Source organism: Oncorhynchus tshawytscha, linkage group LG01 (genome assembly GCF_018296145.1).
Source record: "Oncorhynchus tshawytscha isolate Ot180627B linkage group LG01, Otsh_v2.0, whole genome shotgun sequence".
In the NCBI taxonomy this organism is placed as follows: domain Eukaryota; kingdom Metazoa; phylum Chordata; class Actinopteri; order Salmoniformes; family Salmonidae; genus Oncorhynchus; species Oncorhynchus tshawytscha.
In genome coordinates this window covers 37,513,297-37,657,475 of record NC_056429.1, presented here as the reverse complement: position 1 = coordinate 37,657,475, position 144,179 = coordinate 37,513,297, and the positions used below count along the sequence as shown (strand labels likewise).

General features: G+C 42.6%; 2 protein-coding genes across 3 annotated transcripts in view; one reads left to right on the top strand and one right to left on the bottom strand.

Moving 5' to 3' along the window:
• The window catches only part of LOC112250259 (rhophilin-1), a 65,565-nt gene extending 27,571 nt beyond the window's left edge, over positions 1–37,994 (bottom strand). For both annotated transcript variants that reach the window (XR_006083272.1, XM_024420250.2), the window contains exons 1-12: positions 37,775–37,994; positions 37,425–37,518; positions 21,839–21,954; positions 15,854–15,982; positions 10,658–10,733; positions 10,465–10,542; positions 10,043–10,167; positions 7,941–8,107; positions 7,454–7,641; positions 4,602–4,758; positions 4,305–4,430; positions 2,366–2,560 (exon numbers count right to left, since the gene is read on the bottom strand). Coding sequence is in view for 1 of the 2 variants with exons in the window: in XM_024420250.2 (XP_024276018.1) it covers positions 2,366–2,560; positions 4,305–4,430; positions 4,602–4,758; positions 7,454–7,641; positions 7,941–8,107; positions 10,043–10,167; positions 10,465–10,542; positions 10,658–10,733; positions 15,854–15,982; positions 21,839–21,954; positions 37,425–37,518; positions 37,775–37,803 (1,480 nt within the window). In the remaining variant the exon portion in view is untranslated. The remainder of the gene's footprint in view (positions 1–2,365; positions 2,561–4,304; positions 4,431–4,601; positions 4,759–7,453; positions 7,642–7,940; positions 8,108–10,042; positions 10,168–10,464; positions 10,543–10,657; positions 10,734–15,853; positions 15,983–21,838; positions 21,955–37,424; positions 37,519–37,774) is intronic.
• A 36,053-nt stretch (positions 37,995–74,047) lies between these two features.
• On the top strand, positions 74,048–134,668 carry LOC112250253 (tensin-3). The gene is made up of 16 exons (XM_024420236.2): positions 74,048–74,090; positions 86,131–87,198; positions 100,276–100,397; positions 101,281–101,392; positions 101,496–101,567; positions 119,306–119,465; positions 119,864–120,363; positions 126,054–126,140; positions 126,456–126,587; positions 126,983–127,081; positions 127,357–127,434; positions 127,557–127,622; positions 127,834–128,002; positions 131,810–131,878; positions 131,962–131,991; positions 132,333–134,668. The coding sequence occupies exons 2-16, from the start codon at positions 86,211–86,213 to the stop codon at positions 132,472–132,474; spliced, it is 2,826 nt and encodes a 941-aa protein (XP_024276004.2). The 5' UTR covers positions 74,048–74,090; positions 86,131–86,210; the 3' UTR covers positions 132,475–134,668.
• Positions 134,669–144,179: the final 9,511 nt, after the last annotated feature.

The following is a 144,179-nucleotide window of genomic DNA, read 5'->3' as shown; positions in this document are numbered from 1 at the left end:
GTCCTAACAGACTTCCCAAAACTATAGTTTGTTAGCAAAAAATGTGTGGAGTGGCTGAAAAACTAGTTAATGACTCCAACCTAAGTGTATGTAAACTTCCGACTTCAACTGTATATATATAAAAATGAAATATCACATATACTTAACTATTCAGACCCATTAGTCAGTGCTTTGTTGAAGCACCTTTGGCAGTGAATACAGCCTAGAGTATTCTTGGGTATCATGCTTGGCACACCTGTATTTGGGGAGTTTCTTCCATTCTTTTCTGCAGATCCTCTCAAGCTCTGTCAGGTTGGATGGGGAGCGTCACAGCACAGCTATTTTCAGGTCTCTCCAGAGATGTTCGATCGGTTTCAAGTCCGGGCTCTGGCTGGGCCACTCAAGGACATTCAGAGACTTGTCTCGAAGCCACTCCTACGTTGTCTTCGCTGTGTGCTTGGGGTCGTTGTACTGTTGAAAGGTGAACCTAAGCCCCAGCCAGAGGTCCTGAGCACTGTGTAGCAGGTTTTCATCAAGGATCTCTGTACTTTGCTCAGTTCCCCTTTCCCTCAATCCTGACTAGTCTCCCAGACCCTGCCAATGAAAAACATCCCATCAGCATGTTGCCACCACAATGCTTCACCGTCGGGATGTTGCCAGGTTTCCATCAGACGCATTCAGGCCAAAGAGTCAATCTTGGTTTCATCAAATATGAGAATCTTGTTTTTCTTGGTCAGAGTCCTGTGGTGTCTTTGGGCAAATTCCAAGCGGGCTGTCATGTGCCTTTTACTGAGGAGTGTCTTCCGTCTGGCCACTTAACCATAACGGCCTGATTGGTGGACTGCTGCAGAGATGGTTGTCCTTCTGGAAGGTTCTCCCATCTCAAAAGAGGAACTCTGGAGCTCTGTAAGTTTGACCGCTGGGTTCTTGGTCACCTACCTGACCAAGGCCCTTCTACCCAGATTGCTCAGTTTGGCCGGGCGGCCAGCTCTAGGAAGGGGCTTTGGTGGTTCTAAACTTCTTCGATTTAAGAATGATGGTGGCCACTGTGTTCTTTTGGGACCTTCAATGCTGCAGACATTTTTTGGTACCCTTCCTCAGATCTGTGCCTTCGACACAATCCAGTCTCGGAGCAATACGGACAATTCCGTAGACCTCATAGCCTGGTTTAATCTCTGACATGCACTGTCAACTGTGGAACCTTATATAGACAGGCGTGTGCCTTTCCAAATCATTTCCAATCAATTGAATGTACCACAGGTGGACTCTAATCAAGTTGTAGAAACATCAAGGATGATCAATAGAAACAGGATGCACCTGAGCTCAATTTCAAGTCTCATAGCAAAGGGTCTGAATACTTATGTAAATGAGTTTAATTTATACATTTGCAAATATTTCTAAAAACCTGTTTTCACTTGGTCATTATGGGCTATTGTGTGTTGATTAAATAAAAACATTCTCATCAATCACTTTTATAATAAGGCTGTAACGTAACAAAATGTGGGAAAAGTCAAGGGGTCTGAATATTTTCTGAATGCACTATATATAGTGTATCATTATACTCTTGGGTACATTATTTTTAGGGCAATATCAGTAGACATTTTACAAATATGAAGGTTCAGGACCCTCATTGCAAAAGGAAATAGAAAAATGGTATTCTACAGGGAAAGATGGGTTAATCTGTGGAGTGTTGGAGTTAAATTCAGAATTAATAGTGAATTGGCCACTGGATGAAAATCCAGCACTTGAAGAAAGAGGAAGTTAGAAATATATGTATAATTATTTAACTACAGGTACCGTAGATGACAGCGAAATAGCAGTGGAAGTATTGTTGTCCGTTAGTTTACTCCAATTAGGGTAGGGATGGTAGGGGAGGAAAAAGTATAGAAAAAAAACAAAATAAATGAAAACAATTAAATTGATAGAACCTACAATCTAGATGTAATAGTAAAGCTGATCTACCCCCTTCCCACTAAATAATAACCACAATCAAGAACACTAAGAGTTGAATGGTGAACACCGCAATAGAGTTACATTTTGAACACTTCCAAAAGTCTTATTATAACACCAGTTCAGTGGGAAATCAGTCTGAAATTGCACATTTAACACATTCCCAGTTAAATGTACACCATTGATTTTGCTGTGTGATGCATCCCTCCAATAGAGTTCCAGTCACATGTAGAATCTCTGCCAACGCGCACTGAAGCTGTTCTGGCGGCTTGTGGTTACCCAACGCCCTATTAAGACACTTTATGATGGTGTTTCCTTTATTTTTGACAGATATCTGTATCTCTACACATACACATGACTTTACTGAAAAACTCACTCGCACAACTGCACTCACACAGTCTAATTACTGGTGCTCACACTTACAAAACACACTCACAGTGTATCTCGGGAGCCTCTGCTGTCTCGTCGAAGTCGTCCTCTCGGTCCATCTCAGAGTATTTGTCTAAAGAGCGTTTGTGCACGAAGGAGAGCACCTCTTGTAGAATATCCATCTTCCTTAAGATCTTACACAGACCGTGTACTCTCATAGCTTCCTCATGTCTGATCAACGCACGACGCAGGTGGGCCTTACCTAGAGCACTCACGCAAAGACACACAGGAAAAGCTTTAGTAGGATCTCACAAAGGCCATGCTTGCGCATCAAATATAGATACAGTTGAAGTCAGAAGTTCACATAAACTAGTTTTAATGACTCCAAACTAAGGGTTTCAATCACTCGTTTGTCAACCACTCCAAAAATTTCTTGGCAACAAACTATAGTTTTTGCAAGTCGATTAGGACACCTACTTTTGGCATGACTAACCCTAACAGTTATTAAAAGACTATTATTTCACTGTATCACAATTCCAGTGGGTCAGAAGTTTACATACACGAAGTTGACTGTGCCATTAACCAGCTTGGAAAATTCCAGAAAATTATGTCATGGCTTTAGAAGCTTCTGATAGGCTAATTGACATCATTTGGGTCAATTGGAGGTGTCCCTGTGGATGTATTTCAAGGCCTACCTTCAAACCCAGTGCCTCTTTGCTTGACATCATGGGAAAATCAAAAGAAAATCAGCCAAGACGTCAGAAACAAATTTGTAGACCTCTACAAGTGTGGGTCATCATTGGGAGCAATTTCCAAACGCCTGAAGGTACCACGTTGATCTGTACAAACAATAGTACACAAGTATAAACACCATGGGACCACGCAGCCTTCATACCGTTCAGGAAGGAGACACATTGTCTCTTAGAGATTAACGTATTTTGGTGCGAAAAGAGCAAATCAATACCAGAACAGCAGCAAAGGACCTTGTGAAGATGCTGGAGGAAACAGATACAAAAGTATCTATATCCACAGTAAAAACGAGTCCTATATCGACATAACCTGAAAGGCTGCTCAGCAAGGAAGAAGCCACTGCTCCAAAACCGCCATAAAAAAGCCAGACTACGATTTGCAACTGCACATGTGGACAAAGATTGTACTTTTTGGAAAAAAGTATTCTGGTCTGATGAAACGAAAATAGAACGGTTTGGCCATATTGACCATTGTTATGTTTGGAGGAAAAAGGGGAGGCTTGCAAGCCGAAGAACACCATCCCAACCGTGAAGCACGGGAGTGGCAGCATCATGTTGTGGGGGTGCTTTGCTGCAGGAGGGACTGGTTCACTTCACAAAATAGATGGCATCACGAGGCAAGAAAAGTATGTGGATATATTGAAGCAACATCTTAAGACATCAGTCAGGAAGTTAAAGCTTGGTCGCAAATGGGTCTTCCAAATAGACAATGACCAAGCATACTTCCAAAGTTGTGGCAAAATGGCTTAAGGACAACAAAGTCAAGGTATTGGAGTGGCCATCACAAAGCCCTGACATCAATACCATAGAAAATTTGTGGGCAGAACTGAAAAAGCATGTGCGAGCAAGGAGGAATAAAATCCTGACTCAGTTACACCTGCTCTGTCAGGAGGAATGGGTCAAAATTCACCCAACTTATTGTGGGAAGCTTGTGGAAGGCTACCTGAAACGTTTGAACCAAGTTAAACAATTTAAAGGCAATGCTAGAAAATACTAATTGACCGTATGTAAACTTCTGACCCACTGGGAATGTGATGAAAGAAATAAAAGCTGAAATAAATCACTACTATTATTCTGACATTTCACATTCTTAAAATAAAGTGGTGATCCTAATTGACCTAAAACAGGGGATTTTTACTTGGATTAAATGTCAGGAATTGTGAAAAACTGAGTTGAAATGTATTTGGCTAAGGTGTATGTAAACTTTCGACTTCAACTGTATGCGTTTGTGTGTGTGGTGAGTGCGAGCGTTCTCACCCAGTTTGCGTCTCTCCTCGGGGTCTCTGAGCACCTGGCTGAGTGGGGGTCCAGCAGGATTACTGACATGGAGCTGGAGGAGAGCCTTCTCTCCCTCTTCATCACACTCTTCTTCATCAATGGACTCTACGGGACACAACACACACTGGCAGATAGACACACATTTACTGGAATACACACACTCATACTAAAACACACACAAACAGGACAATTTCCGAACCACCACAATCGTCATTCCTGTAATCATCAATATCAGACTCAACATAAACCCACCTCACACCGCACGGTGGAACTTACGTGTGCGGTCACAGAGAGCGACAGCAGCATAGTAGTGTGAGAGAGCTCTGAAGTGTTCTGCTTTCACCTGAACCATGGAGGCCCAGGAGAATGGGACATAGTCCTTCACTAAGGGCTGAGACATGGTCTGGAGCACCAAGCTATACACATCTGATACCTATAGCGAGAGAGAGAGTAAAAGACGGATGAAGAAAGACAGGAGAATGGAACATAGGCTTTCACTAAGGGCTGAGACATGGTCTGGAGCACCAAGTTACAATTAAACACAGTCTCAAATAGCCACCTGTCCCTTTTAATAGCCGGTCAACGGCACACACTTCAGCAAATAAACACTGTTTCAAATAAACTCTAGGTCTAAATTAATCATTTACGAGGTCACCATGAATTGTTTACAAGGTTTAATGTTTGATTTGTTACATTAAATAATTCAGTAATGACTCCAAAAAATAAATGGCGATCATCCGTTTTTAAATTGCCAGTAAGAAACAGCTGAGAACTGCTAGCTGGCAAGCACAAAAACAGTAAACAACTTCAGGGGTACATACCCCTAGAAAATCAGCAGTGTGCCATCTAAAGGCAAAAGTAAGAACTGACAAATGCACAGTTAAAGAGGAGAATAATATTCTGTCAAGGAAAAGAGAGTCATATATATATATATATATATATATATATATATGAGAGAGAGCGAGAGAGAGAAATGTGAGTGTGCAAATGATAACAGTGCAAAAAAGGGAGAAATGTATTAAAATGCTGGAAGTGATGAATGCTGAACAATTAACTATGCAAATCAGCAAAAGCTGTGCATTAAATAGACGCCTAACTCAAATAGAAGCCTGTCTGTAATAAGTGACTGTTGAGTTCAGTGATTTAAGCAAATAAATGCCCGGGCTATTAATTTAAGTTTTACCGTATATAGGTCTTATACCTACAGAGAGCGAAAGACGACACAGGACAGGGTATGTTAACTCTTCTCCCGGGGAAAGGTAGAGAAAGAGCTGGATTTCCTATTACACTGTGAAAAATACTTAGACCTAAGATTATTTTATAGTTTCAAATTCATTGCAATGAATGATAATCTTTTTTCCAAAAACTATTTAAAAAAATATTTATTGGATGAAAAACCAAAATGTGTAGTTTGGGCAGACAAGGACAGTATGTGGCCTCCTGCCACAACCAGAGGGCCAGCCAGTGAAAAGTACAATGCAACAATAGTATTTGCAATTTTGTTTTGTTTTGGCTTTCATACACTATACATACAAAAAAAGCATGTGGACAGCCCTTCAAATCAGTGAATTCTGCTATTTCAGCCACACCCATTGCTGACAGGTGTATAAAAATCGAGCACAGCCATGCAATTGCCATAGACAAACATTGGCAGTCGAATGGCCTTACTCAGTGACTTTCAACGTGACACTGGCATAGGACGTCACCTTTCCAACAAGTCAGTTCGTCAAATTTCTGCCCTGATCGAGCTGCCCAGGTCAACTGTAGGTGCTGTTATTGTGAAATGGAAACATCTAGGAGCAACAACGGCTCAACCGCGATGTGGTAGGCCACACAAGCTCACATAACAGGACCGCAGAGTGCTGAAGAGCATAAAAATAGTCTCATCGGTTGCAACACTCACTACCAAGTTCCAAAATGCCTCTGGAAGCAAAGTCAGCACAAGAACTGTTTGTCGGGAGCTTCGTGAAATTGGTTTCCATGGCCGAGCAGCAGCACACAAGCCTACATCACCATACGCAATGCCAAGAGTCAACTGGAGTTGTGTAAAGCTTGAGTAGGAATTATTGTCTGGGGCTGTTTTTCATGGTTCGGGCTAGGTCCCTTAGATCCAGTGAAGGGAAATCTTAATGCTACAGCATACAATGATATTCTAGATGATTCTGTGCTTCCAAGCTTGTGGCAACAGTTTGGGGAAGGCCCTTTCCTATTTCAGCATGACAAAGCCCCCGTGCACAAAGTGAGGTCCATACAGAAATGGTTTATCAAGATTGGTGTGGAAGAACTTGACTGACCTGCACAGAGCCCTGACCTCAACGCCATCAAACTCTTTGGGATGAATTGGAATGCCGACTGCGAGCCAGGTCTCATCGACCAACATCGGTGCCCGACCTCACTAATACTCGTGGCTGAATGGAAGCAAGTCCCTGCAACAATGTTCCAACATCTAGTGGAAAGCCTTCCCAGAAGAGTGGAAGCTGTAATAGCAGCAAAGGGGGGACCAACTCCATATTAATGCCCATGATTTAGGAATGAGAGAGTCGACAAGTAGGTGTCCACATACTTTCGGTCATGTAGTATACCATGCCATACGGCTTTTCAGTCATGTAAAACTAGCCTACCACAATTACTTTTATTTAATGTTGTTCTCATTACTATTGTTGTAGTTAATATCATTACCACTACTACGAGTACTAGGCCTACTATTACTGTTAGTCTGACCATTGTTGTTATACAGCATGTCCTTTGACAATGTAAGTAATTTAACTTGCCATGTGAATTAAGTCTTGAGAGTGAGTGAGTGAGTGAGTGAGTGAGTGAGTGAGTGAGTGAGTGAGTGAGTGAGTGAGTGAGTGAGTGAGCGAGCGAAACATAGTCCTTAACCAGGGTTTGGGACATGGTCTGGAGCACCAATCTATACACATCTGTTATCTACACACGCGCATGTAGCCACACACAGACAGAGAGAGGGGGACAGAGAAAGAGAGTGAGGTGAACAGAAGAGAAGAGAACTCTTTAACAAGGGCACTGGATCAAGGTCATGAGCACCAGTGAAAAGAACATGTTGGCTATCTACACACACACACACACACACACACACACACACACACACACACAGGTCCCCTCACTCGTGCAGCCTCTTGAGCCACTTGTAGCTGGGAGGTGAAGTGTGTGTCCTGCATGGTGAGTGTGACCCTTTCGAACACACACTCCTGCACTTGGGCGATCATCAGCCGGACCAGCATGCATAGCGACGGGCCGCTCATATCCAGACTCGGAGCGTTGGAAAAGTTCTCCTTCAGGAAGTTAAATGCACCTAGACACACCCAGATTGTTTACAGTTTTATACAAAAAACAACTAGAAACGCAGAAAAAATGATGACAGTTGCATATGAAATGTATGATCTGCAGTTGTGTGAACTCCAACTGTGGTGTGTTAATGTGTAGAATCTCAGGCAATGGTATTTCCTCACCAGGGCCCCTTGTGGTTGTGTTCCTGTAATAGTAGTTTGTATGTGTGTGTGTGTGCGCATGCCTGCCATATGTGTGTGTGCCTGCCGTGTGTGTGTGTGTGTGTGTGTGTGTGTGTGTGTGTGTGCGCGCATTTAGGCCTACCTGCAGCTCTCTGGAAAGCGTCTATAGCCCTGTCTATGCCAGTTGCAGCAGAGCGGTCCTGTCTGGCTCCTATCTGTGTGTAGAGAGCTCCCACATTGAACAGCACACTTCCCTTCTCAAATGCCAATGCACGCTGGCATGACGGCACACCTGTCAGAGAGTCATACCTAGAGACAGTTAGGGGGGCATGAGAGAGAGAGAGAGAGAGAGAGAGAGAGGTGTTTAGAGTAATTCTAAACTTAAAAAACAAGAGTGAAGATTGGTGAGACAGTCATTCCTAACCTCCAAGGTTATTGTGTAAGAAAATAAAAAGGTTGAGTGGGTGTGCCTTCAGAAAGTATTCACAACCCTTGACTTTTTCCACATTTTGTTGTGCTACAGCCTGAATTTAAAATAGATTACATTTAGATTTTGTGTCACTGGCCTTAACACGATACCCGATAATGTCAAAGTAGAATTATGCTTTTAGAATTATTATTTTATTATTTACAAATGAAAGGCTGAAATGTCTTCAGTCAATAAGTATTCAACGCCTTTGTTATGGCAAGCCTAAATAAGTTCAGGAGTAAAAATGTGCTTAACAATAACACAAGTTCTTGTGTCTCGCAAAGAAGGGCACCTATTGGTAGAGAAAAAAGAAGAAAACAAAGCAGAGATTTAATATCCCTTTTAGCATGATGAAGTTATTCATTACAATTTGGATGGTGTATCATTTTGAACTCAGTTGCCCGGAGAGGATTTGTCCTGGGATATAAACATTGAGTAGTTATTTTACCTGAAATGCACAAGCTCCTCTACTCCGCCAATTAATCCACACATAAAACAGCCAACCGAATCGTTTCTAGTCATCTCTCCTCCTTCCATGCTTTTTCATCTTTGAACTTACATGGTGATATGGCATCTAAACTTCCATAGTATTACCACGACTACAGGTAAAACAGTTCGTCTTTCAATCACCCACGTGGGTATAAGCAATGAGGAGATGGCACGTGGGTACCTGTTTCTATAAACCAATGAGGAGATGGGAGAGGCAGGACTTTAAGCACGATTTGCGTCAGAAATAGAAAGGAGTTCTATTTTAGCCCTTGGCATCGCAGATACTTGTTGGCACGCGCAAGCAGTTTTTGTGCAATAATTGAATAACATGGATTTCTATATTTATTTTGCGACGCTCGCGCACGCGACGTGTCCAGTCTGGTCAGCATGTTCGAGTTGAATGACTATGATAAGAGAAAACTGAGGATGGATCAACATTGTAGTTACTCCACAATACTAACCTAAACTACAGAGTGAAAAGAGTACAGAATAAAAATGTGTTTGCAATAAGGTACTAAAGTAAAACAACAAAAAATGTGGCAAAGAAAATAACTATGTCCTGAATAAAAAAGTGTTATGTTTGGGGAAAATCCAACGCAGCATATCACAAAGTACAACTTCATATTTTCAAGCATGGTGGTGGCTGAATCATGTTATGGGTATGATTGTCATTGGCAAGGACTAGGGAGTATTTTAGGATAAAAAGTAAATGGAATAGAGCTAAGCACAGGCATAATTCTAGAGGAAAACCTGGTTCAGTCTGCTTCCCAACAGACACTGGGAGACAAATTCATCTTTCAGCAGGACAATAACCTAAAACACAAGGCCAAAATATACACTGTAGTTGCTTACCAAGACAATATTGAATGTTCCCTAGTGACAGTATTTAATTAAAATTGCCTTGAAAATATATGGCAAGACTTGAAAATGGCTGTCTAGCAATGATCAACAACCAACTTGTACAATCCAGGTGTGCAAAGCTCTTAGAGACACCCAGAAAGATGTGATTGTAACATGTATTGACTCAGGGGTGTGAATACTTCTCTGAAATTAGATATGTCTGTATTTCATTATCAATAAATTAGCAAACTTTACTAAAAACATGTTCTCACGTTGTCATTATGGGGTAGTGTGAGAAAATAATATATTTTATCAATAACATCAAAATGTGGAATAAGTCAAGGGTATGAATAAAGGAGAGGGGGAACCCAAAAAGGTTTCTGTGTGTGTGTGTCCTTTCTGAAGGCACTGTAAGTGAAGAGTTTGTGTGAGACTAAGAGTCTGACCAGTGGAAGTGGACTCCTAGTGTTCTGTGTGGGGGGAAGAACCTCTGGTCCAGATAGTACAGCTGGTTATAATACTCTACCAGGAGCTCCAAACCTGCCTCGTTACGACTGGGGGTACGCATGGCCTGATGATCACAGGGGCATATATTAGCACACACACTCAATTAAACAAATGATGACATGACTGTATAACAATACATTTACAAGCTATGTCAACAACATTAATATGTGAACACATTTACCAACTAAAACAATTGTTTATTCACAAAACAGTGTATAATATCGTTTACACACTCACAGTGTATAAATGATATGATACTCAGAATTATCAAACATTTAGCTGGCCAATTTATATTGTTAGTGATATAGCTAAAGCCACTAGGTGGCAGAGCTTTCCAAGAGCGGTTGACTTCTGTTCTAACCTGTCTGAGCTCCATAAACTCCTTGATTTCTTTCTCAAACAGAGAGCTGTCCTCCCTGTAGTGCTCACAGATATATTCCTGAGAGAGAAGGGCAGAGGACAGTCACTTCAACAGAGAGATCAGTCACTTCAAAACACACACAGAGACCGAGAGTGCGAGCGCGCAAGAGCGAGAGACATATTTTTCTCCTCACCTTGAGAGGAACAGTGAGGTCCACTTCCTTGGTCTCCTTCAGACCCAGTGGGATCATGGGAACATTGATGGCTTCACTGAAGGAGAGAGAAGAGAGATCAATATGTGTGTGAAAAGACACATCACATACCTCCACAGACAAACCCAAATCTGCCTCCCCCCACACCATCCCTATTATGACAGTAACCCCTCCTAACTGTTCCACCTCCCTCCCTGGTAATTCGTCGTTATTATCACTTTGATAATATTTTCACAAGTATGTGGTGAATTTAAAAAAAAACTCATTACAATACTCAGAACTGGTAATACTTGTAACCGGAACGGAGCGGGGGGTGGCTGCTGAAGTCAGGACTCTGTGCTGGCCAATCAAGTTCTTCCACAGATCTCAACAATCCATTTCTGTAAGGACCTGGCTTTGGCCACGGGGGCATTGCTGAATCATGCTGAAACAGGAAAGGGCCTTCTCCAAACTGTTGCCACAAAGTTGGAAGCACAGAATCGTCTAGAGTGTCATTGTATGCTGTAGCAATTAATATTTCCCTTCACTGGAACTAAGGGGCCTATCCCGAACCATGAAAAACAGCCCCAGACTATTACTCCTCCTCCAGCAAACTTTACAGTTGCCACTATGCATTGGGGCAGTTAGCATTCTCCTAGCATCTACAAAACTCAGATTTGTCGGGCGGACTGCCAGATAGTGAAGCGTGATTCATCACTCCAGAGAACGTGTTTCTACTGCTCCAGAGTCCAATGGCGGAGAGCTTTTACACCACCCCAGCAGACGCTTGGCCTTGCACATGCTGATCTTAGGCTCGTCTGTGGCTGCTCGGCCATGGAAACCCATTTCATTAAGCTTCCGACGAACAGTTCTTGTGCTGAGGTTGCTTCCAGAGGCAGTTTGAAACTTGGTAGTGAGTGTTGCAACCGAGGGCCGATGATTGTTACGTGCTTCAGCACACAGCGGCCCCATTATGTGAGCTTGTGTGGCCTACCACTTTACAGCGGAGCCGTTGTTGCTCCTAGACATTTCCACTTCAGAATAACAGCACTTACAGTTGCAGGGCAGACATTTGACAAACTGACTTTTTTGGAAAGGTGGCATCCTATGACGGTCTCACTTTGAAAGTCACTGAGCTCTTCAGTAAGGCCATTCTACAGCTAATGTTTGTCTATGGAGATTGCATGGCTGTGTGCTCAATTTTATAAACTTATCAGCAACAGGTGTGGCTGAAATAGCCGAATCCACAAATTTGAGGGCATGTCCACATACTTTTGTATATATTGTACTTTGAAGAACTAGTCAAAATTATTTTGTCAGACAGCTCTGCAGCATACTTAGGCAGGTTAGCCTAGCTAAAAAGCATGACTAAAGACTGTACAGTATGGTGAGCACAGATAACATTGTCTGGTTGGCTAACAAAATAATAATACTAATAATAAAAGTCAACTATACACAATTGAAATAGTATTTTTTCATAGCAATTTCCCATTTTTCTGTTGAGGTTTACAAAATGTGGACCTGACAGAGACAATGGAATCATTTTCAATGTTTTAGCAATCGAATGTTGGCTTTGGAATTCCTATTAAAAAGCTCTAAAATAATTTTAATGTCAATTTTTCATAATGCATTTCAAATGTTTTTTTACATTTTTTAATTTAAACCGAAATCCATGATTGTTTTTTTTACTAATGGAACCGAACCGGCCTCAAAAAGTACTAGTCGCTCAGCACTACTGTAACGCAGCCACTCATAGCTTTTAATTGTGCATACATTTTGTTTGTAGACATCTTTCATCACAAAACCATTGATCAAAAATATAAGTTTACTGTGAAATATATTGAGTACATTGGTTTAAAATCACCAAAACACAACAAATTACATCTTCTCAATTTAGTTACTCTAAGAACCAGTTAATCCAATAGAAAAACATTTAAGATACATATTTAAAAATTGCACTGTGAATGTATTATGCCACAGTATATTACGCTTTTATCACATTAGGCAATAACAGTGCCGTGTTCGAGACCACCTAAAGTGAGACCAATTCAAGACCAAGAGCATGACGAGAGAGTCCAAGACCAGAAAAATGCAAGTCCAATGATACCATGATTGTAATTTTGTCAATTCGCCACCATAATAAGAGTTCAAAATATCCAGTATTTCCGTGTTCTTATTTCAGAAGATAATATGGATTCTTTAGACATACATGCGGTGGGCAAAATACATGCGGTGGGCAAATAGAGCCACTCTACAAATTATTACCCACCAAAACAGTGGGGAACAATGCGGGCCTTCTATGCCTTCAGAGAAGGGCTAAGGAATTATAAAATCACTATAATAATTCTAAATCTATTCTTACTTTCAATGATAGCAATTAAAAAAATAAAATAAAAATAAATTGCTTCAGTTTTTGTTGGAAAGGAAAGAGTTAACGCTGCAGAGAAAATAAATATCCAATCAGGATTTTTCTTTGGTGGTCTCTGGGGAGATAAATCTAGCTAGCCAAGTCAGCCATTGGCTCGACCATCAGAAGCTAGATGGAAGGCCTCTGCCATTCAACTATATTAGGGCAAAAAAATTGGAGTGACAGTGGAATCAACCAATCACATTTTGACTTGTAATAAGTGGGAAAGTTTTTACAAAAACTTCTGCCTTCTAGAAGGCCAACAGGTCACTGTGCAACAACTTTTGTTTTAGGCTAATTTGCAGCAGTTGTTATCGAAGAGGATGTTGTTGCTAAATTTGTTAGTTCCTCCCTTTTAAATAATAACTTTCAACGAGATGTTTCAAATGATCTGGTGAGTGGAACTGTGTTTGTTATTGCAGCTTGCTTGCTGTTAGATATCTCTTTCAAAATACCTGAAACAGTGTTGTATTTAAACTTTAGATCACCGGTTACTGTGTGTGCTAAATGTGAAATGTTCTATGCAATGGGAAGTAATAAATTGTACATTTCGATTTGGAAATGCTTAGCCTAATGGTTGTGTTTTTGTATTCATATGATTGGGACTTCCTGACTTATGTCCACTAAATTGGATTGCTTATCCTTTAACATCCTGCTGTGTTTGACTGCTGTCTTTCAAATCGGCCCTATGCAGTGGTGTCTGGAGAAGGGAGTATACTCAAATTTTGCCAAGAATTCCCAAATGGCCGCCTGAAGGAAAGGCATTTATGAGTTTTCCTAGAGATTTTCACTTTCAAATTCACTTTTATTTTTTACATTTATTTTTATAAATATATGTTATGTTCTAAACACAAAAATGCTTAAACCACAGATCATTTTAAAGTTTTTGGAAAAATATACATTTTTTGGGGGGTGTTATTGTCCTTTAAAGAGAAGTGTATCTATATTTCCATGTCTAACAATTGTATTTATCATCGACATGTATAATGAGTATTTCTGTAAAATGATGTGGCTCTCTGCAATATCACCGGATGTTTTTGAAACTAGTGAACATTACGCGCCAATGTATACTGAGATTTTATATAAATATGCACTTTATCGAACAACATATGTATTGTGTAACATGAAGTTCTATGACTGTCATCTGATGAAGATCAAAGGTTAGTGATTCATTTGATCTATATTTGCTTTTTGTGACTCTTCTCTTTGGCTGGAAAAATGGCAGATTTTTTCTGTGACTTGGCGGTGACCTAACAATCGTTTGTGGTGCTTTCGCTGTAAAGCCTATTTGAAATTGGACACTTTGGTGGGATTAACAACAAGATTACCTTTTAAAAATGGTATATGATACATGTATGTTTGAGGAATTTTAATTATGAGATTTCTGTTGTTTGAATTTGGTGCTCTGCACTGTCACTGGCTGTTGTCATATCAATCTCGCAGCCCTAAAGTTAATTGTTTATGGTTCATTGAACTAGCATGGGAAACAGTGTTTAAACCCTTTACAATTAAGATCTGAAGTTATTTGGATTTTTACCCATTATCTTTGACAGGGTCCTGAAAAAGGGACGTTTCTTTTTTTGCTGAGTTTAGTACCGGGACAAACCCCTTTGCCTCCAGAACAGCCGGAATTCTTCAGGGCATGTATTCTGAGGTGTGGCATTGAAACTTTCCTCAACTGGTATCAAGGGACCTAACTTGTGCCAGGAAAACATTCAACACCACCACAACCAGCCTGTACCGTTGACACCAGGCATGATGGGGCCATGGACTAATGCTGCTAACGCCAAATCCTGACTCTGGCATCAGCATGATGTAACAGGAACCAGGATTTGTCGGTCCAGGGAATGTTTTTCAACTCAATTGTCCAGTGTTGGTGATCGCGTGCGCCCCGGAGCCGCTTCTTCTTGTTTTTAGATGATACAAGTGGAACCCATTGTAGTCATCTCCTGCAACAGCCCATCCTTGACAAGGACCAACAACTTGTGTGTTCCCGAGATGCCGTTCTGCACACCACTGTTGTACTGTGTCGTTATTTACCTGTTTGGGGTCCGCCTGTTAGCTTGCATGATTCTTGCCATTCTCCTTCGACCCCTCATCAACTAGCTGTTTTTGCCCACAGGACTATCGCTGACGGGATGTTTTTAGTTTGTCGCACCGTTCTCTAGACACTGTCGTGCGTGAAAATCTTAGGGGGCAGGCCGTTTGAGACACTGGAACCGGCGTGCCTAGCACCAACAATCATAAAATATATATATAGTTTAACCTTTATTTAACTAGGCAAGACATACCATGCTCAAAGTCACTTGTTTTTCCCATTCTAACGTTCAATTGAACAGCAATTAATAGCAGTCGGATTAAGAAATAGTAAAATGTCCTAAGAATAGAAAAATATAATGTGAGCATTGTATTGTGAAAGGCAATTACTTTATATGAACATGTATTGCAATGCGAAACATGTATTCCTTGATGAAACACTTACGTTTGGTGAAAAAGTGACTGATTGTGTGTTAGTCAATTGAAAATGTGCTTAGTTTTGAAACGACTACCTTTTTGATGGTCTGTTTTGTACTAAGAGTTGTGAAAATTGCACCAAAGCGACTGAACAAAAACTGTAATGAGTCTAAATCAAAGGATTTGCACCACTTGTGACCCTGAGCTTCAGCTGGGCTGGATTACTAGCGCCTCATTACTAGCATACCAGGCCACTCTCATTAGGCTATAATTAAAGCAAATAGGCCATCGGCGCATTGAGTGTTCACACCCTCCACCTCAGTGTGTGTGTGTGTTACCTCTCTGTCTGGTAGACCTCCATACTGCTGTTGAGCTCCTCCAGTTCTTCCTTCAGTAGCTGCAGGTTGGAGTTGACAAAGCTCAGCTCTAGAGCCACAGTCTCCTTCACTTTGTTGTTAGTGGTGGCTCTGCAACACACAAATACATTCATATGAGACACCCTACCTGAAATAGGATGTACTAACAAGACCACGAGTCGCTCTTCATCGTCACCTTGTGATCTTTATCCAGCTCAATCCAGTTCGACATAGTTCTGAATGGATGTACAGTAGCTCATACATCCTGTATTTACTGAGAAAAGGGCCTACTTCTACTTCACTTTCTGGGGCCCCAAGCAGTTTGGGACATAACACAGCACACTACACTACTATTACCCCCAATACACACAGTCAAGAGGAACCCACTCAACCCAATTCTGTGGTAACTCGGGGAGATAGCTATTTTTTTTCCAAAAGAGTATTAGGAATCAACAAGAGTGAGTTAAACACATCTACTACAGGTGACTTGTCCCCTAATTATAAGGTTATCAATAACATTTAAACAACCCCCGTCCTTACACACACACACACACCTTGAAGCACGCATCTGTGACTCTTTCCCCCTGCCCCCACAGGCTAATCCCACATCAGACCTCCTACCCTCCTCACCCCACCCCAAAAACATGCACGTCTCTCTCTCTCCAGGACAAGCCAGTTTCAATCTGATTATGGTTAGCTTTAAAGGCTTGCCATGTATCCCACTTCTCTCTCTCTCTCTCTCTCTCTCACACACACACACACGATCTACAACAGAGGGAAAAGAAACAACCAAGTATTGCTGCTAAACTGTCTGATACCACCAGTGTATAATATGTGACTCACTCAACAGACACACAACTGTTATTTTACTCTAGGAAAAATATAAGGGCCTGTGTGTGCTCATCACTTCAGTTAAGTCACGGTCACACCACCCCCAGTAAAATCCCCTGTACTGCTCGGACTTCCAGTAACGAACTGAGTGATGTCATCCCCTATAGGATTAGACTAGTTACTGTCGCTCGCAGTCTTCCTCACTAGAATTCCTTTCCCAAAGTAGATAACACACTGGCCTGTTGCACCAGCATGACAGCACATAATATGAAGCTCGAATGAGATTAGAGCTGACCCCAATTATTCGACTTGTCTACAGGCTGTTGGTCGACCAAGATGGTTTTTAATCGAGCAGTAGCAAATAAATAAATAAAATACACCCCCCCCCAATTCGGAAAGTGTTCAGACCCCTTGACTTGTTCCACATTTTGTCACATTACCCTTGTTCTAAAATTGATTCTTACTTTTTTTCCCTCAATCTACACACAATGCCAAAGCAAAAATGGATTTGAAATGTTTGCACATTTATTAAAAATAAAACTGAAATATCAGATTTACATAAGTATTCAGTCCCTTTACTCAGTACATTGTTGAAGCACCTTTGGCAGCAATTACAGCCTCGAGTCTTCTTGGGTATGACTTTACAAGCTTGGCACACCTGTATTTGGGGAGTTCCTCCCATTCTTCTCTGCAGATCCTCTCAAACTCTGTCAGGTTGGATGGGGAGCGTCGCTGCACAGCTATTTTCAAGTCTCTCCAGAGATGTTCGATCGGGTTCAAATCCGGGCACTTTCTGGGCCACACAAGGACATTGACACTTGTCCCGAAGCCACTCCTGTGTTCTCTTGGCTGTGTTGTTAGGGTCGTTGTTGTCCTGTTGGAAGGAGTCCCTGTCGCTGAAAAACATCCCCATAGCATGATGCTGCCACACCATTCTTCACTGTACGGATGGTGCCAGGTTTTGTCCAGACATGACGCTTGCCATTCAGACCAAAAAAGTTGAAATTAAGATTATCAGACCATGGAATCCTGTTTCTCATGGTCTGAGAGTCCTTTAGGTGCCTTTGGCAAACCTCAAGCAGCTGTCATGAGCCTTTTACTGAGGATTGGCTTCCGTCTGGCCACTCCACCATAACAGCCTGATTGATGGAGTGCTCCAGAGATGGTTGTCCTTCTGGAAGGTTCTCCCATCTCCACAGAGGAACTATGGAGTGCTGTCAGAGTGAACATTGGGTTCTCCATCATCCCCCTGACCAAGGCCCTTCTCCCCCGATTGATCAGTTCGGCCGGGTGGCCAGCTCTAGGAAGAGTCTTGGTGGTTCCAAACGTCTTCCATTTAAGAATGATGGAGGTCATTGTTCTTGGGGACATTCAATGCTGCAGAAATGTTTTGGTACCCTCCCCAGATCTGTGCCGACAATCCTGTCTCGGAGCTCTACGGACAATTCCTTCAACCTCATGGCTTGGTTTTTGCTGTCAACTATGGGACCTTACATGGACAGTTGATTTGGAAAGGCACACAAGTCCAATCAATTGAATTTACCACAGAAGATGATCAATGGAAACAGGATGCACCGGAGCTCAATTTAGTCTCATAGCAACGTGTCTGAATACTTATGTAAATGTATTTTTTAAATTTGTAATACATTTGCAAAAATGTCTAAACCTGTTCTTGATTTTTAATTATGGGGTATAGTGTATAGATTGATTCTTTTATTTAATACATTTTAGATTAAGGCTGTAACTTAACAAAATGTGGAAAAAGTCAAGGGGTCTGAACTTTCCAAATGCACTGTTTAAGAGGGGTGTCTCGTGTGCCATAAAGTACCAGTCAAAAGTTGACAGACACACCCAGTCAAGGATTTCTTATTTTCTACATCGTAGAATAATAGTGAAGACATCAAACGCAAACCATATGGGATGACGTATCACTGCAGAATGCTGTGGTAGCCATGCTGGTTAAGTGTGCCTTGAATTCTAAATAAATCACAGAAAGTGTCACCAACAAAGCACCCCCACACCTCGACCATGAAGGCCCGATTCACGCAGTCTCCTCTGAACAGTTGATGTTGAGATGTCTGTTACTTGACCTCTGAAACATTTATCTGGGCTGCAATCTGAGGTGTAGTTAACTCGAATGAACTTATCCTCTGCAGTCTTCCTTTCCTGTGGCGGTCCTCATGAGTCAGTTTCATCATAGCGCTTAATTGTTTTTGACTGCACTTGAAGAAACGTTCAATGTTCTTGACATTTTCCATACTGACTGACCTTCATGTCTCAAAGTAATGGACTGTCGTTTCTCTTTGCTTATTTGAGCTGTTCTTGCCACAATATGGACTTGATCTTCTGTATACCACCCCTACCTTGTCACCACAACTGATTGGCTCAAATGCATTAAGGAAATAAATTCCACAAATTAACTTTTAACAAGGCACATCTGTTAATCGAAATGCATTACAGGTGACTACCTCATGAAGCTGATTGAGAGAATGCCAAGAGTGTGCAAAGCTCATCAAGGCAAAGGGTTGCTACTTTGAAGAATCTCAAATATATTTAGATTTTGTTTAGCACTTTTTGGTTACTACATGATTCCCATGTGTTATTTCATAGTTTTGATGTTGTCGCTAATATTCTAGAATGTAAAAAAAAAAAAGTAAAATAAGAAATGTTTGCAGAGCGCACAACTTATGCTAGACTTGGATTATTTAATTTACGAGTTTTGTTAATTTAGTAGTCTTTTGTTTGGAGCGCTCCTGTCAATGTTGAGTAAGGACACGCACGCATAGAAGTAGGCCTATAAATGCCCATTTGGGGATCTGATAGTATTTCTGATTGACTTAATTAATGCACCACCACTAATGAGCTGTGGAACTTCTCAAAGTAATGTTTTCTTCACCTCAAACAGCAAGCCTGTTTTTAAATCCATTGTGAATGACAATTCCTCAATGCAGTCAAAAAATCTTTCCAGCTCTCTCCCTTGCGATAACCACTCAGCGTGAAAGGGAAAAATGTCATGCTCTGATCCAGTGGAAATGTCATAAAATAGGCCTACTCACTGGCACGGAAACTGGGGCCCAGAATATGTTATACAATTTTGCAAGGAGCTTCAGGTCAGACTGAAGTTAATATTTGATACAATGTTTCAAGTTTGTTGCAGACAAACCATATATAGGATATTTCATTTTTTTCAGGATATGTTCTACCTGCAGGCAGCAATGTTTTTATTTGTTGGTTTTATAGGGTATTTTTACATAGTTGGCAATGGAAATAAAGTTACTTTTCAGGTTTATCATTTAGATTTGGATAGAATTTTGATTAACCACGACAATGATTTTGAGAAGACATTATTATAAATTAAATTAAACGGTTCCATGAAAATGTGCAAATGAAAACCATAACTGGGACGAAGATCAGTAGAAATGGTAAGCTACATTGGCTCCTTGTGTAGCCTATTACCGGCAACTTCAGGAGAGTAATGGCAGTTGGAGCAGGATGAGGATGGTATCTTGATCTCTGGCTCCCTTGAGTCATTTGAGTCTTATTTCATCAAACAGTGAACTTAAAGCATCAGACAAGCTCAATGCATATTTAGATGATTATATATGGAAAAATATGTATATATTTGCATATAGTTGATTATATATGGAAAAATAAATTGGTCGAAAGGACAGATGACTTTAGTTCAACAGTTTTTTTTGTTTATGTCTGGGATATCCCGACACACACGTTTGTCCGACTGGCATTGAAACGTAGTTTCCTGCATGATGCCAAAATATTATGTGTTAACCCACTGAACTAAAGCCTGGTCTTCCAATGACAATCAGCAATGAGATTCCTACAACAGCTGCCCTCCCTGGGAATCCTTCTTTCTGCCTGGGAATGGAAAGGGAAAGATGCAGCAGCGGGACACAAAGCCTGTTGATTGGTGGCTGACTGGGGGTCTATTTGTCTCTGTGACCTAGTCCCAAAAATGGGGGAAGGGCTTGGTGTTGCTGGTGGGTGTTATTACCCCCATCCCCTAGTACTGCCTTTTTAATGGTTCTCTCTCTCAAGCCAAGCTGCATATTCGCAAGTACGACAATGTGATTCATGTCCTAGCCTGAATCAACAATGTTGACCATGACTCGACTATAAAAACACGGGTGAACAGGATACAGGGTGCATGAAATATCTACTAATTCGATGACTAATCTTAATCTTACTTGCCATCTTTCTCAAAACCTAATTACGTCGGGCAAGAAAGAAAAATAGTAAGAGGGAGGGTTGACACACAAACAGGGGAGGAATGGTTCTTTCAACTAGCTTGATGTTGTTCTAGGTGTTTATCTTATTAGATAATGACTCAGCCAAACAGACCACTAAAACAGAAGAATAAAGCACACCGCTATAAGTACGTCCTACTTATCATCATCTCCTCCTCTCAGATTAATATGTATGTTAAAGAGAGACAGTGTCCTATTATACCACTCAGACCAATCCAATACACCATGTCCTTCAGTGGCTCAAACACTACTAATAAGTGTAGGATAAACTTGATGAAATAAGAGTTTGGGGGAGAGAAGAAAAGGCAGAGAGGGAGAGGATCAAAATTATGCTAATGCTCTTGAGATGGTTTGGTTTGATGCACTTTAAAAACCTAGCTCAGCTTTGATGTCCTGCCACCAGCTACTTTTCTGGAAAGAAAAAAACCCAAATTACTTTAAAAGGAGAGAACGATAACAGGCTGTATTATAACTGTTCAAGTTCAGCACAGGTCAAAGTGTGTGTGAGATTTACACTTCTGACAAAATACACTTGAAAAATGAAGGTGGAAAATAACAGGCATCAAACCTGTGGAATGGCAATACACAACCCACACACCATGGGACAAATAGTGATAAAAACAGGATGGTGTGGGTTTTGGAGGTGCTCCCAATATACCCTAAAATAGTTGTGTATTTCCATCTGCTAGTGTTTGTATATGATAGAGCTCAATGTTTCCACAGGTAGTAGGGCTTGGGGTTCCCATTTCCACCACAGGGGAGGGGAGGGAGTGGATGCCCCGCAGAGCTGTGTACACACAGGAGCAGAGACAGTATTCGACCACTTGTACAATGACCTGTCCCTTCCCTCACCCCTGACCCCACCCCAGCTCACCTGAAGAGGTTTTCAGCCCCGGCCCTCATCCTCATCTCCTTGTTTATCTGCTGGTTGATACGAGCTCTACGGTGCTGCAGCTTACTGCGTTGGGTCTGGGAACAGGGATCACAACCCTGGAGAGAAAGAGGGGGATTGTAAGAGAGATTGTGGTTAATGCGTAACATGCTAGAACACAACATATGTCCATCTCCTCTTGCTTGTGTCTAAACCTTGTGTAGTTCACATGCCTTTGAATATTAGTGTATAATAAACAAACTGTACGTAAAGAAGAGTATTCCAAGCTGAACAGGTAGGGGTTGACGGACTATTCAGTACATTACACAAACCTGTCACAGATACACCTGACTGAGGGAGACATACACCTGAGCACCTGGTTAGCTTCCCTCCCTGATTAAGTATGGGTGACTAAGCCCACCTGCCTCCATCACAGTTAGGATCAAATATCCTGTTGTCAATGTAGTTGGCTCTCTGTGGTGATGGTTGCCAGGAGACCAAGCCCCAGCAGATCTTGGTCGGTAGCCTGCTGTGAGATAAGTCCTTAGACGTCATGGTCTACAGAACAGAGGAGACTTGAAGACCTCTTACACCTGACCTTTGCCTACCACACAAGCACCAAAAGTTACCAATGCTCTTTTTAATAGTGTAACTTCGTCACCCCACCATGTCATGTGATCAACTCAAGGTGTGGCTCTGTGCCTCTACAGGTGCCCTACACCTTCACATATGATCTGGAACTGAGGAAAGGAGTAGACCATATGATCCATGATTATGCAGAGCACACTAATGGAAAGGCTCAAATGGGCTCTGAGATCACAGCTTAGAAGCCACATGAAGCTGGGAAGAGTTTTAAAAAATACATTTAAAAAAGTGTGCAATCACTGGTTATGGGGTGCTGCTATGAGATCAAGTTTAGACCTAGATCAGGACTGTATTAGTGACTAGGATTACACATTTTGGGAAATATTCAGGAGGTGGAAACTTTCCGTGGGAATTAACGGGAATAAATGGAAATATGCCTATTACTACCATTTAAATGTGGTTGTTTTTTGCATTGGATATATTTACCATATAATATGGAGACAAACCTTTTACCTTATAAGTAGACATAAATGCAAATGATTAAATCCTTCCAATAGAAAAAAACACTTTAGTTACGAATTTAACTTTAATTAAATGATTTTGACTCTCCACTAAACAAAAGGGAATATTGAATGATCCATCACATCTCCCAAAAACATTAACAAATATCTGTAAAATGATAGTCTAGAAACTAAAGCTTTGGTTGTCTTCCTCTCAGGCGTCCATGTCTTCTCCCTGGACCTCCTAAATGTCCACCTCTTGAACATCATCTTCACTGTCACTTTCCAACTTTGTTGAGGATGGCTTGTTGTCAGGCTCAAAAAGCCTCAAATTTGCCCAGTTGGCCACACATTTTTCAACCTTTCTATTGGTCAGCCTGTTGCGTGCTTTGGTGAGTGCGTTCCCAAACAAAGACCAGTTACGCTCGGAGACGGCTAATGTTGTTGGGATTTGGAAGGTTATGGAGGCAACAGGAGAAAGAGCCTCAGATCTCCAAAGTCCCTTCCACCAGGTGGCTGAGATATGTTGGCACGACTGCCATATTGCATCTCCCTCCCAAAGCCCTTGCTTGGAAGTGTACTTCGCCAGGCTGCCAAGAACTGTGCCCTCATCCAGGCCAAGGTGGCGAGACACGGTGGTGATGACACCATAGGCCTTGTTGATCCCTGCACCAGACAGGATGGTCTTGCCAGCATACTTGTGGTCCAACATGTACGATGCGGCGTGTATGGGCTTCAGAACTGCAGTTTCCTCTGCTTGGAGCAACAGTGAAGTGGGAAGGGCAGTATGGATTTCTTCTTACATCTGCAAGCAGAGTCTGAACATCAGACAGGATGGCATTGTCTCCCTCAATCCTACTGCTATAGGTTTCAGGAGTTTCAGGCTGCTTACCACTCTCTCCCAAAATACATCATCCAGAAGGATCCTCTTGATGGGTGGTCCATATCGTCAGACTGATATGGCCATTTCTTGAAGAGACCCCTTCCCTTCCAGGAGACTGTCAAACATGATGGCAACACCACCTCAACGGGTGTTGCTGGGCTGCTTCAATGTGGTGCTCTTATTCTTCTCACTTGGCTTGGTGAGAGATTACTCCCAGAATCCAACAGCAGCAAACTTTGAACATTGTTATACTCAGAGTATAGGAACATTAGTTACACAAGAGACATGAGGGGTGAGTGCAGGGAAAACAATTGCATGTGACAGTATTGATAAGGGGAGAAACCATTGAAGGCTCATCTCACTTAGTTCCCTGCGTAGCAAGAATGATGCAATGTTTAGAGATAAGGAGGAGACTCCACCAAAAGTGGGGTATGAATACCACCACGGGGGAGCCATGTCTTTGTCTGAATTACAGCTGTAACGACCCTTTGGGAAGAATTAAACTTGGTTAAAAACTTCTTAGGGCTGAGATCCCGCTAACGGGATCGATATGACAACAGCCAGTGAAAGTGCAGGGCGCCAAATTCAAAACAACAGAAATCCCATAATTAAAATTCCTCAAACATAGAAGTATTTCACACCATTTTAAAGATACACTTCTTGTTAATCCTACCACAGTGTCCGATTTCAAATAGGCTTTACGGCAAAAGCACCACAAACGATTATGTTAGGTCAGAGCCAAGTCACAGAAAAACACAGCCATTTTTCCAGCCAAAGAGAGGAGTCACAAAAATCAGAAATAGAGCTCAAATGAATCACTAACCTTTGATGATCTTCATCAGATGACACTTATAGGACTTCATGTTACACAATACATGTATGTTTTGTTTGATAAAGTTCATATTTATATCAAATAATCTCAGTATACATTGGCGCTTTATGTTCAGTAGTTCCAAAAACATCCGGTGATTTTGCAGAGAGCCACATCAATTTACAGAAATACTCATAATACATGTTGATGAAAATACAAGTGTTATGCATTGAACTTTAGATACACTTCTTCTTAATGCAACGGCTGTGTCAGATTTCAAAAAAGCTTTACGGAAAAAGCAAACCATGCAATCTGTGTACGGCGCTCAGTCACCAAACAAGCCAAAAAGATATCCGCCATATTGTGCAGTCAACAGAAGTCAGAAATAACATTATAAATATTCACTTACCTTTGATGATCTTCATCAGAATGCACTCCCAGGAATCCCAGTTCCACAATAAACATTTGTTTTGTTCGATAATGTCCATCATTTATGTCCATAGAGCTACTTTTGTTAGTGCATTTTGTAAACAAATCCAAACTCACGAAGCACGTTCACTAGGAGCAGACGAAATGTCAAAAGTTCCGTTACAGTCCGTAGAAACATGTCAAACAATGTATAGAATCAATCTTTAGGATGTTTTTAACATAAATCTTCAATAATGTTTCAACCGGAGAACTCCTTAGTCTTCAGATATGCAATGGAACTCAAGCTAACTCTCACGTGAACGAGCGTCACGAGCTTGTGGCACTCTGCCAGACCACTGACTCAAAGAGCCCTTATGAGCCCCTCCTTTACAGTAGTAGCATCAAACAAGGTTCTGAAGACTGTGGACATCTAGTGGAAGCCTTAGGAAGTGCAACATGACCAATATCCCACTGTATCTTCAATAGGGAATGAGTTGAAAAATGACCAACCTCAGATTTCCCACTTCCTGGTTGGATTTTTTCTCTCAGATTTTTACCTGCCATATGAGTTATGTTATACTCACAGACATCATTCAAACAGTTTTAGAAACTTCAGAATGTGTTCTATCAAATACTAATAATAGTATGAATATTAGCAACTGGGACTGAGTAGCAGGCAGTTTACTCTGGGCACCTCTGGGCACCTTATTCATCCAAGCTACTCAATACTGCCCCCAGCCATAAGAAGTTAAGCTTGTCTAGTGTCCATGAGTTACTTACTCTGAAAAATAAGAACGTAACACTGCTATAACTTGATGACCCTTCACATTCCTAACCATTTCCTTGGCTCTCTTGTAGAGTGTATCCACTGTTTCTAGTGCAATGTCGTCCTTGAGAAGCAGACTAAATGAATGAGCAGCACAGCCAATGGGTGTGATTGTGAGGATAGGACTCCTCCACTTTAGACCAAGCAGCCTTCATGTTCGCAGCATTGTCTGTCACCAGTGCAAACCAGTGGTCCAAGGTCATTGATAACTGCCTTCAGTTCATCTGCAATGTAGATACCGGTGTGTCTGTTGTCCCTTGTGTCTGTGCTCTTGTAGAATACTGGTTGAGGGGTGGAGATGACGTAGTTTATTATTCCTTGCCCACGAACATTCGACCACCCATTAGAGATGATTGCAATACAGTCTGTGCTCTCTGATTTGCTTGACCTTCACTTGAACTCTGCATTCAGCAAATGAGTAGCCAAAGCATGTCTGGTTAGAGGGGTGTATTCGGGGCGAAGAACATTCAGAAATCTCTTCCAATACACATTGCCTGTGAGGTGATCCAGTTGAATACACAGCTCAAGCAAGACATTCATCAGCATTTCTCTGACTACATTCCTCCATTGAGTCAAAAACAACTTCTGATTCCAGGAGGACCATGAGCTGTTTCTATCGATAAGGTGTCTGATTCATCATTTTCACCTCGAATAGAAGTAGAGGGACTTTTGTCAGAGGTTGCTTGCTGTGAGCGTTGTGGGAACTTTATGCACTTGGCCAGATGATTCTGCATCTTTGTTGCATTCTTTTGATTTGGCACAGTATTTGTAAATGTACACAGCTTTTCCTTCTACATTAGCTGCAGTGAAATGTCTCCACACATCAGATAGTGCCCATGGCATTTTCCTGTAAAGATTAGGAAAGAAATGAGTAAAAAACTCAAACAATTCCCTGTACAGAAATTGTTAAGCAGTTAATTAAAACTCCTCCTTTGTAAGATACACGTTTTAAAATTAAACATGTGTGGAAACCAGTGAATTAACACTCCTCGGTAGGCTCAATCAAGTCAAAACCCACATGGTAGTAAAAACTAACTAGCAGAAACTGTTAACAAGTTAGAAATTATATATATTTTTTAAACACTTTACTGTAGGCTACTATTTACTAGTTAACAAAAATATTGTCATAAAATATATTCACCCCACCCGGTACCAGAAAGCATGTAGTCCTTGGCTCAGACAGTGTAGTAGTGTGGGCTCAATAGCACCTCATTAGATCTTGAGAATCAGCTGTACAAGTGATAGAAGAGTGCACTGCAAATGTGATGGAAGAATGCACTGTGCATGCAGAGGGTTGCAATCCCATTGAATTGGCGATAGTAGAACCAAAATATGCAAGACCTAGAATTGCCATGTGTATTCCACAAAAAAAAAACTCATAAGCTGCCTTTTTTTTAAATGAATTTAAGCAAAATTCCCCAAATTCCAGGGCTTAACTTCCAATGGAACATTTCCGGAAAAACGCAGGAAATTTACCGGAAAGTTTCCAACCCTACTAGTGACCAATGATGCTGCTGACGATTAGGGAATTTCATGTGACTATTAATTAATTGTCGTGCAAATGGTCAGTTGTCATAAATGTGACGATTCGGTTTTTAAAATGATTACCAAAATATGCCCTCATGTAAAAAAGAAACTGCCATTGGGTAAACTACCTACTTTCAACCCAGAGACATTTTCCCAGTAGTGTAATGTCAAATATTAAGAGTGAAGTACAACGTTAACTTTGCTACATTCCTAAAGAAGATTATGTACTTTGCGCTCAATACATTTTCCCTGAAAGTACTCGTTACATTTTGAATGCTTAGCAGGAAAGGAAAATGGTCCAATTCACACACTTATCAAGAGAACATCCCTGGTCATCCATACTGCCTATGATCTGGAAGACTAACTAAACACAAATGTCTGAGTGTAGAGTGTGCCCCTGGCTATCTGTAAAAAATAAAAAATTATATATTTTCTATTTTTTATTTTTTACAGATAGCCAGTGTTACGTTCTTATTTTTCAGAGTAAATAACTCATGGACACTAGAGAAGCTTAACCAAGTTTAATTCTTCCCAAAGGGTCGTTACAGCTGTAATTCAGACAAAGACATGGCTCCCCCGTGGTGGTATTCATACATATATATAAAGTAATAAGTGTGCATCTGGTTTGCTTAATAACCTCTTATGGCTGGGGGCAGTATTGAGTAGCTTGGATGAATAAGGTGCCCAGAGTAAACTGCCTGCTACTCAGTCCCAGAAGCAAAGATATGCATATTATTAGTATATTTTGATAGAAAACACTCTGAAGTTTCTAAAACTGTTTGAATGATGTATGCGAGTATAACAGAACTCATATGGCAGGCAAAAACCTGAGAAAAAAAATCCAACCAGGAAGTGGGAAATCTGAGGTTTGGCATTTTCAACTCATTCCCTATTGAAGATAGCGGGATATTGGTCATGTTGCCCTTCCTAAGGTTTCCACTAGATGTCAACAGTCTTTAGAACCTTGTTTGATGCTTCTACTGTGAAGTGGGGCTCATAAGGGCTGTTTGAGCCAGGTGTCTGGCAGAGTGCCATGAGCTCGTGACGCTCGTTCACATGGGATCGAGCTCTGTTCCATTGCATTTCTACAGACAAAGGAATTCTCCGGTTGGAACATTATTGAAGATTTATGTTAAACATCCTAAAGATTGCTTCTATACTTCGTTTGACATGTTTCTACGGACTGTAACGGAGTGTTTTGACTGTCTGCTCATGCGTCATGAATTTGTATTTGTGAACTGAACGCGCTAACAAAAGGAGGTATTTGGACATAAAGATTAACTTTATCGAACAAATCAAACATTTATTGTGGAACTGGGATTCCTGGGAGTGCATTCTGATAAAGATCAAAGTTAAGTGAATATTTATAATGCTATTTCTGACTTCTGTTGACTCCAACATGGCGGACATCTGTTTGGGTTGTTTTGGTCTCAAAGCGCCGTACTCAGATTATTGCATGGTTTGCTTTTTCCGTAAAGTTTTTTTTTTTTTAATCTGACACAGCGGTTGCATTAACCTCTTGAAGCTAGGGGGCACTATTTTTATGTTTGGAAAAATAACATTCCCAAAGTAAACGGCCTATTTCTCAGGACCAGATGCTAGAATATGCATGTAATTGACCGATTAGGATAGAAAACACTCTAAAGTTTCCAAAACTGTCAAAATTTTGTCTGAGTTAAACAGAACTGATATTGCAGGCTAAAACCTGAGGAAAATCCAATCAGGAAGTGCCCCTGTTTTTGAAACCTCTGTTATGCATCCCTATTGCCCATTTTTAAAGGGATATCAACCAGATTCCATTTTCTATGGCTTCCCTAAGGTGTCAACAGCGTTTAGACATAGTTTCAGGCTTTTATTTTGAAGAATGGGAGTGAACGACCACATTGCGTAAGGGGATAGGTGGGGGCTCTCAGAGTCAGTTGTGCGCAAAAGAGTAAGGCGGCCATTGTTACTCCCGGTCCTAGTGAAAAGTCAACTGTCTCGGTTGATATATTATCGAATAGATATTTGAAAAACACCCTGAGGATTGATTATAAACGTTTGACATTTTTCTGTGGACATTATCGATATAATTTGGAATTTGTCTGCGTTGTCGTGACCTCTCTTTCCGGTGGATTCCTGGGCATAACGCACCAAACTAACGGAGGTATTTGGATATAAAAATATATATTTATGGAACAAAAGGAACATTTGTTGTCTAACTGGGAGTCTCGTGAGTGAAAACATCTGAAGATCAAAGGTAAACGATTCATTTGATTGCTTTTCAGATTTTCGTGACCAAGTTACCTGATGCTAAGTGTACTTATTGTTTTGTCGAGTGATCAATACATTTACAAATGCTTGTATTGCTTTCGCTGTAAAGCATAATTTCTAAATCTGAGACAACAGGTGGATTAACAAAAGGCTAAGCTGTGTTTTGCAATATTGCACTTGTGATTTCATGAATATGAATATTTTCTAGTAATATTATTTGACTGTGGCGCTATGCTATTCAGCGTTGCTGATGACAATTATACCGGATCCGGGATGAGTGGTTCAGAGAGTTAAGGAGAAGTGTATCTAAAGTTCCATGTATAACACTTGTATTTATCAACATTTATGGTGAGTATTTCTGTAAATTGATGTGGCTCTCTGCAAAATCACCGGATGTTTTTGGAACTACTGAACATAAGGCGCCAATGTATACTGAGATTATTTGATATAAATATGAATTTAATCGAACAAAACATACATGTATTGTGTAACATGAAGTCCTATGAGTGTCATCTGATGAAGAGCAAAGGTTAGTGATTAATTCTCTCTCTATTTCTGATTTTTGTGACTCCTCTCTTAGGCTGGAAAAATGGCTGTGTTTTTCTGTGACTTGGCTCTGACCTAACAATCGTTTGTGGCGCTTTCGCTGTAAAGCCTATTTGAAATCGGACACTGTGGTGGGATTAACCAGAAGAGTATCTTTAAAATGGTGTGAAAAACTTGTATGTTTGAGGAATTTTAATGATGAGATTTCTGTTTGAATTTGGCGCCCTGCACTTTCACTGGCTGTTGTCATATGGATCCTGTTAACGGGATCTCAGCCCAAAGAGGATAATATAAGTAATTTAAAGTGATTTATACTTTTACCTTCGATACTTAAGTATATTTTTGCAATTACATTTACTTGTGATACTTAAGTACAGTATATTTAAAACCAAATACTTTTAGACTTTTACTCAAGTACTATTTTACTGGGTGACTTTCACTTGAGTCATTTTCTATTGAGGTATCTTTAATTTCACGCACGTATGACAATTGTGTACATTTTCCACCACTGCATATGCCAATGCTACAGGTACAGTTAGACATTAATTCCACTGTAGTCTGATAACTGAAGTACAAGACTTGCATTCAAAGTATGCAGACCCCTTGACTTTTCCCACATTGTTGCATTACAGCCTTATTCTAAAATGTATTAAATACATATTTTTCCTCAATCTACACACAATAACCCATAATGACAGTTTTTGCAAATGTATTAAAAATAAATAGCTTTTTACATAAGTATTCAGACCCTTTGCTTGTTTCCATTGATCATCCTTGATGAAAACCTGCTCCAGAGTGCTCAGGACCATAGACTGGGGCGAAAGTAGACCTTCCAATAGGACAACGACCCTAAGCACACAGCCATGACAACACAGGAGTGGCTTCAAGACAAGTCTCGGAATGTCGTTGAGTGGCCGAGCCAGAGCCCGGACTTGAACCCGATCGAACATCTCTGGAGAGACCTGAAAATAGCTGTTCAGTGACGCTCCTCATACAACCTGACTGAGCTTGAGAGGATCTGCAGAGAAGAATGGGAGAAACTTCCAAATACAGGTGTGCCAAGCTTGTAAAGTCATACCCAAGAAGACTCGAGGCTGTAATTGCTAACAGAGATGCTTCAACAAAGTTCTGAGTAAAGTTTGAATACTTATGTCAATGTGTTATTTCAGTCTTATTTTTAAGACATTTGCAAAAAATTCCAAAAACCTGTTTTTGCTTTGTCATTATGGTGTACCGACTGTAGATTGATGAGGGGGGAAAACAATGTAATACATTTTACAATAAGGTTATAACTAGTGATGCACCGTCATTACATTTTTGGCCAATACGTTCCTTGCCCCAAAAAAACAATACCGATATTATTTATTTTTGCTGCCATTTAAGCATTCTAGTACAGTTAAATAGTTTACACACCCACACACTGACACAGCTTTCTAATGCACTGCATGAGGCATCATTACAGTCCCTGGTTCGAATCCAGGCTGTATCACCGTGATTGGGAGTCCCATAGGGCGGCGCACAATTAGCCCAGCGTAGTCCGGGTTTGGCCAGGGTAGGCAGTCATTATAAATAACACACACACACCACACTGACCAAAAAGTTATTTTGTTGCCATTTACGCATGTTCCCATTACCAGTAAAACATACATCGAAAACCTATTTCTTTCACTTACTTGCTGTGCCGTTTTAATTGTTCATTTGTTCAGTCGTTAACACCGTTTGAAAGAAAGATGCATGTCAAATAACACTATTTGTGATATTTGATGTGTCAAATAAGCTTGTTGACCAACCAGGACCCGAATATGACTGCACATTAGAGATGAAACGGTATGAAAATGTAATATCACGATCATAGTGACCAAAATTATCACGGTGATCAGTATTATCGCAGTATTGTTAAAATGTGCCCACTGGTACTGAACACTCTCTGATGGCACGCTGGTTGCTGGGATGCACAAAAGCATCCTGGCAAGGTGAGGCAGGTCTGATTCATGGCCCCGACCACCACACCAGTGGATCCTCTTCTGCTGGAATGGGTGGCAGAGACAAGTAGACCTTGTTCTCTTCTTTCACTCGGTCTTCTGGGGTGGTCGGAATCTGACCCTCTTCACCTTTCTGCTGCCTTGAGGTAATCTTTCGCAGCAACCCAGCCAGGCCTTTCCCTTCCGATGCTGCTGTGGGGGTGTTGGTGGTGCTCGTGCTTTATGGTCCTTCCCTGACTTGTGCAGCTGCCAGCTTCAAGGCCTCCTAGACACAGCTGTCAGTGTCAACTTTTGCAGCCTCAGGCTCATCTAAAAAGCTCATTTTGAAGTGTGGGGGGGTCAATGAAACAAGTCATGTGCATGACTCTCTTTGCCTTTTCTGTATCTGTTAAGGTCTTCTCTCATTACCATTTTCGTCTCCTTTGTCAGGGATGGCTCCATATCCTTTTCCACCAGAACATCACGGGTGATGTGGTCCAGGACAGGCTTGATGGCCGACAGTGTCACTCATGTCTCTGAGGCAAGTGCATCTGTAAACTTGCTCAGAGGTTCAAGGAGCTGGCACAGCTGCTCCATGACACTTGTCGGCATCAGATGCCATGTTCCTCTTTCTCCAGCCAGTGTCGCACAGCCTGGCTGATGAAACGCTAAAGCATAGTGTGTAGATCCCCATAGGGTCACCACATCATGGATTACAGCCTTCTGTGGCATGTTGAGGGCAGCTTGCTTCTCTCAGTTCTCCCCTCTTCCAGCTCCGTGAGAAGCCTTGGACCAGATGGCAGGCCTTGACTGCTGTCAACTCTCTGAATTTTCAGAGCCTTTGAGATGGCCAGGTTTAGATTATGGCCCAAGCACCCAAGCCAAAGATCTGGGAACTCGTCAAAAGCCTTGATCATGTGTGTTGCGTTGTCTGGTTATGCAGACCATTCATTTCTTGTTGATCCCCCACATTCTCAAAAAACTCTTGTGAGCCGAGTATTCGTCTGGGAAGAACTGTTTCCAGGCAGTTTCATTCCAGTTGCCAGTCTGGGGTGAGGTAATGGATAGTGAAGCTGATGTAGCTTTAACTTGGTTGTACAGGTTTGGGATTTCATTCATGGAAAAAAAAAATTGTGATGGCACTTTGTTGTGAGGCATGGCAACCTTCATCAGTCTCAAAGCCAGGCCTCTCAACATTTTGAAATGGCATCATGTCCTTTGCAATGTAATATAAAAGGGCTGCAGTGAGGTTTTTGATGTGGGTGCATAAGTAGACTGCCTTTTAAATGATTGCTCGAGTGTCTGTCACAACTGTAGAGTGACCAGTAGCATTACTAGGTTTGCCTGCTGCACGCCCACTCTGTAAACAAGGGAATAGCAAATGTATTATTTACTACTACATCACACACACAATATTCTGTGTTGCGTTTGAGTATATGCAATGACCCCATGCACAATTTATATAAATACAAATGAGTCTTAAGACAGTGATAGTAATTGCAACGAGCCAAATAATTGACATAAATACAGGAGTCTTGTATATGCATATATAGTGTTTCTCCTGTTGGAACACTTTTACAACCAAGTCGACGACTGACGTATTTTAAATAAACAAAATAATGCTGGTTGGGTGACTAAACTGCATAACGTGTTATTGTGTGCAATGGGCGAAGAGTCTGCAAACACACGACGCATACAGCAGCAGAACAACGTGTAGTGTTTTAACAAGAGTATGTAATACAAAGCTTCAGTTTAAATTATTTACAAGCTATTAGCAAGTTAGACAGACAAATCATGAAATTGTCCCCCATTTCGAAGTACCCACATCATGCATTGAGCTAAAAGTTAACTTAGATTGCATTCATTATAAAGTAGTGGGTGGTGGTCATGAAGATGACTCAAGAGATTTAAAGTGTTGCCCCCTTTCGCAGCGATATATATAGATAGATCTATCTATAGATATAGATATATAAGACAGGGTAACCATCTTCGATTAAGTTTCCCTCACCACTCTTGTAAAACCTAAAATACGACCACACTTCAGATTTGGTCCTCTTAGAATTCTGAAAAGAAAATCTCCTGAGCGCTGTCACTGCCTTCTGCCATGTTTTCACACAAAGCAAAACCGCGTTGCATGCTGCGCTTGCGTCAGACTGTTGCTAACTTTGGTTGATGCTGGACAGTATTTACCATGAGTTTTTCATGATAATTCAAATTTGAACCTAATATTAACAGTCGGGAATTTTACCATGGTTTATCATGAAACCGGTAACCGTTTCATCCCTACTGCACGTCACATAATTATTTAACGCATTTATTATATTTTTTACGTAGTTATTACACATTGATTACACTATCATTCGTATTTCATATCACAACGAATCATCGATACGTATGCTATGATGCTGGTAAAGATGTCTCTTGTACCTACAGTGCTGGTCAAAAAAACAAAAAAAAGAGCTAGCTAGCTCAGGGATGCAAACAATGTTCTTCCCAAAAAAACATAGAAAAATGACATTGTTCCAGTAGCTATAGTTAGCTAGCTAACTATATAACTAGGTGTCATCTAAAATAACAGTAATTTATAAGACAGTTCTTATTTGATTAATGGTGGTCGGACACATCTATGTGAAGCTAGCCACAATAAGGATTAGCCACAATAATGGACTTTGAGGTTAGCCTTCAACATAAGTGTCATTGCCTGATGCAAATTAATACAAATAGTAGAATTATGCCGTAATTGAATAGATCATACTAAACGAGGTTGGAATGTTATATAAAATCAACAAAAAGTGTTAATTTGACAAATCTGAAATCACACTGGATGGATTACACTTTATAATTGCATACTTATTTCACTGTACAGCCTTACCTACGGATTGTGGATCAATGACAGGGGGTATCAGTTTACTCAGTGACACCCAGAGAACATTAGCATTGTAGTTCTTATTGCGGGACTCTGAAACAACTGAATTGAGACACATTTACTGTCAACCTGTGTATTGAACACTATTCCCGAGGAAAAACAATACAGAGTGGATGTTTGAGTCTGATAACTCTGAGGAAGACATTGGGATAAAATATCTTGGGTATTGAGTAGACTGATACCCCATTTCATTGATCACCAATCCTTAGGTAAAGCTGTACAGTGCAATATGAATGTCAATACACACAATAGGCACTCTGGGGAGGTGATTTCACATAGTCAGTCCTGCGATAAGAGCTACAATGCTAATATTTGTGTAAACTCTTCACAGTTGCATTCTGTGGGTGTCACCGAGTAGACTGATACCCCATTTCATATTCCAACCTTGTTTAACATTCTCTAGTCTAAATATGGCATGATTCCACCAATTGTAACCTTCTGCATCACTTTCAAATAGGTACTTTTATTTTGAAGCCAAACAGCAAATTCCACTAATGTGCCTAATACTTATTGTGGCTAGCTTCTCACCACAACTCGGTCCGGTTGAGCCTCACTAGCCAGATGAAGCTAGCTGGCCGCTTATAACGTTAGCTTTGGGCAACAGGGTTAAGTAGATGGCTAGCAATTTATTTACATTAACTGAAGTTCAATTTCAGTAGGGGAACAACAAGTGGCTACCTAGCTAGTACTTACACACAAGGATTCCTAAATCATTGCTAAGAATAATGACAATGACTGCAGTTTCTACTGGTCATTGTTTTCAGGCTGGCTGTATTGGTGCTAGCTAGGTACCAAGCTAAAGCTAGCTAGCTACCCCAGAAGTTGCGGTCGAACAAATAATGTTTTATTACCAACGCCAACCAACACATCGTTCGTGGCCGGTGTTTGCAGATTTTTTTTGTACAGCTTTGACAGTGTAACTGATAGTAGTGGTGGCGCTTGGCTTGCATGTGCAAATTCAGATCACACAACATTCTATAATAGAACTGTTATTTGACGTGTGAAATTAAAATATTATTTAACTCGTCAAATAGTGTTCTTGTCAAAATGTTATTTGACGTGTATCTTTTTGACACGCCAAGACCAAAATGGCGTTCCATAGTATGTCGTGAAGCTTATTACTGTTTTGCACATCGGCGTTAAACTAAACATCGGGCCGATACCGATGTTGGTATTTTTAGCTAATATCGGCTGATTCCTATATATTGTGCATCCCTAGTTGTAACATAACAAAATGTGGGAAAAGTCAAGGGGTCTGAACACTTTCCGAATGCACTGTACATGTCGTCAACATGTAGGCCAACAATTGTCAGGAAATTAAAATAAAATTACGGCTGATGTTCTGTGGTCAGAGGCGATAGGACAGCCACACGCTGCTTTTAACTGGTCATCTGCATGGTGTGTTTGTCCTTAAAGCCATCTGACTAGGCTCTTACTCATACAGTACAAAGAAACAAGGAAGAAACAGACCACAACATGGAAGGAAAGGCCATAATAGGGTATGTTAACCCAAAATTAAAAACTCTCCTTATTCCTCCCTTCCTCTCACAGGCAAGCCAACCTTCTCCCTTTTCCCCCTCACCTTATTTCACTCTCCTCTCTACTTCTCTCCCCCCTCCCTTCATCCCTCTCTCTTAGTGAGGTGTTTGTTCTGTGAGTGTGCGCTCAGTAATCCTCAGAGTGCTTGTAGGGATTAAGGTGCTAGCCTAGCCATGCTTCAACCCCCTGCCTCCGGTATCCAGCTCAGCCATAGCCATGCTACAACCCCCTAGCTCCAGCCTTAGCTCAGACCCAGCTCTCCTAGATGCATGATGACTTCAGAGCAGCAATGCGTTTGGTCAATAATCAAATACATCTAGGGTGTGTTGTATGGTTTTCAGATTTTAACACATTAATTGCATGACCTGACACAAAACGTGTTGAAAGAAAATTACACAAATCATGTTGTGCCAACACAGTGATTGTGTTAAAAGTTCACATGTGCCATCTCTAACAAGACACAGGGATGTGCTAAATAACATATTTTATAAGTGTACCCCCAGCCAGGGGACAGCAGGTGGTGGAAAGGAGTAACCTGGCTCTCCCAGCAACATCCCATCAGTACAATATCTCCCCCTGGGCAGCATCCTGCTACAATCTACCCCCAATGACCCAACATCAATTCTAAATAACTGAACGGTGCATTTCATATGGTAATGATAATGTGGAACACCTAAGCTGTATGCATTATGAAACTGACAATTTGGCCAAAATAGTATTGTCCTGTTCATAACAGATACACGTCCCAATGGAACATGTACTTCAATATAAACGTGTGTTGGTACAGTATCGTGTTTTTCTAGCCACAACTGCGTTCCGCTCACCTTTCTGATACTCCCGTCGTGACTCCCCTGCTCCATCATCGGTGCGGGAAGCTCCAGCTCCTCGTCTGAGCCAGCGTCAGACATCTCCGGCTCTCTATAATAGGAATGCCCAAAGGCCGTTCATTTAAACAGAATAAAAAACACCACTTTTCCCGTTCTACCCTAGCCACACCTACTACCAGTTATTGTCACGGTATCTATTTAGCTAGCATACCGTGTTTGAACTACATTGAAACTAGAAACAAGTGAACTGGGACTGAATGGATGAGCTCGTTCTGGTTAGCAGTTTGTTTAGCATTAACTCACCAGACATTGTACCACACAACTAGACATCAAATATGCACACTTGCCTTGTCGCAGGTTCTTCTGCCATCCTCATCAAGCCAGGACGCTAGTAGGCAACTTGTTGGACCAATACTTTTGTAATTATAAATGTCCACGGGCCAAGGTCTCTTGCGGTGGATGGGTAGTGAGAAAAATAACCAGAGCAAAACAACTACTATCTGTTCCGCAAGACTTAATCGTTCACCTCTACCTCACCAAACCCTTGAAGAGAAAAAACTTGCGGCGTGGTCCTATTCCAGGAGGCGGTACATATACATGAAAAATGGCCAATGACAATAGCACTCATGTTGATTGACGTTAATGTCGAGGAATCGGAATATTATATTTCTCTTGATGACAACTAACACTGTCCAATTGTGAATCCCATGGGCGGTGACAACATTTTGGAATTATAGTTGCCCATAACAACGCCGAGCCATAGAGGAAAGGAAAGCCTGGAGTAGTAAGCACCTCTGAAAGAATTCACTGAATGGAATCACGAGGGGCCACGAAAGGATATGGATAGGTTTGGGAAATTTCGTCATTTAGGGACCTAAACCAAAGATTATCTAAATTAAACATAAAAACAGTATAGTCCATCAAATAATATTACTTTAACAATCCAAAAACAAAATAAAATATATTTCACACAAATGACATTGGATAGTTTTTTTCTTATTTTTTACACTTTAGGGATGCCTCCTTGTTTTGGGTAAAGGAGTGTCATAGTTTTTGCAACTAATACAAATCACCATAATTTCAAGCATCCTAGTCTTAACCATGGTCCTAACCAACCAAATCTATCTATCTTGAACTAAACTAAACAATCGACAAGGCTTCGTCCATTCTGCAAACCTTAAACAGGTCTCAAAAGTTAGGGATTGATTTGGTTGGTTAGGACCATGGTTAAGACTAGGATGCTTGAAATGATGAATTACTGTGGTGAGTTGTAATTAGATGTAAAAACTATGACACTTCTTCACCCAAAACAAGGAGCCATTCTTGGAGCCCAGTGGTAGGGGCTTCTATACAAAGCTAGCCAATGTTTTATTTCTTCCTGCATCCGTGCTGGATGTCCAGTATTATTACTCTACTCTAAAATCATGCGTAAGTTTCAATACTCCAAATATAGCAGTTTCAGGTAGCTCCTCATCATTTGTTGTATTTTTTCTTCTTCAAATTCCTTTTTATATCTTCAACCAAACCATCACCAAGGCTTTGTCCATTCTGCAAACCTAAAACAGGTTTCAAAAGTTATAATAAGGCATTTGAAGAAGAAAAAAAATACAGCAGATAATGAGTGCTGATCGCTTTATCTTCTTGAGTTTAAAAATTGAAACTTACACAAGATTCTAAAAGCAGAGAAGACTATTAATACTGGACATTCAGCATAGATGCCGGGAGATATAGAACATTGGCGAGCTTTGCATAGAAGCCCCTACCACTGGGCCCAACCCAGTACACTGGGTCCAACCCAGCACAAACATAGATATTGAAATAAGCAATTGTAAAAATCAACCTGCAATAAAGCATGTTGGTAAATATGATTAATAATGGGTGTGGTTTTGGTTCAAAGTTTTGTGATGAGTTTCAGGCCCCTGTATTAGGGTAAAACTAGGCCCTCAAAATAAGGCCTTGTGAAATATGCATAGTATTGTGTTAAAAATGAATTACAATGACAACATATTCCCTTAGGATCTCACTTGGTGAAGTCCATAGGACCGAAAATGGATGAATGCAACAATCATGTCTCTGTCACTAACAAATACAGTCATAAGTATAGATATAGCCCGTTGTTCACTCCATACCTGACTGTCCTTGACCAGCACAAAAACTTCCTGTGGCTAACGGCATTAGCATTGAATAGCCCCCGCCATATGCAACTTTTCAGGGAAGTTAGGAACCAATATACACAGGCAGTTAGGAAAGCAAAGGCTAGCTTTTTCAAGCAGAAATTTGCATCCTGCAGCACAAACTCCAAAAAGGTCTGGAACACTGTAAAGTCCACAGAGAATAAGAGCACCTCCTCCCAGCTGCCGACTGCACTGAGGCTAGGAAACACTTTCACCAAGAATAAATCCACAATAATTGAGAATTTCAATAAGCATTTTTCTACGGCTGGCCATGCTTTCCACCTGGCCACCCCTACCCTGGTCAACAGCCCTGCACCACCAACAGCAACTTGCCCAAGCCTCCCCATTTCTCCTTCACCCAAAGCCAGATAGCTGATGTTCTGAAAGACCTGCAAAATCTGGACCCCTACAAATCAGCGGGGCTAGACAATCTGGACCCTCTCTTTCTAAAATTATCAGCCCAAAATGTTGCAACACCTATTACTAGCCTGTTCAAACTTGATTTCGTATCGTCTGAGATCCCCAAAGATTGGAAAGCTGCCACGGTCATCCCCCTCTTCAAAAGGGGGAGACACTCTAGACCCAAACTGCTACAGACCTATATCTATCCTACCCTGCCTTTCTAAGGTCTTCAAAAGCCAAGTTAACAAACAGATCACCGACCATTTCGAATCCCACCTTATCTTCTCCGCTATGCAATCTGGTTTCAGAGCTGGTCATGGGTGCATCTCAACCACGCTCAAGGTCCTAAACGATATCATAACCGCCATCGATAAGAGACAATACTGTGCAGCTGTATTCATCGACCTGGCCAAGGCTTTTGACTATGTCAATCACCACATTCTTATCGGCGGACTCAACAGCCTTGGTTTCTCAAATGACTGCCTCGCCTGGTTCACCAACTACTTCTCAGACAGAGTTCAGTGTGTCAAATCGTTGTCCGGACCTCTAGCAGTCTCTATGGGGGTGACACAGGGTTAAATTCTCGGGCCGACTCGATTCTCTGTATACATCAATGATGTCGGTCTTGCTGCTGGTGATTCTCTGACCCACCTCTACGCAGACGACACTATTCTGTATCCTTCTGGCCCTTCTTTGGACACTGTGTTAACTGACCTCCAGACGAGCTTCAATGGCATACAACTCTCCTTCCATGGCCTCCAACTGCTTTTAACTAAAGTATAACTAAATGCATGCTCTTCAACCGATCGCTGCCTGCCTGCCCAGCATCACTAATCTGGACGGTTCTGACTTAGAATATCTGGACACCTACAAATACGTAGGTGTCTGGTTAGACTGAACTCTCCTTCCAGACTCACATTAAGCATCTCCAATCCAAAATTAAATCTAGAATCGGCTTCCTATTTCGCAACAAAGCATCCTTCACTCATGCTGCCAAACATACCCTTGTAAAACTGACAATCCTACCGATCCTTGACTTCGGCGATGTCATTTACAAAATAGCCTCCAACACTCTACTCAGCAAATTGGATCCAGCCTATCACAGTGCCATCTGTTTTGTCACCAAAGCCCCATATACTACCCACCACTGCGACCTGTACGCTCTCGTTGGCTCGCTTTATATTTGTCGCCAAACCCACTGGCTCCAGGTCATCTATACGGCTTTGCTAGGTAAAGCCCCGCCTTATCTCAGCTCACTGGTCACCATAGCAGCACCCACCCGCAGCACGTGCTCCAGCAGGTACATTTCACTGGTCTCCCCCAAAGCCAATTCCTACAAAGGCCGCCTTTCCTTCCAGTTCTGAGCTGCTAATGAATGGAATGAATTGCAAAAATCACTGAAGCTGGAGACCCATATCTCCCTCACTAACCTTAAGCTCCAGCTGTCATAGCAGCCCACAGATCACTCCACATAACCCATCTGTAAATAGCCCATTCAACTACCTCATCCCCATACTGTTATTTTTTTTTGCTCCTTTTCACCCCAGTATATCTACTTGCACATTCATATTCTGCACATCTATCACTCCAGTGTTTAATTGTAATTATTTCTCCACTATGGCCTATTTATTGCCTTTACCTCCCTTATCTTATCTCATTTGCAAACACTGTATGTAGAAGTTTTTCTCTATTGTGTTATTGACTGTATGTTTGTTTATTCCATGTGTAACTCTGTGTTGTTGTTTGTGTCGCACCGCTTTTCTTTATTATAGACAGACTTCTCCCCATCTCAGCTACTACTGCATCAATATGAATGGTCCTGGTGCACCAAAAAAAAGTGTCAAGGGAAGCCAGTTTGGATTTGGCTTCCCTCCAATCACATCGAGACCGATACGTCATGAATTGCTGCACCTCATTGTCCTCTCGTGGCTAGCTAGCTTGTTAATATTGGCCCTTTTGTAAATTAGCCATGGATGGAGATATGGATTTGGACTTTACTTAATTCTCCATACTGGCCAATGATTATAACAGCAATTGTGATCCAACCATAACCACATTCAAACATTGTGCCCCTTGCCTAAGAGGATGGAAGTTCAATATGTAGCTAGATGTAGAAGGCTAATGTTGAAGAAGGTTAGCTAACGTTACTCATGAAAGGAAGTTAGGCTAGAGAGCAAGCATTTTAGCCAGGTAGCCTACGACAACAAAAAATAAGTGTGTACTGTATGACAGAGTCATAGATCGTAACATGAAAGAGAGGAGGGTGGCATTGACGTTTCTCTACAAGTACATTGAGTCAACATGTTTTTTCTACTTGTATGAACACATACAAATGCGCACGCACGCACATACACGTAACAGTATAGCTTCTGTCCCTCTCCTCGCCCCTACCTGGGCTTGAACCAGGGACCCTCTGCACACATCTACAACTTCCTCCCACGAAGCATCGTTACCCATCGGCCCACAAAAACGGAGCAAAAAAAACCAACTACTTCAAGGTCTCAGAGTGAGTGACATCAGCGATTGAAGCGCTATTAGCTATCCATTTCACACCGGTTACACACGCACACACACATAAATCAGAACCATAGACAGCCACATCATATTTGGTAACATTGACTATACCAAATTATTTTTGGTATCTTTTAGTTGTCACTGTATTAGACTAAGCACAGGTTGTTTTTTGGGGAGTGGATCAGATTTAGTATTCTAGCTTCCATTAATGTAATTGTCTGCATCATTTCCAATCCCCCACATATTTTTTTAATCAATATATACAGTACCAGTCAAAAGTTTGGGCACACGTAGTCATTCCAGGGTTTCCTATATACCGTAAATCAAATTATGAATTAACACGTATGGAATCATCTATGAAACAAAAAAGTGTTAAACGAATCAACGTTTTTATTTTTATTTTAGATTCTTAAAAGTAGCCACCCATTGCCTTGATGACAGCTTTGCACACTCTCAACCAGCTTCATGAGGTACTCACCTGGAATGCATTTCAATTAACAGCTGTGCCTTGTTAAAAGTTCATTTGTGGAATTTCTTTCTTTCTTAATACATTTGAGCCAATCAGTTGTGTTGTGACAAGGTAGGGGTGGTTTACAGAAGATATCTATATTCAGTAAAAGTCCATATTATGAACAGCTCGAAATAAGTAAAGAGAAAGTAAAGTCCATTATTTTAAGACCTGAAGGTCAGTCAATCTGGAAAATTTTAATTGAAGTATTCTTCAAGTGTAGTTGCAAAAACCATCAAGCGCTATGATGAAACTGGCTCTTATGAGGACAGCCACAGGAAAGAAAGACTGCAGAGGATAAGGTCATTAGAGTTAACTGCACCTCAGATTGCAGCCCAAATAAATGCTTCACAGAGGTCAAGTAACAGACACATCTCAACATCAACTGTTCAGAGGAGACTGCGTGAATCAGGCCTTCATGGTCGAATTGCTGCAAAGAAACCTCTACTAAAGGACACCAATAAGAATAAGAGACTTGATTGGGCCAAGAAACACAAGCAATGGATATTTGAGATTTTTGATTCAAACCGCTGTGTCTTTGTGAGACACAGAGTACGTGAACGGATGATCTCCGCATGTGTGGATCCCACCATGAAGCATGGAGGTGGAGGTGTGATGGTGTGGGGGTGCTTTGCGGATGACACTGTCCGTGATTTATTTAGAATACAAGGCACACTTAACCAGCATGGCCACAACAGCATTATGCAGCGATACGACATCCCATCTGGTTTGTGCTTAGTGGGACTATCATTTGTTTTTCAACAGGACAATCACCCAACAAACCTTAAGCTGTGTAAGGGCTATTTGAGTGATGGAGTGCTGCATCAGATGACATGGTCTCCACAATCACCCGACCTCAACCCAATTGAGATGGTTTGGGATGAGTTGAACCGCAGCCAACAAGTGCTCACCATATTATGTGTGAACTCCTTCAAAACTGTTGGAAAAGTGTTTGTAGCGCGTTCCGGTGAGTGAGCGTACTTCGTTATTTATCTCCGGTAATGGTCTCCGTTATTCTCCGTCTTAAATTTGATTGTTTATTTACATAATAGGATACCTGAGGATTGATTAGGAACGTTGTTTGACTTGTTTAGAAGAAGTTAATTGGTAACTTACTGGATTCCTTTTATATGCATTTTGAAGGAGGGAAACCGGTGGATTACTGAGTCAAGCGTGCCATTGAAACTTACTTTTGTGGGATATAAAGAAGGACTTTATAGAACAAAATGACCATTTGTTATGTAGCTGGGACCCTTGTGATTGCAACCAGATGAAGATCTTCACAGGTAAGTGATTTATTTTATCGCTATTTCTGACTTTCTGCTTTGTTGGAAAATGTTTGTAATGCTTTTGTGTGCAGGGCACTGTCCTCAGATAATCGCATGGCGGGCTTTCGCCTTAAAGCTATTTGAAACCTGACAACGCAGCTGGATTAACAAGAAGATAAGCTTTTAAATTATGTATGACACTTGTATTTTCATGATTGTTTAATATTACGATTTCTGTAATCTGAATTTGGCGCTCTGCAATTTCACCGGATGTTGTCGAGGTGGGACGCTAGCGTCCCAATGATCTGCTTGGTCGCAAATGGGTCGTCCAAATGGACAATGACCCCAAGCATCCCTCCAAAGTTGTGGTAAAATGGCTTAAGGACAACAAAGTCAAGGTATTGGAGTGGCCATCACAATGCCCTGACCTCAATCCCAAAGAAAATGTGTGGGCAGAACTGAAAAAGCATGTGTGAGCAAGGAGGCCTACAAACCTGACTCATTTACACCTGCTCTGTCAGGAGGAATGGGCCAAACTTCACCCAACATAAGCTTGTGGAAGGCTACCCAAAAAGGTTTGACCCAAGTTTAACAATTTAAAGGCAATGCTACCAAATTCTAATTGAGTGTATGTAGACTTCTGACCCACTGGGAATGTGATGAAAGAAATAAAAGCTGAAATAAGTCATTCTCTCTACTATTATTCTGACATTTCACATTCTTAAAATTAAGTGGTGATTCTAACTGACCCAAGACAGGGAATTTTTACTAGGATAAAACATAAGGAATTGTGAAAAACTGAGTTTAAATGTATTTGACTAAGGTGTATGTAAACTTCCGACTTCAACTGTATATTATGTGATACACACACACAGTGCATTTGGGAATTATCCAGACCCCTTGCCTTTTTCCACATTTTGTTATGTTACAGTCTTATTCTAAAATTGATAATTAAATAGTTTTCCCCCCTCATAGATCTACACAATACCCCATGATGACAAAGCAAAACATATATAGTTTTTGCAAATTAATAAATAATAAATAAATAAAATAAAAATATAAATATCATATTTACATAAGTATTCAAACCCCTTACTTAGTACTTTGTTGAAGCACCTTTGGCAGCGATAACAGCCTCAAGTCTTCTTGGGTATGACGCTACAAGCTTGGCACACCTGTATTTGGGGAGTTACTCCCACTCTTCTCTGTAAATCCTCTCAATCTCTATCATGTTGGAAAGTGAACCTTCACACCAGTCTGATGTCCTGAGCTCTCTGGAGCAAGTTTTCATGAAGGATCTCTCTGTGCTTTGTTCTGTTCATCTTTCCTTCGATCCTGACTAGTCTCCCTGTACCTGCAGCTGAAAAACATCCCATCAGCATGATGCTGCCACCACGTTACTTCACTGTAGGGATGATGCCAGGTTCAATCTTTGTTTGATCAGACCAGAGAATCTTGTTTCTCATGATCTGAGAGTCTTTAGGTGCCTTTTGGCATACTCCAAGCGGGCTGTCATGTGTCTTTTACTGAGGAGAGGCTTCCGTCTGGCCACTCTACCATAAAAGCCTGATTGGTGGAGTGATGCAGAGATAGTTGTCCTTCTGGAAGGTTCTCCCACCTCCACAAAGGAACTTTGGAGATCGTGTGACCATGGGGTTCTTGTTCACCTCCCTGACCAAGGCCCTTCTCCTGCGATTGCTAAGTTTGGTGCTGCGACCAGCTCTAGGAAGAGTCTTGCTGGTTCCAAACTTCTTCCATTTAAGTATGATGTCGGCCATTGTGTTCTTTTGGACCTTCAATGCTTCAGACATTTTTTGTTCCCCTTCCCTAGATCTGTGCCTCGACAAAATCCTGTCTCTGAGCTCTAAGGACAATTCCTTCGTCCTCATGGCTTGTTTTTTTTCTCTAACATGCACTGTCAACTGTGGGGCCTGATATAGACATGTGTGTGCCTTTTCAAATCATGTCCAATCAATTGACTTTACCACATGTGGGCTCCACTCAAGTTGTAGAAACATCTCAAGGATGATCAATGGAAAGAGGATGCACCTGAGCTCAATTTGATTCTCATAGCAAAAAGTCGATAAAGTTATGTAATTAAGGTATTGTTGTTTATTTTTAGTACATTTGCAAAAATGGCTAAAAAACTGTTTTCACTGTGTCATTATGGAGTATTGTGTAGATAAATAAAAAAAAATATTTAATCCATTTTAGAAAAAGGCTGTAACATAAGAACATGTGGAAAAAGTCAAGGGGTCTGAATACTTTCCGAATGCACTGTATACTTATATGTCTCATCTTTCATCTTTGCCTGGTGTGAGTTAGTTACTGGGTAGCTAGGTCTTCAGCCAGAATGGAACAAAGGGAGGGGGAAGGGTCTTTCAAAATTCTGATGCAGTTGTCATGTCAACACATCAATCAGTGCTGCTGTGAACTGCAGCACAAGAGACATGGGAGATGTGTATATATAACATTTTTATATAGAATTGATGCATTTTCAAGTTGCTTTGTGTTTCACCAAATTTGCTTGATGATTTCCCTGCAACATTGTTCACTGCATCCAAGTTGCTTGACACAGGGATTTCAAAGAGCTGTCAGTCAAGGCGAGCTCATAAATATAAACTCCCCGCCCACTTCCCCTGTCTTTTCAAACTTCCTGGTAGTTAGCTATGAGAGAGAAAGTACTTTTCAGGATGACTGTCCAGGACCTTTAACCCCACTCAAATCAACACAGATATAGGACACACTTTTAACCTCCAAAACTGACATTTTTACATTTGCATATTTGCTGTGTGTGTAGCCATAGCAGTCGCCCCAAACAGCAGATCAGAAGTCAGTTTTATCACCGCCTGTGATTAGAAATGCCAGCAAAACTTAACCCCAGATCTGTGGTTAAGGACAGCTTGGTGGGTAGGATCTCTAATGGTGGAAATGTGTAGCAGTTTAAAGAGTTGTCTATTAGTAGTTCCTGTCAGTCATAGATAGACCTTGTTGCTTCCCAAATGGCACCCTATTTCCTATTAAGAGGGCTCCATGTATTTTGAAAGATGAGACCTTGAGGATTATAATAAATACCGCTTTGATGTCACACAATCAAGCAAAAACACCAGTCCAAATGTGCACTTCACAATTCCATTACAGTGTCAAAGTTTAGGATCACCAATGTTTGTTACAAGATGACACGACGTCATACCCTGGGTTGTATTGAACAGAATGAGCCTATGTTTGTCTATTGCGAAGAGAATTTGCTGCGGCACACGCATTGCGTAAACAACAACAGTAATTGCGTTATGGCGGGGATGCAGGGTTGTGTTCCAAACAAAACAGCGTACAATGTGTGCTTTCTGTAGTTACTCAACGACACAGATAGGAGAGCTCAAAAAAGCCCCTTATAGTTGAAGAGTCTTCTTTGAGTCATAAAAGTACATTGCAATTACTTTGGAACTGTGCTCACTTTGGAGATGTGTATTTTTATTTGTGTTTATTAAGGATCCCCGTTAGTCGCTGTCAAGGCAGCAGTTATTCTTCCTGGGGTCCAAACAAATTAAGGCAAAACATTTAATTAAATAAAACGGCACATATAATATGACACCACAACATATCTAAAATACAACATTTGTAATACCATCATACATACGCGTGTAGGATGCATGTGCTGGTGTATGTCAACATATGCATGTCCTGCTATACATGACATGTCCTGTCGCACATACCTACACGTACACTACGGTCACAAGACGCAGGCCTCCTTATTGTCCTTAGAATTTCGAAGTAAACAGCTGGTTTAAGGGCTTTCTCCTATAGAGCTCAATTTTTATGGAATGGTCTGCCTATCCATGTTCGAGAGACAGACTTGGTATCGACCTTTAAGTCATTAGTAGGTCCTTTGAGTGTAGTTTGGCCCAGGGGTGTGAAGGTGAACAGTAAGGCACTGGAGCGACGAACTGCCCTTGCTGTCTCTGCCTGGCCGGTTCCCCTCTCTCTACTGGGATTCTCTGCCTCTGACCCTATTACGGGGGCTGAGTCACTGGCTTAGTGGTGCTCTTCCATGCCGTTCCTAGGAGGGGTGTGTCACTTGAGTGGGTTGAATCACAGATGTAATCTTCCTGTCTGATTTTGCGCTCTCTCAGGCTTGTGAGGTAGAGGAGATTGTTGTGGGCTATACTCAGCCTTGTCTCAGGGTAGTAAGTTGGGGGTCTGTTTATGCCTCTAGTGGTGTAGAGGCTGTGCTTTGGCAATGTGGGTGGGGTTATATCCTGCCTGGTTGGCCCTGTCTGGGGGCATCGTCGGACCGGGCCACACTGTCCCCCGACCCACCCCTGCCTCAGTCTCCCAACTATGCTGTAATAGTCTATGTGCCGGGGGGCTAGGTCCTCAGGACTACCTGGCCTGATTACTCCTGACTGTCCCCAGTCCACCTGATCGTGCTGCTGCTCCAGTTTCAACTGTTCTGCTTGGCTAGGGAACCCTGATCTTTTCACCGGACAGGCTACCTTGTCCTAGACCTGCTGTTTTAGTCACTCACTCACTCATTCAATGCTCGGCTATGAAAAGCCAACTGACATTTACTCTTGAGGTATTGACCTGTTGCCCTCCCTACAACCACTGATTATTAGTTGATTGATGTGTGCCTCATCACAGTTCACATTGTTAAAGTGTAGTTTCATCTGGGTTTAAAAAAAATCAGATTTTACTGCTCGCATGAGTTACTTGATGTGAAATAGAGTTCCATGTAGTGTCTGTGGCTCTGTGTAGTACTGTGCGTTTTCTAAAATCTGTTGTGGACTTGGACTGTTAAGAGACCCCTGGTGGCATGTTTTGAAGGGTACGCATGGGTGTCTGAGTTGTGTACTAGTTGTTTGAACAGACAGCTCGGTGCTTTAAACATGGCAATACCTCTCACAAAGACAAGTAGTGATGCAGTCAATCTCTCCACCACGTTGAGCCAGGGGAGAGTATTTTCAGATTTTGTGATCAACAAATGATGAAAAATTACAATAAATGTGAAATGCAAATACTTATGTAAATAGAAATAGAAAAGCATCCCCAAAGAATGATGTTTCCACCTCCTTGCTTCACGGTTGAGATGGTGTTCTTGGGTACTCATCCTTCTTCTTCCTCTAAAAATGGCGAGTGGAGTTTAGACCATAAAGCTCTATTTTTGTCTCATCAGACCACATGACCTTCTCCCATTCCTCCTCTGGATCATCCAGATGGTCATTGGCAAACTTCAGACGGGCTTGGACATGTGCTGGCTTGAGCAGGGGGACCTTGCATGCGCTGCAGGATTTTAATCCATGACGGCGTAATGTGTTACTAATGGTTTTCTTTGAGACTGTGGTCCAAGTTCTCTTCGGGTCATTGACCAGGTCCTGTAGTTCTGGGCTGATCCCTCACCTTCCTCATGATCATTGATGCCCCACGAGGTGAGATCTTGCATGGAGCCCCAGACCGAGGGTGATTGACCGTCATCTTGAACTTCTTCCATTTTCTAATAATTGCGCCAACAGTTGTTGCCTTCCCACCAAGCTGCTTGCCTATTGTCCTGTATCCCATCCCAGCCTTGTGCAGGTCTACAATTTTATCCCTGATGTCCTTACACAGCTCTCTGGTCTTGGCCATTGTGGAGAGGTTGGAGTCTGTTTGAGTGTGTGGACAGGTGTCTTTTATACAGGTAACGAGTTCAAACAGGTGCAGTTAATACATGTAACGAGTGGAGAACAGGAGGAATTCTTAAAGAAAAACTAACAGGTCTGTGAGAGCCGGAGTTCTTACTGCTTGGTAGGTGATCAAATACTTATGTCATGCAATAAAATGCAAATGAATTACTATGATAAAAATTACAGACCTCTACATGCTTTGTAAGTGGGAAAACCTGCAAAATCGGCAGTGTATAATATACTTGTTCGTCCCACTGTTCAGTACAGATTTCCACTTCAAATTCCCTCTGCACAACATGGCCTGATTGTAGCCTTCACACTGGGCGATTTCACAAGCCGATTTTTTTACTCCCAAGTCGTTTTATTCCTTCTATCTCTTCCTTGTGCATGTACGATAGCTGCAATTACATTGGGAGAAGATGAAGGCCATTCTCCTATCATTGTCGACCCTGTCATACTCAGATATCAAGGGAGCCTTGTCCGCCACATGCGGATGACAAGCAATCTAGAAAACGTATCAGGATGCCGTGGCTCGTGGCGAATTCATGGCTAAAATTACACAAGTGGCATAAAGTATTAGACATTACTAGTGCTTTGTCCTTATTTTTATTTCTTAGATATTACAAGTACAAATTAATTGAATTCATTCACATAGCAGAATACGACTGAACTCTGAATTGCATGATACAAAAAAAACTTTAAAAAATGTAACAACAAAAGGAACATGCATGCAGCATACGTTTAGGGAACTATTGTTGCTGCTGTTATGATGTGTTGCTCAATAACCGAGTCATTTAGGGGATGGATGATCTTTGAGATCGTTCAGTTCTTGTTCTGACAGGTCTGAGTGTGTGTGTGGCGTAGATGGTGACAAGGCCGGGTTTGGGAATGGAACCCACCATGCCTCATGGGCATGTTCTACCAACGAAGACACAGAGAACCACAAAGAGGTTCTGGTTACCATTTTCCACTTGCTGGTCCACCTCATGTCACCCTGTTAACCCATTATTTTAATATCAGATGTTGTTTGCAGGATGTGTCCGTTTAGGTGCATGGGTTATAACGGGGGTGGGTTGTTGGTAAAGCGAACATGCAGGACTTTGCATTTGTTTGGGTTGAACTGCATGGAGTGCTCATCCACCTAGGAGCACATATTTTCTAGACCATGTTGAAGGCTGGAGAGCTGGCCCACCCTAATGCCCTCTGAAATGACCTTGTTGTCATCAATGAATTTCCACCTGTGATTGAACTTCTGAAGTGTGTTGTCGATGAGGGCCAGGAGAACAAGGGTCAGATGTTGCCATGGTGAAAGGGAGCCTTAGTACCTCACCCTCTGCTTCCTTTTGAAGATAAAGGTACAGACCTAGGTGATAAGAGACTCTCTGACTCCTAGCTGAATCAGGCACATGGTTACCACTGTAAGGTCTTTGTGGAAGACTTTGGCTAAATCTGCTGTTATTAAAGTGCAATGGTCTTACTTGCATCAGTGGATTTTACATAATGTCTAGGAGGCTGACCAATACATCTGTAGTCCACTTGCCCATTTTGCATCCAAGCTGTCTTGGGTCAAGCTTGTGGCCGATATCTTCCAGCATCCATTTGGTGGCAAAACTGTCAGCCACCAGAATTGTTCCAGTGTTCTACAGATGGAGTATCTGGAGAACCATTCAGATTGTGGTCATGACGTTTCTTAATTATGTTTCTTAATTATATTGACTTCTGTCTCTAAGAAACCCAATTTCTATTGAAAAAAAAAGAAAATGTCATTATATGACCATTACAATTCCACAGTAGTCTGTCAAGTACAATATTATTTTGTTTTTTTGACAGATATAGTGACAATATAGGTCTGTAAAGAACTATAAATTAAGGCTAACAGATCATTTTACTTTATCTAACTAAGAATATGTTCAAATAGAATAAAGCCTATATTTGTGACATTCTAAGTGTATTTTGATCACATCGATAAAAGGACTGGATATCTTGTGGTTCACTGAGCGGTGTCATGTATTGTATGTTACCTAGATAACTGTACGGTGTAGGGGAAGTGAGGAGAGGTATGGCCATTCACCTCTTGTGAATGTCACTTGGGTTCATTTCACACAGGGATTGAGTCACACATTCATTTTAATAACAATCATTAGATACACATTTCACATGGAAAGTCAAGTCAACATAACATAGTAATATGCTGCCCAAATAGTATACTTTTTAAATAAATAAGTGCTGTAATAAATTAGGTTTTATTTCCTTGTGAAATTACTTCCTTTTGCAGTTGTTCATACTGCAATGTTTTATCTGTTCGTGTTATTTGTTCATCCGGGCATTGTTCATGATAAACAGGGTCTTTAAAGTACATTTTGTAACATTTTTAGTCAGGTAGAATGGAAAAGCATTCACACATTTCTCCAAATTCTCCAAATTAAGGCATGATCATTGTTGGGGTGAGGGTTTAGGGTGTAATAATGTAGAATATACTGCAACATTTGCATTACATTTTGCCTTAATTTTCAGCTACCTCTCTTTGTTGCCCCTAGGCTTGTTGAGTTGCTCTCGTTCCACAACCTTTTCTGCCAAATTTGATGATTTTGCTTTTTACCCCAAACCATATTGCCAGGTGCAGAGTGCCTGCAATCTTTCTGGACTTGCGAGAGGAAGAGCGACCTGAAAAGGGTGTTCCGCAACCAGAAAAGACTGTGCTTATCTGCTATGATTGCCTCATCCAAGATCAACAACCTCTATAAGGTTTATCAACACCCCCCGCACAATTTGTTTTAACCCTACTGGAACTGGAGTATTACCCTTGCAGGTATGCAATGGTTTAAGCATCAAGGAGTAAAACTGTGGGTTAAGGCACTGCATCTCAGTGCAAGAGGCGTCACTACAGTCCCTGGTTCGAAACCAGGCTGAATCACATCCAGCTGTGATTGGGAGTCCCATAGAGCAACGCACAATTGGCCCAGTGTCATCTGGGTTTGGCCGGGGTTGCCGTCATGGTAAATAAGAATTTGTTCTTAACTGACATGCCTAGCTAAATAAAGGTTAAATACAAAAATGTTAATCGGCTCTTAGTAAAAGTGCTTTAGCTTCCTACTGTTCTAAGCTTTCGGTTGAGGAGTTCAATTTCAACTATTGTCACATGAATTGGCTATTGCTTTCCCCCATGAGAAATCAATTCATTTGGTGTAATAGCAAGTGGAATTGAGATGGAATTGATCCAAACCGTGTTTCCAAATTGATAGAGAGAAGAACAGGCTGTGGGACAGTCTCACTACCAACTTGTGCTATCCAGGTAAAGAACATGTAACTAGATGTGGCTTGTTTGGTTTGAGGACTACTCTGTACACTGAGAACACACTGTCAGAGGCGGTGATTCAGTCTGATTTCATCATTACAGGACACGTGATATCATCAGCTCTGTAGGGTCATCAGAACTGTAGGGTACTCAGTTTGTCTGAGGTCCAAGGATAGCCAGCCAGCAAGCCAGCCAGCGACCTAGCCTAGCACAGGCCGCAGCTGGATCTGTTGCTTCTAGAAACATTTTAAAACGACTTTTATTAACCAAATTGAACTGTATAACATACAAGAGAAACACAATTCAACCCGCACATAGAAGAGTAACAAATCAAATAAAATGTTATTTGTCACATGCGCCAAATACAGCAGTGAAATGCTTACTTACAAGGCCTGAACCAACAATGCTGTTTTTAAGAAACAAGTGTTAAGAAAGTATTTGGAAAAATGAACTGAAGTATAAAAAAAGAAAAGAATTTAAAATAAAAAATACAAAATAAATTTAAAAAACAATAAAATAACAGTAGCAAGACTATATACAGGGGGTACTGGTACAGAGTCAATATGCACCGGGGGCACCGGTTAGTCGAGGTAATTACGATAATACGTGTATGTAGGTAGAGGTAAAGTGACAATGCATGGAAGATAAACAAGAGAGTTGCAGCAGTGTAAAAATGGGGGTGGGAGGGACAATGCAAATAGTCTGGATACCCATTTGATTAGCTGTTCAGGAGTCTTATGGCTTGGAGGTAGGAGCTGTAAAAATACTTTTGGACCTAGACTTGGCGCTCCGGTACCACTTGCCGTGCGGTAGCAGAGAGAACAGTCTATGACAAGGGTGGCTGGAGTCTTTGCCAATTTTTGAGCCTTCCACAGACAACGCCTGGTATAGAGATCCTGGAAGGCAGGAAGCTTGGCCAAAGTGATGTACTGGGCCGTAAGTACTAACCTCTGTAGAGCCTTGCGGTCGGAGGCCGAGCAGTTGTCATACGGCGGTGATGCAACAAGTCAGGAAGCTCTTGATGGTGCAGCTGTATAACTTTTTGAGGATCTGAGGACCCATGCCAAATCTTTACAGTCTCCTGAGGGGGAATAGGCTTTGTTGTGCCCTCTTCACAACTGTCTTGGTATGTTTGGACCATGATAGTGTGTTGGTGATGTGGACACGAAGGAACTTGAAGCTCTCAACCTGTTCCACTACAGCCCCGTAAATGTTAATGGGGTCCTGTTCGGCCCGCCTTTTCCTGTAGTCCACGATCAGCTCCTTTGTCTTGCTCACATCGAGGGAGAGGTTGTTGTCCTGGCACCACACTGCCAGTTCTCTGACCTCCCCCTATAGGCTGTCTCATCGTTGTCGGTGATCAGGCCTACCACTGTTGTGCCATCTGCAAACTTAATGATGGTGTTGGAGTCGTGTTTGACCACACAGTCATGGGTGAACAGGGAGTACAGGAGGGGACTAAGTACACACCCCTGTGAGGCCACAGTGTTGAGGACCAGTGTGGCAGATGTGTTGTTACCTACCCTTACCACCTGGGGACGGCCTGTCAGGAAGTCCAGGATCCAGTTGAATAGGGAGGTGTTTAGTCCCAGGGTCCTTAGCTTATTGATGAGCTTTGAGGGCACAACAGTGTTGAATGCTGAACTGTAGTCAATGAATAGCATTCTCACGTAGGTGTTCCTTTTGTCCAGGTGGGAAAGGCCAGTGTGGAATGCAACAGAGATTGCATCATCTGTGGATCTGTTGGGGCGGTATTTAAATTGGAGTGGGTTTATGGTTTCTTGGATAATGGTGTTGATGTGAGCCACGAATCTCCTTTATTGACGCTGTATTGACGCTTTGCCTGTTTCATGGTTCGTTGGAGGGCATAGCGGGATTTCTTATAAGCATCCGGGTTAGAGTCCTGCTCCTTGAAAGCGGCATCCTTAACCTTTAGCTCAGTGCAGATGTTGCCTGTAATCCATTGCTTCTGGTGTGTGCAGTAGAGGTGGTCTAGAGTTTTTTTCCCATCTGGTTGCACATTTAACATGCTTGTAGAAGTTGGATAAAACAGATTTGAGTTTTCCTGCATTAAAGTCCCCGGCCACTAGGAGCGCTGCCTCTGGGTGAGCGTTTCCTGTTAACTTATGGCTGTATACAGCTCATTGAGTGTGTACTTAGTGCCAATATTGGTTTGTCATTGTATTTAGACAGCTACGGGAAAAAATGGTAAATAGTATGGTCTACAGCTTATCATGAGATACTCTACCTTCGTTAGAATTCATTGACTAGCTGTTGTTACAAATATACATCGACCACCACCCCTTGTCTTACCAGAGGCCGCTGTTCTATCCTGCCGAAAAAGCTTAAAACACACCAGCTGAATCTTATCCATGTTGTCATTCAGCCTCGACTCTGTGGCTAACGCTCATCATCACCCTTCCAGACACAGCCTCATCCGCATTTGCCTCAACTGACTGGAGGTGTGTGCGCGTGTGTGTGTGTGTGTGTGTGTGTGTGTGTGTGTGTGTGTGTGTGTGTGGTGTGTGTGTGTGGTGTGTGTGTGTGTGTGTGTGTGTGCTATTGAATTAGTGGAATAAGTAAATGAGAGAGGGAAAGGGTGAGTGAGGGGGTGTCGAGGGTTATAACTAAACTGTTACAGTAACACTAATCTGTTCCTTTTTAAGTCCTCAATTCCACATTCATTGAGCATCACTGTCCTTCAAAGGATTTAGTACTAAAGAATGAGCTAATACGCATGGCTGGATTTGAACTCAAATATCTCTGTGTGAACAAAAAAATCACTTCCCGCAAGCATTGAGTTTCTGTGTGTCAATTAATGTGTCAAGCCTCAAATAATCTGGGTGTATTGAACTTTTGATGTCCTTTCCATTCACCTTCACACTCCTGGACCAGACTATACTCAATCATAAGACCTACTGAAGAGATGAGTCTTCAATAAAGACTTAAAGGTTGAGACCGAGTCTGCGTCTCTCACATGGATAGGCAGACCATTCCATACAAATGGAGCTCGATGGCAGAACACAGGAGTAATATCAGGGCCCTTGACCAGAGAAACCCTGTGGCTGCGCATTTCATGGAGGCTCGTCACAACATTAGCTCTTTGAGACACATTGGCACGGAAAATGTTTAAGACTCATAGGAGGTGTGGAGATACTGATAATCTATTATTGAGAAGAGAATTGGATTGGATTCCCCGTTTGTGTACCATGTCTCCTAGAGGTCAAAATCAAGAGTTTGATATCAGTCCATTTCTTACCTGAATATCTTACTTGACTTTGATTTGTCTTACCTTCCAGGTTACCCACTTGGCCATTTTGTAAATATGCTATGTTTTGGAACCATCAAAGGTAAACGGTTAATTTGATTGCTTTTCTGATTTTCGTGACCAAGCTTCCTGATGCTATGTGTACATAATGCTATGCTAGGCTATCGATACATTTACACAAACGCTTGGATTGCTTTCGCTGCAAAGCATAATTTCAAAATCTGAGACGACAGGTGGATTAACAAAAGGCTAAGCTGTGTTTTGCAATATTTCACTTTTTTATCACTTTGTGATTTTATGAATATGAATATTTTTTTGTAATATTATTTGACTGTGGCGCTATGCTATTCAGTGGTTGCTGACGAAAATGATCCCGCGACAAGGATGGGTAGCGTCAAGAAGTTAAACAAGCACGTGTATCCGAAATGGGTGTTTTTCAACTCTAAAATGCACTTAGCTGTCTAAGACAAAATCCACAAAGAAGAGACAACATGCAAATGCCTAGTGGTCCCACTGTCCAAATAGAGGCGGCAGGGCTAGTTCACAATGCAGTAGGATGGTTCTCCTCATAGGTGATTGAATCAGCTCATGCTTAATGAGTAGAACTTGGTTGATCGCTGGGAGCAGGACACAGGGGAGCTGAAAAGATCATGCAATACAAAGGTGAGAGACAACAATTAATAAAATAAATCACAGGAATGTAGTTTGAGAGCTAGAAAATGAACATCTCAACCGTCTGAGGCAGGATGCTCTGCAATCATCCTACTCCAACTATTGACAGTAATGTTGAGCATCTTCCAAAACACATACCTCCAGCATTTTCTGCCTGTGTGTACAACATTATAATAGCTCCTTCATTGGTCAAGATGGTCAACTGCACCTGTTTTCTTGTTGTGATCCATTACAAGCTCTGGAACAGATATAAGTTCCTACCACTTTTAAAAACAATCCCTAAATGTCACGCCCTGACCCGAGTATTCTTTGTTTTCTTTATATATTTTGGTTAGGTCAGGGTGTGACGAGGGTGGTATGTGTGTGTTTTTGTCTCATCTGGGGTTTTTGACTGTCTAGGGGTTTTGTAGATTTATGGGGTTGTTTACCATCTAGGTGTTTATGTAGGTTTATGGTTGCATAGATTGGTTCTCAATTAGAGGCAGGTGTTTATCGTTGTCTCTGATTGGGAACCATATTTAGGCAGCCATCTTCTTTGGGTATTTTGTGGGTTATTGTCTATGTGATGTTGCATGTTTGCACTCTGTTTATAGCGGTCACGTTTTGTTTTAGTGTACTTCGTGTTATTTTTTGTCTTATATTAAAAGAATGGATTCACATCATGCTGCGCTTTGGTCTCCTCACTACGACGTTCGTGACACTAAACCCCTGTGGTAAACCGTGGGGTGTTGGGTTGAGCGTGCAGAGATTGACACAGAGACAGGGAGGCTTTAGTCTGCAAAAACAACTTTACTAACACAGAAAATAAACATAACAAAGACAATCACAAAGGTTTGGCTCGGTCCTTCTTCTCTTCTATGGCTTGGTGTCGGTCTCTCCCCATTTAATCCCACAGTGTGCCACCGTGCTCCTTTTATTTGGCCTCCACGGCTGGTTGGCACTTTCCTCTAATTACCTCCACTTAGAGCTGTCCGTGTCGGGGTGCCCAGCTCCCGTATTCCCAGCAGAGGGAGCCAACGTCGCCTCACGTACCTCCCCTCTATTACCATCCCCCGGGGTAGACCTCCTGGGATACCACACCCCTGACACTGTCACTTTAGGCCCAGGCAGTGTGGTCGAAAGGTGAATGTTGGGACTTAGAGCAGACACACTCTATGGAAAGGTAGGCTCCACTCCTCTTCCTCCTTGCTCCACATCTCTATCCCTCCAATCATCTCTAACTCCTCTTCCTCCCTGCCTTTTGCTGCTGAGCCCTGACTCTCCACATCACTTCCTTCACTTTCACTGACCTAGAGGAAAAGAGTAGCTTAGGGAGAGGAGCAACAAATAGGATACAATTGTAGTCAGGAACATAATCTCCCTCTCTCCTTCTCACACTGTCTTTCTCTTCCTTCCTTCTGCTCTTTCTTTTTCTAAACCATACACATACTCTCTTCCTAATAAGAGGTTTCCATAATAAATTGTGTGATAGTTGCACAGCTCCCATTCCACACACACACTCTCTCTCTCTCTGTCTCTCTGTCTCTGTCTGTCTGTCTGTCTGTCTCCTGCAATCAATTGTTTTCTTGCCTGACAGACTATCTACAGAGTTTGCCAATGTCAGCTGATTAGTTACGAAGCTGTGACAGTTTCCAAATGAATTGGATCGGTTGAAACAGGACAAAACAAGCAACATGCTAGCTGGCCATGTAAACAACTCTCCAACTCGTCATATGACCTCCACTCCCAGGGCATCTACTAACCTAACAAGACAGCTAAACAGTCAAATAATAGGAAAACGAGGCAATCTGTCGTTCTGCCCCTGAACAAGGCCCACTGTTTCTAGGCCGTCATTGAAAATAAGAATGTGTTCTTAACTCACTTGTCTAGTTAAATAAGGTCAATTTAAAAATAAAAATAAAATATATATATATATATATAATAAAAAAATGTATAGCCTATGAATATCTTCACCTAGCAAACATGACACATCATAACCTAAGCCCAACAAATAAACAAAATGTACTCTAGCCTTCATTTCGGTGACTAGTTAGCTGGTTGTCTGTATGGCTAGCTGGTGAAAGTGATAGATGAGGTTTACGCTTTGTGAGCGCAGCCCAAATTCACAGCTACACACAACCTTTCTTGCCTGACAGACTAACTAGTTAGCAAGCAGCTAACTTTTCCATATGAATTACATCGGTAAAAAACAAGACAAAACAACCAACTAGTTAGCTGACTATATACAAATAAACACTGCAACAATTATCATGGTAAAGGGAGCAATCATTTGAGCTCTACAGCTGATGTGCTCGACTGTACCAACCAAGTCATCATGACATGAAAGAACTTGCTAATCTATAAACTATACCCCAAGTTTCGCAGCATCAAACATTGACAACACTAAACATATATCTTTATTTTATTTTTTATTTAACCTTTATTTAACTAGGCAATTCAGTTAACACATTTTTATTTGCAATGACGGCCTACCGGGGAACAGTGGGTTAACTGCCTTATCTGCTGTTTACGTATTTCACTCACCTCGACATCATCGCTTTTCAAAGTGCAAGGATGTGTGCGGATCCGTATCACCAACTAACATAAAGCCTCTTTCACAGTGAAAAGTTGTGTCTACTTCGGCGCTGTCATTTTGAGTAATGAAGTCAATTTTGGGGGGAAAAGTCAAATGACAACATACCCTGTTTCCGTTTTCTGGTTGATGACAACAGCCATGTGAATACTACAACAGGTTGTTAGCAAGTAAATGTTGCAATATTAACACAGATAATATTGTAGAAAAACAAGGCTGTTCGCGGTCGCTATTGTAATTTAAAGAAAGGCTGTCGATGGCTGCTATGGGTTCTAAAGAGTTAAATTATTACTTAGAATAAACTGATACCTAAAACACTGCTTGTCCCAGAATGACATGTTAGGTCGTGATTAAAGCTATCTGCTCCTGCTAGCTAGCAACAGATCTACTTGTTGTAACTAGCAAGCTAACTAGCAAGCTAGAGAGATAGAGATCTCTCTCGAGCTGTCACCAGCTGTGTTTAGTACCTTAGATCCGGAGAACTTGATTAGCTGATGTGATCATCAGAGATGGTATCGTGATAGTACACAAGTTTTGAATGGTTTACAGTTTAGTACTCAGCGCCGTTTGCCTGTCCAGCGTGAGAATGTAAAAATAAGTATTTGGAAAAAAATTGCTAAAATTAACATTGCCAATAAACGGAAGGTGTGACAGAATCAGGGGTTTAGAGTACAAACCCAAGAAGTTTGAAGGTTGAATTCATGAGAAGACAATAAAACCATTCGCTTTGAGTGTTGTTAAAAGAGAGGCTGGGGTGTGGGCTGGCCTGTGATTTGGGCCATAGCTGTGGTGTTGAAATGTGTGTGTGTCTCTCTGTGAAGGCCTGGGTCTAGACTAAATGTGTGTAGGAATCTGGTTGGTTTACTTCGATCTGCAAAAGTTCATCTGCACAACAGGTCAATATATTTCAAAGGTCAACTCTCAGGTCAACAGTGCGATTGAGATGTTTTCTGGTTGAGGGCTTCCTTGTTCTGAAGTTTTACCTGAGATTACACGGTCAGGGGTCAGACTTGGGAGGTCAATCACTTGACATACTTCTTGTCACACGGAGCGGAACAGGGGAACCCAAAAGAAGACTCAGACTAGGAGAGTGGAATGAGGTAACCAAGGTATTTATTGAAACACGGGGGGGGAAGATTGAGTGCAGGCCAGGGAAAGCTCGGGCGGATTGCCGGGAACCAAAAGCGGAGGCTGAGGCTGGAGCGAGAGGTGTTGGGACAGGGTAAGCAGGTCGGGAGGGGAATCCAAGGGAGCGTAGAGTGGGGAATTCAGGACAGAGTAGCAGGACTGACAAGAAGTCGGACTGGAGACAAGGACCAGAGTCAGAGCGGATAGATCTGTAGCGGAGAGGAAAACAGCGTCAGGCAAGGGAAAACAGGACAACAGGAACAAACGGCTAGAAACATGGACTGACAGAGCCGAGATTATGATCTGGCAGTGTGGAAGTTGCAGGACTATTGAGTAGGAGTATTTGTAGAGGTCTTGAATATGGAACAGATTGCAGCTGGTGGGGGATCTGCTCTGACTCCAGCACACCTGTCTCACACACACACACACACACACAGAGAGGGAGAGAGCACTGGGGGAGTGGCAGGTCAAGGAGACACAGGATGAGCATTAGAGGGCGTGGCAGGAGCAGATGTGACTTTCTTTCTCTTGCTTTCTCTCTCTCTCTCTATCCCCTCTGTCTCAACCCTCTATCTCTCTGTCTCTTTCTCTCTCTCCCTCCCTCTCTTGCTCTCTGTCCCACTCTCTCTTTCTCTCTGTACCCCCTCCCTCTCTATCCTCCCTCTTTCTCTCTCTTTCTCCTCTCCCCCTCTCTCTTCCCACATCTTGTATATGTGGATGTTCAGCAGTCCGCTAAAGGGAGCGATGAAGAGGAATCCCTCTCTTCCTCCTCTGTGTTGTTCTTCAAGGCATGCTCAACATCAAGCCTGAGGGAAGTTAGAAATACTGACAGAAACACCCCACTACACATCTCACATCAAAATGATACACATTGTTCTCAGATATACAATTTATGATGCACTGCTGAATTTGCGCTGCATATTTCATTTTTGTGTTGTGTGCAGGATGTCGTCTGTTCCTGAGAGTGTACCAGAGCCTGCAGGCTGTCTGCACCTCAGCAGTGTAGTGAGATATAATACTTCAGCTATTATACATTTATATTATATACACTGAGTGTACATAGCATTAGGAATAACCTTCCTAATGTTAAGTTGCACCCCCTTTGCCCTAAGAACAGGCTCAATTTGTCGGGACATGGACTCTACAAGGTGTTGAAAGCATTCCATAGAGATGCTGGCCCATGTTGACTCCAATGCTTCCCACAGTTGTGTCAAGTTGGCTGGATGTCTTCTGGGTGGTGGACCATTCACGTAAAACTGTTGAGTGTGAAAAACCCAGCAGCACTGCAGTTCTTGACACACTCAAACCGGTGCCCCTGGCAGCTACTACCATATCCAGTTCAAAGGCACTTCAATATTTAGTTTTGCCCATTCACCCTCTGAATGGCACACAAACGCAATCCATGTCTCAACTGTCTCAAGGCTTAAAAGTCCTTCTTTAAACTGTCTCCTCCCCTTCATCTACACTGATTGAAGTGGATTTAAGAGGTGACATCAATTAGGGATCATCAACTTTCACCTGGATTCACAAGGTCAGTGTATGTCATGGAAAGAGCAAGTGTTCCTAATGTTTTGTACACTAGCATAATGATGGAAAACCAGCAATGGTAATAAAATGATGTGTGTTTACTTTGTCTGTTTGTATCTGTCACAGTCACATGCAACCAGTAAAGACAGACAGGGTTTACTTTGTACTGCAACCAGCTCAACTGCTGAAGGGGGACACAATTGTCAACGGTGGGTGTAGCTGGTGCATAGAAGTCAGGCGCAGGAGAGCAGAGATGAGTGGGCAAAGCATTGTACTGAGGCAATCATTTTAACAGAACGCAATTGCGTCACAAAAACAAATGCCCAAAGAACAAGTGAGGCAGCACAAAGTACCACAAACAAAGTACAAAGTACCGGCTGCCACAAAGCACGGGTATAAAACAGAACCCGGCGCAAACCAGCCGGAAGTTTGCCAACCTGACAATAAACAATTACACACACAGACATGGGGGGAACAGAGGGTTAAATACACGACAAGTAATGAGGGAAATGTAGGGAAATGTAAACCAGGTGTGTGGGAAAACAAGACAAAACAAATGGAAAATGAAAGGTGGATCTGTGATGGCTAGAAGACTGGTGACGTCGACCGCAGAACGCCGCCCGAACAAGGAGAGAAATCGACTTTGGCGGAAGTCGTGACAACAATGGTAAGGTTTGTCCAATCGCATTAATCTCTCTACTCCACCTGTCTGCCTCGCCCTCTCTGTCTTGAGCTTTCACTAGTGAACTTGCAACATTGCATTGACTGTGTCCAGCCCAAGTGGCGGGTGCATAGTGCACTCTTTGGATGAGTGTGCAGGTAGCAGGTAGCCTACTTTTTGAAGTGATTTGTTTGGCATTTAAATGAAAACTTAATGACTGGTTGTGTTCATGACACATTAAAAGGAAATACATTTGTACCATTAAAATACATATTTTACTATTAGGCCCATAAAAATGTTGAAAGAAATGTGCAAATAGGAAGTTCTGTGAAAATAATTAATCCTCCCCAAATGTAACAATACAATTCGCATTCTCCCGAAACTTTTGAACTCTGAAATCCTGAAACCCTGGCATTATCCACAGACAGCCCCTCCTTTTCCACAAGGTAGACATTGACACAGCCAATACAGGTACAGCAGTATGCCTACTGTGAAGCCTAATTAAATGAACTACTCTCCCTCTCTCACACACACCTATCTCTCTCACTTACTTTCTCGCTCGCTCTCTTTCTCTCACACATACACACACTCCCTGCTTTCTCACTCTCTCTCTGTAAATATTGTCATGGGCCAACCTTGGTCCAGTCACCAGGTGATGAGTACATGTGTGAAATACACACGGAAGCAAAGACACACACACACACGCGCACAGATAGAGAGAGATTTTCAACTTCCCTCCTATTTCCAGATCCCAGGTTTCCAGATGATGGGAATGTTGCGTTGATGTTCTCTGAGAGTCCTGAGAAGATGCCGGGTAATTTCCCAGCCATCATCGTATTTAGGCATAATCCTGAACTCTCAAACCCCCTCAAACCACCATGGTCCAACGAACACACACCTAGACCACCACTACAGCTGGTGTGGCTGACTAATAGCCCCTACCAACCCCGCTCACCATGCAGTCACACATCCTGTCAGTCGCCGTCACAGACATTCAACCTGCTTTGTTGTATCTGTCAGGCCAAGCAGAGCAGAGCAGAGGTGACACACATCATGTCACAAATCAAATAATTCCTTCTGGGACCAGTGCATCAGAATTGTTCACCTGTTCAGTCAGAGTCTGAACAGATACACAGGCACGTCTGTTTTCACAATACATGTGTTTGAGCAGTAATTGTGCAAAAAGGTTTGATTTATTCTGGGCCTGCTTGACCAAGGTGACGAGTCCAGCCTACCTGTGCCTCCTTGCTCTAGCCAGAAGGGGACAGTATTCAGCAGAATGCAGAGCCTGAAAGGCTCTGAATGGAATAAAATAAAATAAAATGTTATTGGTCACATACATGTGTTTAGCAGATGTTATTGCGGGTGTAGCGAAATGCTTGTGCTTCTACCTCCGACAGTGCAGTAATATCTAACAAGTAATATCTAACAGTTTCACATATACCCAAAAATACACGTAAATCTAAGTAAGGAATGGATTAAGAATATATATATATATATATACATATATATACATATATGTCAGAGCGGCATAGTATAGAATACAGAATATACATATGAGAAGGGTGATGCAATATTTACACACAATTAAAATGACTAAGATACCGTAGAATAGTATAGAGTACAGTTTATATATATGAGATGAGTAATGAAAGATACGGAGACATGATCAAATTTCCTTAAAGTGGCCAGTGATTCCTAATATATGTCTATAGGCAGCAGCATCTGATGTGCTGGGAGCTTGTATACAGTGCATTTGGAAAGTATTCAGACCCCTTGACTTTGTTACATTACAGCCTTATTCTCCAATTGAATAAAAAATTTTTTGCCATCATCAATCTTACACAATAACCCACAATGACAAAGCAAAAACAGGTTTTAAGAAATGTATAAAATATTTAAAAAACTGAAATATCACATTTACATAAGTATTCAGACCCTTTACTCAGTACTTTGGCAGTAATTACAGCCTCATGTCACGCCCTGACCTTAGCGAGCCTTTTTATGTCTCTATTTGGTTTGGTCAGGGTGTGATTTGGGTGGGCATTCTATGTTCTTTATTTCTAGGTTTTGTGTTTCTGTGTTTTGGCCGGGTATGGTTCTCAATCAGACAGTTGTCTATCGTTGTCTCTGATTGGGAATCATACATAGGCAGCCTGTTTTGCCACCTTAGGTTGTGGGATGTTGTTTTTTGTTAACTCTGCGTAGCCTACATAACATGACATTCGTTGTTCTTTTGTTGCTTTGTTTGGTGTTCGGATTAAATAAAGAATCATGAACACGTACCATGCTGCACCTTGGTCCACTTCTTCCGACGAGCGTTACACTCAAGTCTTCTTGGGTATGACGCTACAAGTTTGGCACACCTGTATTTGGGGAGCTTCTCCCATTTCTCTCTGCATATCAAATCAAATCAAATGTATTTATAAAGCCCTTCTTACATCAGCTGATAAGTGCTGTACAGAAACCCAGTCTACAACAGCAAGCAATGCAGGTGTAGAAGCATGGTGGCTAGGAAAAACTCCCTAGAAGGGCCAGAACCTAGGAAGAAACCTAGAGAGGAACCAGGCTATGAGGGGTGGCCAGTCCTCTTCTGGCTGTGCCGGGTGGAGATTATAACGGAACATGGCCAAGATGTTCAAATGTTCATAGATGACCAGCAGGGTCATTCCTTTATAAATACATTTGATTTGATTTGATTTGATATGCAGAGTGGAATGGGAGAAACTCCCCAAATACAGGTGTGCCAAGTGTCATACCCAAGAAGACTCGAGGCTGTAATTGCTGCCAAAGTGACTTCAACAAAGTACTGAGTACAGGGTCTGAATACTTATGTAAATGTGATATTTCATTTTTTAAATTTTTACTACATTTGCACATTTGTTTTCCTGTTTTTGCTTTGTCATTATGGGCTATTGTGTATAGATTGATGAGGGATTTTTTTTTTTTGCATATTCTCTCAAGCTCTGTCAGGTTGGATGGGGAGCATTGCTGCACAGCTATTTTCAGGTCTCTCCACGGATGTTTGACTGGGTTCAAGTCCAGGCTCTGGCTGTGCCACTCAACGACATTCAGAGACTCGTACATAGTCTTGGCTGTGTGCTGAGGGTCATCGTCTTGTTGGAAGGTGAACCTTCGCCCCAGTCTGAGGTTCTGAGCGCTCTTGAGCAGATTTTATTCAAGAATCTCTCTGTACTTTGCTCTGTTCATCTTTGCCTCGATCCTGACTAGTCTCCCAATCGTTGTCGCAGAAAAACATCCCCACAGCATGAAGCTGCCACCACCATGTTTCACCGTAGGGATGGTGTCAGGTTTTCTCCAAATGTGACGCTAGGCATTCAGGCCAAAGAGTTCAATCTTGGTTTCATCAGACCAGAGAATCTTGTTTATCATGGTCTGAGAGTCATTGGGTGCCTTTTGGCAAACTCCAAGCCGGCTGTCATGTGCCATTCACTGAGGAGTGGCTTCTGTCTGAACACTCTACCATGAAGGCCTGATTGGTGGAGTGCCGTAAAGATGGTTGTCCATCTGAAAGGTTCTCCCAACTCCACAGAGGAACACTAAAGCTCTGTCAATGTGACCATCGGGTTCCTGGTCATCTCTCTGACCAAGGCTCTTCTCCCCCGATTGCTCAGCTTGGCTGGGCGGCCAGCTCTAGGAAGAATCTTGATAGTTCCAAACTTCTTCCATTTAAGAATGATGGAAGCCACTGTGTTATTTGGTACCTTCAATGATCCAGAAATGTTTTGGTACCCTTCCCCAGATTTGTGCCTCGACACAATCCTGTCTCGGAGCTCTACGGACAATTCCTTCGACCTCATGGCTTGGTTTTTGCTCTGACAACCACTGTCAACTGTGGGACCTTTTATATAGACAGGTGTGTGCCTTTCCAAACCATGTCCAATAAATTAAGTTTATCACAACTGGGCTCCAATCAAGTTGCAGAAACATCTCATGTGTGATCAATGAAAACATGATGCACCTGAGATCAATTTTGAGTCTCATAGCAAAGGGTCTTATTACCTTAATAAGGTATTTCTGTTTTTGATTTTAAATACATTTGCAAAAAATTCTAAAACCTGTATTCACTTTGGAAATATATATATATTTTTTGTGTAGATTGCTAAAATAGTTACAATATTTAATCAATTTTAGAATAAGCCTGTAACGCAACAAAATGTGGAAAAGGTCAAGGGGTCTGAATACATACCGAAGACACTATACAAATTGCACTGTAGGTGAAGGCTCTGTAACACACACACAATGTCAAGGGTTGATGTGCAGCAGGTGGGACGGAGTCAGGCGCAGGATGCAGAGGATGAGTAAGAACAGACTTTACCAATTTCACTTCACCAATTTGGACAATTTTGTGTATGTCCATTGTATGAAATCCAAATAAAAATCCATGTAAATTACAGATTGTAATGCACCAAAATAGGAAAAACGCAAAGGTGGATGAATACTTTTTGCAAGGCACTGTATGTGTGTATTCCTTGACAATGCTGGGCTGGTGTGAAACAAACTCATGACCGACACTGCCTCTGTCTTACTTGTCTCTCTTTCTCGTGTGCTCTATATGATTGTTGTCATGTGAAGGCAGCAGCCACTTGCAAAACCAGGCTGGTCTCATAGGCTAGACGTAACACAGTAAATTAAAATCCGGGACACTAAAATTAATATGATATGTTACGTTTGGTATGGTTACATACCAAACGAGTACTTAGCATGTTAGCTAACCTTTTCCCTAACCCTAACCTTAGGTTAAATGGTTAACACGTAACCCTGAACTTAACCCCTAAACCCTATCCTAGCTAACGTTAGCCAACTACTGTGCAGCCGTATTCATCGACCTGGCCAAGGCTTTCGACTCTGTCAATCATAACATTCTTATTGGCAGACTCGACAGCCTTGGTTTCTCAACTGATTGCCTCACGTGGCTTACCAACTACTTCTCTGATAGAGTTCAGTGTGTCAAATCGGAGGGCCTGTTGTCCGGACCTCTGACAGTCTCTATGGGTGTGCCCACAGGGTTCAATTCTTTTCAGGTCGACTCTCTTTTCTGTATACATCAATGATGTTGCTCTTGCTGCTGGTGATTCTCTGATACACCTCTACGCAGACGACATCATTCTGTATACTTCTGGCCCCTCCTTGGACACTGTGTTAACTAACCTCCAGACGAGCTTCAATGCCATACAACTCTCCTTCCGTGGCCTCCAACTGCTCTTAAACGCAAGTAAAACTAAATGCATGCTATTCAAACGATCACTGCCCGCACCTGCCCGCCCGTCCAGCATCACTACTCTGGACGGCTCTGACTCTGAATACGTGGACAACTACAAATACCTGGGTGTCTGGTTAGACTGTAAACTCTCCTTCCAGACTCACATTAAGCATCACCAATCCAAAATTAAATCTAGAATCGGCTTCCTATATCGCAACAAAGCATCCTTCACTCATGCTGCCAAACATACCCTCGTAAAACTGACCATCCTACCGATCCTCGACTTCGGTGATGTCATTTACAAAATAGCCTCCAACACTCTACTCAACAAACTGGATGCAGTCTATCACAGTGCCATCCGTTTCGTCACCAAAGCCCCATACACTACCCATCATTGCGACCTGTACGCTCTCGTTGGTTGGCCCTCGCTTCATACTCGTCGCCAAACCCACTGGCTACAGGTTATCTACAAGTCTCTGCTAGGTAAAGCCCCGCCTTATCTCAGCTCACTGGTCACCATAGCAGCACCCACTCGTAGCACGCGCTCCAGTAGGTCACCCCCAAAGCCAATTCCTCCTTTGGTCGTCTTTCCTTCCAGTTCTCTGCTGCCCATGACTGGAACGAATTGCAAAAATCTCTGAAGCTGGAGACTCACATCTCCCTCACTAGCTTTAAGCACCAGCTGTCAGAGCAGCTTACAGATCACCTCACCTGTACATAGCCCATCTGTAAACAGCCCATCTATCTACCTACCTCATCCCCATACTGGTATTTATTTATTTATTTATTTATTTTGCTCCTTTGCACCCCAGTATCTTTACCCACACATTCATCTTCTGCTGACCTACCATTCCAGTGTTTAATTGTTATTGTAATTACTTCGCCCCCATGGCCTATTTATTTCCTTAACTTACCTCATTTGCACTCACTGTAAATAGACTGTTCTACTGTATTATTGACTGTATGTTTTGTTCATTCCATGTGTAACTCTGTGTTGTTGTATGTGTCGAATTGCTACGCTTTATCTTGGCGAGGTCGCAGTTGCAAATGAAAACTTGTTCTCAACTAGCATACCTGGTTAAATAAAGGTGAAATAAATAAATAAATAAAATATGTCTACCTCTGAGTCCTGGTTGGCAAAATGGACCCTCTGTCATCTGGACAATGATTCATTGGACCCCATAGTTTGACGGGACTCCTATGAGGACATCTCTCCACATAGACTAGGTATTGTAACACGACCCATTCAATTAAGGTCAGACTTACTCAGAGAGAAAGTTAGCATTCGAGGAAGCAGCTCACTGCAAGAGCATGTAGGCTGCTTCTCGCCAGTCATACTAAGGAAATGTAATTGTTTTGGGGTAACTGGCTCCCTCTCTCTTTGTCTCTGTTTGCATAGCACTTAATTATTAGACATGGTGTAAGGTTAGATTTGAAAGGGGGTTCTGGGAGACCCTGGTAATTCTCTGGATCTAACGCTTAACCTTGACCCCAATATCTACCCAATGACCTTCTAATAACCACTTTATGACTACTCTATGACCACTACTGTCTTTGGCTGATCTATGACTGCTTGTTGTTTTGGTTGATACACTTCTTGTTTTCTGACGATACTGAGATGATGATGTATATGAAGAATGGCTGGAGTTCTGTTGTTAAATGAGCATTTTAGTGTTTCCAGGGAATGGATGGGCGTAGTAGAGAGGTCAGACATTCCACAGCAAGGTATTTAAAGCTGCATCTTTTCGAGAGGTTTTTCATTTCGAATGGATCGAAACACAACCACACACACACACACCAGGTCTAAATTGGCACAGTCGGGCAGCCGTGTAAATTAGACAGACCGTGTGTTGGGAAAGCAATGTGGCAAAGCACCATGCAAACAGTTATACAAGTATATTCAAACACACACACACATGCACACGCACACACACACACACCGTACATTAACAGGTAAACACACGCTCACGCAATCAGAATAATGTTTTTTTCAGCCGCAGATGGTTCTGTTTTAAGTCCTCTTCTTTCTCCCTCTTTTTCTTACTCTCTCTCTCTCTCTCTCTCTCTCTACATTTCACCACTCTTCTTCTCTCTACGTATCACCTCTCTTTTTCTCTACCTTTCCCTTCTACCTCTCCTTTCTCTCCCTCTCTCTCCTCTCCCCCCTACCTACTTTGTCAGGTTCAGGTTGCAGGTTTCCATCCGTTGATCTACCCACTGCCCCCCACCCCCTCTCCAACACACACAACCCCCTTGAGACCCCACCCCCATGTTTACATTCCCCTTGCCTTATTTGGGAAGCTCAAGGTTTTATGTGTGTGTGTGCGCATCTTGGTAAGAGGGTGTGTGTGTGTGTGCGCACATGTATGTGTGTGTGTGTGTGTGTGTGTAACGAATACACATCTTAATCTTGTGTGTTTTTATGGATGCTAGCAGTAGAATGATCCCTCCTTCACCCTTTCCCCACAGATACACATGAAGATAAGCAACACTGTTACCTGGGTCTGCAGGTACTGAGAGAGCAGGAGATGGCGGGAGAGAGGTGCGAGGAGAGAGGAGAGAGGAGAACTTTTGGAGCAACAGAGTAGGCGGGGAGTACAGTGCAATAATCAGTAAGAGACTAGGGGGGGTTAAGCTAATTTGGTATAGAGCAGACCAAACCCACTCTATTAAATTGGTCATAACAGGAACATTGTACATCTGGCTAGAAACGATGTAGAAAATTATCTCAACAGGAAGTGAATAATATTAAGAAATGCTGTAGATAGAAGGAAAGCAGTGTGGAAATCTATCAAAAAAACATTATGCAACAACAAATTACAACAAATCCCTTCTAGACAATTTCCTGGACAAAATGTGTCACTGTAATAGCGAAGGTGAAAACTTATCAGTTGAAAACCTACAGTATATTTGACCTCTCAGCTTCCCTATCAAATCTAAACATTTCAAGCAGACAACCTAAGAAAATGAAGAACAATGACAAATGGTTTGATTAAAAATGCAAAAACCGAAGAAAGAACCCATCCAAGCAAAAACATAGAGACCCAGAAAACCTGAGCCTATGGTGAATCACTAAAATAATACAGAAATACACTATGGAAAAAGTAGTAACAGCACGTCAGAAATATGCTCATTGTAATTGAATAATCCACAGAATCGAACCACTTCTGGGAACATTGGAAAACTCTGAACAAACAACAACACGAAGCTATCGATCCAAAATGGAGATGTATGGATAAACCACTTCTCCAATCTTTTTGTCTCTATAAAAAAAGAATAAAGAGTAAAAACATATACATGATCAAATGCAAATCTTAGAATCAACTACTAAAGACAACCATAACCCACTGGATTCTCCAATTACCTTGAATGAGCTACAGGACAAAATACAAACCCTTCAACCCAAAAAGGCCTGTGGGTTGATGGAATCCTAAATTAAATGATAAAATACACAGACCACAAATTCCAACTGGCTATACTTAAACTCTTTAATATCATCCTCAGCTCTGGCATATCCCCCAATATTTAGAACCAAGGACTGATCACCCCAATCCACAAAGGTGGAGAAACCTCAGGGAAATCCTCTGCATTATTATTAACAGCAGACTCCTCAGTGAAAACAATGTACTGAGCAAATGTCAAATTGGCTTTTTACCAAATTACTGTATGACCGACTACGTATTCACTCTGCACCCCCTCATTGACAAACAAACAAAGCAAAACAAAGGCAAAGTCTTCTCATGCTTTGTTGATTTCAAAAAAGCTTTCGACTTAATTTGGCATGAGGGACTGCTATACAAAGTGATGGAAAGTGGCGATGGGGTAAAAACATAGGACATTATAAAATCCATGTACACAAACAACAAGTGTGTGTTTAAAATGGGCTAAAAACACATACATTTCTTTACACAGGGCCGGGGGGTGAGACAGGGATGCAGCTTAAGCCCCACCCTCTTCAACATATATATCATATACAGTGCCTTGCGAAAGTATTCGGCCCCCTTGAACTTTGCGACCTTTTGCCACATTTCAGGCTTCAAACATAAAGATATAAAACTGTATTTTTTTGTGAAGAATCAACAACAAGTGGGACACAATCATGAAGTGGAACGACATTTATTGGATATTTCAAACTTTTTTAACAAATCAAAAACTGAAAAATTGGGCGTGCAAAATTATTCATCCCCCTTAAATGTTAATACTTTGTAGCACGAGATACGTTGTGAAGAAGTTTGCTGCGATTACAGCTGTAAGTCGATAATATTGAAATGGGGGTATGTCTCTATCAGTTTTGCACATCGAGAGACTGAAATTTTTCCCATTCCTCCTTGCAAAACAGCTCGAGCTCAGTGAGGATGGATGGAGAAGCATTTGTGAAACCAAAATTGAAACAGCAGTTTTCAGTTCTTTCCACAGATGGAGTCTGCAAAAGACCTGAGACTGGGACGGAGATTTGTCTTCCAACAAGACAATGATCCAAAACTGTGGAAAGAACTTCTACAATGGAATGGTTCAAAAATAAACATATCCAGGTGTTAGAATGGAAATATCCAAGTCAAAGTCCATGTTTGATTTCAGGTCTGGACTTTGACTTGGCCATTCTAACACCTGGATATGTTTATTTTTGAACCATTCCATTGTAGATTTTGCTTTATGTTTTGGATCATTGTCTTGTTGGAAGACAAATCTCCGTCCCAGTCTCAGGTCTTTTGAAGATTCTATGCCATCAAAAGGAACACAAAATTCGACATACCAATTAGGATCTGGCTAAAAATACTTGAATCCGTTACAGAACCCATTGCCCTTTATGGTTGTGAGGTCTGAGGTCTACTCACCAACCAAGAATTCACAAAATGGGACAAACACCAAATTGAGACTCTGCATGCACAATTCTCCAGAAATATCATCTGTGTACATTGTAAAACACCAAATAATGCATGCAGAGCAGAATTAGGCCGATTGCCCTTAACAGAGAGTATACAGTGGCAGAATACCCGACCACTGTGACTGACCCAAAATCAAGGACATCTTTGACTATGTACAGACTCAGTGAGCATAGCCTTGTTATTGAGAAGGGCTGCCGACGGCAGATCTGTCTCTCAAAAGAAGACAGGCTATGTGCACACTGCCCTAAAAAAAAATTAGCTGCACTTCCTAACCTCCTGCCAAATGTATGGTCATAACAGAGACACATATTTCCCTCAGATTACACAGACCCACAAAGAATTAGAAAACAAATCCAATTTTGATAAACTCCCATAACTATTGGGTGAAATACCAGTTTGCAATCACAGCAACAAGATTTGTGACCTGTTGCCAGAAGAAAATGGCAACCAGTGAAGAACAAACACCATTGTAAATACAACCTATATTTATATTAATTTGTTTTCCCTTTTGTACTTTAACTATTTGAACATCATTACAACACTGTATGTAGAAATGATATGACTTTGAAATGCCTTTATTCTTTTGGAACTTTTGTGAGTGTAATGTTAACTGTTCATTTTTTTATTGTTTATTTCACTTTTCTTTATTATCTACTTATCTATTTCACTTGTTTTGGTAATGTAAACATATGTTTCCCAGGCCAATAAAGCCCTTTAAATTGAAATTGAATTGAGAAGGAGAGTGAGAGAGCAGAGACAGAGAGAGAGGGCGTGGGGGGACCCAGGGGGGCAGTTAGCACCTATAGAGTAAGAGAGAAAGAATGTTACTCTCTGCTAGTCATCCTTTAGCTGCCTGAGAGAAAGAGAGACGACAGGAGAGGAGAGGAGCTCTACGCAAAACCTGGTCTGAACGGTTACCACTCTTTTCCTTCTCTTTCTCCTCTCTTACTCTTCTCTTCTTACCCTCTACTTTTCATTTATTATTTTATTTATCTTTCTTGTTTCACTCATGTGTTTGTCATCTGGGTTCTCTCCGACTTGTGGAATGAGGCGTTGCATGTTGTTTCCAGATGTAGTGATGATGTAAGCTGTGTTACAGTTGCTATAGGGATGACGTTGTTTCTGTATGTTGTTGTAGTACTATTTGTATTAGTGAATGCATGTGGTGTTAGTGATGGTTGTGAGTGTTTTTGGTGGGAGAGGAGTTGGTGTAAGTTACAAGGGTATTGTTTTTGTCTGTGTTGCAGCTTGTTCAATATGTGTGCTACATTGATGAGTGGGAAGGGATGTTTGCGTGCTGGTGTGTGTTTGTGTGTATGCTCTGTGGGAGGGAGTGGAGTAGAGGGGTGTGTGTGTGTGTGTGTGTGTGTGTGTGTGTGTGTGTGTGTGTGACTTGAGGTTGAGAGAGGCTTTACTATGCCAGTCTGGTTTTGAGTTTCATAGTCTCGCTGGACTGAGGAGGCTACACTGGGTATTTACCATTTCGTGTGTATGCGTGCGTGTTTGTGTGCGTGCATGTATGTGTGCGTTTTTGCATTTGTTCGTATTTGTGCGCATTTGTGCGTATGTATGTAGCTTTGTTAGGATGGATTTTTGTCCATCTGGATATCATACTGGGTTCAAAACCACCATTACGGAAAAAACACATGAAGTGTGTGATCTTGCATGATCTCATGTGACCACGTGATTTTATGTGAGGTTCATGTGACAGCATGCGACAACATGTGAGCACATGTGAAAACATGATCTCATGTGAAATAAATGTGACATTGGGATTGGGATTCAAAATGTCAACACGTGATAACATGATCTGCTACACCACCAGAATACATTCCTGCACTTTGCTGAAAGCTGCCGAGATTCAAGTCAATAATGGTCAATTATCACCACTAACGTTACATCAACATAAAACCAGCAGTGCTCAAGGGTACTTGACATAGAGTATACATGACTGCTTCGAGGATTTGAACTTGCAACCTCTTGAGTGCATCGGTGTTTCTGCAGTGCCACCAGGTTCATACTTATTGAGAATGGTGTAAGTGCAGACCACAATTAGAGGTGTTTTCTGTTAGAGGCGTTTCTTGATATGAAGTTACATCCATTGATGCTTGCCATTGGTCCGTGGCAGGTTCATTCGCGTCTGCATTGTAGCTAAGCCTAACCCTAATCCTTTTCCTAAACTTAACCTCAGTCTACTATCCTGCCATGCTAATTCATCAAACCTGCCAAGGCAGCAGCTACTCTTCCTGGGGTCCAGCAAAACTAAGACAGTTATATACAACAGATTTCACAACACATTGTGTGCCCTTCCTTATTTGACCTAGATAGTTTGTGTGTATGCATTGGTATGTAGGCGACGTGTGCCTTTTTAAACATGTATGTAGCTCTGTCCTTGAGCTGTTCTTGTCTAATGATGTTCTGCATTATGTCATTCTGTATTATGTTTCATGTTTTGTGAGGACCCCAGGAAGAGTAGCTGCTGCTTTTGCAACAGCTTATGGGGATCCTAATAAAATCCCAAATCCCAAATACACTCAGGCTACTACTCTACTCCCACACATCTACAACACAACATTCATGTGTATGTGTTTGTATAGTGCATATGTTATCATGTGTGTGTCTTTACTTGTGTGTGTGTGTGTCTCATCACAGTCCCCGCTGTTCCATAAGGTGTATTTTTAATTTCACTGATTTCACTGATTTCACTGATTGCATGATGGTGCAATGTTTCTGCTGGTATGATGGTGCATTGATCAGGCATACAGTTTAGATATATTATTGTTGCCCAAAGTCAACCTTTAATGCACTCCAGACCACAAGGTTGCAAGTTCAAATCCCGAGAGCAATAATGTGTTGTTTTTTTCCGTAAGGGTGATGCCAGCAATCTGAATTTCCTCCTACACCACCAGGTTTGTGTCCATGACAGAGATCGGCTACGGGTTTATTGGCAAGAATACATTTCTGCATTGCTAAACGTTGCCCAGAATCAAGTCAATGACTGTGCAATTACACGAACGAAAAAGCAGCAGTGCTCAGGGACACAAAACTGGGCAACATTTAGCAGTGCAGAAAATTCTTGTGTTGTAGGATGTTTGTAAAAGTTTCTCAAGACATTTGTTTTTACCAATCATCAGGACATCACATGATGGTCCAATATGGTTTTAAACCATCCCAAACCCTTGTAATAAATGACTGTGATGAAATGGTAGTTTTAAAGTCTGGGGTACGCTGTTCAGCCTAAGTATGGGATTTGAACTCATCACTTTTGGGGCGCACAATTTTTTATGCTGTGCCACAAAGCCTGTAGCATTCCCATACACATTCATTTCATTACCTATAATACATCTCTGCACTTAGCAAAAGACTGCCATCTTCATTGCTTTTTGAGTTATCAGTTATTGTGACTATTCTCTCATTATTGATTTCATTGACTTATTTTAGCGATTTGAGGGTTTTCTGTATAGTTCAACGTTACTCCTGAATCACTATGATAAATATAATCGTTTTTCACGAGTTGACTTTTAACAAAGCTGAGATTAACATTGCACTCCAAAGTGTAAGAAAGAGTACAGGTGAAATCAGTTATGAACACAGGCGTGGGGACGTAGAAGAACGATCAGAATGCCATGAACCAAGAGGTTGTGAGTATAAATCCCCAGTGACAACATGTTGAATAATAATTACTGAAAAAAGAAACATACACAATGTAGTCATGTATGTGAAAGTGTGTCAAATATGTAAGTTGAAAACATTGTTTGTTAAAAGCACTGTGTGTATCATAACGACACATTTTTGTTTTCACATGTGCAGTGCTCCAGAACCATGTTTCCACATGTGAAATGTTAAGTGAAGTGTTCCAAACCACATGTTTTCCCATTAATTCACATGTGAAATTTCATGTGAAATCATGTGATTTTCCACATGTGAAATTATGTGGTTTTTCTATAAGGGCACCCACACAATGTTTCAGGTTAGTGTTTCATCCTGGTAACTACATGAATCTAGAATATGTTTATTTTATTGCTCTGTGAGTTCAGCAGTCTGGCTGCTGAGACTGTTTTATGAATGAGACAAGATGTGAATACTAAAGGGCACCATATTCCCAATATAGTACGAAATATAGTGCCCCATATGGCTCTGGTCAAAAGTAAGGCTTTATATACGGAATAGGGTGTCATTTGGGATGCACACACTGTTTCATTTATGAAAAGTCTGGATGGAAGGAGAACCCAGATGTTCTAGATCATTAGCTAAGATATTTTTATGGAACGTCATACCTAATATCAACATCTAGTGCAATTGTGTGGCACAAACCTTATGGTTATGGTAGCTATATACTGTGCATGTTATGCATGCGTTGTTACAGTAAGAGTATGTTATTATTGCTCTTCAAGATGAAAATGTCTGTCTAAACAGCTTCCATCAGATAGAGGAATTTGTGTGTTATCTAGTATCAACATCTGGTGCAATTATTGGACTTTTGTTGAACAGAGTGGATAGTCAGCTGGAACCACTCTCTAGTTCATTCTACAATCCTTTTTGTCTTTCCTGGTTTACTCTGATATTAGAGGTCACTTTGTGTGTGGTGTGCAAGTGTGTGAGGGAGAGAGCTTGCCATCTGTGTCCTGTCACAGCAGGGCCGGCGCCAGAACAAATCAGTTGGAGGGCCCTTTGATTTCCATAGGTGGGCACATTTTTTTCATGGGACCTTCAATTTCTTACCAGGTGTAATAGTAAAAAACGTAGGAAGCTTGTGAGTTTCAAGTTTGGGGAAGCTTATGATTTATCCTCCCATTTATACCAATCTGCGTGCCAGTTATGATTATTTTTACATGCAAATTGTCATGGAACAGTTTCCTTTCAATAATAAATCATTGTCAGATGGTTAATCATAAAAATCTGAAGTAAAATTAGAAAAATCTTAAAGTTAAAATTCAACTATGGCAAGAGGACCAGCCTCTGCCATATGGACACATTGGTAAACTGTATAGAACTCTAAGATAGCCTTTAGGACAATTCAGAAGTAAGCCTATAACTTCCATTGTCAACTAAGTAAAATACATAGGTCTAAAGCCAACAAATATAACAGTAGAAAACATTCCGGTTTTCTCTACTCTGCCTCCCTTTCTATTGGTCTTGACTTGATCTATTGCTAGTGAAGTGCAACATTGTATCACATCATCACTGGGTCCAGCCTGAAGCTGTAGCCCTCAGAGTTTCCTGCTCTAGTGATGTTTCTACTCGATATATGGGATCATCAGATCATGATATTTGGCTCTTCCACACCAAAGCGTTAGTGATTATCGAGGCTGGGAGTGTTGGATAGATTTTTTAAAGTACTGAGGAACTATTATTCGCAACGAATGTTAAAAAACAGACTTTGTTGACTTGTGTGAGGTAAACAAAAAATAACTGAGAAGCTCAGCTTATTTGTTGTGTACATGGTTAAAAAATCAGACAGATGGGCACTTTCATACAGTTGAAGTCAGAAGTTTACATACACCTTAGTCAAATACATTTAAACTCAGTTTTTTCCCAATTCCTGACATTTAATCCTAGTAAAAATGTCCTGTTTTAGGTCAGTTAGGATCACCACTTTATTTTAAGAATGTGAAACGTCAGAATAATAGAAGAGAGAATTATTTATTTCAGCTGTTATTTCTTCAACACATTCCCAGTGGGTCAGAAGTTAACAAACACTCAAATAGGTTTTGGTAGCATTGCCTTAAAAATTTTAACTTGGGTCAAACGTTTTGGGAAGCCATCCACAAGCTTCCCACAATAAGTTGGGTGAATTTTGGCCCATTCCTCCTGACAGAGCTGTTGTAAATGAGTCAGGATTGCAGGCCTCCTTACTCGACACGTTTTTTTCAGTTCTGCCCACAAATTCTGTATAGGATTGAGGTCAGGGCTTTGTGATGGCCACTCCAATACCTTGACTTTGTTGTTGTCTGACGGGACACTGGAGTGGAGCGGGTTCAGTAACCAATGCCCGCTCAATGTCCGTGTCCAGCTCCCAGACGACCGGCGCTACCAAGCAGGAGGCCGGGAGAATGGGAGTCTGATCCATGGGCTGCACCTCTGTATCATACAGTTGGAACAGTGCATCTGCCTTAACATTCTAGGAACCTGGTCTGTAGGACTGGGTAAACACAAAACGGGTAAAGAACATGGCCCACCTTGCCTGACGAGGATTCAGTCTCCTAGCTGCCCGGATGTACTCCAGGTTGAGGTGGTCAGTCCAGATGAGGAAAGGGTGTTTAGCCCCCTCAAGCCAATGTCTCCATGCCTTCAAAGCCTTAACCACAGGCAACAGCTCCCGGTCCCCCACATCATAGTTCCACTCCGCCGGGCTGAGCTTCTTCGAGAAGAAAGCACAGGGGCGGAACTTCGGTGGCGTGCCCGAGCGCTGAGAGAGCACGGATCCAATCCCAGCCTCTGACGTGTCCACCTCCACTATGAATGCCAAAGAGGAATCCGGATGGGCCACCACCGGAGCCGAGGTAAACAGAGCTCTCAGCTGCCCAAAAGCCCTGTCCGCCTCAACCGACCACTGCAGACGTACAGGACCCCCCTTCAGCAGTGAGGTAATGGGAGCAGCCACCTGGCCAAAACGCTGGATAAATCTCCGGTAGTAATTGGCAAACTCTAAAAATCGCTGCACCACCTTTACCGTGGTGGGAGTCGGCCAATTATACACGGCTGAAAAGCGGTCACTCTCCATCTCCACCCCTGATGTGGAAATGTGATACCCTAGGAAGGAGGCGGACTGTTGAAAGAACAGGCATTTCTCAGCCTTGACGTACAGGTCATGCTCCAACAGTCGTCCAAGTGCCTTGTGCACCAAGGACACATGCTCGGGGCGTGTAGTGGAGTATATCAGAATGTCATCGATATACACCACTACACCCTGACCGTGCATGGTCTCTGAAAATCTCGTCTACGAAGGATTGGAAGACTGATGGAGCATTCATCAACAAAAACGGCATGACGAGGTACTCATAATGCCCTGAGGTGGTACTAAATGCCGTCTTCCACTCGTCTCCCTCTCAAATGCGCACCAGATTGTACGCACACCTGAGATCCAGTTTAGTGAAGAAGAGTACCCCGTGCATTGACTCAATTACCGTGGAGATAATTGGTAACGGGGTAACTGCACCTCACCTTACCGCAGACCTCCATCCTTCTTCTTCACAAAAAAAGAAACTAGAGTTAGCATCGAATAGCCCCCGTGATATGCAACTTTTCAGGGAAGTTAGGAACCAATATACACAGGCAGTTAGGAAAGCTAAGGCTAGCTTTTTCAAACAGAAATTTGCATCCTGTAGCACAAACTCAAAAAAGTTCTGGGAAACTGCAAAGTTCATGGAGAATAAGAGCACCTCCTCCCAGCTGCCCACTGCACTGAGGCTAGGAAACACTGTCACCACCGATAAGTCCACTATAATTGAGTATTTCAATAAGCATTTTTCCACAGCTGGCCATGCTTTCCACCTGGCTATCCCTACCCCTGCCCCGGTCAACTGCCCGGCACTCTCCACATCAACTCGCCCAAGCCTCCCCCATTTCTCCTCCACCCAAATCCAGATAGCTGATGTTCTGAAAGAGCTGCAAAATCTGGACCCCTACAAATCAACCGGGCTATCCGATCTGGACCCTCTCTTTCTAAAATTATCTGCCGAAATTGTTGCAACCCCTATTACTAGCCTGTTCAACATCTCTTTCATATCGTCTGAGATTCCCAAAGATTGGAAAGCTGCCATGATCATCCCCTTCTTCAAAGGGGGAGACACTCTAGACTCAAACTGCTACAGACCTATATCTATGCTACCCTGCCTTTCTGAGGTCTTCGATAGCCAAGTTAACAAACAGATTACCGACCATTTCGAATCCCACCGTACCTTCTCCACTATACAATCTGGTTTCAGAGCTGGTCATGCGTGCACCTCAGCCATGCCCAAGGTCCTAAATGATATCATAACCGCCATCGATAAGAGATATTATTGTGCAGTCTTATTCATCAACCTGGCCAAGGCTTTTGACTCTGTCAATCACCACATTCTTATCGGCAGACTAAACAGCCTTGGTTTCTCAAATGACAACTACTGCTCTGATAGAGTTCAGTGTGTCAAATCGGAGGGCCTGTTGTCTGGACCTCTGGCAGTCTCTATGGAGGTGCCACAGGGTTAAATTCCCGGGTCGACTCTCTTCTCTGTATACATCAATGATGTCGCTCTTGCTGCTGGTGATTCTCTGATGCACCTCTAAGCAGATGACACCATTCTGTATACCTCTGGCCCTTCTTTGGAAACTGTGTTAACTAACCTCCAGACGAGCTTCAATGCCATACAACTCTCCTTCCGTGGCCTCCAACTGCTCTTCAATGCAAGTAAAACTAAATGCATGCTCTTCAACCGATTGCTGCCCGCACCTGCCCGCCCACCAAGCATCAACACTCTGGATGGTTCTGACTTATGTGGACAACTACAAATACCTAGGTACCTGGTTAGACTGTAAACTCTCCTTCCAGACTCACATTAAGCATCTCCAATCCAAAATTAAATCTAGAATCGGCCTCCTATTTCACAACAAAGCATCCTTCACTCATGCTGCCAAACATACCCTCGTAAAACTGAGCATCCTACTGATCCTCGATTTTGGCAATGTCATTTACAAAATATCCTGCAACACTCTACTCAGCAAATTGGATGCAGTCTATCACAGTGCCATCCATTTTCTCACCAAAGCCCCATATACTACCCACCATTGCGACCTGTACACTCTCGTTGGCTGGCACTCGCTTCATGCTCATCGCCAAACCCACTGGCTCCAGGTCATCTACAAGTCTCTGCTAGGTAAAGCCCCGCGTTATCTCAGGTCACTGGTCACAATAGCAGCACCCACCCATAGCACGCTCTCCAGCAGGTGTATCTCACTAGTCACCCCCAAAGCCAATTTCTCCTTTGGCCGCCTTTCCTTCCAGTTCTCTGCTGCCAACAACTGGAAGGAACTTCAAAAATCACTGAAGCTGGAGACTTATATCTCCCTCACTAGCTTTAAGCACCAGCTATCAGAGCAGCTCTCAGATCTAATTGGTATATTGTAATTACTTTGCCACCATGCCATATTTATTGCCTTACCTCCCTTATCTTACCTCATTTGCACAAACTGTATATATATTTTCTTTACTGTATAATTGACTGTATGTTTGTGTATTCCATGTGTAACTCTGTGTTGTTGTATGTGTCAAACTGCTTTGCTTTATTCTTGGCCAGGTCACAGTTGTAAATGATAACTTGTTCTCTACTAGCCTACCTGGTTAAATAAAGGTGAAATAAAATGTAAAACATTTTAAAATATATATTGTGTTTTGGAGAAAATGGGGGTCATGTTAGCAGTAACTGCATAACGTTACTGTGAAACCAAGGTAAATAAAAGCTATTTCTCCCAGTTCCACTCTATGAGCAGTTACTACCTTTATGCTTGGTAGGGCAGTATTGCTAGTCACACTACCCAAATTGCAGGCTTCCCAAATAGGTATAGGCCTACACACTTGTGATTAAGTGAATATGCCCGAAAAGTTGGTGTTTGGAGCATATATTGCATAGGTGATGTTAGGGCCGAGACAAAGTTGAGGGCCGGCAAACTGTGCCAATATATCCTCAAAACACTGGCTTTGAAGGAATTATCACTTTTATACAACGGGTTACCAACATATTCAAATAATTATTGACATATTTTAATTAAATACATAATTCATAAAAATAAACTCATACTATTTCATCCTTCCACGAGATATAGTCCTGACACAAATCTAGGGTTGCTACCCAGGCCGGCTGGTCATTTGTCCTATCGGTTTGGTTGCCGGAGTTGTGACCCAGTCGTTAAGTCTTTTTGTTCTAAATCTATGGATATTCAAAAAGAACAGTCGTTCATTCTAAATGTTCCATTACCATGATGGCTGTGAATGTTCTTATCCCTTGCTTGCTTGTCTTAAGGATGGATCGGTGTCCCGCTAACGGGACAACTTCCGGTGAAACTGAAGGGCGCGCATTTCAAATAAATAATCATAAATATTATGGATTTTAAACATTTAGGTACATATGTGTCTTATATTGTCTGAAAGCTTACATTCCTGTTAATATAACTGCACTGCCTGATTTACAGTAGCTATCACAGCGAAAACATGCCATGCAATTGTTTGAGGACGGCGCCCCACATCAAAATATTTTTCCACCGCACAGGTTTCATACATTCACATTTAACGATTAAATATTCACTTACCTTTTGAAAATCTTCCTCTGATTTGTCATCCAAAGAGTCCCAGCTATAACATGTAGTGTAGTTTTGTTAAATACAATCCATCTTTATATCCCAAATGGTCTGTTTAGTTGGCGCCATCGATTTGAGTAATCAATTCGTTCAACTTGCAGAGAAAGGGATCCAAATATCTACCCCTAAACTTTGTTTCAACAAGTCAAAGTACGTTTCTATTTACTCCTCAGATACCCTAAAATGCAATCAAACTATAATATTTATTTCAGAAAGAAGTATGTTCAATAGGAAACCTATTTTAGCAGTAATGTCTTCATGGTGCGAGCAAACACAAATTTCCAAGACTGTGTCCTTCTACTGAAACTGACTTCTTCTTATTTTTTAAGTTAAAAGCCTGAAGCCTTGAACATAGACTGCTGACACCCCGTGGAAGCCATAGGAATTGCATCCAGGGAGCTCATTTTCAATATGACATTTCTCTTGCATTTCTAAGAGGATGGCCTCTCAAATAAAAAAATGTCCGGTTGGTTTTTCTTTCGATTTTCTCCAACCATATCTATTGTGTTATATTCCTACATTATTTTAACATTTCTACAAACTTCAAAGTGTTTTCTTTCAAATGATACCAATTATATGCATATCCTGGCTTCAGGGTCTGAGCTACAAACAGTTTACTTTGGGCACATCATTCAGACAGGAAATGAAGAAAAAAGGGTCCTATTCCTAAGAAGCTCTAGCTTGCCACCTTTGGCTAACACAGTCACTTAAAACTGTGCAGCCAGAATAACAGCAAAGTTGCCGCATTTGCTTTTGTTTAATATGTTTTCTAGTGATTTTTTTGGGCATACATCCATAACAATGAGCTAATGATGTGCGATTTCGCCTGGCATATAACATTTGCTCTCTCGCTAGGTCACTGTTCAGAAGAGATAGCCAACTACACAGCTAACACAGTCACTTCAAACTGAAGCTGATATGACAGCAAACTAGTTGCAATTTCGTGTTTTCTATTGACATTTTTCAGTATATATCCATAAAAATGATACTGATTCATTATTTCGACTGGCTGAGAAAAGCTGCCAGCCTGACTCTCTAATCCCGACTCTCAACACATTTTTTTTTTACCACAGGACAGCTGGAGATCGGATTTCACTACTGAAACAATGTTTCAAATCTCGGAGAGACAGCAAGGTTATTACAAATCTCGCTGTGGAAAACCAAATGCTAGTCTAAAAGAAATGGGAGATAATGTCTAAATGTTTTTTTAGAGTGTAGATCTAGTATATAAATTATACTGAGCTGGCTGAGCTGATGAGACAATGGTGTGAGGAGTCAGATGGAACAGAGCAATTAGGCATTTGAACGTCATAGATTTGGTGATAACTTGTGGAATAGACACCAGCTCAATATATAAAAAAATCGAATGATCCTCTGTGGCTAAGTCATGCTCCCTGGTGAAGTATTTTAAATTATTTTATTTAGACAGGAATAATTATATAATTTTGCTAAAATTTCAATTTACATTAGGGCATCCTAACAGTGCACTGTGCACTTTCCTTTCCTATTTGCAAGAGGCTGAACCCAAAGATCTGATATAATGATGAGATGCTCATGTCTCCGCCCTAACAACGGGAGTCTCTGTCCCAAAGATGGGAAGGCAGGTGACAAGCTTAGGTCTGCATATTATTCCCATAGAAAAACATTGGGCTAATAATTGACAGATTTTGGCAAGTGAACCCTCTTGCTTAGCCTCTTCCTCTCTGCTGGAACTACACTGACTGCACAAAACATTAAGGACACTCTTTCCATGATACAGACTGACTAGGTGAATCCAGGTGAAAGCTATAATCCCTTATTGACGTCACTTGCTAAATCCACTTCAAATCAGTGTAGTTGATGTGGAGGAGACAGGTTAAAGAAGGATTTTTAAGCCTTGAGACAATTGAGACATGGATTGTGTATGAGTGCCATTCAGAGGGTGAAGGGGCAAGACAAATGATGTAAGTGCCTTTCAACGGGGTATGGTAGTAGGTGCCAGGCACACCGATTTGTGTCAAGAACTCCACCACTGCTGGGTTTTTCAAGCTTAACAGTTTCCCATGTGTATCAAGAATGGTCCACCACCCAAAGGACATCAAGCCAACTTGACACAACTGTGGGAAGCATTTGGAGTCAACATGGGCCATCATCACTGTGGAACTTTTTCCACACCTTGTAGGGTCCATGCCCCGATGAATTGAGGCTGTACTGAGGGCAAAGGGGAGGGGAGGTTCAACTGAGATTGAAATGTAATAACAATAACAAGGCTATACACAGGGGGTACAACTACCAAGTCTATAGACAGAGGTTAATTCAGGTAATTCAGGTAACATGTACATGTAGGTAGGGGTAAAGTGGCTATGCCTAGATAATAAACAGCGAGTAAGAGCAGCGTAAAAAAGGTGGGGTCAATGCAAGACCTGGGGGTAGAAGCTGTTAAGAAGCCTTTTGGACCTACACTTGGCACTGTGTGTGTGTGTCCAGTGCACCAGGCCTCTGTGTGTCAAAGGATGATTAAAAGAGGTTGAGGGTTGTAGGTTGTTAAGCGTGTCATACTTCTTGTGTCTGTGTGTCTAAGTACTCTGAGTTACCGCTGCCTGTTTTACACATCTTCTCTGCCTCTTCCTCAGCTCTGCCTCATAGCCCTGGCCCTGCCAATGGCAGCCTCTACGCCAGAGTGAGGAAGAGGAGTAGTGACAAAGGAGGTGATATGTTTCCCCAGGCAACCAGCGGCCCTATCCCCAGTGACCTTGCCCTGTCAGCCAGTAGTGATTCAGGCTTCTCTATTGCCTCCCAGTGGACAGGGGTTATTACTGCAGTGAGTCCCGGGAGAGGGCCCAGTGAGGACGAACGTACCCAGCAAAGGAGGCTTCTATCTGGGGTTGGCCTGGAGAAGGCTCTGGAAAACATGACAAAGCTCCCAGCCTCCAGTAATGGAGAGGGGAAGATGGACGGGGACAAGGAAGGCTTAGGGCAGCCTATCAACGAGGAGGCCTTGCCCAGCGAGAGGGAGACAGACATCCTGGATGATGACGAGTTTATCCCTGAGGCTAGCCCTGCCTTGGACAGGCATAGCTTAGCTAGCATTGGCTCATTGTCCTCTGAGAGCCTGCCTGAAGCCCAGCAATTGGTCCAGAGTGGAAGTGGATACTCCACCCCCTCCACCTACACCACCCAATCATGGGTGCAGCAGCAGCAGGCAGTCGACGCCCCAGAGGGGGAGGAGCAAACAGACCAGGGGTGGGACAGCCCTGTGGATACACCTCCTCTGATTGGTCCAGACACCCTGTCAGTTCCAGACATGCCCAATACGGGGACCAGCAGAAGAGAGGCAGTGCAGAGACGAGTGGAGGGTGGGGTGGGGGTTGAGAGGTCGCCTGTGCAGATGGACAGTGACAAACATTCCACACACACCACATATGCCACACACACCACACATGTCCAACACAGTACACATGCCTCACACACCACACACACACCCTTACCCTCAGGGGAACCCTGTGGGCAGGAGGAGCTTGCCTCGTTAGTAACAGACATGGATGAGTCCATCGAGCAGCTCAACCGGTTGATCCTTGACCTGGACCCCACCTTCATACCTGTCCCCACCCGACATCCCGCCCTCCCCCTATCCCGCTCCGCCTCCCTCCACACCAATGGGATAAGCCAAACGACAACCCGCGCCAATGCCAGCCAATCAGGTGAGACCATGTTAACCAGAGCGGGCTTCCATCGTTCTCATTCAAATAACATCATACTGATTAGCTAGCAATGACTTCAAATTGAACATCTGTTTGTCTAATTTGAGTTACAGTAGAATCACAATAGAATCACAGGGAAAGGCTCTGTCCCTGTTACAGTTATGATAAAAATGCATATTAGAAGGTGATTTTATTCGTTGTTTTCCTAAATTCTTACAGGTAAAACATTCTAAAGAATCAACAATTCAAACAATAACCAAATGGTCATCCAATCAAAGAATAAATACAATAAAAGCAAAAAAATAATCAGAAGACTTAGTCTGTCAGTCAATCTGTCAGTCAATCTGTGTGTTGGGGGAGGGGTGGGGTCTGGGCTGGCAATTGCTGGATGGAGGCGACAGTCTATGGATGAATTCCCTAGTGGGGAGGCAACCGTGAACAGCCATCTGGAGTGTGTATTTCTGTTCTGATGGTAATGTCAGGGTCATGGTTTCTGGGATGACTTGGGTGATGGTGGGGGCTGTTTCTGGGACATTTTGGGTGGTGGGTGGGTGTTGAATGTGGAAAGTTCTGGGTCTGGGACTGGTTCTAGCTTCTTCATTGTTGTTGTCTGGTGGATGGGGTGGGGGTTAGTGGGGTTGGGTTTTTTGGCTCTTACCCTGCCTGTGTGGGAACTGGGGCAGGTTCTGAAGAAGTGGCTGCCGTTCCTGCACCGGTTACAGGGTGCAGTCCAAAGTGGGAAGGTTGTGTTTACAGCTCTTACAGATGATGGCTGTGCAGGCTGTGGCCAGATGGCCGAGTTGGCTACAGTTCATGCACAGTTTGGGCATTTATACACAGTACCAGTCAAAAGATTGGACACTAATTCCATGGTTTTTCTTAAACCACTTTGGGCTAGGGGGCAGTATTTTCACTAGAGGTCGACCGATTAATCGGAATGGCTGATTAATTAGGGCCGATTTCAAGTTTTCATAACAATCGTAAATCGGTATTTTTGGACACCGGTTTGGCCAATTTATTATTATTGTTATTATTTTACACCTTTATTTAATCTTTATTTAACTAGGCAAGTCAGTTAAAACCTCTTAAGCCTACCCCCTACTTTTTCGAACATTCTGTTAAAAATCGCGCAACATTTTGGCGTCCTGCTACTCATGCCAGGAATATAGTATATGCATATGATTAGTATGTGTGGATAGAAAACACTCAGACGTTTCTAAAACTGTTTAAATCACGGCTGTGACTATAACAGAACGTCTGTTTCATCGAAAAGCGCAGGAAAATCTGATCACTGGAGATGGAAAAATTTCCATGCGCCACTTCAACCCATTGTTAAAGGTGAACCGTATTAAATGAGGCCGAGGTTGCAGTACCTACAGCTTCCACAGGATGTATAGAGTCTTCTCATTTGATTCTGATTTGATTCTTGGTAGATCCGACCAAAGGGAACCGATTCCCTCCGACCACCAACTTGATGCATCGTCTCTGTGTTTTTCCGGACATTTTTTCCACACGACCAGCTATCGAATTTACATCGCCTCCTGATGATTTTTATAGCTTATTAACGTGTAGTAATACCTAAAGTTGCATTAGAAAGGTATTTCGAAGTGTTTTGTGAAAGTTTATCGTCGACTTTTTAACTTTTAAAAAATGACGTTACGTTATGAAACGCTATTTTTTTCCGTTTATCACACAGTCTTCATAGATCGATATCTAGGCTATATATGGACCGATTTAATCGAAAAAAAGACCCAGTATTGATTATGGGACATCAAGGAGTGCCAAGAAAGAAGATGGTCAAAGGTAATGAATGTTTTATATTTTATTGTGCGGTTTGTGTAGCGCCGACTATGCTAATTATTTTGTTTACATCCCCTACGGGTCTTTTGGGGTGTTACATGCTATCAGATAATAGCTTCTCATGCTTTCGCCGAAAAGCATTTTAAAAATCTGACTCGGTGCCTGGATTCACAACGAGTGTAGCTTTATTTCAATACCAAGCATGTGTATTTTAATGAACGTTTGCGTTTTAACTAATACTATTAGCGTTTAGCGTAGCGCATTCATTTCCAGAGCTCTAGTTGGGACGACCCTTGCCCCCGACACATAAACTGCGCATAAATCTCAAGAGGGGTCAAGAGGCGCCAACCCAGACAGGATGACCACAACAGTGAATCAACCCATCCTGAGACAGGTGACGCACGGCACCCTCCAGGGACGTGCATGAGAGAGCCCCAGTAAGCCAGTGACCCAGCCCCTGTAATAGGGTTAGAGGCAGAGAATCCCAGTGGAAAGAGGGGAACCGGCCAGGCAGAGACAGCAAGGGCGGTTCGTTGCTCCAGAGCCTTTCCGTTCACCTTCCCACTCCTGGGCCAGACTACACTCAATCATATGACCCACTGAAGAGATGAGTCTTCAGTAAAGACTTAAAGGTTGAGACCGAGTTTGCGTCTCTGACATGGGTAGGCAGACCATTCCATAAAAATGGAGCTCTATAGGAGAAAGCCCTGCCTCCAGCTGTTTGCTTAGAAATTCTAGGGACAATTAGGAGGCCTGCGTCTTGTGACCGTAGCGTACGTGTAGGTATGTACGGCAGGACCAAATCAGAGAGATAGGTAGGAGCAAGCCCATGTAATGCTTTGTAGGTTAGCAGTAAAACCTTGAAATCAGCCCTTGCTTTGACAGGAAGCCAGTGTAGAGAGGCTAGCACTGGAGTAATATGATCAAATTTTTTGGTTCTAGTCAGGATTCTCCTTATTTAGCACTAACTGAAGTTTATTTAGTGCTTTATCCGGGTAGCCGGAAAATAGAGCATTGCAGTAGTCTAACCTAGAAGTGACAAAAGCATGGATTAATTTTTCTGCATCATTTTTGGACAGAAAGTTTCTGATTTTTGCAATGTTACGTAGATGGAAAAAAGATGTCCTTGAAATGGTCTTGATATGTTCTTCAAAAGAGAGATCAGGGTCCAGAGTAACGCCGAGGTCCTTCACAGTTTTATTTGAGACGACTGTACAACCATTAAGATTAATTGTCAGATTCAACAGAATATCTCTTTGTTTCTTGGGACCTAGAACAAGCATCTCTGTTTTGTCCGAGTTTAATAGTAGAAAGTTTGCAGCCATCCACTTCCTTATGTCTGAAACACATGCTTCTAGCGAGGGCAATTTTGGGGCTTCACCATGTTTCATTGAAATGTACAGCTGTGTGTCATCCGCATAGCAGTGAAAGTTTACATTATGTTTTCGAATAACATCCCCAAGAGGTAAAATATATAGTGAGAACAATAGTGGTCCTAAAACGGAACCTTGAGGAACACCGAAATTTACAGTTGATTTGTCAGAGGACAAACCATTCACAGAGACAAACTGATATCTTTCCGACAGATAAGATCTAAACCAGGCCAGAACTTGTCCGTGTAGACCAATTTGGGTTTCCAATCTCTCCAAAAGAATGTGGTGATCGATGGTATCAAAAGCGGCACTAAGGTCTAGGAGCACGAGGACAGATGCAGAGCCTCGGTCCGATGCCATTAAAATGTCATTTACCACCTTCACAAGTGCCGTCTCAGTGCTATGATGGGGTCTAAAACCAGACTGAAGCATTTCGTATACATTGTTTGTCTTCAGGAAGGCAGTGAGTTGCTGAGCAACAGCCTTCTCTAAAATTTTTGAGAGGAATGGAAGATTCGATATAGGCCGATAGTTTTTTATATTTTCTGGGTCAAGGTTTGGCTTTTTCAAGAGAGGCTTTATTACTGCCACTTTTAGTGAGTTTGGTACACATCCAGTGGATAGAGAGCCGTTTATTATGTTCAACATAGGAGGGCCAAGCACAGGAAGCAGCTCTTTCAGTAGTTTAGTTGGAATAGGGTCCAGTATGCAGCTTGAAGGTTTAGAGGCCATGATTATTTTCATCATTGTGTCAAGAGATATAGTACTAAAACACTTGAGCGTCTCTCTTGATCCTAGGTCCTGGCAGAGTTGTGCAGACTCAGGACAACTGAGGTTTGGAGGAATACGCAGGTTTAAAGAAGAGTCCGTAATTTGCTTTCTAATAATCATAATCTTTTCCTCAAAGAAGTTCATGAATTTATCACTGCTAAAGTGAAAGTCATCCTCTCTTGGGGAATGCTGCTTTTTAGTTAGCTTTGCGACAGTATCAAAAAGGAATTTCGGATTGTTCTTATTTTCCTCAATTAAGTTAGAAAAATAGGATGATCGAGCAGCAGTAAGGGCTCTTCGGTACTGCACGGTACTGTCTTTCCAAGCTAGTCGGAAGACTTCCAGTTTGGTGTGGCGCCATTTCCGTTCCAATTTTCTGGAAGCTTGCTTCAGAGCTCGGGTATTTTCTGTGTACCAGGGAGCTAGTTTCTTATGAGAATTTTTTTAGTTTTTAGGGGTGCAACTGCATCTAGGGTATTGCGCAAGGTTAAATTGAGATCCTCAGTTAGGTGGTTAACTGATTTTTGTCCTCTGGCGTCCTTGGGTAGGCAGAGGGAGTCTGGAAGGGCATCAAGGAATCTTTGTGTTGTCTGTGAATTTATAGCACGACTTTTGATGTTCCTTGGTTGGGGTCTGAGCAGATTATTTGTTGCAATTGCAAACGTAATAAAATGGTGGTCCGATAGTCCAGGATTATGAGGAAAAACATTAAGATCCACCACATTTATTCCATGGGACAAAACTAGGTCCAGCGTATGACTGTGACAGTGAGTGGGTCCAGAGACATGTTGGACAAAACCCACTGAGTCGATGATGGCTCCGAAAGCCTTTTGGAGTGGGTCTGTGGACTTTTCCATGTGAATATTAAAGTCACCAAAGATTAGAATATTATCTGCTATGACTACAAGGTCCGATAGGAATTCAGGGAACTCAGTGAGAAACGCTGTATATGGCCCAGGAGGCCTGTAAACAGTAGCTATAAAAAGTGATTGAGTAGGCTGCATAGATTTCATGACTAGAAGCTCAAAAGACGAAAACGTCATTTTTTTTTTTTTTGTAAATTGAAATTTGCTATCGTAAATGTTAGCAACCCCTCCGCCTTTGCGGGATGCACGGGGATATGGTCACTAGTGTAGCCAGGAGGTGAGGCCTCATTTAAAACAGTAAATTCATCAGGCTTAAGCCATGTTTCAGTCAGGCCAATCACATCAAGATTATGATCAGTGATTAGTTCATTGACTATAATTGCCTTTGAAGTAAGGGATCTAACATTAAGTAGCCCTATTTTGAGATGTGAGGTATCATGATCTCTTTCAGTAATGACAGGAATGGAGGTGGTCTTTATCCTAGTGAGATTGCTAAGGCGAACACCGCCATGTTTAGTTTTGCCCAACCTAGGTCGAGGCACAGACACGGTCTCAATGGTGATAGCTGAGCTGACTACACTGACTGTGCTAGTGGCAGACTCCACTATGCTGGCAGGCTGGCTAACAGCCTGCTGCCTGGCCTGCACCCTATTTCATTGTGGAGCTAGAGGAGTTAGAGCCCTGTCTATGTTGGTAGATAAGATGAGAGCACCCCTCCAGCTAGGATGGAGTCCGTCACTCCTCAGCAGGTCAGGCTTGGTCCTGTTTGTGGGTGAGTCCCAGAAAGAGGGCCAATTATCTACAAATTCTATCTTTTGGGAGGGGCAGAAAACAGTTTTCAACCAGCGATTGAGTTGTGAGACTCTGCTGTAGAGCTCATCACTCCCCTAACTGGGAGGGGGCCAGAGACAATTACTCGATGCCGACACATCTTTCTAGCTGATATGCACGCAGAAGCTATGTTGCGCTTGGTGATCTCTGACTGTTTCATCCTAACATCGTTGGTGCCGACGTGGATAACAATATCTCTATACTCTCTACACTCGCCAGTTTTAGCTTTAGCCAGCACCATCTTCAGATTAGCCTTAACGTCGGTAGCCCTGCCCCCGGGTAAACAGTGTATGATCGCTGGATGATTCGCTTTAAGTCTAATGCTGCGGGTAATGGAGTCGCCAATGACTAGAGTTTTCAATTTGTCAGAGCTAATGGTGGGAAGCTTCGGCGTCTCAGACCCCGTAACGGGAGGAGTAGAGACCAGAGAAGAATCGGCCTCTGACTCCGACCCGCTGCTTAATGGGGAAAACCGGTTGAAAGTTTCTGTCGGCTGAATGAGCGACACCGGTTGAGCGTTCCTACAGCATTTCCTTCCAGAAACCGTGAGAAAGTTGTCCGGCTGCGGGGACTGTGTCAGGGGATTTATACTACTATCTGTACTTACTGGTGGCACAGACGCTGTTTCATCCTTTCCTACACTGAAATTACCCTTGCCTAACGATTGCGTCTGAAGCTGGGCTTGCAGCACAGCTATCCTCGCCGTAAGGCGAGTACAGCGGCTGCAATTAGAAGGCATCATGTTAATGTTACTACTTAGCTTCGGCTGTTGGAGGTCCTGACGAATCGTGTCCAGATAAAGCGTCCGGAGTGAAAAAGTTGAAAAAGTTGAGGAAAAAATAAATAAATATATGAACGGTAATTAAAAAGTGAAAACCGTAAAGTTGTCAGGTAGCAAAACAGGTTGGCAACAAAACGCACAGCAACTCGAAAACAAGCCTGCAAGTTGTGACCGGAAATGACGTATCTCAAAACAAGTGTCTATCTCAAACCACTCCACTTAAGCCCATCAATGTTAATTGGGGCCTGTTTAACCTGTCTTTTCCTACAGTCCACAATCACCTCCTTTGTCTTGATCACATCGAGGGAGACGTTGTTGTCCTGGCAGGTTTCTGACCTCTTCACTATAGTCTCATCATTGTCGGTGATCAGGCCTACCACTGTTGTGTCGTCAGCAAACGTAATGATGGTGTTGGAGTCATGCTTTGCCACGCAGTCATGAGTAAACAGGGGACTAAACACGCACCGCTGAGGGGCCCCAGTGTTGAGGATCAGCATGGCAGATGTGTTGCTGCCTACCCTCACCACCTGGGGGCAGCCCATCAGGAAGTCCAGGATCCAGTTGCAGAGGGAGGTGTGTAGTCCCAGGGTCCTTAGCTTAGTGATGAGCATTGTGGGAACTATGGTGTTGAATGCTGAGCTGTAGTCAATGAACAAAATTCTCATGTAGGAATTCCTTTTGTCCAGGTGGGAAAGGGCAGTGTGGAGCGCGACTGAGATTGCATCACCTGTGGATCTGTTGGGGCGGTATGCGAATTGGAGTGGGTCTAGGGTTTCCTGCATTATGGTGTTGATGTGAGCCATGACCAACCTTTCAAAGCATTTCATGGCTACCGATGGAGGGCTTCGGGGGTGGTAATCATTTAGGCAGGTTACCTTCACTTTCTTGGGCACAGGGAATATGGTTGTCTGTTTGAAACCTGTAGGAATTACAGACTCCGTCAGGGAGAGGTTGAAAATGTCAGTGAAGACACTTGCCAGTTGAGTCCACATCCTGGTAATTCGTCTGGCCCCGCGGCTTTGTAAATGTTGACCTGTTTAAAAGTCTTGCTCAAATTGGCTATGGAGAGCGTGGGCACACAGTCATCCAGAACATCTGGTGCTCTCATGCATGCTTCATTGTTGCTCGCCTCGAAGCGAGGATAAAAGCCATTTAGCTCATCTGGTAGGCCTTCATGTTCCAATTGCTGAAAATAAACCACCACTAAAGGACACCAATAATAAGAAGAGACTTGCTTGGGCCAAGAAACACGAGCAATGGACATTAGATCGGTGGAAATCTGTCCTTTGGTCTGATGAGTCCAAATTTGAGATTTTTGGTTCCAACCGCCGTGTCTTTCTGAGACGCAGAGTAGGTAAACGGATGATCTCCGCATGTGTGGTTCCCACCGTGAAGCATGGAGGAGGAGGTGTGATGGTGTTAGGGTGCTTTGCTGGTGACACTGTCTGTGATTTATTTAGTGTTCAAGGCGCACTTAACCAGCATAGCTACCTCAGCATTCTACAACGACACTCCATCCCATCTGGTTTGCGCTTAGTGGGACTATCATTTGTTTTTCAACAGGACAATGACCCAACACACCTCCAGACTGTGTAAAAGCTTATGATGGAGTGTTTATTAGACAACCTGGCCTCTTCAATCACCAGACCTCACCCCAATTGAGATGGTTTGGGATAAGTTAGACCGTAGAATGAAGGAAAACAAGCCAACAAGTGCTCAGCATATGTGGGAACTCCTTCAAGACTGTTGGAAAAGCATTCCTCATGAAGCTGGTTGAGAGAATGCCAAGAGTGTGCAAAGCTATCATCAAGTCAAAGGGTGGCTATCTTCTGTATACCACCCCTACCTTGTCACAACTGATTGGCTCTTACTGAGATTCCACAAATGTACTTTTAATGCACACCTGTTAATTGAAATGTATTCTAGGTGAGTACCTCATGAAGCAGGTTGAGAGATTGCCAAGAGTGTGCAAAGCTGTCATCAAGGCAAAGGGTGGCTACTTTGAAGAATCTCAAATATAAAATAAATGTTGATTTGTTTCACACTTTATTGTTTACTACATGATTCCATATGTGTTATTTCATTGTTTTGACGTCTTCACTATTATTCTTCAATGTATAAAAAAGTACAAATTAAGAAAAACCCTGGAATGAGTAGGTGTGTCCAAACTTTGGACTGGTATTGTATATCTGTCATTTTTTTGGACCTTATTAAACTTCTTATGGCTGCAGTGGCAGTATTGAGTAGCTTGGATGAAAGGTGCCCAGAGGTGCCCAGAGTAAACGGCCTGCTCCTCAGTCCCAGTTGCTAATATATGCATATTATTATTAGTATTGGATAGAAAACACTCTGAAGTTTCTAAAACTGTTTGAATGATGTCTGTGAGTACTATATTTTTGCTGGTAACGTACTGTCAGGGTTTGGGAGTAACGGATTACATGTAATCTGTTACATAAAACTGTAACTGTAATCCGTTACTCCCAAACCCTGACAGTACAGCTCTTCAGTTACAGTACATATTTACATTGGAATCCCTCAGAAACATACTGTACAACAGTCCTCTGACTGTCTGTCTGTCTGTCTGGCATGAGGACTCTGACATGATGCCAAAGGCCAGGCTAAAGAAAATAAAGCTGTGCCAGCTTTCAGCTGTTTAGACAGAGAGCTGAACCGCAGGTAGTTGAGTTAATCATAGTTTGGTTTGGTTTGGGTATGTTCTCCTAGCAGAGTTCACTACTTCCAACACAGACATGCTTTATTCGCCTTTGTCCTCTATGTTTGCTGAGTGGGTGTAAAAGTTTGACTTAAACCAGTAATTGGAACTTTTATATAAGCACTGTAAAACCAGGTTCTCATAGGTACAGTACAGTAACTGACTTAAACTAATCTTTTGAAGTGACTGGAAGAAATGTCTTCACAGCTAGGATTATATGTACGTAGCAGTGCCTAAGAAAACATAGCTGTATTCGTTGCAGTTGGCACTGTACTGTATGTATCAGGACAAGGGGATAATGTGACAAACAAACTGGTGTAATGACAATTAACTAGATGTGAACTGTGAACTGTGTGTGTGTGTGTGTGTGTGTGTGTGTGTGTGTGTGTGTGTGTGTGTGTGTGTGTGTGTGTGTGTGTGTGTGTGTGTGTGTGTGTGCCTGCCTTAGGTACCTGAATTTTGCAACCCTACTTTGCAGGCCTTTTTCTGGCACCTGTATTAGGGTAAAACTAGGCATCAAAATAAGACCTTATGAGACATGTAATGTATTGTCGTTTGTGGTTTCCAAAAATCTTTACAGGTAAAAGGTCAAATAAGTTCAAATTCAGTCATCATTAATTGAAAATTCTAAATAATAAATCATTCAAACAATGAACCATCAATTCAAATTAGGCAAACCAAATGGTCATTCAATCAAACAACAGCAATCAATCAAACACAAAAGAATCAGGAGAATCCATCCATCAGTCACTCAGTCCACAATGTTTCTTTGTGTTGGGGGAGGGGAAGGGGTGGAGTCTGAGCTGGCAGTTGCTGGATGAAGGTGACAGTTGTGGTTGGTCGGTGCTATGTCCAGGGTTAGTGCTGGTGTTGGGGCTGGAAGTTGTGTTGGTTCTGGTGTGATGAGTTAAGTGAGTGAAAAGGGAAATTGGTTGCAAAAGCCAGAGCCAATTTGTGTCTGCGGGCAGGAGTTGTGACAGAGAGAGAGTTTTACATTTTGTATAGATATGCGATATACATTTTAAAATAAATTCCAAATATTGTTTACATATTTATTGTCCTATCATGATAGGACAATCCCCAATCCTATATCCTAGACACCCACACACTAAGAAGGAGTCCTTCTCTGTTTTATAGGCCTACTGCAAGTAGCCTATATGCAGCCAAGACAGAAAGATTAACACGGTCGGAGACCCACTAAAGCAGCACCGCCTACTCAAGTGTTTGAGCCTGCCTGGCAGGTTTGGTCCTATAAAGCCAAACCCCCCAGATGGGTGAGCATAATATCGCTCAAAGCCACTGATGAGAACCTTGATGACCTCGTACCACGCTGGTGGGGATTCTGGTGGAGTACCCCCACCCAGTGGCAGTGCTGGCAACACTACAGTAGCTGCAGTAACCCTTTGGGATGAGGTCGCACTGGGACAAATAGAGAGGGGGCAAATTATTGTGGCCCTGCCGTCACAAAATCATAGAGTGGTCTGACTGCACTGGGGTGATTGGAAAAATGGTCACAACGGGGGACCAATGTGAGTGTTTGTTGGAGGAAAGGGGTGTGTCCGAGTTCCATAAGCTAGGACAAGACATTCGTTAATCAAATCTCCCAATTCTTGCTCAATTTGGCATGCCTTCTCAAACAGCTACAACTGTATACGCATTCACACATCAAGTCTCCTCTTGAGTTGGGCTCGGGGTTGGAACAACTGTTGAACATCTGAGCTTGCGGTTGTTTGTGGGGGAGGGGTGGAGAGAGTGTGCGTATGTATCCCACATATGTTGCTATGGGGTAATGATGTTAGGAACAGGGTAGGATGATTCACAATAATTGTTTGACAAAATAATAATTGCTTGCCGAAAATGTAATTTTTGTAATGTCATTCCTAGTTATTGGTAACAATCCTTCATAGGAAGGTCCTACATTATTACACATACTATTCGTTAATTGTGTAAACAAACTAAGATTAAGCAATCATTTTCTACATAATATATATATCGTTTTTAAAACTACATACAGCATAATCAAGGTGTGGGCATTGGAAATGCTTTTGGCTGTTGATCTGCTTCTTTTCTCTAGCTTGCATAGTGTGCTCTTTTCAAAGAATGGGTCCCAGTCTCTGGGGGGCCCTGGTATCCAGGTGGGCAGGGGTGGTCTGCCAGTCAATTTGGAAGACAACCCAACTTGGGATGCGGGGAGGTTTTAGCGGGTAGTGGAGAAGAATTGGAGGTTTACTCAGTCGCAGTGAAAATAATCATGTTACAGCTATATGGACACTCAATCATTATGGTACTTTTTAATGGTAAGTTTACAAACATATATTATGATAAATGAAATTGAAGCTTGTATCTCATTAAGGCAAATGGTGAAATGTGTATAGCCAGTTGTAATTGTAATTGTAATGGCAGATAATTAAAAAAAGCACAATCAGTATTTACCTGGCTAAAAGATAAGGAATATAATATCTACTCCAACGGGCAAAGAAACTCGAAAGGGGTGATGATATTAATTAAGGATAATTTCATCCAAATGTGTAAGTGTACTACATTACTTAATGGATCACAAAGAAATACAACTTTTACATCACCATGTAGTTTACCAATAAAATGGTCTGACGGTGAAGTGGACAAACTAGGTATTTATATCCCAAAGAAATACATTCTCACTACAATACATTTGAATAGAACATTAGCAAAAATAGATAACATATTGATACCATGGAAAGGAAAATACCTGTCTGATTGTGGAAAAATCACCCTGATTAACTCTTTAGTCGTATACTAGTTTACCAAGTTGCTTATGGCCCTGCCTACACCTAACATCTTGTTTTTAAATTATATGACAGCTGTGTGCCATGCAGGTTGCAAAATAGTTGGGAGAGATTTTCATTGTACCGATTCTATGGCACATGGTTTATGAACTGAAACACAAAATGACGCTGTGTCACCAGCAAAGCACCCCCAGACCATCGTCCTTCATGCTTCATGGTGGGAACCACACATGGAGAGATCATCCGTTCACTTATATGGAGGTTGGAACCAAAAATCTCAAATTTGGACTCATCAGACCAACGGACCCATTTCCACGGGTCATTGCTTGTGTTTCCTGGCCCAATCAAGTCTATTCTTATTGGTGTCCTTTAGTAGTTCTTTCTTTACAGCAATGTGACCATGAAGGCATGATTCACGCAGTCTCCTCTGAACAGTTGATGTTGAGATATGTCTGCTACTTGAACTCTGTGAAGCATTTATTTTGGATGTAATTTCTAAGGCTGGCAGAGATAACTCTGGGTTTTCCTTTACTGTGGCGGTCCTCACGAGAGCTAGTTTCATCATAGCGCTTGATGGTTTCTGCGACTGCACTTGAAGAAACTTTCAAAGTTTTAGAAATGTTCCGTATTGACTGACCTTCATGTCTTAAAGTAATAATGGACTGTCGCTTCTCTTTGCTTATTTGAGCTGTTCTTGACATAATATGGACTTGGTATTTTACCAAATATGACTATCTTCTGTAAACCACCCTTACCTTGTCACAACACAACTGATTGGCTCAAACGCGTTAAGAAGGAAAGAAATTCCACAAATGAACTTTTAACAAGACACACCTGTTAATTGAAAAGCATTGTGGGTGACTACCTCATGAAGCTGGTTGAGAGAATGCCAAGAGTGTGCAAAGCTATCATCAAGGCTAAGGGTGGCTACTTTAAAGAATCTCAAAATACATATTTGATTTGTTTAACACTTCTTTGGTTACTGCATGATTCCATGTGTTATTTCATAGTTTAGATGTCTTCACTATTATTCTACAATGTAGAAAATGGTACAAATGGAAAAACCCTGGAATGTTCATAAAAAGGCTGCAAGCAAAAACACACATGATCTATTCTCTCTGTTTCTCTCTCTCTGTGTCTCTGTCTCTATCTTTCTGTCTTGTCTTTCTGTCTTCAGGCTGGAAGCACAGACAGGCCAGTGATGTCACAGATTACCCAGGGTTCCATAGTCTGGGTTGGAGCGGAGCCCAGACGTTCCAGAACTCTCTGATCTTCAGGCCCAACCTTCTTCCCTCCCAGGTATACACACACAACACCTCAACTTACCCACCTCCCAGTTAAACACACCACCCCCTACTGGTTACACACCTGCTGTACACCATAATACGCAATAGTCATGGGTATGCTAGGAGTTCTTTTCCTTGGTCATGATCATGCGGTTAGTAAAAACACCTGGCTATGTCCATGGTTAATCTGTGTGTCACGCTCTGACCTTAGATATCTCTGTTTTCTTTATATTTTTTGGTTAGGTCAGGGTGTAACAAGGATGGGCATGCTAGTTTTTGTATTGTCTAGGGTTTTCTATGTCTAGAGGTTTTGTAGGTCTAGGTAATATGTATGTCTATGGTGGCCTGATATGGTTCCCAATCAGAGGCAGCTGTTTATCGTTGTCTCTGATTGGGGATCATATTTAGGTAGCCATTTCCCATTTTGTGGTTGTGGGTTCTTGTTCTATGTTTAGTTGCCTGGCTGCACTACTCATATTAGCTTCACGGTTTGTTTGTTATTTAGTTTGTTTATTCAGTGTTCATTCTTAAATCAAGAAGAATGCTGCACCTTGGTCTCCTTCATATGATGAATGTGACACTATGTTGAATTCCATTCAAACTACAGTAGTTCATGTTTGTGTTGGTGTGAAGCAGAAGAACTGTGGTGGTCAGGCTGTTTTGTCTGAATCGCTATGATTCCTGGTTTGTGTCCCAAATGGCACCCTACTCCATATAAAGTGCGCTATTTTAACCAGAGCCCTCTGCAGTCCCTGGGAAAAGTAGTGCACTATAATGGGAATAAGGTGCCATTTGGGATGCAACTCTCACACCTATTCTCATGGCAGGGCAGCATGAATAGCAAGAACAGTCACACACAGATCACAAGTCTGCCCGGCGTGTGTGTGTGTTTACAGCGTGGCCGTCTCTACAGGATGGAGGACTATGAAGGACAGACTCCAGTGACGGAGAGCTGTGACATCGTCCCACCCACACCAGCATTTCCTGTTTCTCCTCCAACGCCCTATGGTAAGAGACAGCGAATAAAACAATTAAGGTGTGTGTGTGTGTGTGTGTGTGTGTGTGTGTGTTATTATATCATATCTGATCAGACATCTTCTCTCTTCCCCAGTGAAAAGTTGTCCAGTTGTCTCTTACATGAGGCATAGCAAGGGACAGTGGGAGATGAGCAGAACATCACAAGGTACATTTATACTCTGTTACTATGTGTGTTTATGTGTGTGTATTTGTATGCTTTTTGTGTGTGTGTTAGAGAGTGAGAGAGAAGAGAGAAAGATGTTCCTGCTTGGTTGTAAAGAACACCCAGTGTAAACCCAAACCTTTGAGTTGTGATTAATGCTGGACAGAGTTCAGAGGCAGGGTGGAATTCTTAAGTGGTACGCATAATCCATTATACTTTCATTATTATGCCCCCACTTTGCCCTCTGAACCTGGCCTCTCCACTGCTGATGTGCACATGGTTGCATTTTGTAATACCAAATGATGGGCATGAGGGATTTGTCTAGGGTCACTAACCCGTAGGGCTCTGGTAGCCTAGCGTTTAAGAGCGTTGGGTTAGTACACAAAAGGTTGCTGGTTTGACTCCCCCGAGCCGACTGTGAACAATCTGTTGATGTGCCCTTATTGTTCCTGTAAGTCACTCTGGTTAAGAGTAAGAGTTTCTGCTAAATTACAAAAATGTTACTGTAGATAGGAGTTTTGTGAGATGCATTGGTATTCATTGTCCTGTTTAGGATGTTTTAGTTTGGGACAAACCAGAGGTAATGGGGAAATAAAGAGATCATTCTATCCCATTGACCGAAGCCAGTCCAGCTGATACTGTAAATCATGGTATAATTAACCCACTGTACAGAGATGAAGTGACTTCTGTTGGCAGGATGCCCACATACAAAAAAACTACAGTTCAGTGGCCACGCATGACTCCAACAACATCATTAAGTTTGCCGACAGCACAACGGTGGTGGGCCTGATCACTGACGACAATTAGACATCATACAGGGAGGAGGTCAGAGACCTGGCATTGTGGTACCAGGACAACAACCTCTCCCTCAATGTCGGTAAGACAAAAGGAGCTGATCTTGGACCACAGGAAACAGAGGGCTGAGCACGCCCCAATTCACATCAATGGGGCTGTAGTGGAGCGGTTCGAAATGTTGAAGTTCCTTCACTAAGGATCTATCACATCCAAACACATCAACACAATCGTGAAGATGGCACAACAACGCCTCTTCCCCCTTAACAGGCTGAAAAGAGTAAAAAAGTTAAACAGCTGCACCATCGAGCGCATCTTGACTGGCTGCATCACTGCTTGGTATGGCAACTGCTTGGCATCTGACCGCAAGGCGCTACAGAGTGTAGTATGTACAGCCCAGTACATCACTGGGACTGATCTCCCTGCCATCCACGACCTCTATACCATGCGGTGTCAGAGGAAAGACCAACAAATTGTCAAAGACTCCAGCCACCCAAGCCACAGACTGTTCTCTCTGCGCACACACACACACCACATGCGCTGCTGCTAGTCAGTTTAACCCTACCTACTGTATATGTACAGTACATATCTACCTCAAAGACCTTGTACCCCTGCACATCGACTCGATACTAGTACTCCCTGTTTATAGCCATTTTATTTTCTACTCCCTATATACAGCCATGTTATTTTACTCTTCATTTGTATTCATTATTCATAGAACCCTTAGCTGGACCCCCTCCATGGCCATAAAAGTAAATATGTGACCCCTGACCTTCAAGAAGGCATTGGAGGAAACAGATTAGAGGCTCTGTAGAAGACAATGCAGAGTGGTCAGTGAGAGGAAGGGGAGGGGGGCCTACTCTATCTAGACAGAGGGAATACTCTCTCTCTCTCTCCTCTCTCCCACACACTCTCTCTCTCTCTCTCTATCCCTCCCTCTATAAAATGGTACTCAAGCAGTGTCACACCAAGTCAGTAGCGAACAAATAACTATTTTCCAATGAGGAGTGGAGTGCAGTGTAGCATAGGAATGGGATATGGTTTGTCTCTGTGTTCTGTTCCAGTTCCTAAATGACTTCACTCACGACCACAAGTTTAACCAGAGAACACACTGCTGCCTTACAACAGAGTTAATAGTCAGAGAGATGAAATGTAGAGTAGAGAGTGAGTGAAAAGAGACAGAGGGGCAGTGAGCAAGTGAAAGTGGGAGGAGAGGGAGAGAACAGACAGTTCTCTCATTTTAATTACTCCCTTATTTGTGCCGGGGGGCAGACAAACATTCTTCAGCCCCACGGAAAAGACCAGCTGAGCCAGAAGGAGAGACAGAAAGGAAAAGAGTGATAGAGGATTCAGTAAAGAAAAAGAAGTTCAGAGTTTTAGAGAGAAAGCGGCAGAGGGGAGAGAGAGGAGTGAGCGCAAGAGAGAGAAGATCTGTTTAGCTGACAGAGCTGTGGCAGTGTGCAGCTCCAGTTTCCTCCAGATAGACACAGTGGGATAGTCCTCTGAACATCTCTCCATCATGACTGCATCTCTCGGTATGTACTGTTACTGGACACAGTGTGTGTGTGTTTGTTTTTATTATGGATCCCTGTTAGCTGCCAAGGCAGCAGCTTCTCCTCCTGGGGTCTGGCAAAATGTTGGCAGTTATATACAATAAAAAAAACATATTACAATTCACAACAGATTTCACAAAGTGTGAAGTGTGTGCCCTCAGGCCACTACTCCACTACCACATACACTACATGACCAAAAGTATGTGGACACCTGCTTGTCAAACATTTTATTCCAAAATAATGTGCATTAATATGGATTTGGTACCCCTTTGCTGCTATAACAGACTCCATTCTTCTGTGAAGTCTTTCCACTAGATGTTGGAACTTTGCAGCGGTGACTTCTACCATTTAGCCACACGACCATTAGTGAGGTCGAGCACTGAGGTTGGGCAATTAGGCCTGGCTCGCAGTCAGCATTCCAGTTCATCCCAAAGGTTATCGATGGGGTTGAGGTCAGGGCTCTGTGCAGGCCAGTCAAGTTCTTCCACACTGATCTCGACAAACAATTTTTGTATGGACCTTTCTTTGTGCACGGGGGCATTGTCATGCTGAAACAGGAAATGGCCTTCCCCAAATCAAATCAAATCAAATGTATTTATATAGCCCTTCGTACATCAGCTGATATCTCAAAGTGCTGTACAGAAACCCAGCCTAAAACCCCAAACAGCAAGCAATGCAGGTGTAGAAGCACGGTGGCTAGGAAAAACTCCCTAGAAAGGCCAAAACCTAGGAAGAAACCTAGAGAGGAACCAGGCTATGTGGGGTGGCCAGTCCTCTTCTGGCTGTGCCGGGTGGAGATTATAACAGAACATGGCCAAGATGTTCAAATGTTCATAAATGACCAGCATGGTCGAATAATAATAAGGCAGAACAGTTGAAACTGGAGCAGCAGCACAGTCAGGTGGAAGTTGAAACTGGAGCAGCAGCATGGCCAGGTGGACTGGGGACAGCAAGGAGTCATCATGTCAGGTAGTCCTGGGGCATGGTCCTAGGGCTCAGGTCAGTTGAAACTGGAACAGCAGCTTGGCCAGGTGGACTGGGGACAGCAAGGAGTCATCATGTCAGGTAGTCCTGGAGCTCAGGTCCTAGGGCTCAGGTCCTCCGAGAGAAAGAAAGAGAGAAGGAGAGAATTAGAGAACGCACACTTAGATTCACACAGGACACCGAATAGGACAGGAGAAGTACTCCAGATATAACAAACTGACCTCAGCCCCCGACACATAAACTACTGCAGCATAAATACTGGAGGCTGAGACAGGAGGGGTCAGGAGACACTGGCCCCATCCGAGGTCACCCCGGACAGGGCCAAACAGGAAGGATATAACCCCACCCACTTTGCCAAAGCACAGCCCCCACACCACTAGAGGGATATCTTCAACCACCAACTTACCATCCTGAGACAAGGCTGAGTATAGCCCACAAAGATCTCCGCCACGGCACAACCCAAGGGGGGCGCCAACCCAGACAGGATGACCACAACAGTGAATCAACCCACTCAGGTGACGCACCCCCTCCAGGGACGGCATGAGAGAGCCCCAGTAAGCCAGTGACCCAGCCCCTGTAATAGGGTTAGAGGCAGAGAATCCCAGTGGAAAGAGGGGAACCGGCCAGGCAGAGACAGCAAGGGCGGTTCGTTGCTCCAGAGCCTTTCCGTTCACCTTCCCACTCCTGGGCCAGACTACACTCAATCATATGACCCACTGAAGAGATGAGTCTTCAGTAAAGACTTAAAGGTTGAGACCGAGTTTGCGTCTCCCCAAACGGTTGCCACAAAGACTCTCTCCAGGTATACTGTCCCCATCCATACAGCCAGCTGGGTTCTCGGTACATCACGCAGACAGGAATGAAGAACTCTCCGGGAAAAAGAAACGTGGTGGTGTATGTTTCATGATTAACTACTCATGGTTTGATTCTGATAACGTACAAGTCATTTTGTTCCCCCAACCTAGAATACCTCATAATCAAATGCCGACCGTATTATCTCCCAAGAGAATTATCTTCGGTAATAGTCACAGCCACGTATATTGCCCCTCAAGCCGATACCATGACAGTCCTCAAGGAACTACACCGGACTTTGTGCAAACTGGAAAACACATATCCCGAGGTCGCATTTATTGTAGCTGGGGATTTTAACAAAGCAAATTTGAGGAAAAACGCTACTGAAGTTATACCAACACATTGACTGTAGTTCTCGAGCTGCTAAAATGCTCAACCACTGTTACTCCCTCTTCCGGTATGCTTACAAGGCCCTCCCCCGCCCTCCCTTTGGCAAATTAAATCACGACTCCAATAGGCAGATTCTCAAATGGGAAGTACCTGTGCTAAGATCTATTCAATGCTGGTCTGACCAATCGGAATCCAAGCTTCAAGATTGTTTCAATCACGCGGACTGGGATATGTTCCGGGTAGCCTCTGAGAAAAACATGGACGTATACACGGACACCGTGACCTAGTTCATCAGGAAGTGTATATGGGATGTTGTTCCCTCTGTGAATATTAAAACCTACCCAAACCAGAAACCGTGGATAGATGGCAGCATTTGTGCAAAACTGAACGCTCGAACAACCACATTTAACCATGGCAAGGTGACTGGGATTATGGATGAATACAAACAGTGTAGTTATTCCCTCCATAAGGCAATCAAACAGGTAAAACGTCAGTACAGACACAAAGTGGAGTCGCAATTCAGTGGCTCAGACACGAGACGTATGTGGTAGGGTTTACAGACAACCACGGATTACAAAGGGAAAACCAGCCATGTTGTGAACATTGACGTCTTCCTCCCAGACAAGCTAAACACCTTTTCACGCTTTGAGGATAACACAGTGCCACTAACGCAGCCAGCTCACAAGGACTGTGGGATCTCATTCTCCGTGGCTGACGTGAGTAAGACATTTAAGCGTCACCTCTACCTCTACCTTATCTGACACCCTAGACAAACTGCAACGATGCATTCGCCATTGCACTTTACAGTGGCCTATCCCATCTGGACAAGAGGAATACCTATGTAAGAATGTTGTTCATTGACTATCGCTCAGCCTTCAACAGCAGAGTACACTTCAAGCTCATCATTAAGCTCGGGGCCCTGGGTCTGAAACCCGCCCTGTGCAACTGGGTCCTGGACTTTCTGACAGGCTGCCCCAGGTGGTGAGGGTAGGAAACAACACCTCTACTTTGTTTATCCTCAACACAGGGGCCCCACAAGGGTGCGTGCTCAACCCCCTCCTGTAATCCCAGTTCACCCACCCTTTCACGCCTCCAACTCAATCAAGTTTGCAGACGACTCAATAGTAGTAGGCCTGATTACCAACAATGACAAGACAGCCTACCGGGAGGAGGTGGGGGCCATGGTGGAGTGGTACCATGAAAATAAACTCAACGTCAAAAAAACAAAGGAGCTGACCGTGGACAGCAGAGGGAGCACGCCCCTATCCACATTGATGGGACCGCAGTGGAGAAGGTAAAAAGCTTAAATTCTTCGGCGTACATGTCATTGACAGTCTGAAATGGTCCACCCACACAGATAGCGGGTAAGAAGGTGCAACAGCGCCTCTTCAAACTCAGTAGGCTGAAGAAATGTGGCATGGCCCCTAAGACCTCCATACACTTTTACAGGTGCACAATTGAGAGCATCCTATTGGGCTGATTCGCTGCCTGGTATGGTACCTGCACCGCCCGCAACCATAGGGCTCTCCAGAGGGTGGTGCAATCTGCACAACGCATCACCGGGGGCACACTGCCTGAACTCCAGGACACCTACAGCACCCAATGTCATAGGTTGGCCAAAAAGATCATCAAGGACATGAACCACCCGAGAGGAACTGAAAGACCTCTATCTCAAGGCCATCAGACTGTTAAACAGCCATCCCTAACATAGAGAGGCTGCTGCCAACATACAGACTCAAATCTCTGGCCACTTTAATACATGGACTTAATACAGGTATCACTAGTCACTTTAAATATCAGCACTTTAATAATGTTTATATATCCTACATTACTCATCTCACATGTATATACTGTATTCTATGCCATCTACTGCATCTTGCCTATGCTGCACGACCATCACTCATACTTGTTCATCCCTTTACATTTGTGTATAAGGTAGTTGTTGTGAATTTGTTAGATTACTTGTTAGATATTGTGGTATTGTCGGAACTAGAAGCACAAGCATTTCGCTACACTCGCATTAACATCTGCTAACCATGTGTATGTGATATAATAAAATACAATTTTACTTGATTTGGATGTCAAGAAGCTTGGCCCCAGTGATGTACTGGGCAGTACGCACTAAAAATCTAATCAAATACATTTGTATTTGTCACATGCGCCGAATACAACCGGTGTAGACCTTTCAGTGAAATGCTTACTTACAAGCCCTTAACCAACAATGCAGTTAAAAAATATATAAAAAAAACTAAAATATGAATAATAAATAAAAGTAACAAATTATTAAATAGCAGCAGTAAAATAACAATAGCAAAACATATGTTATTACAGTTTTTAATGTTCCGTTGGTAGTTTAATCTTGCTCGTAGGTCATCGATTTAATTATTCAAAGAGTGCACATTGGCCAATAGAACGGATGGCTGTGAGGGTTTACTCGCTCGCCTACAAATTCTCAGAAGGCAGCCCGACCTCCGCCCTCTTTTTCTCTTTACGCAAATTTTGGGGATTTGGGCCTGTTCCCGGGAAAGCAGTATCTCCTTCACGTCGGACTCGTTAAAGGAAAAAGCTTCTACCAGTTCGTGGTGAGTAATCGACGTTCTGATGTCCACAAGCTCTTTTCGGTCATAAGAGACGGTGATAGCAACATTATGTACAAAATAAGTTTTAAAAATAAGTTACAAACAAGGCAAAAGACTCCGTAGCGACGTTCGGTCAGATGCCAAGCAGTTGCCATACCAGGCAGTGGGGCAACCGGTCAGGATGGTCTCGGTGGTGTAGTCATAACTTTTTGAGGATCTGGGGTCCCATGCAAAATCTTTTTAGTCTCCTGAGAGGGAACAGGTGCTGTCGTGCCCTCTTCAACTGTCACAACTGTGTGGCCATCACTAAGTTTGGGAGGAGATCAGAGACCTGGCAATGTGGTGCCAGGAAAACAACCTCTCCCTCAATGTGAGCAAGACAGAGGAGCTAATCATGGACTATAGGAAAAAGAAGGCCCGAATAGGCCCCCATTAACATTGACAGGGCTGAAGTGGAGCGAGTTGAGAGTTTGAAGTTCCTTGGTGTCCACATATCCATTTGGACCATGATATTTGGTTGGATATGTGGACACCAAGGAACTTCAAACTCTCAACTCGCTCCACTTCAGCCCTGTCAATGTTAATGGGGGCCTATTCGGGCCTTCTTTTTCCTATAGTCCATGATTAGCTCCTCTGTCTTGCTCACATTGAGGGAGAGGTTGTTTTCCTGGCACCACATTGCCAGGTCTCTGATCTCCTCCCAAACTTAGTGATGGCCACACAGTTGTGGGTGAACATTGACTACAGGAGGGGACTAAGCATGCACTCCTGAGGGGAACCAGTGTTGAGGATCAGCATTGCAGATGTGTTGTTGCCTACCTTTACCACTTGGGGGTGGCCGTCAGGAAGTCCAGGATCCAGTTGCAGAGGGAGGTGTTTAGTCCTTGGGTCCTTAGCGATGAGCTTTGTGGGCACTGTGATGGTGAACGCTGAGCTGCGTTCTCAAATAGGTGTTCCTTTTGTCCAGGTGTGAAATGGCAGTGTGGAGTTAAGATTGCTTCATCTGTTGAAGCGGTATGCAAATTGAAGTGGGTCTAGGGTTTCCGGGTTGATGTGAGACATGACCAAACTTTTAAACACTTTATGGCTACTGACGTGAGTACTACGGGGTGGTAGTTATTTAGTCAGGTTACCTTCGCTTTCTTGTGCACAGGGACTGTGGTGGTCTGCTTGAAACATGTAGGTATTACAGACTCGGTCAGGGAGATGTTTGTGATGACACTTGCCAGTTGGTCCACGCATGCTTTGAGCACATGTCCTGGTAATCCGTCTGGCCCCGCGGCTTTATGATTGTTGACCTGTTTAATGTGATTAGCATCACGTTGTAAGTAACAAAAAATAAATCCCAGGACATAGACATATCTTATATGGGCAGAAAGCTTATATTCTTGTTAATCTAACTGCACCGTCCAATTCACCATTTAAGCCAAGTGCGGTCACCGCATGTGTGGGGAATGGAACATAAGGGCTAGGCATATTGATGAGGGCTGGAGGCTCTACAGTGAAATAAGAGAAATTACTAACCAAAACAGTAATAGACAAGGCATATTGACATTAGGGAGAGGCATGTATGCCGAGTGATCATAGGGTCCAGTGAGTAGCTAGGTGAGCTGGAGGCATGGTGATTAAGACAGCTAGCAGGCCGGGGCTCGAAGCAGGCTAGCAGATGGGCCTCAGGGGGACTTCGCAACGGGAGAGTCTGAAACCCCCGGTTACGTCGACAGACCAGTCGTGATGGATCGGCGGGGCTCCTTGTCGGCGGCAAAAGGTCTAGGCCAATTGGCAGAAGAGGTATTAAAGCACAGGAATGATCTGATAGAATTCTTCAGCTAGCCGGGAGAAGTGCCTAGCTCGAGGCTAGCTCCAGGTTAACTGGTGCTTGCTTCGGGACAGAAACGCCCTCGGACGGTTACGTCTGTAGACCATTCGTGATGGATCGGCTTGGCTCCGTGTCGGCAGCAAAGGGTCCAGGCCAATTGGCAAAAGAAGTAATTGAAAACTTGGCCAATTGGCAAAATAGGTAATTGATTGCTTGATGCTAGCCGGGAGATGGGCCTAGTTCGAGGCTAGCTCCTAGCTACTAGCTAGTTAGCTGGCTAGCTGCTGAAGGGGGTTCCAGTTCAAAAGTGTAAAACTAGCAGATCCATACCACATTGGGTGAGGTGGGTTGCAGGAGAGTATGTTCAGTCAGTAGATGGAAAATGAGATATATTATATATTTCTCATTTCTATATATATTTGGTGAAAGAGGTAACAGAGGTAACTCTGGGTCCTCCTTTCCTGTGGCGATCCTCATGAGAGCCAGTTTCATCATAGCGCTTGATGATTGTTGCCACTGCACTTGAAAAAAACTTTCAAAGTTCTTCAAATCTTCTGGATTGACTGACCTTCATGTCTTAAAGTAATGACCTTCATGTCTTAAAGTAATGATGGACTGTTTTTTCTCTTTGCTTATTTGAGCTGTTCTTGCCATAATATGGACTTGGCCTTTCACCAAATAGGGCTATCTTCTGTATACCACCCCTACCTTGTCACAACACAACTGATTGGCTCAAACGCATTGAGAAGGAAAGAAATTCCACAAATTAATTTAACAAGACACACCTGTTAATTGAAATGCATTCAAGGTGACTGGTGCGGCAGGTAGCCTTGCGGGTAGGAGCGTTGTGCCAGTAAACAAAGGTTTACTGGATCGAATCTCTGATCCAACCTGACAAGGTAAAAATCTGTCCTTCTGCCCCTAAGCAAGGCAGTTTACCCACTGTACCCTGGGCACCGATGACATGGATGCCAATTATGACATACCTACACACCTCTCTGATTCATAGGGGTTGGGTAAAATGCGGAATACACATTTCAGTTGACTGCATTCAGTTATACAACTTACTAGGTATCCCCCTTTCCCTTACCTCATGAAGCTGGTTGAGAGAATGCCAAGAGTGTTCAAAGCTGTTATCAAGGCAAAGGGTGGCTACTTTGAAGAATCTCAAATATACAATATATTTTGATTTGTTTAACATTTTTTTTGGTTACTACATGATTCCATGATGTGTTATTTCATAGTTTTGATGTCTTCACTATTATTGTACAATGTAGAACAGTACAAATAAAGAAAAACCCTGGAATGAGTAGGTGTATCCACACTTTTGACTGGTATTGTATGTTTGAGCTGATAGTGCAGGGTGAGCTGCACACAGTATACTTCCTACTTACTGGGCCAAACCACCTCGGTGCTGACAGTATATCGTGTTTGTGTGTGCCAGTAAATGTTGTTGTAAATATGTGTTTATCTGCGCTGTCTTTCTGTCTTTTGGTTTCTGTAGTTTTTCTGTTTTTATTCTCTTTTTCTGTCTTTTCCCATTCCTTCTCTCTGTGCTTATATTATCTCCCTCCGTTCTGAGAGAGCACCCTTCTCTCCCCCTCTCTCTTGCAGACCCCTGGTATTTACACATGGCTTCTGGAATGTTTCTTGTGTGGTTGGCCTCTCTCTCTCGCTGCCTTCTCCCTCTCTCTTTTTTCCTTCCCTCTCTCTCTCGCTCGCTCGCTCTCTCTGTTACTCTCTCTCTCGCTCGCTCTCTCTGTTACTCTCTCTCTCGCTCGCTCGCTCTCTCTGTTACTCTCGCTCGCTCGCTCTCTCTGTTACTCTCGCTCGCTCGCTCTCTCTGTTACTCTCTCTCTCGCTCCCTCTCTCTCTCTCGCTCCCCCTCTCTGTTACTCGCTCTCGCTCCCCCTCTGTTACTCGCTCTCACTCCCTCTCTCTGTTGAGTATACCAAACATTTGGAACCGCTACTTAATTTTTTTAAGCTACTTTATTAACTGTAGCTGATAAAGCGTGAGGTAGAGCGAGGTGACGCTCTAGCACGTGCTATGCTGTGTGTGTTGGTTACTGTGAGAGTGACACAGCCCTTACAAAATGTACCATGGTACTACTATATTTCTTAAGCAATAAGGCCCGAGGGAGGTTGGCCTATGGCCAATATACCATGGCTAAGGGCTGTTCTTAGGCACGACACATCGTGGAGTGCCTGGATACAGCCATTAGCCGTGGTATATTGGCCATGTACCACAAACCCCTGAGGTGCCTTATTGCTATTAGAAACTAGAGCAGTAAAAACAAATGTTTTGTCATACCCATGGTATACGGTCTCATACACCACGGCTGTCAGTCAATCAGTATTCTGGGCTGGAACCACCCAGTTTATAATTAAGCAATAAGACACGAGGGAGTGTGGTACTGTATATAACCAATATACCCTGTCTAAGGGCTGTTCTTACGCATGACGCAATGCGGTGTTGCTGGATACAGCCCTTAGCTGTCACAATCGTCGTAAGAAGCGGACCAAAGCGCAGCGTGGTGTGAATGCATCATTTTAATAGATGACGAAAAACACGAAGTAAACTGTACAAAACAAGAAACGAATAACGACCATGAAGCTATAATAAGAACTGTGCTGACACAAGCAACTAACATAGACAATCACCCACAATGACAAAACAGGCTACCTAAATATGGTTCCCAATCAGAGACAACGACTAACACCTGCCTCTGATTGAGAACCATATCAGGCCAAACACAGAAACAAACTAGACATCCAACATAGAATGCCCACTCAGATCACACCCTGACCAAACAAAACATATAAACATACAAAGCAAACTATGGTCAGGGTGTGACATTAGCCATGGTATATTGGCCATATACAGGTGTCTTATTGCTATTATAAACTGGTTACCAACATAATTAGAGCAGTAAAAATAAATGTTTTGTCATATCAGTGGTATACCACAGCTGTCAGCCAACCAGCATATAGGGCTCGAAACACACAGTTTATAATTACATTTATACCATGGTACTACTAGGGTACTTTCACTTATACAGTGGTATAGTCTGAATCATGGAAATGTACCAAGCTTTGAAGTATGATGGTACTGCCATGCACCTAAATAATACCATGGTATTGTCTCATTTTACCATGGTATAGATGTGGATCATGGAAATACCATTGCTTCAACCTGCATTATACATTCTACCATGTTAAAGTACAATCATGCCAAATGGTACCAGAAATGATCATATGGTACCATCTTTATTATTTGTGCGTTACCATAGTACAATGGCAGTATAATGCATTAAATAAATAAACTCCCCAAGGTCTAAAGAGGTTGGTTGGTGTTATATTGATAACTTTTTATACCGGTATGGGAAAGTTTCTGATAAAGTCAGAGGTCCTAGTTTGTCTGTAACAGCAAAGAAAAAGGGAAATACAGTGGTTGCTCCACTAAAAGTTTTGTGATTGTGCTGTGGCACTTAGAGGTAGTTTGTGGTTTAGTACGGTACCCTGTGTCACTACTTCACTGCTCCAGACCAGCGCAAGGGGGAGTTAGAGCACTGATTATGCTTTTAGGAGACACAGTAGCGCCTTGGGACCCAACTGACAATGAATGGGAGACATAAACCTAAGTGCACAATTATCAATTTATATGACTTCAGTATTACTTACTCAACTGTTGTTACACTAAGGTTTTTATTCTAAGAGAAACTTAGACTATGCTTAGAGTGTGGAAATGTTAGGATTATTTTTGCTCTTACTGTAGTACTGTAGCCTACTCCCAACCAGTCACATTGTGCAGCGCCTCAGTGGCGCAGCGGTCTAAGACACTGCATCACAGTGAGAACTGTCACTACAGATTCTGGTTCAATACCTGTGCCGGCCTCAACTGGGAGACCCAGTTGTAGATTTTTGGTTTCTCTCCCTTTAAAAAGATAAATAAATCATTCAAAATAACAAACTGACTATTTACAAATTAGTAACTATGTCTCACACCATGTTCAAGAATGGCCTTTTCTCGCTCATTTTACGTTATTTGAAAACAAAATATTCTCCAAAATATATATATTTTTTAAAACAATGCTATTATTATTATTAATTTAGAACTATATAAAAGCCCCTTGGATATTCTCACAGACATATTTTTTAACCCTGTTATTAGCAGGACAATATATATTGGTCATACTGCTCATGGCTCCCGTGTGGCGCACAATGGGATTTCCTTTGCAGTTCTCCAGCTGTATCCACTGAAATAGTGGTGGGTGCACGAGGTTCAAGACATGAGGGCAAGGCAGAGAAGATGGACCTAGCCCATGGGGAATGGAGGAGGAGGAGGAGGAAGGGGGGGGTGCTACCCCGCCCCACTGGGTAGCACAGAGCAACACTTTAAGGGGCATTGCACTAATAATGGTGCTGACTAGGGAAACGTTCCCATTGTTAGTGCCAGTTTGCATGTTCAAACTAAAACAATGCAACTAATAATGGCGTGAGAAATGTCTCTTTGATATTAATTCGGAGGACAGATATTATTAAATATTAAAGCATTAGACCTCTCACTAAAAGCGTCAGTCAAAAATAAATGAAAAGCACACATTTATAAATCCCAAACTCTAAACATAATTTGAAAGGTAGATGCAAATTATTTGTGACATTGTGGTTACAATAAAGAATGTAAATAAGATATAAACAATATGCTGTGTTTTTACTTACAGTAGTGATGGAAAGCTGGTGGCATTTTGAAAACAGGTTTTCAAACACTTTTAGCCTGATTAGCAGCATAATCAAAGTGAAGACAATCGGCGATATGCTGTGTACTTACGGCCTATTGTAAGCTGAAAGTCACACCTGTCCAGTACTCACCCCACCACAAATTCCACCCTTAACACAGTTACCGTTCAAAAACGAGCTGTTTATCTAAAAAAAATAAAGGGGACAGACGAAATGGACATCGTTTTCATCAAGCCAGCTTCTTTCTATGGCGCTACCTGTTCTAGGGTTTAGGACCGTAACCACGAGAGGACTTTTAAAATGAGCCAGAGCTGAGATGAGTCACTTTTAATTCTTAATTGATCTACCATTTCTATCAAAGACCACTGTAATCGATGGGGCTCAGGGTGGTCCCATTCCGCTCATCTGATGAAGATGCACATGGATCAGATTCAAACTTTGAAGACCGAGATCGAGTCATTAAAGGCAGACCAGCATAAAAAAAAACATTGCCGCCCAGATCTAGTGTATGTGCCTGTGTGTGGTTGTTTGTGTGTGTCCTCGTGTGTGTGTGTGTGACTGCATCATGGAACGTGTAATTGCTGTAATTCGAGAATGGCAGTGACATCAGCTCCTCTTGACTGTTGACCATTAACCTCTAAAGTTTAAGGCCTGTGACTGATCCTCTTCAATCTCAGAGTGATCAGCACAGGGTCAACGGTCTACACAAGTCTAAGGGCCAAAACGTGTTGCTCTTACATTTAACAATAAAGAAGTACTTTTATCGACTTCCACCGCCCTCCAAGAGTTGTAAGTCCTTTTCACTTCAATTTGTTCCTTAATGCAATTTGGTTGGCCAGTGTGGTAGCGGCAGTGGTTCCTTCCCCAATACTCCAGACAGAAAGAGGGGATAAAGGTAGAGAGATGGATGGATGTGATATTAGGTTGTATCAACAGTTTTGCTTATCTCGAAAGGAGTTCTCCTTTAACATGTCAACCATCCTAGGAATACGTGGGACGCACACACATACACGCACCCATCGGCATACAGTTGAAGTCGGAAGTTTACATACACTTATGTTGTAGTCCTTAAAAGTTGTTTTTCAACCACTTCACAAATTTCTTGACACAAGTCATTTTTCCAGCAATTATATCATGGCTTTAGAAGCTTCTGATAGGCTAATTGACATCATTCGAGTCAATTGGAGGTGTACCTGTGGATGTATTTCAAGAAATACCTTCAAACTCAGTGCATCTTTCCTTGACATCATGGGAAAATCAAAAGAAATCAGCCAAGTCTGGTTCATCCTTGGGAGCAATTTCCAAATGCCTGAATGTACCACGTGTACTATTGTTTGTACAGATGAACATGTATAAACACCAAGGGACCACGCAGCCGTCAAACCGCTCAGTAAAGAGACGCGTTCTGTCTCCTAGAGATGAACATACTTTGGTGCGAAAAGTGCAAATCAGTCTCAGAACAGCAGCAAAGGACCTTGTGAAGATGCTGGAGAAAACAGGTACAAAAGTATCTATATCCACAGTAAAACGAGTCCTATATCGACATAACTTGAAAGGCCACTCAGCAAGGAAGAAGCCACTGCTCCTAAACCACCATAAAAAAGCCGGACTACGGTTTGCAACTGCACATGGGGACAAAGATCGTACTTTTTGGAGAAATGCCCTCTGGTCTGATGAAACAAAAATAGAACTGTTTGGTCATAATGACCATTGTTATGTTTGGAGGAAAAAGGGGGAGGCTTGCAAGCCTAAGATCACCACCCCAACTGTGAAGCGCAGGGGTAGCAGCATCATGCTGTGGGGGTGCTTTGCTACAGGAGTGACTGGTGCACTTCACAAAATGGATGGCATCATGAGGATGAAAAATTATGTGGATATTGAAGCAACATCTCAAGACATCAGTCAGGAAGTTAAAGCTTGGTCGCCAATGGGTCTTCCAAATGGACAATGACCCCAAGCATACTTCCAAAGTTGTAACAAAATGGCCTATGGACAACAAAGTCAAGGTATTGGAGTGGCCATCACAAAGCCCTGACATCAATACCATAGAAAAATTGTGGGCAGAACTGAAATAAGCATGTGCGAGCAAGGAGGCCTATAAACCTGACTCAGTTACACTAGCTCTGTCAGGAGGAATGGGACAATTCTGCCAACTTATTGTGGAAAGCTTGTGGAAGGCTAACAAACGTTTGACCCAAGTTAAACCATTTAAAGGCAATGCTACCAAATGCACTCAATTAGTATCTAAACTTCTGACCCACTGGGAATGTGATGAAAGAAATAAAAGCTGAAATTAATCATTCTCTCTGCTATTATTCTGACATTTCACATTCTTAAAATAAAGTGGTGATCGTAACTGACCTACAACAGGTCATTTTTTACTTGGATTGAATGTCAGGAATTGTGAAACTGAGTTTAAATGTGTTTGGCTAAGGTGTATGTAAACTTCCGACTTCAACTGTACATGCATTCTCTCACCTCCCCAGGCCAGATTGGCACCAGCTTTTAGTTTACATTAAATATGTAGGGTAAGGTCACATATAGAAAGTTTGCATCCCAAATGCCATCCTATTCCCTATATAGTGCACTACTTTTGACCAGGATATGTGTGTGTAAGTAATATAATACTAGAAATGACAAGAGGGTTTAATTCAGCCTAAATTCCTCAACATAAAGTCAATGGAGAAGAGGGAAAGAGAGGGATGAAAGAATAGGAGAGAAGGAATAAAGAGCTCAAGAGTTAGAAAGAGAGGAGAGAGGTGGGGAGGGGGGGCTGAGGTGGGGAGAGTGGGAGGGGTCTGTAGTGGATACAAGGAGGTCTTTATGATGGCTACATTTTTTTCTTCATTACTCACACTGCTTCTCCTGCCTAAAGGGGCTTATTTGTAGGATCTTTGGAGAATGACATCAAATGTTCAGTCTTTAAATGAAATAGGTTACCTTGCACCATGACAGTCCCAGTCTTGTACAGGTTGATTGTTATCATGGTGCTGTCAGGGTTGTCGGTCTCTTTTACTTTCACCCATAGTGAGAGCAGACTGCTGAGCGCCATACATTTGGCTGGTCAGTGAGAGAGATGAAATTACTCACATCACCGTTTTTGTACAGGTCTGTGAAAAGGGTTTCTGGCCTCCCCTTTAGTAGTTTCTGTTAAAGCTTTCCTTGTGTAATTTTTTTGGTCTCTGGAGGGTAGAGAATGGACTCAGCGCTGAGGGAACACATGGTGCCTGTGGGCTCTGCTGCTGTTGCTGCCCTGTTCTGCTGCACCATTGCCATGGAAACCATTTTTGTTTGTCTGCTTATGTTGCTAGCTTACTCTAATTTAGCTTTAAAAAAATCTTAAATAATGAAAAATCTTTACATACACAAAAAAATATATATGTTTAAGGTTAGAGTCCATGCTGCTTTTTGGTTTATTGACTCAGTTTGGTCGTTTGATGTAGTTGTTAGCTGCACTTGCTAGGTTTGTTCTAGCTCAATTTTTTAGCTTGCTGGCTAGGTTTTTGTTGTGTAGCTAGTTAAGGAGAGTAAAAACTACTTCATTTGAGGCGCAAAGTTAAAAAAATATATATTCAGAATGAATAGAGTTGTTCATGTCTTGAATTATTTTTAGATTGGAGATCATCTCATTTTAAAAACAAAAAACAGATAAATCAGGAGCTCATGCTGAGCATGTCTGTTGCTCTCTCTGTCTCTCGACAGAACATATGGCTGGAGTACAGAGCCAATACACAGGATTTGGTGAGAACTCACAAAGAGCATTGTGTAAGAAAATATCTCAAGGACTGTTAATCTGAGACTTGCTACAGTAAAATAAATTTGAAGCAAACGTATTTTGGAAGTGGGGAACTGAACAGATTATGTTAAAGGATGACCTTCATACAAACCTCCAGTCACATATTGCACTGTATGCACCATAGAGTTGGATAGAGGGCGCATTTGATCCAAAGCATGTTTTAGCATGGGCATTTATTCAGCGTCTCAAAGATAAGAGATGAGCTCTCTAGTAGACTAGTATGCACCTATCTGTAATGTTAAAGGGGAAGCCATGCCACAGTCTTAAAGGGATGCTGTTGTTTTTATTTTCTTGCAGATTCCCGAAGTTTCCTGGACAGTAGTATGAACCAAACTCCAGCCTCGTCAAATGGAGAGCTTTCCTGCTCGGAAGTGTCCTTCACTCCCGCCAGCTGTCAGAGAATGTTCGGATCCATGCACTCTGTATCGTCAAGGAGCACCCTCGCACACACAAACAGGTACTGTCTTTCTTTCACACTGCAATGTTTTTGTGTGTGTGTTAACCATAGCTACATTTTGTCACGCCTGCTCCCGCTCCCCCTCTCTGGCGCTCGAGGATGCCAGGCTGCCCATCATTACGCACACCTGTCAACATCATTACGCTTATCAGCGCTTCATTGGACTCACCTGGTCACTTAGTTGATTGCCCCTTCTATATCTGTCTGTTCCTCAGTTTGTTACCCGTGTCAGCATTATTGTTGTCCCTTGTTCAGACGCTGTCCTTGTTTGTTTCATGTCTGTTTATGCATTCAATTTTCACTCCCAGTACTTGCTTCTCGTCTCCCAGCTGCTGTTCTTACACATTTGTGCTTATACTTGATCATCCCCTTCTCTCTCTTTCTCTCTCTCTCCTCAGCCAAACCCCACCTCCAGTGTGGCTGGACAGGACTCCTATGTCCCTGTCCTCCCCATTCCTCCCCCCTTCCTCTCTTTCTCCCCTCAGCCTCCTCAATGCACACAGATCTCCCCTGGGGGCCCAGAGGGACCTGGAGGGGTCTGGGGGCCAGAGCCGGGGTGAGAGAAACCAGGATGCCCAAAGACAGGGGGATATAGTCTCTCTGCTGCTGGGGAATGAACATCTTGGTCTGGAGGACAGCCTGTTGGAAGCTGTGGAGGGGCTGGGGGGCCTGGATCTAGGCCTGGGGCTTGGAGAGGGTGGACTGACAGGATTGCCACCCGTGCTGCCTGAGAAGAGGGTACCAGGGCTGGCTGGGTCCCGCTCCCCCTCTCTCAGTGGATTATCCAGCCCCCACAGTGGTAGTAGTCTCAGCATCCCCTTCCCCTCAGCCATGACCCCAGCCCCTTTCAGAGGACTCAGCCCTGGTGGTGGTGGTGGAGCCCCTTTGCCTGGATCAGGTACACATGCGCAGACACACACACACACATCATTCCTGTTCCCAAAAAACTAAGGCATCCTGCTACGATTACTACCGACCTGTAATAATGAAGTGCTTTGAAAGGCTGGTCATCGCACACATTAATTCCATCCTCCCAGACATATTCGACCCACTCCAATTTGCATACCTCTCCAACAGATCCACAGATGACGCATTCTCTATTCCACTCCACACTGCCCTCTTCAACCTCACCAACGACTGACTATGAGACAGTCTACAGTCTCTCCCTCAATTTCAGCAAGACCAAGGAGCTGACTACAGAAAACAAGGGCGGGTGCACACCCCCATCCACATCAATTGGGCCATAGTGGAGACGGTCCAGAGATTCAAGTTCCTTGGTGTCCACATCACTAAGGACTTAACATGGTCCTCTCACACCACAACAGTTGTGAAGTAGGCATGGTTTGGCATAGCCCCTCAGATCCTTAGGAACTTATAGCTGCAGCATTAAGAGCATCCTGACTGGCTGTATCACCGTCTGGCATGGCAACTGCACCGCCCTTGAACAAAAGGCCCTACAGAGGGTGATATTATGGACGGCCCAGCACATTACTCGGGGTGAGCTCTCAGTCAATCCAGGATGTACATGCCAGGCAGTGTCTGAGAAGGGACAGAAAAATTGCAAAAGACTACAGCCATGCTGCTGTCCAGCAGGCGGTACCAGTGCATCAAGGCTCAGACCAACAAACTCCTATACAGCTTCTATCCCCTGGCTATAAGACTGTTAAATAGCTAACAACTACTGCTCTCCCTCTCCCACAGACTACCCACACTGACTCTATGCCCATCCACAGGACTCCACCCACTCAGACATATACACCTTCACTGTCTTAATTACACACACAGTGGTGTGGTGGACATTGCTTATACTCTCTTCTTAATCCCGATTGATACTTAGTGCTTTGGAGGTATATGCCGTATCAATTAATAGGGCTGATGGAACAGATTGGAATGTTTATATTAAAATGCAGATCAACTATTATTCCTTCACATTTTAGGCACAGCAAAATACACACGGCAGTAGGCCTATGTGTGAATGTTGCAACATGCCATTTGCGGGAAAACGCTCTTCTAAAATGCACACTGCACTTGGGAGCGGTTTGGTGGACAGAGATGGAAATATCAGTTCGAAAAAGGGGGGATTTAAAGATGCTTTAAAGATCCTATGATTAGGATAAAGCCTTCGGCTGCTAGACAATGAAAGAAAGCTGAAAGAAAACCGATAGAACAGGAGAATGCATAAGAGTTAGTCTTTATAAAAAATAATTGTCCACACAAAAGGTGGGAATTTGTCAATAGGCTACTTTGAAGCAAGGTAAGACATGCCTCAAAAAATGAAGGATTCAAACTATTAAGGAACAGGAAAAATATAGCAACACTAATTATAGGCTTAACCGTCTTTAGGTAGACGGAAATGCTTTCCCAGAAACCTTCTCTATTAAATGATAAATAGCTAAGTATATATAGCTAAGTATATATTACCTACCTGTTAGGTATATACCTACCTGTCAAAATGATATCATGAGCATTGGTGTCAATCCAGTGCCCATTCCAATGTAAACTCTATCTCATGTGCAACAAACACTGTTAATCAGACAATAGTGCTAGCAGCCTGCACACTTGAATTAAAGGGTAACTACTCTCAAAAACCTACATTTCTTAGATGTTTCCAGACCTCAAAAGTGGTCTCCTGATGTGGATTAAGCATTGTTTTGGACGAAAACCTAAAAAAATATGTAGCCCTACTATTAGCCTACTGCACAGTACAACTTAGGTAGCCTGAATGTGAAAGACCAATTTGGGATTTTATTATTTTAGGTCATTCAGAGTGTCACTGTTTCTCATAGAATCTTTCACACAGGGTGCCTTTCCTTAGCTTGGAGGGCCGTTTGGAAACATTTTGGCAAAATTTGAGTATACCCACTTCTCCAGGCACCACATGCTCACTTACACACTCATTATTGACGCCATACACTTATACCCAATGGCACACACAACCTCACAACTACACAGCTGCTAAAATTATTATTGATTAGATGTATTACTTTCACTACGCTGCTGTTAATTGATTATTGATTGCCATTATCATTAGTATCTATTTATTTCTCCTGCTATTACTCCTATTTACATGTCACTATATATACAAAAGTATGTGGACACAACTTCAAATTAGTGGATTCAGCTATTTCAGTTGCTGACAGGTGTATAAAATCGAGCACACTGCCATGCAATCTCCATAGACAAACCTTGGCTGAAGAATTGCCTTTCTGAAGAGCTCAGTGACTTTCAACGTGGCACCGTCATAGGATGCCACCTTTCCAACAAGTCAGTTACTAAAATTTCTGCCCTACTAGAGCTGCCCCAGGCAACTGTAAGGGCTGTTATTGTGAAGTGGAAACGTCTAGTTGCAACAACGCCTCACCAGAGAAGTGGTAGACAACATAAGCTCACAGAACGGGACCGCCGAGTGCTGAAAAGTGTAGCGCGTAAAAATCATCTGTCCTCTGTTACTGGCTTTGGTTTTCCATTTATGTTTTGAGGATGGACTTTAGCACGTATAGCTTGTTAACACGTAGGGTGCACTGATTGGTGTCACCTCGTCAGTCCGTGTGTGTTACACGTGTGCTGGTTGCCAACTCATTACTGGGAAGGTGTTTGACCTGTGTTGACCCAGGTGCTATTTAGGCGTGGCTGGCCCAGTGCTCCAGTGGAGCTTGAGAGATGTTGGAAGAGCTACACTTCACCTCATCTGTGGTGCAATTTCGAGCTCAACCTGTTTGTGTTTTGGTGTTTCCCCTGTTTGTTTGGCTCCATCTTTTAACTCCCTATCCTAAGTTGTTGTGGGTTTTTCTTTTAGTTTGTATTTTTGGAGGCGAACCTAGTGGGCATCCATGGTGGGTATCTTTTAGAACCTCTTACTAATGGCTTTGCCAACTTTGATTGAGCACCCACTGCTTTTCAGAACCCCTTTTGAACCCCTTTCTGTTTTGTTTGGTTGTCAGTGATTTTTCTTTGTTAGTTCCTTTTGTTTTGTGAGACTTTTTGAGTTTGTCTTGTGGAAACGTAACAAAATGGGGGTTCGTCCGGGATCTAGTGTCCCATGAGTATGGTAGTTGCTCTAATCACCTACTCTGAAGCTTTGCCCAGATATTTGAGTGTTCCCGAATACACTTTTGGGTAGAGTTTCCGTCACTGATTGTTGGAAATATTTTAAAAAGTTTCATAAACACACAGGGTAATAAAAAAAGCCATGGGCCTTAAGTTGGAAACATTTGTGGAAAATCCTACATGGGAGATGCTAGATAAATGTACAAAGGTGAATCTGCTCCTCACTGCAAATCATTATGACATCAAGGTGGTGTCTGGCCATCCGAAATCAGTAGTCAAAGAGTTGATCGGTGCTGCTCTGCTGGAGGAGGAAATCCTTACGTAGAGGGATGTTGGTGAAAAGGGTCCTGTGGATAGTAGGTCAATTCCCATAGACTTGCAACTGAGGGAGATAGAACTAATGGCAAAATGGGAACTTCAGAAATTAGAGGTGGAGCACAGGGAAAGACCAGATGAGCATGCAGACAGACTAGAACAAGAAGAGCGTCAACATGCCTAAAATGGCCGTGAGATATTTGGTCACAGCTGAGATGAGATGGTTTGGGATGAGCTGGACTACAGAGTGAAGGAAAGGCAGCCAATAAGTGCTCAGCATATGTGGGAACTCCTTCAAGACTATTGGAAAAGCATTCTAGGTGAAGCTGGTTTAGAGAATGACAAGAGTGTGCAAAGCTGTCATCAAGGCAAAGGGTGGCTGATTTGAAGAATATATTTTGATTTGTTTAACACCTTTTTGGTTACTACATGATTCCACATGTGTTTACTCATAGTTTTTATGTCTAAACTTTTTTTTTACAATGTGGAAAATAGTGAAAAATAAATAAAAACCCTGGAATGAGTAGGTGTGTCCAAACTTTTGACTGGTACTCATCTATATGAGAATGCTATTCATTGACTACAGTTCAGCGTTCAACACCATAGTGCCCTCAAAGCTCATCACTAAGCTAAGGACCCTGGGACTAAACACCTCCCTCTGCAACTGGATCCTGGTCTTCCTGGCGTGCCGCCCCAGGTGATAAGGGTAGGTAACAACCCATTCGCCTCGCTGATCCTCAACACGGGGACCCCGCAGGTGTGCGTGCTCAGTACTATCCTGTACTCCCTGTTTACTCATGACTGCATGGCCAGGCACGACTTCAACACCATCATTTGTTGATGACACAACAGTGGTAGGCCTGATCACCAACAATGATGAGACAGCCTATAGAGAGGAGGTCAGAGACCTGGCCATGTGGTGCCAGGACAACAACCTCTCCCTCAATGTGATCAAGACAAAGGAGATGATTGTGGACTACAGGAAAAGGAGGACTGAGCACACACCCCCCTTCTCATCGACGGGGCTGTAGTGGAGTAGGCGACAGCTTCAAGTTCCTTGGCGTCCACATCGCCAACAAACTAACATTGGCCAAGCACACCAAGACAGTCGTGAAGAGGGCACAACAAAACCTATTCCCCCTCAGGAGACTGAAAAGATTTGGCATGCCCCCCCCACACACACACACACACACACACACGCACTTCTACGCTGCTGCTACTCTGTTATTATCTATGCATAGTCACTTTAACTGTACCTGCATGTACATATTTCCTCAATTACCTTGACACCGGTGCCCCCGCACGTTGACTCTGTACCGGTACCCCCTGTATATATCCCCGCTATTGCTATTTTACTGCTGCTCTTTAATTATTTGTTATTTTTATCAGACTTTTTTTTAGGTATATTCTTAAAACTGCATTGTTGGTTAAGGGCTTGTAAGTAAATATTTAACTGTAAGGCTGTTGTATTCGGCGCATGAGACAAATAAAATGTGCTTTGATTTGTTTCACTCTATATATTACCATAACTATATAACCATAAGTATTTCTGCTACCAGTCACTTTTCAGCCCTGTTTCCATGTACATCTGCCAATCACGCCTACACGGACACTCTAGCCCACACCCACACCCACACATTTGCAATCACACATCAACCCACCACTTCTGCCGCAGCCATACTGTTTAATATTATTATTATTATTATTATTATTATCATTTAGCTTCCTACCAGTCACTTTCTCCTAATCACTGCTTACATGTACATATCTACTTCAGATACTCCACTATCCCTGCCTATTGTACATTTGGTGCTGGTACTGACCCTGTATATACAGTAGCTAACATTTATCTGAAATGTAGTTGTTTTTTTCCTCACTTATTTGGTGTGTTTTTGTTATTGTTGTATAGTTTATTACTTGTAATATTTTGATACTCAGTATTGCACTGTTGGGTAGGGCTTGCAAGTTAAGCATTTCACTGTACTTGTGCATGTGAAAAATTAAACCTCATTACAGAGTCTGTCCCATGTTGTAAACATGTATAGACAGCTATACGTTGACTCTCACCCGTACATTAAAAGACAATGGCATGCCTGAATTCACACTCAATCATACTGTCGTACACGATGTTCACTGTGTCTCAAAAAATATGTTTATATGCTATAGTGCTCGATTTCTCTCTTTCTCTCTCTTCACACCAAGTGGCTGTCTCTGTCTGTGTTGCAGACCCGTTTTCCAGTAAGCAGGGCAATGTGAAGTTTGTTCAGGACACTTCCAAATTCTGGTACAAGCCTGACATCTCCAGAGATCAAGGTAAATATTGTTTCCGGAAATTAGACGGGTGCTGCAAGAACTCTTTCTCTCTTTGTGTGTGTGTGTGTGTGTGTGTGTGTGTGTGTGTGTTGCCTTGGATATTTTCTTTTCACACTGTGCTTTCCAGCACAGTTCCAGCCATTATGCTAGATGTGCATTACACATTGTGCAACCAGGCCAGAGCAGCACAGTTCGTCTTGGCTTGGCTCTGTTTGTCTCAGTAGTCTGAAAAGGGCATCACAGTCGCTACTGACTATGACATGGGTGTTGTGACTGTGTTAAACTTTGTTTTTTGACTCCTGTGGTGCTCTGTAGCCATCGGTGTGCTGAAGGACAGAGAACCTGGATCCTTCATCGTCAGGGACAGTCACTCGTTCCGCGGAGCCTACGGATTGGCTATGAAGGTGGCCACACCCCCTCCCTCTGTCCTGACACAGAGCAAGAAAGGTGGGTGTGATAGGCCACAAATTACTGCATTTCAAATGGCATGCTATTCCCTATAAAGTGCACTTCATTTGACCAGAGCCCTATGGGAATAGGATGCCATTTGGGACGCAGGCTCAGAGGTCCATAAGTTCCAACATGGTCTCATTAGAATATGTCATAACATTTTACTATTGTAGTTATATGTCACTTCTGACTTTCTTCTTATGAGATATTTCTGTCAGTCCAGGGCGGTGTAGGGTGAAGTTGCCGCTAGATGCTGATCCTGTGTCATTTTAGCATTTTTTCCCACAAATATTTAAGGTTAGGATTAGGGTAGGGGAAGCTGATCCTCGATCTGTACCTAGGGCACTTGCCATTTCCCCAATCCTCTCTGATGTCACTTCCTATCTCCATAGTGGGTGGCGACCTATCCAATGAACTGGTTAGGCACTTCCTGATTGAGTGCACACAGAAAGGGGTGCAGCTTAAGGGCTGTCCCAATGAACCCTACTTTGGTGAGGACATATTCATGTGTGTTGTGCTATGTGCCTACGTATGTGTGTTCTGTTCTTTTATGGTGTTTTGTGTTGTGTTCTATGCATATGTGTACCGTGTGGGTGCATCTGTTCAGTTTTGTGAAGTAATACAATGTATTCCTCTGGTGGACATACTCAGTAGTGCATCTAAACAGGTCCACAAAATCTGGTCCAAAAAATTATTTTTGGTTGACCAATGACTAGATGGAAAGGTATATTGAAGCATCTGAGACAGTGTATTCTGTTCCTCACAGGAAGTCTGACTGCGTTGGTCTGTCAACATTCCATTACCCCTTTGGCCCTGCCCTGTAAACTCATCATCCCCGAAAGAGGTAAGAATGTGTGTGTGTGTGTGTGTGTGTGTGTGTGTGTCTTTCCGTGTTTTTATAAATACAATTATATCAGTTCCCACTAAACTTCCCTTTTCTTCCTGTGTTGTCAAACCCTCTGGAAGAGACCAGTGATCCCTCAACGCAGTCAGTAACCAACTCTGCTGCTGAGCTACTCAAACAGGGAGCAGGTACTTTATAGTCTCAGCTCTCCTCTTCTCTGACGTGTGTGTGTGTGTGTAAACTTTCATTGTGTAACATGTATGCTTCTCCATGTAGTTCATGGGCTCAGTAGAGCTCCAGTCTCTGACTGGGTACCAGTCTGTATGTGTGTTACAGTGTATAACGTGTGTGTGTGTGTGTGTTACAATGTGTAACTGGTGTGTGTGTGTCTCTCCCTAGCTTGCAGTGTGTGGTTCTTGGGCTCAGTAGAGCTGGAGTCTTTGACAGGGTACCAGGCTGTACAAAAGGCAGCCAGTCTGACTCTGGCCATGGACCCTCCTCCAACCTCCACTGTGGTTAATTTCAAAGTCTCAACACAGGGCATCACTCTCACCGACAATCAGAGGAAGTGAGTCATACACACACTTGCATGATCACACATGCACGCGGCATGCCATGCATTCATGTGAACACACACACACACACACGCTTGAGCATGCATGCGTATGCCTGCACACACATATAATATAAAGAACCTCCTACAAAATAAGGGTATGGTATTGTTCCCTGGGGAACAAAAATATATAAATACAGATGATGTACTTTCAGAGGTACAGATAATGATATCACATGGTATTGTTCGTTACCCTTTTGGTACATGTGCGGATAAAGAGTATGAGGGTCCATTTTTGTACCCAATATTTTGAATATTAAGATACAATCATCACACTCTAGTTCTCGACGTACGTTGAAGGTACATTTCTGTTTCCCAATACGTTGCAGAAAAGCAATGTATTGAACGAAGGTACATTTTTGTACCCACCATAAGGCGCAATGATTAATTTATGACACCTAAAAGGAACTAATGGCTCTGTCACTGGGGTTGTACACTAAAAAGGCACATTTTGTACCGTCTTCATTATCATAAGTGGTGTAAAGTACTTAAGTCGTTTTTGGGGGTATCTGTACTTTACTATTTATAATTTTGTCAACTTTTACTTTTACTTCACTACATTCCAAAAGAAAATGTTATTTTAACTCAAATCAAATGTTATTGGTCACATACATGTGTTTAGCAGATGTTATTGAGGGATTACGAAAATGCTTGAACCCCATACATTTTCCCTGACAGCCAAAAGTACTCGTTACATTTTGAATGCTTAGCAGGACAGGAAAATGGTCAAATTCATGCACTTATCAAGAGAACATCCCTATTGCCTCTGATCTGGCGGACTCACTAAACACACATGCTTTGTTTGTAAATATGTCTGTGTGGGAGCGTGCCCCTGGCTCTCCCAGAAATAAAAGAAAATGGTGCCGTCTGGTTTGCTTAATATGAGGTATTTGAAATGATTTATACTTTTGATACTTAAGGAAATGTTAGCAATTACTTTAACTTTTGATACATAAGTATATTTAAAACCAAATACTTTTAGACTTTTACTCAAGTAGTATTTTACTGGTTGACTTTCACCAGCAGCATACCACCCTGCATACCACTGCTGGCTTGCTTCTGAAGCTAAGCAGGGTTGGTCCTGGTTAGTCCTTGAATGTTAGACCAGATACTGCTGGAAGTGGTGTTGGAGGGCCAGTAGGAGGCACTCTTTCCTCTGGTCTAAAAAAATATCCCTATTCCCCAGGGCAGTGATTCCCTGTGTAGGGTGCCGTGTTTTGGATGGGACATTAAACGGGTGTCCTGACTCTCTGAGGTCATTAATGATCCCATGGCACTTATCGTAAGAGTAGGGGTGTTAACCCTGGTGTCCTGGCTAAATTCCCAATCTTCATACCATCACGGTCACCTAATAATCCCCAGTTTACAATTGGCTCATTCATCCCCCTCCTTTCCCCTGTAACTAATCCCCAGGTTGTTGCTGTAAGTGAGGACGTTTTCTCAGTCAATTTACCTGGTAAAATAACGGATAAATAAACTTGTCATTTTCTATTAAAGTATCACAATTGGGTACTTTTCCACCACTGATTTATCATATTTCCTTGCAGTTCCCCCACGGGTTCAAGTCCAAGCTCTTGCTGAGCCACTCAAGAACACTCAGAGACTTGTCCCGAAGCCACTTCTGTGTTCTCTTGGCTGTGTGCTTAGGGTTGAAGTCCTGTTGGAAGATGAACTTTCGTCACAGTCAGAGGTCCTGAAAGCTCCGGAGCAGGTTTTCATCAAGGATCTCTCTGTACTTTGCTCTGTTCATCTTCCTTTGATCCTTACTAGTCTCCCAGTCCCTGCTCCTGAAAAACATCTCCACAGCATGATGCTGCCACCCCCATGCTTCTGGTTCTGGTTTCCTCCAGACGTGACGCTTGGTATTCAGGCCTAAGAGTTAAATCTTGGTTTCATCAGACCAGAGAATCCTGTTTAACATGGTCTGAGAGTCTTTAGGTGTCTTTTGGCAAACTCCAAGTGGGCTGTCATGTGCCTTTCTTCTGTCTGACCACTACACCATAAAGGCCTGATTGATGGAGTGCTGCAGAAATGGTTGTCCTTCTGGAAGTTTCTCCTATCACTACAGAGGAACTCTGGAGCTCTGTCAGAGTGACCATTGGGTTCTTGGTCACCTCCCTGGCCGTGGCCCTTCTCCCCCTATTGCTCAGTTTGGCCAGGCGGCCAGCTCTAGGAAGAGTCTTGGTGGTTCCAAACTTATTCCATTTAAGAATGATTGCGGCCATTGTGGTCTTGGGGACCTTCAATACTGCAGACATTTTTTGGTACCCTTCCCCAGATCTGTGCCTCGACACAATCCTGTCTCGGAGCTCTACAGACAATTCCTTTGACCTCATGGCTAGTTTTTTTCTCTGACAATCAATGTCAACTTTGGGACCTTATATAGACAGGTGTGTGCCTTTCCAAATCATTGTCCAATCAATTGAATTTCCCACAGGTGGACTCCAATCAAGTTGTAGAAACATCTCAAGGATGATTTAATGGAAACAGGGTACACCTGAGCTCAAGATTTAGATTCTCAAGATTTAGATTCTCATAGCAAAGGGTCTGAATACTTATGTAAATAAGGTATTTCAATTTTACATTTTTAATACATTCACACAAAAAAAACTGTTTTCACTTTTCATTATGGGCTATTTTTATTTATTCCATTTTAGAATAAGGCTGTAACGTAGCAAAAAGTCAATGGGTCTGAATACTTTCCAAATGCAATGTATCTCACGAGGCCTTATTGTGAGGCCTAATTTTACCCTAATACAGTATGCCACAGAGACTTTGAATACTGTATGTGAAAATGTAAATGTGACTAACTTTCCAGTTTTATGTGCTGCATGTAATATATTGTGTTGTGATTATTGTATTTGTATGCTGGCATCACTAAATGAATTTCCATGGAAAATTAAAGTATATCGTATTGTATCTGAGGAATGAACTGGGGTAGAATTATGCACCTGTAACTAAAGGTTCAAAAGACTACCTTACATGGTACCACCCCATTAACAAGCTTTGGTAGCCCTTTAGGAACATGTGTTCCTCCTGGCTACCCCAACCCTGGCCAACAGCTCCGCACCCCTCACAGCTACTTGCCTGAGCCTCCCCAGCTTCTCCTTCACCCAAATCCAGATAGCTGATGTTCTGAAAGAGTTGCAAATCCTGGACCCGTACAAATCAGCTGGGCTAGACAATCTGGACCCTCTCTTTCTAATATTATCCGCCGCCATTGTTGCAACCCCTATTACCAATCTGTTCAACCTCTCTGTCGTTTCGTCCGAGATCCCTAAAGATAGGAAAGCTGCCGCGGTCATCCCCCTCTTCATCCCCATATTGTTTTTTTACTTTGCTGCTCTTTTGCACACCAATATCACTACTTACACACCATCATCTGATCATCATCATCTGCACATCTATCACTCCAGTGTTAATCTGCTAAATTGTAATTACTTTGCTACTATGGCCTATTTATTGACTTACCACCTCATGTCATTTGAACACACTGTGTATATAGACTTTCTTTTTTTTCTACTGTACACTTGTTAATTCCATGTGTAACTCTGTGTTGTTGTTTCTGTCGCACTGCTTTGCTTTATCTTGGCCAGATCGCAGTTGTAAATGAGAACTTGTTCTCAACTAGCTCACCTGCTTAAATAAAGGTGAAATAAAAGAAAAACAAATTATATATATTTTAAAAAATCCAACAGTATAGTTACAACAGATATTGTATACCCACACAACAGTGTACTCACTGTCTCTCTCTGTCTGTAGGCTGTTCTTCAGGAGACACTACACCGTCAATACCGTCATTTTCTGTGCCCTTGACCCACAGGTCCGCAAGTGAGTACTGTGCACTCCTGTGTGGGTGGGTGTGTGTGTCTCAGATAATCATGCATGGCAACTAACTATTCTCTCCTCACAAGGTGGACAAGAGATGGCTGCTCCTCTGCTAAGTAAGTCATTCCCACACTTCAGCTCCTGTCATTATTTTTCTCTCTCTTATGCACTGTCTTCCTCTCGATCCCCCTTTCTCATTGTTTCACAATTTGTCTTTCTATCTTTACAAATCTCTCTCTATCCCACAGAGAGATATAACTTGTATTTGCTGAATAGCAAGAGGAAATGTTTTGCAATGAAAACAATATATATATATTTTTTTAATTCAGGAAGGTCCCTCTCCATTTTGGCCCATATGTTTCTGTTGTATTCCTAGTGAATATGACCCTCGATTCTCCTGTTTGGCTGTTGAACCTGAAGGCTTACTGAGCTTCTCTGCTGTTTCTCCTCCTGTCAGGATCTTTGGTTTTGTGGCGAGGAAGTCGATGAGTGGGACGGAGAATGTGTGTCACCTGTTTGCTGAACACGACCCCGAACAACCTGCCAGTGCCATCGTCAACTTTGTCTCCAAGGTGATGATTGGATCACTGAAGAAATAAGACTTGGACACTCACACTCACACTCACACTCACACCACACCACACACATACAGTTTGTCCTGCTGGTACATACTGCACTTAAATGCCGATGTAAAGACTAATGTGTTGCATTATGGTAAACTACCAGCAGAGGGCAGCACAGTAGCAACATCTTTACCCTGCCACCAGGGTTGTAGGGTGACATTTCACCTTGACGCTGGTCAGATTTTGCATTTCCCCCACTTATGGTTAAGATTAGGTGAGGGGAAATCTGAACTGATCATAGATCTGTTCCTAGAGGAAACTTGACCCTGAAGTGCACAGAGGACTTAATCTTCTCAAGAAAACCAATGCTTATATTAACGAAGTCTGCTTATCAGATGAGGCTGATGGGCAGAGACTATTGTAATGGCTGGAATGTACGGTATCAAACACATGGTTACAATGGTCCCGCCCTCCTATATTGACGCCCACCAGCCACCACTGATATGTATGTATATGATCTGGATGTCATTGTAAAGGGAGGGAATCTGTCATGTATGTTAGTATTTTTAGGACATTTTTTCCCACCACTTTATTTGTTTAACTGTAATCTATATGATATTACCCTATAATCACACAGCATTACTAGTCTGGCTATACCTGCCATGCCAAGTAAAAGGCTTTCAACAATGAATAGGGTCACTTTCAATCACTTCAGCCAATCCTTTTTAACTCATATCATCAGTGAAACATAGGATACTCTACAATCCAGTGCTTGACTTGGGCCGGAACACACCAATATAAACTGTACCGGCACCTAAAATGAGTACCGACACACAAAAGGATTTCAGTCAAGCACTGCTACAATCGACTGGGTTTGTTTTAAGCATCAACTTAATAGTTAATTAAGCCCCACCATGGAGTAGCACCATATCATAGAGTTTAAGATTAAAGCTAGAGCACTGATGTCTTAGACAAATCAGACCACACTGATCGGTTAAAATTAGCGAGTGACCGTTCTATTGCATTTGACAGCAGAGTATCGTCTGCTATTTTTTTATTCATCTCCTGACAATACTACATGTTGAATCGTCTCCGTTCGTCGACACCCAGCAGGCATCTTCTGCGTACAGCCCACGTTTGTTACATTAGACAAAAGCCCATATCTGGTGTCCCTTTCAACAGATATTAACAGGTTTTAAAAGATGTGGGTTTTATACATTGGCTGAAACATTTATAATTGATGTGCATATGTTTTTATAAATACTTATGTCTTTGAACACATAATTGTCTGTATATTTAACATGATGCATTATGTTTGAAAGATGAATAACTCTGAGGAGATATGAAACAGTGCAACATATTGTTGTAAGGAGTACTATGATTACTGTCTTGTTCTTGACAATGGCATGGTGTAGCACTGGTAACTGTGTGAGGAACAGTAGTGTACCTCTGGTCAAACGTAGTGCACTATATTGGAAATAAGCTCCCATTTGGGATGTACACCGAAGTCTCTTTCTTGTCGTATTGTTGGAGAGTCGATGGGCTCAGGGAACTGTTTTCCATACTCACACATGTTTCTGTGATCCATGTCTCCTACTTCTGTGTTTTCCTGAGTTCTCTGGCCCAAGAGCATAACTTGAGTACTCTATTGCACATGAGGTTGGTGGCACCTTTTTTAATTGGGGACGACGGGCTACTGGTAATGGCTGGAGTGGAATTGTATCAAACACATCAAACACATGGTTTCCATGTGTTTGACGCCATTCTGTTTACTTCATTCCAGCCATTACCGCAGAGGCTGTCCTCCCCTCAGCAGCCTCCACTGCTCTATTTTAAGAATTTGTAAATTCATGTTACTTCACTCACATATGGAAAATAGAACTCATATATTACATTCCTACTTTTGTCATTTAGCCTACAGCCACATAGATACGTAGATATGTTGTGTCCAAAACTTCCGGATTGAGCAAATGCTTTTTCATTATCCGTTGATTATTGTCAGACAACTGCACAAGTCGTCTTGTCTTTTTACACATGCAACTTGTCCTAAGATAGTTTCATTGAGTTAAACTTCTGATGGACAAAAACAGAAAACTGATGAATGCATATAAGGTTTCATCTGCGCTCATGCATCTCTGTGTGGCCGCAGCCATATGAAAATGTCAATTTGAATATTTTTTTCCAGTAGATGGCACAGATCAATCACAAAATAAAGAAATGTAGGATGTCGTTTCTGTGTGTGTGTGGTACAGTATTTGTATAACTGTCAGTGCGTGGGTCTTTGACTTAGCCTTCAGGAGAGGAATGCCAGTCTGACCAATTCTGCTATTTTGTGTTTCCGCCATCGTTTCCTATGACCGAAAAGAGCTTCTTGGACATCAGAACAGCAATCACTAACCTCGATTTTGATGATGATTTCCACTTCAACGAGTCTGCAGCGCAAGACATACTGCTCACCCGGACCAGCCCTTAATCCCTGAGATTTGGGAAAAGAGAAAGTGAGGCTGACACGCGGGCACCCTGACGAAACTACATAAATAAACCACCTCCACCCTCTGTTCTATTGGCGAACGTACAATCACGAGTTCCGTTGGAGACGATCCTATCAACGGGACCTGAAGAACTGTAATACCTTGTGTTTCTTAGAGTCCTGGTGGAACAAGAACATGGATAATATACAGTGCCTTCGGAAAGTATTCAGACACCTTGACTTTTTCCCCCAAAAATTACGTCACAGCCTTATTCTAAAATCATTTTTTTTTATAAACACACGATACCCCATAAAAACACAGCGAAAACAGTTTTGATTTTTTGCTAATGTATTAAAAACACAAACAGAAAAACCTTATTTACAAGTATTCAGACTCTGCTCTGAGACACAAACAATTTAGTTCAGGTGCATCCTGTTTCCAACTTTCTAAAACTGGAAAGTTAGTCACATTTACATTTTAACATACGGTATTCAAAGTCTCTGTGGCATACTGTATTAGGGTAAAATTAGGACTCACAATAAGGCCTCGTGAGATACATTGCATTTGGAAAGTATTCAGACCCATTGACTTTTTCGACATTTTGCTAAGTTACAGCCTTATTCTAAAATGGAATAAATAAAAATAGCCCATAATGAAAAGTGAAAACAGGTTTTTAGAATTTTTTTTTTGAATGTATTAAAAATGTAAAATGTAAATACCTTATTTACATAAGTATTCAGACCCTTTGCTATGAGAATCAAAGTTGAGCTCCATTAAATCATCCTTGAGATGTTTCTACAACTTGATTGGAGTCCACCTATGGGAAATTCCATTGATTGAACATGATTTGGAAAGGCACACACCTGTCTATATAAGGTCCAACAGTTGACAGTACATGTCAGAGCAAAAGCAATTTTTTATTTTTTACTTATTTCACCTTTATTTAACCAGGTAGGCTAGCTGAGAACAAGTTCTCATTTGCAACTGCGACCTGGCCAAGATAAAGCATAGCAGTGTGAACAGACAACACAGAGTTACACATGGAGTAAACAATTAACAAGTCAATAACACAGTAGAAAAAAAGGGGAGTCTATATACATTGTGTGCAAAAGGCATGAGGAGGTAGGCGAATAATTACAATTTTGCAGATTAACACTGGAATGATAAATCAGATGGTCATGTACAGGTAGAGATATTGGTGTGCAAAAGAGCAGAAAAGTAAATAAATAAAAACAGTATGGGGATGAGGTAGGTAAAAATGGGTGGGCTATTTACCGATAGACTATGTACAGTTGCAGCAATCGGTTAGCTGCTCAGATAGCAGATGTTTGAAGTTGGTGAGGGAGATAAGTCTCCAACTTCAGCAATTTTTGCAATTCGTTCCAGTCACAGGCAGCAGAGAACTGGAACGAAAGGCGGCCAAATGAGGTGTTGGCTTTAGGGATGATCAGTGAGATACACCTGCTGGAGCGCGTGCTACGGATGGGTGTTGCCATCGTGACCAGTGAACTGAGATAAGGCGGAGCTTTACCTAGCATGGACTTGTAGATGACCTGGAGCCAGTGGGTCTGGCGACGAATATGTAGCGAGGGCCAGCCGACTAGAGCATACAAGTCGCAGTGGTGGATGGTATAAGGTGCTTTAGTGACAAAACGGATGGCACTGTGATAAACTGCATCCAGTTTGCTGAGTAGAGTGTTGGAAGCAATTTTGTAGATGACATCGCCGAAGTCGAGGATCGGTAGGATAGTCAGTTTTACTAGGGTAAGTTTGGCGGCGTGAGCGAAGGAGGCTTTGTTGCGGAATAGAAAGCCAACTCTTGATTTGATTTTCGATTGGAGATGTTTGATATGAGTCTGGAAGGAGAGTTTACAGTCTAGCCAGACACCTAGGTACTTATAGATGTCCACATATTCAAGGTCTGAACCATCCAGGGTGGTGATGCTGGTCAGGGGTGCAGGCAGCGAACGGTTGAAAAGCATGCATTTGGTTTTACTAGCGTTTAAGAGCAGTTGGAGGCAACGGAAGGAGTGTTGTATGGCATTGAAGCTCGTTTGGAGGTTAGATAGCACAGTGTCCAAGGACGGGCCGGAAGTATATAGAATGGTGTCGTCTGCGTAGAGGTGGATCAGGGAATCACCCGCAGCAAGAGCAACATCATTGATATATACAGAGAAAAGAGTCGGCCCGAGGATTGAACCCTGTGGCACCCCCACAGAGACTGCCAGAGGGCCGGACAGCATGCCCTCCGATTTGACACACTGAACTCTGTCTGCAAAGTAATTGGTGAACCAGGCAAGGCAGTCATCCGAAAAACCGAGGCTACTGAGTCTGCCGATAAGAATATGGTGATTGACAGAGTTGAAAGTCTTGGCAAGGTCGATGAAGATGGCTGCACAGTACTGTCTTTTATCGATGGCGGTTATGATATCGTTTAGTACCTAGAGCGTGGCTGAGGTGCACCCGTGACCGGCTCGGAAACCAGATTGCACAGCGGAGAAGGTACGGTGGGATTCGAGATGGTCAGTGACCTGTTTGTTGACTTGGCTTTCGAAGACCTTAGATAGGCAGGGCAGGATGGATATAGGTCTGTAACAGTTTGGGTCCAGGGTCTCCCCCTTTGAAGAGGGGGATGACTGCGGCAGCTTTCCAATCATTGGGGATCTCAGACGATATGAAAGAGAGGTTGAACAGGCTGGTAATAGGGGTTGTGACAATGGCGGCGGATAGTTTCAGAAATAGAGGGTCCAGATTGTCAAGCCCAGCTGATTTGTACGGGTCCAGGTTTTGCAGCTCTTTCAGAACATCTGCTATCTGGATTTGGGTAAAGGAGAACCTGGAGAGGCTTGGGCGAGTAGCTGCAGGGGGGCGGAGCTGTTGGCCAAGGTTGGAGTAGCCAGGCGGAAGGCATGGCCAGCCGTTGAGAAATGCTTGTTGAAGTTTTCGATAATCATGGATTTATCGGTGGTGACCGTGTTACCTAGCCTCAGTGCAGTGGGCAGCTGGGAGGAGGTGCTCTTGTTCTCCATGGACTTCAGTGTCCCAGAACCTTTTGGAGTTGGAGCTACATGATGCAAATTTCTGCCTGAAGAAGCTGGCCTTAGCTTTCCTGACTGACTGCGTGTATTGGTTCCTGACTTCCCTGAACAGTTGCATATCGCGGGGACTATTCGATGCTATTGCAGTCCGCCACAGGATGTTTTTGTGCTGGTCGAGAGCAGTCAGGTCTGGAGTGAATCAAGGGCTATATCTGTTCTTAGTTCTGCATTTTTTGAACGGAGCATGCTTATCTAAAATGGTGAGGAAGTTACTTTTAAAGAATGACCAGGCATCCTCAACTGATGGGATGAGGTCAATGTCCTTCCAGGATACCCGGGCCAGGTCGATTAGAAAGGCCTGCTCACAGAAGTGTTTTAGGGAGCGTTTGACAGTGATGAGGGGTGGTCGTTTGACTGCGGCTCCGTAGCGGATACAGGCAATGAGGCAGTGATCGCTGAGATCCTGGTTGAAGACAGCGGAGGTGTATTTGGAGGGCCAGTTGGTCAGGATGATGTCTATGAGGGTGCCCTTGTTTACAGATTTAGGGTTGTACCTGGTGGGTTCCTTGATGATTTGTGTGAGATTGAGGGCATCTAGCTTAGATTGTAGGACTGCCGGCGTGTTAAGCATATCCCAGTTTAGGTCACCTAACAGAACAAACTCTGAAGCTAGATGGGGGGCGATCAATTCACAAATGGTGTCCAGGGCACAGCTGGGAGCTGAGGGGGGTCGGTAGCAGGCGGCAACAGTGAGAGACTTATTTCTGGAGTGAGTAATTTTCAAAATTAGTAGTTCGAACTGTTTGGGTATGGACCTGGAAAGTATGACATTACTTTGCAGGCTATCTCTGCAGTAGACTGCAACTCCTCCCCCTTTGGCAGTTCTATCTTGACGGAAAATGTTATAGTTGGGTATGGAAATCTCAGAATTTTTGGTGGCCTTCCTGTGCCAGGATTCAGACACGGCAAGGACATCAGGGTTAGCAGAGTGTGCTAAAGCAGTGAGTAAAACAAACTTAGGGAGGAGGCTTCTGATGTTGACATGCATGAAACCAAGGCTTTTTCGATCACAGAAGTCAACAAATGAGGGTGCCTGGGGACATGCAGGGCCTGGGTTTACCTCCACATCACCCACGGAACAGAGGAGGTGTAGAATGAGGGTGCGGCTAAAGGCTATCAAAACTGGTCGCCTAGAGCGTTGGGGACAGAGAATAAAAGGAGCAGATTTCTGGGCATGGTAGAATATATTCAGGGCATAATGCGCAGACAGGGGTATGGTGGGGTGCGGGTACAGCGGAGGTAAGCCCAGGCGCTGGGTGATGATGAGAGAGGTTGTATCACTGGACATGCTGGTTGTAATGGGTGAGGTCACCGCATGTGTGGGAGGTGGGACAAAGGAGGTATCAGGGGTATGAAGGGTGGAACTAGGGGCTCCATTGTAAACTAAAACAATGATAACTAACCTGAACAACAGTATACAAGGCATATTGACATTTGAGAGAGACATACAGCGAGGCATACAGTAATCACAGGTGTTGAATTGGGAGAGCTAGCTAAAACAGTAGGTAAAACAGTAGGTGAGACAACAACAGCTAATCAGCTAGCACAACAACAGCAGGTAAAATGGCGTTGACTAGGCAGGGAGGGTCGGATTAACTACACACAGAGCCTGAGTGCGGTTGGGGCCGACAGATAAAACATAAACAAGCAGAATGGAGTACCGTGATTAATGGACAGTCCAGCATGCATCAGCTATGTAGCCAAGTGATCAGTGTCCAGGGGGCAGCGGTGGATGGGGCAGGGAAGCTAGACTGGGGAGTATTATCCAGTTTTTAAAAAAGCCATGAGGTCAAAGGAATTGTCCGTAGAGCTGCGAGACAGGAATGTGTCAAGGCACAGATCTGGGGAAGGGTACCAAAAAATGTCTGCAGTGCTGAAGGTCCCCAAGAACACAGTGGCCACCATCATTCTTAAACGGAAGAAGTTCGGAACCACCAAGACTCTTCCTAGAGCTGGCCGCCCGGCCAAACTGAGCAATCAGGGGAGAAGGGCCTTGGTCAGGGAGGGGACCAAGAACCCGATGGTCACTCTGACAGAGCTCTAGAGTTCCATCGTGGAGATGGGAGAAGCTACCAGAAGGACAACCGTCACTGCATCCCTCCACCAATCAGGCCTTTATGGTAGAGTGGCTAGACGGAATTCATTCCTCAGTAAAAGGCACATGACAGCCCGCTTGGAGTTTGCCAAAAGGCACCTAAAGGACTCTCAGACCATGAGAAACAAGATTCTCTGGTCTGATGAAACCAAGATTGAACACTTTGGCCTGAATGCCAAGTGCCACGTCTGGAGGAAACCTGGCACCGTCCCTACGGTGAAGCATGGTGGTGTAGCACATTGCTGTTGGGGTGTATTTCAGGGGCAGGGACTGGGAGACGAGTCAGGGCTGAGGATAAAGTACAGAGAGATCCTTGATGAAAACCTGTTCCAGAGCACTTTGCCCCAGTCTGAGGTCCTAAGGTTCACCTTCCAACAGGACAATAACCCTAAGCACACAGCCAAGACAACGCAGGAGTGGCTTCGGGATAGGTCTCAATGTCCTTGAGGGGCCCAGCCAGATCCCGGACTTGAACCATATCAAACATCTCTGGAGAGACTTGAAAATAGCTGTGCAGCAACGCTCCCCATTCAAGAGAAGAATGAGAGAAACTCCCCAAAAGCTTGTAGCGTCATACCCAAGAAGACTCTAGACTGTAAACGCTGCCAAAAGTGCTTCAACAAATTACTGAATACTTAGGTTACCTTGGAGCTCTTGGGAACAGGAACAATGGTGGTCTGGTTGAACAATTTTAGGATTACACTGGGACAAGGATAGATTGAAAATGTCTTTGAAGACTCATATATGAAACGGAGAGCGAGATCACACAATCATCCGTAAAAACAGTCTGTCTTTATAGCCAGACCTCTCACATGACCCAGCTCCTCTGTCAGCTCAGTGTAGGCCAACGCCAGGTTCGAACTGCACAGGAGGAACAATAGTTGATCATCTTTCAATGTTTGGGTTGCGTTCCAAATGGAACCCTATTCCTTACGATTTCTAGAGTAGTCCTCCAGTACCTTAAAGTTTCACTCTTTCTGTTCTGAAAAATGTTAGCGTGGTCTTCTATCAGATTGCGCCATATGACCAACTCCTATGAAAAGCCAACTTCTAAGGTAACATGGCATGAAAACACTCATGCAATAGGAGTTGGCAAGACAGCATAATTGGATCTGGCACCAGGCTAGCCAAATGTTGATTCTCTGCCAGCCAATGTTCACCTGCCGGTCATGTGTATCGGTTAGTGTGTGTCCTGTTACCCTGCCTTATCATATTGTGCTCACCTGGGCGGTGAGGGTGTGTCCTGTTACCCTGCCTTATCATATTGTGCTCACCTGGGCGGTGAGGGTGTGTCCTGTTACCCTGCCTTATCATATTGTGCTCACCTGGGCGGTGAGGGTGTGTCCTGTTACCCTGCCTTATCATATTGTGCTCACCTGGGCGGTGAGGGTGTGTCCTGTTACCCTGCCTTATCATATTGTGCTCACCTGGGCGGTGAGGGTGTGTCCTGTTACCCTGCCTTATCATATTGTGCTCACCTGGGCGGTGAGGGTGTGTCCTGTTACCCTGCCTTATCATATTGTGCTCACCTGGGCGGTGAGGGTGTGTCCTGTTACCCTGCCTTATCATATTGTGCTCACCTGGGCGGTGAGGGTGTGTCCTGTTACCCTGCCTTATCATATTGTGCTCACCTGGGCGGTGAGGGTGTGTCCTGTTACCCTGCCTTATCATATTGTGCTCACCTGGGCGGTGAGTGTGTGTCCTGTGATGGTGTATTTGTCCCTCTGCCCTTTCTGCAGCCTCGGGAGCATGTTGTCCAGTCTTTCCAGTCCCTGCCTGTCCTTGTCACCATGGGGACAGCGACCTCATGAAGGTCTGAGAGCCGACAGTCCACCACACTCTCCTACAGTCAGAGAGAGAGTGAGATAAAGACTTGAGCATCGCCCTCTTTAACATATACTGTATATCTCTGAATTGTCAAGGACACTACAACAGTCTGCTGCAACCGGCCTCACCCTACTGGACTCTGAAGTCAAATGTCTACTGTTCGCTGATGATCTGGCGCTTCCGTTCCCAACCAAGGAGGGCCTGCAGCTGCACCTACTGTAGATCTTCTGCACAGATTCTGTCAGACTTGGGCCCTGACAGTGAATCTCAGTAAGACAAAAAATATTGGTGTTACAAAAATGGTCCAGTAGCCAAAACAACAAATACAAAGTCTCTCGACACTGTTGCACACTTTGTAAACTAAGAGACAAGGCAAGAAGGGCCTTCTATTCCATCAAAAGGAACATAATACTCAACATCCTGATTAGGATCTGGCGACAAACTTCAATCACTTATCAAACTAATTGCCCTCTATCATTGTAATGTCTGGGGTCCCCTCACCAACCAAGAATTCATTAAATGGGACAAACACCCAATTGAGACTCTGCATGCAGAATTCTGCAAAAATACACTTTGTGTACAAAGCAAAACCCCAAAATGATGGGGAAGCTGAGGTACACTTCCTAACCTCTTGCGTAATGTATGACGACATTGGAGAGACATATTTCCCACAGATCACACAGACCCACAAAGAATTTGAAAAAAATCAAACATTGATAAACTTCCATATCTATTAGGTGAAATAACACAGTGTGCAATCACAGCAGCAAGATTTGTGGCCTGTTGCCTGTGGAGCACAAACAACATTGTAAATACAACCTATATTTATCTGTTTATTTATTTTCCCTGTCATACTTCAACTATTTGCACATTGTTACAACACTGTACATAGCCAACAACATAACATTTGAAATGCCTATATTCTTTATTGTGAAAGTAATGTTTACTGGTTGTTTATTTCCGTTGTTTGTTTATTTATTTATTTATTCCGTTGTTTATTTATGTATTTATTTATTGTCTATTCAATTTGCTTTGGTAGTGTAAACATATATTTCCCATTCCATTAAAGCCCTTTGAATTTAAGCCTTTAGACCCCAATAGAATTCTAGAATGCTGCTGTACGTAGATTACTGAGAATTGTCAAGATAAAGCTCATTTTCTCACACATTTGAAACAAACAGACATAGCTCATAACCAAAGAACAAATTACAATTGCAAGTGAAATTACTTTTAAAGAGCACAACCGCCATTTTTGAACATGACACCACATTCAGGTCAATAGGAATAACACCCATTTTGTCTTCCATTGTCCAAAAACACGCAATATCACACCCAAGAGTATTTAAATTGTAGTAAATTTGACTAAATTACTCACTCAAATTGTACCAAGGATATTTATAAATATTATTTACATATAAAAAAATACAATTATCAAATGTTACCAGAGGAAAAAAATACAGAAAGTATTTCAAACCCCACACAAAGGAGGCTTACACTACCAGTCAAAAGTTTGGACACATTCAAGGGTTTTTCTTTATTATTACTATTTTCTACAATTCTATGAAATAACACATATGGAATCATGTAAACCAAAACAGCTTTGCACACTCTTGGCATTCTCTCAACCAGCTTCACCACCTCCTAGAATTCCTAGAATACTTTTGCAACAGTCTTGAAGGAATTCCTACCAATGCTGAGCCCTTGTTGGCTGCTTTTCCTTCACTCTGCAATTCAACTCATCCCAAACCATCTCAACTTGGTTGAGGTCAGGTGATTGTGGAAGCCAGATCATCTGATACAGCACTCCATCACTCTCCTTCTTGGTCAAATAGCCCTTACACAGCCTGGAGGTGTGTTTGGTCATTGTTCTGTTGAAAAACAAACAATAGTCCCACTAAGCGCAAACCAGATGGGATTGCGTATCGCTGCTGTAGCCATGCTGGTTAAGCGTTCCTTGAATTCTAAATACATTGCTGACAGTGTCACCAGCAAAGCACTCCCACACCATCACACCTCTTCCTCCTCCATGCTTCACGGTGGATGCTTCACAGTGGGAACCACGCATGCGGAGATCATCCGTTCACCTACTCTGCATCTCACTAAGACACACTAAGACAAGCGGTTGGAACCAAAAATCTCAAATTTGGACTCAGACCAAAGGACAGATTTCCACCGGTCTAATATCCATTGCTCGTGTTTCTTGGCCCAAGCAAGTCTCTTCTTATTATTGGTGTCCTTTAGTGGTGGTTT

Excerpts from the sequence above, each read along its gene's own strand:
- LOC112250253 (XM_024420236.2), top strand. The coding sequence starts at position 86,211 with ATGTTTCCCCAGGCAACCAGCGGCCCTATCCCCAGTGACCTTGCCCTG. Across the intron at positions 126,141-126,455 it reads TGACATCTCCAGAGATCAAG|CCATCGGTGTGCTGAAGGAC; the intron begins GTAAATATTGTT and ends GGTGCTCTGTAG. Across the intron at positions 126,588-126,982 it reads CCTGACACAGAGCAAGAAAG|TGGGTGGCGACCTATCCAAT; the intron begins GTGGGTGTGATA and ends CTATCTCCATAG.